The sequence below is a fragment of the Poecilia reticulata genome, chromosome 6, assembly GCF_904066995.2.
Source record: "Poecilia reticulata chromosome 6, P_reticulata-male-v2, whole genome shotgun sequence".
Lineage (NCBI taxonomy): Eukaryota > Metazoa > Chordata > Actinopteri > Cyprinodontiformes > Poeciliidae > Poecilia > Poecilia reticulata.
In genome coordinates, this window is record NC_088835.1 from 8,806,829 (window position 1) to 8,949,591 (window position 142,763).

Genomic DNA, 142,763 nt, shown 5'->3' on the forward strand with positions numbered 1-142,763 from the left:
GATAGAGCGCAGCTGTAAACGTTATTTTTCAAGTTTTACCACTAATTCTCAGTGAATTGATGGCAGGTCTTTGACTCCAGACTGGGTCATTCTAATATTTTCATGAGCTTTCCAGTCTTTTTAAAAGCTAACCTTATCCACTAAACTATCTGATGTATACCTCTGTTTTCCTGATGCTTATTTGTTCACTAAATGTTTTCTAACAAACATCAGAGGCATAAATTGTGCAGAAAGTTTTGAATATTTCCAAGTAAACACACATACACTTAATTGTTTTTCAGTCATTTATAAAACAGTGATACAACCATCCTCTAAGCACACATTGTTCTGTATTGTTGAAAGTGTTGATAATGACAATGAACCATGCAGATAGGCGAAAAGAAAACACTGGAAGACACTTCACAAACACACTTCAAAGTACTCTGAATATGTGAAGTCAATATGGTTTTTCCGTTCAGAAGAATATTGAAAAAAAATAATAATACAGAGATGAGAACATTGGACTGCACCAAAAACTTTTTTTTTCTGTTTCCTTAAAATGATTAGAAAAAGAAAAAACTAAAATTGTTGTGTGTGTGCAGTTTGGCCAAAGAATCATCACAATCGGCCCAAGGCACCTTAAGCTTAATGGTTGTGTTGTCTGGGCCTGTTGTTGCTTAGGAAACGCTCCTCCTGAGGAAAATGGTTACATTTCAGCACCTTTTGGGATGAATCCTAAAAGTACCAGTCACAGCATCCTCATTCACTCACAAATCCCGAACACACTAAGAATTGGACCCATCCAGTGGCCAGAGGGAACACATGCTAGCATTTCACCTGGTAGTGTCTTTAACTAAATCCCCCCTGTGTGCCAACAGATTTGTTGGCACCACAGTAAAGACGACTCTCCCATCACTGGCATAATGTCGGACTGAAAACCGAAAGAATCCAACCTTTACTTTGAGTAAACCTCAACAAAAACATCAACGTCCCTGTTTGAGAACTCCAAAAAAATACTGGCACTTTTTTGGGCCTAGCATGAACGTCAACATGCGGCATTTGCTAAAGTCTTCTGGTACTTTAATTGGAAGAGTGTGAGCGACAACACTCCAAAGGGATCAATGTAAAACAAAGGATGCTCACTGTATGGTACAATGAAGGATTTGTGATGTTGTAAACCGGGTAACCTTGTTAAAAAAAAAAAAAGTGTATGGCATCAAGGGTTTTATTGAAAATACCAAGAGATTTGAAAAAAAAATACCAGAAAAAGGAAAATGGTGCATCATTGGATCTTTAAGAAGGATAGAGAGTCAAATTAACCTGGTCAAGTTAGAGCCCAGGCTGAAATTGTATGGCTTGCAGAACTTTTAAGATTTCTTTTTCTTAATGTGGAATTTTCTTTACCACTAAACAGATGAACACTAATAAAAGGTTGGTTTTCAGTGCGAGATTATGCCACTTTTAAGGCGTTTTTTTTATTTATTTATTTATTTTTTTTTTTTACACAAATCTTAGTAAGGGTACTAACGATTTTGTTCCCATATGTGCAAATCTCTTGACTCAACGTCAGAAAACGAGGAGTTCGGGTTTGGATAATTTAAGTAACCCTTTTCACATTGATGTTCCAGATAAATTGGATTAAAATCACAGATGTGCGATGCTGGAATATCTTTTTATTTCCAGCAAATTAAAGGAAAGGAGTTAACTTTCCGACACGAAGATAATAGGCGGCGAGTGCAATACCTAGAAGTCGTACCTTGTTTGACAACAAGTAAATGGTCACATATTGAGCCAAGGAAAGTGACACAAAGTGTCTGAAATGCTACAATTAGAAGACACAGAAATTATTCAGAAGATCTTGGATTAAAAATGGTGTCACCACACTTTACACCGGACAACACAGATGTTTAGTCAAGATCTGGGCTTTTTTTTTTTTTCTTTTAGGTTGGGAGAACCAACGGTTTAGCTGCATGACTGACAGAAGCAAGCGTTCCTTCCCAGTCTCTTCAGTGCAAAAAAATCAAGCTTCTGTCAGACTACTGGAGTTGCTGGTTTCTTTTGGCTTTAATACAAGCAGCCTGCAACACTAGCTTATTGAAATAGAGACAGAGTGCAGAATGTAAACGGGCTGAATTGTAATTGCTGAGAGTTGATTGGTAGAGATGGACGTTAAAAACAAGGGGAAAGGAGTTGGGCTATCTTCAGGGCATTCAAACTCTTATAAAAGCTTTTGTTGTTTTTTTTTTAATGAAAATATATTCATCTTAGTGTCTGTGTGTGTGTGTTTGTGTGGATATGTGAAAATAATCTGTAAACTCTCTTTCCCACTGTGCAAACTGCATTATGTTTCAGTAGAAGGGTTGGGGAAATGGGAGGAGAATGCAGCAGGTTTAGATTTGGCAGCGCCGTAGCCGAAGGGAAGAAGACAGGCAGAGAAAGACCGGTGGTGGAATCGGGAGGGTCAGCGGGGGGAGGGGGGTAGTGCTGTTTCTGCCTAACTCTGAAGTAAGATGGGATCCTCAAACTCGTGAAATCCCGGAACCGAGCTGCTCTGGCTCTCGCCGGAGTCGGAGTCGTACGGCCCGTCCGGCAGCTCAGCGAAGCCCCAAGCCAGCTGGTCATCCTCGAAGTCGGAGCGCGGCGGCAGCGCGGCGCCACACTCCTCCTCCTCCTCATTGGAGTTGAAGTCCTGCGGGATGTAGAGCATCTCCGGGTAGTTGCGGGACACCAGGTCGCTGGTGGTGGCCAGGGACACCTTCCGGAAGGCGATGAGGTGCATGTGGGAGTACTTGACGTACTTGTAGCGCTTGAAGCCCAGCGACTCCACCGCCACCCGCCAGCTGCGCATCATGAGGGTGTGGCGGTTCTGGTGGGACGAGTCGGGCGTGATGATGAGCAGCAGGCCATGCAGCTCCAGCAGTTCGTGGGCCTTCTTGCAGCAGATCCAGCGCTGGTACGGCGAGGGGAAGTAGGAGAGGAGCAGCGAGAAGACGACCACGTGGAACAGCTGCGCCGGCAGCGCGTCGATGGGGCTGCGGAGGTGGCGCAGGAAGGCGTCGACGGCGTCGCCTGCCAGCTGGAGGGGCTGCTGGAGCTGCAGGTTGAGGAAGTCGCATTTGTACACGCTCTGAAAACGAGACGTAAATCAGAGAAGTTGTTCTGATGAAATCGGCAGTCGCTTAATCATACTGGAAGCTGCAGGTGCAGAATGGAAAGTCTTTGATGCTTTGCTTTCTGGTGAATCTGAACCTTAAAACCAGCCAACCACAGGGATGGTAACTCCTCTACATGAGTCATTTCTGCCATTTCTGCTTCGTAATATGAGCGGGAAAGCCTCATGCAACACATCAATCTACTTTTGGTGATCAGAAATCAAAAACAAATACCTCAACTGCTGGCACTATGTCGATACCGACAGTCAGAAAGTCATCAAACTTCAGGAAAGGGTTGAAGCAGCTTCCGACGTCCAGAAGACGAATCTTTCCCAGCTGAGATATTGAACTATGGAAGAAAAAACAAAGATGCAAGAAGCAGGAAAATGTTTCATTAAACCTGAGAAATCAATGGCTTAAAATATCCAACCTTTAGTTTGAATCCAAAGTGGAGGGTGCATTCACACCAGTCCTGTTCAGTCCGCTTTACATAAACTCTGTGTGTGTCCAGAAAGTCTGGTTCGTTTGCTGAGGGGTGAATGTGCAATCGAATTTTGACGCGGACTAAAAAACAAACTCTGGTCCATCTAAGAACTCAAGTCTCCGTTCGGTTTCATTGAATCGTGGCTTATGTGAATGGCAAGTGGACCAGAGCCACGCTTCAAAAGCAGGAAGTGGACTATAACGCATGGCATTCTGGGTAAATACAACAAACCCGAGAATCTACCAGGGGTGGCAGACATGGCTCCGTGTTTTACCAAAGACAAAAGAGAAATCCTACAGCCGCTAAAATCTAATATCGCTCCATTTCTTACCTTTTGTTTAGAAGGAATTTGCCCCCAGTTTCTTCTTCAAAAGTTTTCATCTCGTTTCCCTCAGTAGTTCTGCTGCAGTGCCACCACAGGTGAGGGGCGGGGAGGCAGCTTTTTAAAAGTTTCTTTTATTTATTTGACACAAAACAGTGTGAAACGAGGCACACCAACAGAACATAACAAATGCTGCGACTTTGGTCTCCAAACCAGTCGAGTCTAACAGATTGTCAGATGTGGGAAAAAACTCTTAAAGACATTATTTTTTATTTTGACTCCCTTGCTGTCAGTGAATTGCCATCTTTTTCCAGTAGTATGTCACCTAATCATCTCCTTCACAAGGTTAGATAATTACTAGCTGCTCAAGTAGACAAACTTGTTTTTTTTTTTTTTTTACTTGAACCCACCTGGGGATGGTGCTGTGTGCTTGGCCACTCAGACCGAAGGCATGTGCAGCACTCTTCTCATCCTTTTCTAACATCCGCTTCATTCCGCCGTCCAAGAAGTATTCTTGACAGACACTGAGGAAGTGAAATCAAAACCAGCTAATCAGAACCTTGTGTGTGTGTGACAAACAAGCAGTTTGTGGTTTCAGCTGGTTTCAAACTAAAACGCTCGCTCAGTCGCACCTGCGACACCACTCGATTCGGCCCTCTCCTTCGCACTTTTTGGTCCAGTGGTTGTCTGCGAGATTCTTCATGGCGACGGCGTACTCGCTGAGCGTCTGCTCGTCCTCGCAGTGCTCGCGCCAGATCTTGTCAAAGTCGCCCACTGAAACGAGGGAAAAGACGGCCAAAGATCAACTCAGGCTTTCAAAAGGAGCTGAAGTCGCCAAACATCTTTTACTGCTCGGACAAAAACAGGGTTTCAGCAGGTTTCACTGACTCAGATTTAAGAGCCATCTGAGTAACATTAAGATTGATATCACGGCAGAAATGTACAAATCAAGACTGCATACTTCTGAGATTAACTAAAACTCCTATGACATTATTCATTTAAGTTGAAGACATTGATTAATGCTGATTTTAATCTTTTTTTCCTTATTTGTCTTCATCTGTGGCTCTCTAGCCTCTACTCCTTTCCCCTGCTCTCCTCATTTTCAGCTGTATTTATCTTCATAGTAACAACTTTGTTGTGATAAATTTCCTCACCAGTGCTTCACCATCGTATTTAAAATAAAAAACTTTATAGAGTTTGCGTCGCACCACATGCTGGGGAGCAAAACTGTAAAATTTCTGGGGTCAGTTTGTGGCTCTTGGCAGCTTTGTGCTTCTCACACTGCATATGGATTTCTACAGCCTTAACCCCCCAAAGCAACAAGATTTTTTCCTTTTTTTTTTTTTTTTTGCACAGAATGGATTAAAACATTGTATGGGTTGGCAACAAAAGTGAGCCAGTGAGGAAGACAAACTTTGTCCAGTCAACCGGTGATAAATTTGTATAATGATGGAGGTAAAAAAGCTAGCTACCTAGATATCAAGCAAGCAAGGGTATATTAGCAGCTAGCTAGCTGTAGCCTCAATTGTCTCGAGTCAAGAAATGCAACGTCTTAGTGCGACTTAAACTTTTGCCTGATAGAAAAGTTTCACTAGAAAAAAACCCCAACATAGAATATACAAGATTTGGTAGTCAAAATTTGAGACTTGTTATTCATGCATATAAGGCCAGTTGACATTTTTTAAATGAATTTAAGACATTTTAAGGATGCGCTGACACCCTGACCAAGAGCAACCATTCACAGCTTACTACTCTTTTTTTTTTTTGCTTATCCACTTTCAGAACTTGATTATTTTTTCGAAAAAATTTTTTTTAGCTGATTAAACCACAGAAGTTGTTTGTCTAAGATTAAAATATAAACAAAAAACAAGTCTGCAGAACGTTCCATCAGGAGACCTTAGCGGACGCCAGGAGCTCGTGGCATCCGAGCCGACGAGGGGAGAAATCCCATGACCGGGGGGCTGAGAGGGAGGGATACATCTGATTTGGAGGAGAAGCAGGACAACAAGACGAGCGGTTGTAAACAGAAGCGCTCTGAAAGCATGACTGCTGCGAGTCGATGCCAAGCCTTCTGGATCATGCTTTACTTATTAACCAATCATGAGATCTGTTAGCAGGGTCAATTTTTTAAGCTATTCAAGTCTCCAAAACAAAACATGAAGCCAAACTAAAATCCTCAGGAAACATTTAGGATTATGTTTTAAGCTAGTGCAAAAAATGTAAATATATATACAACTCTAAACTTTTTGCATTGTTTACCAGACATCTGGTGCAAACAGATTTCTGCTCCAAGTTTGCCTGCTAACTAATTTCCCCAACACATTGTTTTCTTTCTGCTTTGAGATTTGGGAGTAGTGAGGAGGACACACATGTTTTCGATTTAAACGCCAAAAAAACAAAAAAAACAACCAGTGTAGCTGGAGATCATCTAATTTGTGATGCTTGCTGCTCTTAAAATCAGGAAACTGACAGTAAATCCTGGATGTTGCTGCAAGCTGCTGCTGTTTGTCTACAGTTGTGAAATGACTGCAAGTCTTTTAATCATCTTCGCGAGGTAAAGATTTTCCATCTGCCATTTTGATTTCTTTTCTGCTTCTCGCCCACACAACATGTTCCTGGAAGGACGACGCATTCCCCCGGAGAGATAAAGCAAGAGCTGGAGAAGCAGCGGCGGCGCAGAGTGCGATGTAGGTGGCTGAAAGAGAAAGTTTGAAAATGGGAGGACTTAAAAACTGAAATTATTCGAGAAGATGTTGTTGAGCTGTCGGGCAGGCAGAAGGCATTAGTCAGTGCTGATGGGTTGGAGGAGGGTTTTTCCAAACTTCCCATTTTTTTGCAACAGAGGGTTTGCTAAGAAGGCGGGCAGCTGCTGATGAAAATAAAATGCAAACCTGTTTGGGGTTTTTTTGCACGCTCTTATGCACTTTCTGTTCAAAACAGCATACAGCAAAACTGTATATCGGCTTGATCAAATATGGTACTGAATGTAAATGTATGACACTTGAAACAAAGCCTGTGACTAATTGTTGCCTTCAGGCAGTCATGACGCTGCATGTTCTGCATTGTCTGGTTGCCAACTCTGATTGATTATATTTTGTTTGCCAGCCAAGCAAATTTTTTCCCCGTTAAAAGAGATGGGGAACATTGGTCATAAACTTGAGACTGGGGGTTTAACGCTAGAGGTACAACTCAAGGGTTTACATCGCGTTTTAGAATGGCTCACTCAAAGTAAAGATCTGAATCCAATTTAGTATCAGAGAATACAAAGGTACGCCACACTTTGCTGAATTTTATTTAGAAAAAAAAAAGACATTAAAACCATAATTTTTCTTCCACTTGCTGGTCTGTCACAAGGTATAATTTAACCTGTAGAAATTGCAGCAAGTAGGAAAACAATTTATAAATGTTTTTATTTGTTCGTTTTAAATTCTTAAGTGAGATTAAGTGAAAGTTTTATTAGCCCACAACTGCTAATCAACATTGTGACTGACGAGGCAAATTAGGGGCGAGTTGCAGGATTTTTGCATGCAAGCTAATTTACCTTCGGTAGTCGAATTTCACTGAAGCAGGAATTGTATATTTGACTGCAATAATAATATTATTTGCAAGCAACAACAACTTCTTGGCAAACCTTGTGCTTAAAATGAAATGACAAGATTTAGGACTCTTGGAAACAACAAGCGTCTAGATGGGTTCATGCACAATCTGGCAATCCGGCTCCCCGTGCATAGCTTGATCTGTGGGGAGACTTAATGAGACAACTGCGCTAATCAGGCTCCGATAGATGGGAAACTTTATAAACAAATAAAAGTGCGCTGTAATAATTACACCAATGTTTACTCCGTCTACACGGTTATCTTTTATTGGCGCTAGCAGCCATTCATCTTGGCTCCTTTAATGATTTTCATGAGTAATCCATTAAGATTTATATGGACTGGGTTTGCACCAGTAAATGACGTACTTATACTGAGACAGATAGTGACGAAAACAACAACATGTTTTTCTATTCAACATGTAAGGGATTTAAAACGGCCCTGCTTGTGTAGAGCAACCAGCTGGATGCGTCTCGGCTGCAAGTTTAACCCCCAACCAGCTAGCAAATTCAACAACAGCACTAAAACATGTTTACTCGCTCAAATGTAAGATAATTTGGGATTTTATATTAACTTAATAGCTCCCCTTCTGTGTTAGCGGCTACAGGCAGAGCCAGACAGCCCTCTTACCCTCTCTGTATTTCCTGCGCAGTTTCCTGTGGACGTTTTTAACCACCCCAGACAACTTCTCCTGCACCTGCTTACAAGGCGCTTCTCTCGGAATGGGCACACAGAGCCTCCCCTGGAGGTTCTCCGTCTCCCCCGTCTCGACCTTGTCCCCAGGGTTCATAGCTCGGCTCCTCCGACACTGCCTCGGAAAGACGCTTTTCCCCTTAACAAGACTTGCAACCTGACCCGGCGAAGCAGCCAAGCAACCAATAACGCGAGAGCGGATTGGTTGACTTTGACTGATGCAGCTCAGAAATGACAGCTTGTCGTCCAATCACAGAGCTCTAGATTCGTGCTGCGGTCTGACGGTATGTCGTGAGGCATTTAAGTACGGCAGTAAATTTCATTGTTTCCACAAAGAAAGGCACAAGGTCATCAAAACAACGTAAAATATTTATGGAATAGCACATTTTAATTCCTATTTTTGCAAACGTTTCTGGTTTATAGGGATTTAAATGTGAATAAAAAAAATTCTACCACAAATTAAAACTTTTTGTAAAATGTGTGTTTTTCTTGATTCACTTAGGTAAGTCAATGAATCACAGGGTAATAAACCTACTTGGAAAAAAATTGCTGCAAAACAAGTCCAGACAAGTGCTCAACACAACCACAGGCGGTCAGATGACCTTTCGCAGTCCAGTTACTGACAAACTGGACTTAATGGACTTTTCCCAGGGATACAGTTTCTTTCATGGTGCAACCACAAACTTTAATGCATTTTATTGGGGGGTTTTTGTGATGGAGCAACACAAACTAGCACATAATTATGGTCAAATAATATTTAATACAGGGTTTTCATATTATCTTCCAAGACAAATCGGTAAAACCATTGAGTCACCTCATTATAAATCCATCTGACTTATGAAGGCCTCAAATGTTTGTTAGATAATATTAGAAAACAAACAAGAAGAATATTGGAACACAGCAGAGAGATCAAGTATAGAACTTTAAAGCAAGGTTAGATTAACAAAAAGCTCGTTAGAGACAGCAAAATATTTTTGGTGGAGGTTCCCCTTTAGCAGGACAACAATCCTAAAAATGTAGCCAGGGTTACAATATAATTATTTTATTTTCACAGATGTTCACCATCCAGTATGACTGAGCTTGAGATATTTCACAGATGAATCTGCAGATTTGCACAGTTTTGCAAAAGCGACAAAAACAAAAGCAAAACTACTGCTGTGAAAGATGGTCTGATCCAAGTTCTAGCTTTCCAGATTTTAATTTGTGGATCATGTTTTAAATCATGTGATAGACCATTTGTGTTGGTCTATCACATAAGCCCCCCCACCCCCCAGAAAATAAAGCAATACATGGAGGTTTGTGGTTTTAAGTGTGAAAAAGTTTGGGTTGGAATGAAAACTTGTCTAAGGCTCTGTGAATGACAATAAGAGCCAGAGAATGAGTTAGAAAAACAACAGGAAGTTATTTTACTTCAATGTAGAATTAAAAAAAATAAGGTTTTTTGGCTATAGTGGCCTTTATTTGATGGTTGGTTGACAGGTAATGGGGGAGGGGGAGGGCATGCGGCGAGGGTCACCAGGCTGGGAATTGAGCCTGCGACGGCCGCGTCGAGAACTGGGGCCTCCAAATGTGGGTTGGGCTTAACCCCACGCCACCACAGCACACCTCACTTTAATGTATAATTGTAAAAAAAAAAAAAGTACTGATCATACCCAGAACTAATACAAAACAAAAGGTCAAACAAGTTTAAGTAATAAATATTAGAATGTGTAAGATTGGTAGTTTCTTCAAACGGGAAGGTGAGTAACTGGAAGGACAAACAGGAAGTAAAATGGAAACAGGAAGTGATGTATTATCCCAGCAGAAGTGGTTTCCAAAGAGATCCTCTTCGGAGACTCGGACCTTGATGAAGTTGAATCCTTGAAGATGTAACAACAAACCGAGGATTGTTTCACCCACAGGACTGTAGAGAGAGAGTATCACTCCATATGGAAACACACATGACTTGAAGTTCGAAATTTGTACAATAGTCTTTATGAGACTATTGTACTAATGTACTTCACTTATCTTGTGAAGTACATTGCATTATGAATTCATTTTCATTACCATTCCTGAAAATGACCATTAACAATGAGAACAAAATTGGATTTAAATTGATTTTTTTTTTTTCTGGAACAGAATACACCGCTTTTCCCCTTTCTTCCTCGTTTAAATGTGATTTGGTTTAAAGGAAGGCCGACTCTAGCTGTGTTACAAAATGTCAACAGTCATAAATTCTTTTAAAATCCCCCTGACAGTTTGAAACTATTCCTCACCCTCAAAATAACTCTCAGCGCATGATGGCCGCAATGCTGTTTATTTAGCTGTGCGTATGAGCTCTGAATCCAAATGGTAGAGATCCCCTACTGTGGCTCTGACTGTGTATGTTGAGTAAAGATGACCAATTGGTTCTTATGTTATTTTATTTTGTTGGTTTGCATCATTAATTAAGAACCTTTTTATTGCTTTGACTGAAATTTGTGTAAAAATATTGCTTACAATCAAGTATTATGTATGTATGTTACATTTGGGGGAGGGGTGGGGGGTTGTGGGGGGGGGGGGTTGCCCCTTCTTGTCAAATAGCAAAATGTATTTTGTTGCTAGGTTTTGTCTACAGTGTGAGGACAGTGTGTTTTATTTATTACCACTACAGTAATGGAGCAGTTGTAAGCAGATCAGACATCTGTCAATGGTATGCTGCCATTCAGTGAGCTGTTAACATTGCAGTTACCAGAACAGGTGCAGGGTTCAGAGCACTATGCTCTGACTATATGTATTCCACCTGCACCGCTAACAAAAGTCTCCATCTCTTTTTATTTGAGGGCTACGTCAAACCACCAAACAAGAGGTAAGTCTAAACTCATCGGCCCTGTTTAGCAGGTGATATGAGATGTTTGTGCTGATATGCTGTGCTTGGATTCCACCACTGTGCATTATGTTTGAATATCTCATCTTTGGGCTCATCTGTCTAGAGAACATTGCCCCAAATGTCTTTCATTGAGTTTTACATTTTCAGTCAAATGCAATATTGGAAACCTAACTTATGATGCCCACAGTCTCAAAAATTACCCAGGGGTCTTTTATTTGTAATTTCTCCAAGTGTTACAGTGTCTAATCTTGGGATGTATTTGCTAGAAACATCCAGTAATGTAAAGACTGGCGGATTGTTTTCTGCCTGTGAATGAGTTTCCTTAAGATGAAATGTCTTCTGGAAGCACTGCACATTGTTTGGACCCGGCCTTTTAAGATCACTGATGACGTTTTTCCTTCCTGAGATAGTGTCAACACACACCTGTATAGTCCGACACTACTGCTTTGTTCACAGTGATGAATAATTAACCAAGTTCAGTGTCTGGTTGCCACTTTCCCTGTTAAACACCAAGGATGCAGGTTTCCCTTGACAGGCTCGACAGCCACAGAAGCTTAATTATTTTTTCTTGACAGAATAACTGTACAGTTTTGTTTTTCCACCTCCTCTAACATTTACCAGAAACATTTGGTCTTATCTGATTGGGGCACCTGCTTCCACAAGTCTGCTGTACTTCTCAAATTGGTTGTAGTTAACTTTAAGAGAGATGAGATTGCCTCTTTAACCCTTTACAATATACATTTACTGTCACCTTGAAAATGCTTACGTTATCCAATGGATGGTGTCCTTGTGGCAGTTAAAGGGTTAAAAAGGTCCACACAAATAGGTAGCATTTATGTAATTTGTTACCCTCTTATTATTATAGTTTTTATTCCACAGCCCAACACAGCAAACATGTAACTTTTATTCACACCCCAACATGCCGTTCAGAACTGACCAATAATCCATAACAATAATCTGTTTGGGTTACAGAAAAATTTGGACCAGAGAAAAACATACAGCTAATTGTTTATACTCTTGACAACAGAGTCTACACATCCTCCCATTGGGGGAAACTCAGGAATTATTGTCATATCTAAGGTTTAATGCCCAGGAGTCTCTTTGAAACACACTCAAAACTGCTTTTTTTTTTTTTTTTTTTTTTACAGTGTGATTAATTTCTTTACTTGTTTTTAATGGGTTCTCTCTCTCTTTGACAACACAGCCAAATGACTGATATCAAGTAAAGCAAGAAACAGGCAAGGAAATCATAATGATACGCCACAACTGTAAACACAACCATCAAGGAGGCATACAGCAATGTCTTGGAGACCTTGTCGCAAGAAAATAAGTCTTTCCGCCTCCACTCAGTTCGGTGTAAGCTCTCGTGTGTATTGGCTCTGGCCTCAGCAGCTGTTTTCACGTCCTCATCCGTCTCCAGAGGGCTGCTGTGCTGCTGTTCTTCGTCCAGAGCTTCACTGATGGACGGCATGGATGTTGATGGCACTTTGCCTCGGCTTATGGAGGGCCTCTTGCGTGCTGTGAACCCCGCCTCTCTGATCTTGTCCGTGGGGACCTGCGGTGCCCTCAGGCAGTGCACGTACAACCGCAGTTCTTCGTCTGAGTCCGACTCTGCCGAAGCGCTGTCCGGTTCCTCCGCTGAATCGCACATACCACCTTTGGCAGTAAGGTGCTTTGTGTCCGTGCTTGATTGGTCATCCTTCTTGCTTTGAACCTCCTCCTCCTCCTCATCGGACCGAAGGGTGTCCGTCTGGATGGACGCAAATTGCCTCTCATTTGGACAGTTCTTCGCTACTCTGCTCACTAGAGTAGATAAATCATCTTCAACCTTGGTTTGTGTAATGTCTGTCCTTATTTTAAAAGACCCTGGTTCATCCTCGTTGTTTTGCACAGTCATGTCTGAGTCTGCATCTGTAACTACAAGCTCTTCTGCTTCACTAACTGGGATTATTATATCCTGCTTCAGGTCTGTTACCATCTTTCCCTCTTCCTCTCTGAGCCTTGCTTTTTCCATACTCATCCATTGTCTCTCTGCCTCATTCTGCTGCACTGCTACTTCTTGCAATTCTGTTTTGTCTACTTGAGTACTTTCTGTTCCATCTGTCTTTATGGCCTTAACCTGCTTGAATTCCTCTCCTAAGCCTGCCTCACTCTCTAACACCACAGCAATGTGTACCTTGACCTCTGTCGTTTCCTCTACTTTCCCCTCAGTTTCATTGGTCTCTGTCTTTAAATGTAGCAGCTCCCTTTCTTCTTCATTTGATGAAACACAGTTTTCCTCCTCTTCAACCATCTTTTCCCAGTTTTTCTCCTCTGCAATGTCTATTAAAAGGAAATCCTCATCTTGTTTTAAGAAAGAGGAGACCATTTCACATTCCCTTGTTTCTTCCACAACATTTTGATGATTGTGTCTTCCAGGCATATCGGCATGGCGTTCATTGTTACTTCTAACGTCATTTATGATGGATTGAGTGACTTCATACATTTCCTTGATCTCACCAGTGTTGCTTTCATTACCTTCAGCTTTTGTTTCTTTTGCATCTTCTTGAGTTTCCGAAGATGCAGCTAGAGATACAAGATTTGTTCTCTCTGGTTCACAAAGATAGACAAGACTATTCAGGCAACCTTTGCTGTCAGTCAGATTGGTATTCAAGTCATCGAATATCTGTAGAAGTTTATCTTTCACCAAAGCAGTTTTCCTACTTCCATTTTCCTTGCAGACCTCTGCGCTCTCACAATTCTTCTCTTGAACACCATTGACCAGTAAGTCGACCCCTTCGTCTATGTGCTCTAGCATAAACCAAAACTCTTTGAAATCCTCTTTACTTTCATCCTTTGTGAGTGTTTCCTCTACCTTCGCTGAACTGAGGGAAGACTTTTGCTCTGTTGACTGACACTGTGGTGCTGAATAGGCCAATATTTCCTCCTGTGCTTCTGTCTGGGATTGGACAATCTCAAACGGCACATTGTCTTCCACAGGACATTGTTGACCCAAAGACTGGTTACATTTCTTTTCCATCTCAGTTGGATTCTCCACAATTTCCAAATGCTTTGGGATCTTATTCGAGGTCTTTTTTTCTTCAGTGGTTGGACCGACCAGTTTGACAGACAAGCTTTCATCACTGGATCCCTGACAGCTGGTCAGATCCCCCTGCACTTTGCCCATGTTGCTCTGGGTGCTAACTGGAACAATGCCACAAGTCTGTGTGGGTTCAGAGGGAAGGCTGAAGACTCCAGTATTTACAAGGTTTTCAGCTGACACCCTCTGAAATGCCTGGCAGTACAGTGGGGCAACCACTGTGCCGAATGTGAAACTGTCGCACTGACTAATGAGGGTTTCGCTCCTTGTTGTTGCTGAGTTGTTAGAGCCCGCTAAACTCACGTCTCCATCCTGATTTGTGGTGACAAACTTGCTGATATTTTGCTGTTCTTCAGGTGCGGGCTCACCGTCTGAATCCAGGGGGTTGTTCGAGGCATCTGGAGCACTCTCGCCTCGCGCTAATACAGCCAGGTCAGATTTCACTTGCTTGGTGGATGTCTGGTCATGTGCTTCTTCAAGAGCCTCAAAAACTAACTGAGGAGATTCTGACTTAACTTGTCCCTCATTAAACGGCTGCGAACCGACAACACTGTCTCCTGGGGTTTCTTCGCAAGTTACTTGCTTTGTTTCTGGGGGGGTTTCGTCTTTGCCAGCGTCATTCGCTCCTCCATCTCTCTGGGTGTAGTAGTCCATCAGTCTGGCCGTCCGAGCTGCTTGTCTTTGCCTTCTTCTGCTGCTGTTCTGTTTGTTCTCCATCTGCCGTCAACAGGGAGGATAGATTCATTTTAGCGCCAGCTCACACATACTTACAGTAACTTGCACATCTGGCGTGAACATTTCTACATTTGTCACATTATAACCATGAATTTCAGTATATTTCATATGGAATTTATTCGGTACACCAGTACAAAGTAATGCATAATTGTGAAGTTGAAAGAAGATTTTGCAGATACAATCTGAAAAGTGTATTTTGCTTTCCGAGTTAACCTGCTGTATTCAACTCCCTTTAAATAAAACCCATCCATCCATCCATCCATTTTCTTGCACCCTTTTTCCCTCAGTGGGGTCGGGAGGGGTGCTGGTGCCCATCTCCAGCCAACGTTTCGGGCGAGAGGCAGGGTACACCCTGGACAGGTCGCCAGTCTGTCGCAGGGCAACACAGAGACACACAGGACACACGACCATGCACACACACACTCATACCTAGGGGCAATTTGGAGAGGCCAATTAACCTGACAGTCATGTTTTTGGACTGTGGGAGGAAACCGGAGTACCTGGAGAAAACCCACGCATACACAGGGAGAACATGCAAACTCCATGCAGAAAGACCCCAGGCCGGGAATCGAACCCAGAACCTTCTTGCTGCAAGGCAACAGCTCTACCAACTGTGCCACTGTGCAGCCATTGTAAAACCCATTGTAACCAAATGTCTTTAAAACACACACAATAAGACCTAAGTCTCAAATCTCCGCCTGGATATTTTTGTTTATTTAAACTGTGTGCAGTTCTTTAAATGTCCTGTGAGTGTCATGTCGGTTTTAAGGTTGCGAACCCACATGCAAGAACACAGTCAGACAGAGCGAGTCAGAAACAATAATGTTTATTGAAGGATCAGGGAGCTGGTGGCGAAGCCGAATCGGCGGACCGGTTCTTCTACTGCCAACGGGAAAAAGCAGGGTTAGCGAGAACTCAGCGGAGTTTCTCCAGGAAATGACTGAGGTGAGCTTACTTGGCGTGGAGGTATTAGGGGCGAAGCGGAGCGCGAGCCGAGTGTCCGTTGACGAGCGATGCTTAGCTCTGATGTCGGGCACGGCCTGGAGCCTGATCCGTCCAGGCGGTCCTCCGGGAAGTTCGGGCGTGGGCCTCCTGGCCCGTAGCGTCCCGAAGGGGAAATCCCGGGGAGGGATCGACGAGGGGAGATCACGCACACACACACAGGGAGTGGCGTCTGACCGGGAACACCGGCAGCGTCGGGAAATCACACAGGAGGGAGGTGATCCACAGCGGGGAGACAGACTTACACGAATGCGGGGGCAGCTGGTTTCCGGGAAACAACTAGAAGCCGGCGGGAGAATCTGGCGAGGGAGACAACAAGGGTTAGACGAGAGTAATCACAGAAGGCCTCTTTCTGGAACGCTGGTTACCGTGGTAGGCAATCACTCAGGCGGTGAGACGGAGTGTAGCTGCTGCTTATATCGCAGGTCCACGCCCTCTAAACCAGCTGCAGGTGTGTGTCCGGGTTGAACCAGGACACTTCTCAGGGTGGAGCATGGGTGACATCTGCTGGATGTCTTGAGAAGTGGTGGTTCCAGGGACAGGTGGAAATAAAACTAACTAAAGGAAAACAAACTAAGAAACTAGGAAAAAGGGGAGGACAAACAGACCCTGACAGTACCCCCCCCTCAACGGACGCCACCTGGCGGCCGAACAGAGGACGGGGTCTGGGAGTCCCTAAAGTCTCTAATAAGGGAGGGGTCTAAAATGAATGATCCCGGAACCCAGGAACGTTCCTCAGGACCATAACCCTCCCAGTCGACAAGGAACTGGTGACCCCGACCTCGTCGCCGAGTGGCGACAATCCGGCGGACGGAGAAGGCCGGATGGCCATCGATGACCCGGGCGGGTGGAGGGGGTTCGGCCGGAGGGCAAAGTTCACTGGAGAGCACTGGCTTAATTTGGGAAACGTGGAAGGTTGGGTGGACACGCAGAGACGGGGGAAGGCGGAGGCGTACAGCTGAGGGGCTAATGACTGCCAGCACTTCAAAGGGGCCAATGAACCTTGGAGACAACTTTCTAGACATAGACTTGAGGGGAATGTTGTGTGTGGACAACCATACCTTTTGTCCCACTATATAAGCAGGTGCAGGGGTTCTACGACGGTCAGCCAGGCGTTTATTGGTAGCGGAGGTGTTGAGGGCAGTGATGGTGTCCTTCCAAATCTTATGGCTTCGTCGGATGTGGTGTTGTACCGACGTGATCGAGAGGTTCTCCTCGTCAGAGGGGAGGAGTGGTGGTTGGTAACCCAGGACCACTTCAAACGGAGAGAGACCTGTGGCTGCAGAAATGTGGCTGTTATGTGCATACTCGACCCATGGGAGGTATTGGGCCCAATCGTTGGGGTTCGTGGAGGTCAGGCATCGCAGAGTTGTCTCTAGCTCTTGGTTCATACGTTCTGTCTGGCCATTGGTTTGTGGATGGTAGCCAGAAGTGAGGGATACCTTAGCCCCCAGAGCCGAGCAGAACTGACGCCAGACCTGTGATATGAACTGGGGGCCGCGATCCGAGAGGATTTCCTGCGGGATGCCATGTAGTTTAAAGACATGTTTAATTAATAACAGGGCAGTCTGGGCAGCCGTGGGCAGCTTACGTAGGGGAACAAGGTGACATGCCTTGGAGAAACGGTCGACGATGGTGAGGATGGTGGTCATACCTTTACTGGTTGGGAGTCCGGTAACGAAATCTATGGCCACGTGGGACCAAGGGCGCTTAGGTATGGGTAGTGGTTGTAGGAGTCCTGCGGGGGGTTGATTGGATGACTTGTTCCGGGCACAGATTGGGCAGGCTGAAACAAACTCCTTGACATCCTTGTGTACGGAGGCCCACCAAAACCGTCTGTTTATTAGCCCAATCGTGCGGCTAACGCCGGGGTGACCTGAGAACTTAGAATTGTGTATCCACTGGAGAAAACGGGATCGAACAGAGGACGGAACATACACCTTACCCGGTGGGCAGGACTCTGGGGCTGGTTCTGTTTGCTGAGCTTGATGGACGATGTCTTCGATCTCCCAGGTGACCATTCCCACGGTGCAACTGGGAGGCAGGATGGGAGCTGGGACCACCTCAGCGTCATCTGGGGAATAGACTCGAGATAGAGCATCGGGTTTAACATTCCTTGAACCTGGGCGAAATGTGATAGATAGGTTAAATCGAGAAAAGAACAGAGACCAACGAGACTGGCGGGGATTGGATTTCTTGGCTGCTTGCAAGTATGTCAGGTTCTTGTGATCGGTCCAGACCAGTACGGGGTGTTCGGCGCCCTCCAGCCAGTGGCGCCACTCCTCCAAGGCGAGTTTAATCGCGAGAAGCTCTCTGTCGCCCACGTCATAATTCCTCTCAGCTGGTGAGAGTCTACGGGAAAAGAAGGCGCATGGATGGAGCTTATGGTCGTGGGTAGACATCTGGGAAAGAACCGCGCCGACCCCGGTGTCGGAGGCGTCAACTTCCAGAATGAATTGCTTCTTGGGGTCAGGCTGGACCAGAATGGGAGCGTGTGCAAACCGGGACTTGAGCTCCTCGAAGGCGGCCTCCGCTTGAGGGGTCCAGACGTATTCTCTCTTGCTGGAAGTGAGAGCGGTGAGGGGTGAAGCAGTCTGACTGTAATTGTGTATGAACCTCCTGTAGAAGTTTGCAAACCCCAAAAAGCGCTGTAGTTGTTTGCGGTTTTCGGGTTTAGGCCAGTCGAGTACTGCCTTGATCTTGTCCTCGGATGCTCTAACCTGTCCCCTTTCGAGGATGTACCCTAGGAAGGTTACTGAAGGGCGGTGAAACTCACACTTTTCCGCTTTTACATACAGCTTATTCTCCAGAAGGCGTTGGAGAACCAGACGGACATGTTGTTTGTGCTCCGCGAGGGATTTGGAATATATCAGGATATCATCCAGGTAGACGAACACAAAGACATTGATGAGATCCCTCAGGACGTCGTTCACCAGGGCCTGGAAGAAAGCAGGTGCGTTAGACAACCCAAACGGCATGACCAAATATTCATAGTGGCCCATGGGGGTTTTAAACGCCGTCTTCCACTCATCACCCTCCCTTATGCGAAGGAGGTGGTAAGCGTTCCTGAGATCTAGTTTTGTGAATATGGTTGCTTCTTGGACGGGCTCAAAGGCTGAGGATAATAATGGCAACGGGTACTTATTCTTGATGGTGATCTGGTTGAGTCCACGGTAGTCAATACAGGGCCGGAGAGAGCCATCCTTTTTCCCCACGAAGAAGAACCCTGCTCCGAGGGGAGAGGATGAGGTGCGGATAATCCCTGCAGCTAGAGACTTGTTTATGTACTCCTCCATGGTTTGCCTTTCTGCTCTAGAAATGTTATATAGCTTACTGTTGGGTAATGGGGCGCCAGGCAGTAGATCGATGGCACAGTCATACGGTCTGTGGGGTGGCAGAGACAGGGCTTTGTCCTTACTGAAAACAGGAGCTAGATCATGGTACTCACGGGGAATGGAGGAGACGTCAGATGGGTCAATCTCAGCTGGCTCTGTAGGCGTAGTGACGACTGGAAAGGCGGAATGAAGGCAGGTACTGTGACACTTTGTGGACCACGACTCAATCTTGGTCTCGGCCCAGTCTATGTGCGGGTTGTGCTTGTATAACCAGTCGAAACCAAGGATGATGGAGGCACTGGCGGCAGGAAACACGAGGAAAGTAATCTCTTCTGTGTGATTACCTGAAGTGAGTAGACGCACTGGCTTGGTTTGATGGGTGATCTGTGGCAGGTTCCCTCCGTCGAGGGCTGATACCCGGAGAGGAACTGGAAGCGGCTCGATTTCAATAGACAGTTGCTCGACGATGTCTGAATTAATGAGGTTCTGTTCACACCCTGAGTCAATGAGGGCTGATAAAGAATATGGTTCGTTAATGATTATGGAGACAGGGATGATGAAGCGAGATCTTACTGCTGTAGTCTCCGGCAGTCTCCCCGTCCTTACTGCCGGACCTGCGGGTTTAAACGTATTGGACAGTTAGCGATTACATGATTGGGTTCACCACAGTAAAGGCAAAGCCGGGAGCGCATCCTCCTCTGCCGCTCCTCTGGGGTTAGCTTAGCGTGTCCCAGTTGCATGGGTTCTGGTCCTGTAGATGAGGGAAAGGTGGGTGGAGGTTGGACAGTCGACTGGTTACTGACCTGTGCGGAGCGCGGAAGGGCGGTGCGGCGGGATCGCTCACTCATCCTTGACCGAATCCGGTCGTCTAATCTTATGGCCAAGTTAATAAATTCATCCAGAGACTCTGGTTCATCTAGAGTAGCCAGTTGGTCCTTTATCTGCTCATTTAACCCATGAAAGAATGCGCTTTTAAGCGCAGCAGGGTTCCAGCCTGAAGCAGCGGCCAAGATTCTAAAATCGATGGCAAAGTCTGACACAGTCTTCTGGCCTTGCTTCAATCCGTGTAGTTCACGGGAGGCTGAAGTCTTCTCAGCCTCTTGACAAAACACCTGCTGTAACTCCTTCAAAAACTCGGGGAAGGTACACCCATAGTTAGAGGCTGAAGAAAACCGGGCTTCGGCCCACTCTAGGGCTCGGCCCGTCAACAGGGATAACACGTAGGAAATCTTAGCACTGTCATGCAAAAAACTCTGCGGTGAATGATTAAAGATGATATTGCATTGGAGAATAAACCCCTTGACCTTCCGGACGTCACCTGAAAATTTCTCTGGCGCTGAGGGTCGGACGTCCGAAAACATGGAGCGGGCTGGTGGATCCGGAGCCACTGTCGGGGAAGGTTGAGAGCTGGGAGCCTGCTGAACTGAATTCCGTAGGAAAGTGGTTAATTCTGTTAGTTTATCGTTAGTCTCGGCTTGACGACTAGCTAACTCCCGTAATGCGGAGTCATGTGACTGGACTAGCGCGTGTTGTTCGGACAGCGCCCGTCTGATAGCGTCTGCTGAGGTTCCGAACTGGCCTGAGTGTTCTGTCATGTCGGTTTTAAGGTTGCGAACCCACATGCAAGAACACAGTCAGACAGAGCGAGTCAGAAACAATAATGTTTATTGAAGGATCAGGGAGCTGGTGGCGAAGCCGAATCGGCGGACCGGTTCTTCTACTGCCAACGGGAAAAAGCAGGGTTAGCGAGAACTCAGCGGAGTTTCTCCAGGAAATGACTGAGGTGAGCTTACTTGGCGTGGAGGTATTAGGGGCGAAGCGGAGCGCGAGCCGAGTGTCCGTTGACGAGCGATGCTTAGCTCTGATGTCGGGCACGGCCTGGAGCCTGATCCGTCCAGGCGGTCCTCCGGGAAGTTCGGGCGTGGGCCTCCTGGCCCGTAGCGTCCCGAAGGGGAAATCCCGGGGAGGGATCGACGAGGGGAGATCACGCACACACACACAGGGAGTGGCGTCTGACCGGGAACACCGGCAGCGTCGGGAAATCACACAGGAGGGAGGTGATCCACAGCGGGGAGACAGACTTACACGAATGCGGGGGCAGCTGGTTTCCGGGAAACAACTAGAAGCCGGCGGGAGAATCTGGCGAGGGAGACAACAAGGGTTAGACGAGAGTAATCACAGAAGGCCTCTTTCTGGAACGCTGGTTACCGTGGTAGGCAATCACTCAGGCGGTGAGACGGAGTGTAGCTGCTGCTTATATCGCAGGTCCACGCCCTCTAAACCAGCTGCAGGTGTGTGTCCGGGTTGAACCAGGACACTTCTCAGGGGTGGAGCATGGGTGACATCTGCTGGATGTCTTGAGAAGTGGTGGTTCCAGGGACAGGTGGAAATAAAACTAACTAAAGGAAAACAAACTAAGAAACTAGGAAAAAGGGGAGGACAAACAGACCCTGACAGTGAGTGTATATATATTTGCCCATCTATCCATAACAACTGGAACTTTCAATATCTAGCCAGTTATTTTTGCAGTTTACCGTATATTAAAATAGTGACCATCAGATTCACTTCCTGCTACGACGGGGTTGAAATTACCATAATAACCCGAGATTGCTGGAAAGCGCAACGTCTCCCCATTTAGAAACCGTTGGAATTTTTCAGACAGCGCTACGTGTGGCGATATTACGGTACTGCAAATTTGGCTGGATCGTCACCAATCCCTTCGTTCTAGAAGGGTTAATAGAGACTGCCTATGGGTAATTTGATCTCAGTATTGATCCAACTGTTCGAGAACATGTGAATAAACGCAATCATGAAGAACAAAGAACACAGGTCAGACAGTAGGAAGTGGATGGGGCATAACACAACATCATGGAAAGAGTATGTTGAAACTTTCACAAAATGGAAGGCCACCTAACCTGACAGGATGAGCAAGGCTAATATCTACAAATCTACAGTCCACTATTACTGTAAGTCCTGAGAATGTCTGTTGGCAGTTTGATACCTGCATGTAGGCGACGTAGCAAACATGTGAAAAAGAAGGTGCTCTGGTCAGATGAGACCAAAACATAAAATTTTGTCCTCCAACCATGTGTCTCAGAAAACCATCTCCTTTAACACACATTCCCACAGAAGATTACGGAGTTGGCAGCAACACATTGTGCTGAAGCTTTTTGTCTGACAGCACAGGAAAGATCACTCAGCGTGGTGTTATCACATAAGTTCAAGTTTTGATTTCAACAGGAAAAAAGGTTGGCATTGTTTCTAAGCAGTCAGTTTACAGTAAAAAGAATAAAGATGAGTTGGCATTTATTGCTACATGTTGTAGTGAAATGCTTGAGCTAAGTGACAAGTTATTAGCTGTGAGAAAATGAGAAACGGATGAAGTGCAAACAGCAAGTACAAAGTGTCCTGACGTGCGTTATGTTACGCCGGTGGCACTCAAGATGGTGTCACGTGACATTCCCACAGAAAGAGCAACCGAGGTCAGGTTAAGTTCTCTGTTCCTCATGTGCTCCCTTTCCTTCCTAAAAATACCTCAGAGGTTTAAAGATGTATTTGCTTTTAGACTGTGCAAAATTCAAATAGATAAATTTATATATAAAAGAAAAGAGAAAATGTGACACTCACCAGAAGTTTCTCTCCCTCTCGGGTCGAAGTTGTTGATTGTCCTTCAAAGGTTTTCATAGGTCCCCGGACAGACTCATCTGGAGAACAGAGACATTTTGTTCAAACATTTTGGTCCGACATTGAGGACTTTGTCCTTATTTCACTCTCAACAAAGTAAAAAAAAAACAAGAAATAGTCACCTGTAGACATATTTTCCTGAGATGAAGCTGGTTGTGATGAAATGTTTTCCACAGTGGAGACGCTCTGACTGCGAATCGATCAAATTTAAACCAGGTCACACTCAGTTTGGGTCTTTCCTTCTGCTTCATGTTCTTTTGTATTGAAAATATCACCAATCAACACAATGAGAGAACACGAGGAGACTTTATGTAATGTTATTATTGTCTTTTCATTTTATGGGGAGGGTATTTTTATTATTTGTGTCAAACCTGGGGGAAATATTGAGCCGAAACCATTTCTAACCAAGGAATTCTACATTGTGGAGATTGATGACTCTTTCAAGCCAGTCACACTAGCAAAAATACTCACTAAAATAACACCAGTTTGGATTAAAATGGCTTGGTTACTCATCCTCAACTTCTAAAAGTGAAAAAAAACAAACGACCAAGAGTGTGCAGTTAGAGTGATTAAATAAGGCTAGTTACATTCAAAGTTGAACTTGTGCTGCTCTTAGTGAAAACCTAACCAACGAACCAGGCATATCCCTTACCTGACGGTCTTCAGGCAGCTTTTCTTGGTCGCTTTTTCCCTCTGTGGTTTCTCTGTCCCCACTTTCATGCCGCGTTGGCAGGAGAGCACGTAGTTTCTGTTGTTATTGTTAGCCCAGAATGTCCCCATGGGAGTTTCGTACCGCAGACAAAAGTCGACCCTGACTCCCTGATCCCCGAAAGGTGGCCCCAAGGTAAGCTTAAACGAGAAGCTGTCCATCACTCCATCGCTGGAGCCGGGGACATACTCTGCCAGAAGGTCAAAGTGGGTGGCCCACCTGTCCAAAGAGGTTCTTACGTAGACAGACTTGTTGTAGGAGATGTTGAGAACGCGGACCACTCCTTTAAGTATCGTGGTCCCTGGAAGTAGCCCGATAGTTTCCAGTTCTACTTTCTGACTCAACACTTTGGCAAGCACCTCTTCAGAAGGCAGTGGAAGGGAGAAAGTCTGAGGCAAGAGGTGGTATTCCACTGAATCTTTACCCTGGACAACTACGGAGTTGCTTCCCGGTAGTTTGGGTACGTCCCACGTGTCAAACTCCTTCACTTGCACCAGACTGAGGCCCTTGGCATCGGCGAACGACACCCTTCGGGAACTGCAGTAGGGAGGTTCGGAATCCGAGTCCTCGTCCGAGAACGAGCTCCTTCTGGATGGGATGGGAGAGGATTTAGGTCTGAAACCGACAACTAAGTCGCCCTCATCTTCGTCTGGGTCCAAGCCGGCGAGGCCCGGGACGGCCAGGTAGTTACAGGCCTCGGAAAGTCTTAGCCGCCCTGCAAACTCCATGAAGCTCCACAGTGAGTGTCAGCAGGAAACTGCAATGTTGCTCCTTCTGCCAGCTGACCTTCGACATGCTCTGACTTAACAGACAGAGTCCAGTTACAGATGACATTGTTGCTATGGCCAACACTATTAATAGGCCAGAAGGGACATAAAATATGTACAGTAGTCTTAAGCTCAAAAGTTGGATCTGATGTCCGCTTCTTTCTTTCATCCTAAGGGAATTAACAAATATAAACTACTTTTAGTCACTTTTTTTGGTAAAACATCACCAGTGACTAAAGTTTGAGGGTTTTTTTTTCTTATGTAACCACTGTAATTGCTCCCAGGTGAGGTAAATGATAGCGCGGGAATTACCACATCAGCTATTTCAGTGTTGTTGCCCCAGTGGGTCACAAAAAGTTTAGGGCTATGGAAACAATAATTTCATACGGTGTACTCCTTAAAAGAGCTATTTTTCCCCTCTCCAATATAACTCACCAATTTTAATCCAGTCAATATTCCTCTTAGCCTCTCCCCTTTCACAGAGAGGACATAGTTTCTTACATCCGTGTCAGCAGCTTGAAGGTGAAATTCTGACATGGAGAGGCAGAGATTCTCACCGTTCAATATAGCTGTCATGTAAATAAGACACACTGGTAGTTACGGTAACAATGTATCTCCCTCTGAGCATGTGCATGTCATTAAATCAGTCACCCACACAATACTCTACAACCCCAGTCATTGAATAAGATACTGCAGTCTGCTTGCATAAAGTGCAATTACATCATGCGCAAGGTGCAGTGTAGTTTTAAAGGGGGATTGTATTTACTTTATTATCCATAAATTTTTTCTGGTCCCATGTGAAAAATTATTTGCTTACTAAACCTAATAATTGGCTGTGCCACAATTGGTGTGTTTGAGATAAAAGTCAAGAAGTTACTTTGCATCACTATGGAGGAGTTCTGGACCACTCTTGTTTGTAGACTAACTTGTTTCTGGTGATGCAATGCCATCTCAGTTTGGATTTAAGTCCAAACGTCATCTCTGTCAGGAAGTCCCACTGGCAAGGTCAGGATCATTGTCGTGAAAGACCCAAGTGTGCTTGAGCTCAGGGTCACAAACTTTTGGGTGTGTACATTCATTTTGATAATATTCATGTAGCATAAATTATTGTGAAGTAATGGATCATAATGTATCATAACATAACGTAAAGTAACTTAAAGTAAAATAACGTAACGTAAAGCAAAGTAACGTAAAGTAACATGAAGTAATAACGTGAAGTCACATGAAGTAACATAAAGTAATGCAGCACAGCAAAATGTAAAGTAAGGTAACGTATTGTAAAGTAATGTAACGTAATGTAATGTAAAGTAACATGAAGTAATAACGTGAAGTAACGTGAAGTAACGTGAAGTAACGTGAAGTAACGTAAAGTAGCGTAAAGCAAGGCAACGTGAAGTAACGTAAAGTAATGTAGTATAACATCAAGTAGCGTAAAGCAAAGCAGCATGAAGTTACCTATTGTTAACTAGCGTAACATAAAGTGACGTAACGTAAAATGACGTAACGTAAAGTGACGTAACGTAAAGTGACGTAACGCAAAGTGACGTAACGCAAAGTGACGTAACGTAACATTAAGTAACAACATGTCAAGTAACAAAGTAAAGTAACATAAGGTAATGAAGTAATAATGTAACCTGACCTAACAGAATGTAATGGAAATAAGCATAGATTAAAGTAACTTAATGTAAAATAATGTAAGGTAATCCAGTGTAATGTAACATGGTGTATAGTAAAGTAAAGTAACTTAAGATAACATAGTGCAAAGTAAAGCATTGTAAAATAACATTAAGTAGTGTAAGATTAATTAATTTAGTGTAAAGTATAGCAGTAAAAGGTAAAGTAAAATATAATAGAGTAGAGGTAACTTTCCTGTGGTTCCTTGTTTTTGTTCGCTCAAATTTAAAGGGAGGTCCAGATGCGGGAAATAGCACGCTAAAACCAAAAGTTATTTAAAAGTTTAGCTCTGTGAAGGACAAAAAAGACATAAAATGAATAATTAAATCCTTCTGTTTATATTTGCTGGTGCCACTGCAGACAAACCCCAAGTTATTAAAGGTATAAAGATATACCGTCTTCCATTTATCCACAATCTAAAACTAAACTTTGGAGGTATGTTTGGTGCAAAAACTATTTGTGCCTTGTAAATGTGAACTTGAACCCTTATTTAGTCTTCGTAGATGTACTTGATGTGCCGTTTCAAACGAGAGCAGTCGCAGTTGTAAACAGGTCTTTGATAACACTTTGACAGCTGTGTTTTTATGGAGCTCTTGTTTTGTTTTTGTTTCTTTCCTCTTTCTTTCTTTGCATAGTTTCCAGAAAATGCAGCTGAACAAAGTTATAAACAGCCCTACTGGTCCGCACTAAAAGGCTGATCATTCCCAGAAAAATCGGGGGTGGGGGGAACGTTATTACTTGCAAACAAGTTTTATTAGTGCAGATCAAGCAGCTGCAATGAGTAAAAATCATAACAATGTAAACAGGCTGTTTCAATTCGATTCCCTCTCCGTTTGCATCAGCCTGGATCGAATATGGGGTGATGCTGAGCCGAGGAGGCAGAATCTAGAGAGCTGAAACATTTTTCTCATCTGGTTCCACGTCTCCTGTCCTCGCTGGTGTTCGGTGAGCGATGCGGTGACTCCTCCCCACCTCAGGTAGACTCCCAACTCCACCAGATGTCTCCTTCCCTCAGTCCAAACCTGCATCGCTTGGAGTCACCGTCTCTGTCTGGCTCCCACAGTAACGGTACGTAGCTTTTGTTTAATATTTAATACTTTTAAAAAAGAAACCAAAAAAGTTCAGAAGTTTTGTTCAGCGTTTGGTTTAGACTGTGGGATTTAAATGAGTAATTTGTTACTGGAAATGACAAGCAGTTTGCCTCAGCATGAGGAAGAAAGAGAAACAGGAACATCTGTAGGAGTTTATCACCTTCATGCATGAAAGATGTGAATCGATTCCTTACACTGTGTGGAGTTATTGGTAAAATTATCAAATGTATATTGTTCATTAAATGCCATATTAATGGTTACTTATTTGGGTCAAAATGTTTCTAAATGTATTAAACAAGTCAATATTTATTTATTTATTTATTTATTTATTTATTTATTTATTTATTTATTTATTTTTTGCTAATCCACTCTCTCTTTCAGGGCTATAAATTGCGCTTTAAGCTTTAAATAAAGTCTGAGGCTTAAAGAGCCAGAGGCGATTTCTTCAACACCTTCTTGAAAAGTGACACTGCAGGTTCCTAAAATAAACATCTCGTCTTGTTCTCGGAACAAAGAAGAAGTGATTCCACCGGGACTCTGAGTCTGAATCTTACAGCCTATTATTTACTGTTGATGGGGGAGCATTTATTCTTTGATTTTTAAAGGACTTGTGCTGAGATGCCCGAGTCTCCTCTGAGTCCCTCGGCAGCCCGTCAAACTCCAGCCAGCAGCCTGCTCAGCCACGCGGACGCAGGAGCGGGGGAGGCAGCGGCTAATGGGGACTCCTGCAGCGGAGTGAGGGTGCAAAGCTGCCAGAGCCTCCTCCACAAACAGGTATCCTCACGGAGTGTTTTCAGTAAAATTCTCTTCTTGATGGGTCGGAAACGGCAATGTGAAGAGACGGGATGCAGGCTGGAGTTCTGCGGACAGACCAAATTAGAACTAGATCAACTTTGCAGATCGATCCAAAATATCGATAACATCGATACCAAGTATAAATATCAACTTTGATTCGATACTAGCGTGCTAAGATCAGTACTTTTGTCTCAGATTCCTTCTTGAGATATTTTATTTTTGTAAAGTAGTTTCTCAACTTTAATTTTTTTTTTGTTTTGATTTGCTCTCAATTTGTGTATTTTTTTGCACACTGTTCAATTAGGAAAAAATGCACAAAAATTTGTTTTGTTTTTCTATTGTTTCCATTTTTAATGCTAACATGTCATTCAAGTACATGTGCACATTTTGTACATATTCTGTCAAAAAAACAACCTCAAAGCAAAAACCATAAAAAAGCCTACAGGTCAGAAGTTTAGTATTTTATTAAAAACATAAATAATAAAAAGTATAGATATCGGCGATACTTGGTATCAAATCAATGCTAAATTTGAAATATTGCACATCTCTAGCGTGAAAGGCTAAAAATCAAACTGATGCAGCAAAACAATTTTACGGTTCTCCGTCATATTTTTGTTCCTGTAGACAAACAACCTGCTCTACAGCCTTTCTCATGTATGTATATATTTTTTAAAATTACCTTTTTTTTAAATTGTAGCTTTCAAAACGTTTACTGTATGAGAAGAATTAGCTGTATCAGCACTTTTCCCCTTTTTTTTGTCAGCCTGAGGACTAGAAAACAGTAATGTAGAGTCATTACGTTACAATGTACTCAGCTTAACTTCACCTGCTTACCAGAAATAGAAACAAAAAAAAGAAAAACACACAGAAGAAACCCAAAAATTTAGAAAATGTGAAAATAAACACTAAGAAGAAAAATAAAAAGGATTTGATTTTATAAATGACAGCAAAAGTTAAAAAAGTGTTTGGAACTGACACCAGATGTAACCATATTCACGTTTACAGTGTAACTTTTAGAAAGAGGATAAAACAGATTTACAGGATGTGAGTAAAAAACAAAGCTGTTTTTTTAATCTGACGAAGCACCAAGAAGGTCCACAGAGTTCGATCTACTCGTGTGAATGTAGTCGGCTTCGGTTTAATTTGTGTTCATTTCATGTCATTTTGTTGCAAAAGTGAAATAACCGGGACGACGTTGAGTAGGATGAAAATAAAAGTAGCTTCTTTAAACTGCATCTTCGTTTTTGAACAGTTGAGAGCAAACTGACGTTTTCAACTCTTGGTGAGACCAAGTCGCACAATCCGACGCTCGATTGTCTTAATCTATTTAAACATCTGATCTTAAATGAAAAGCTGAACTGTACGCCGAGTCGAGTGGCCCATTTTGCTGAAATTGTCCAGAACGTTTTTTTTTGCTTTGGTTTCTGGTTTCAGCCACATGGGAGGAGATCAGTCAGTCATTTGTCACTCAATCACCAAGTTTACAGGTCAGTTATTATTCTGGAGGTGTTTGCGTTTATTAATAGCCATACACTCCTATTAGGAGCCACAACCAGCATGAAATTATGGCACTAATTAGGTCGGCCCGTCTCCCGCCTCATTTGGGGTCAGCGGCGCCGTCCGGCATGATGATGTTTCACAAAGCCGTCCGCTATCCTGACATGTAATTGGAAAGATTCCCGCTTGATTACGTCCATTACTGAAACTCCTGACTTCTCTCTGCAGATCGTGGTTTGTGTGTGTGTGTGTTTTTTTTTAATCCAGTCTTTCTTCATCTTCGAGGTGTTCCTGGCCATGATGGCTCCTCAGCAGCTGCAGCAGCTGCTGCCGCCCGGCCAGCTGCAGCAGCTGCAGGCTCTGATTCGCCACAAGCAGCAAGCCCTCCTGCTCCAGCAGGTACGTTTGGCGCGCGCACGGCTTTGTCACAAACCGAGCGTGGAGATGACAGGGGAGCGTTCGTTTCGCGGTAACGTTTGTAATTCGAATTGGCAGAAAATAGATTGCGAATATTGCAGCAGAGCTAGTTGGAGTCATCCCAGGGTGAAAGTTTAGAAGTGTTTTTAAGTCCTTAAAAAATTAAGTTTTCCATACAGATGAAATGAATTATGCATGTTAAAGTGAATGCTAGTTAAATATAATTCAGCTAGAATGTTGGTATATTATGACACTTTTTTAAAAACTAAGTGATATGATTATAGTGTATGTTTTATATATATATATATATATATATATATATATATATATATAGCCAGATAAAAATGTCATACAGTACTATGGACAAGAATATTTTGTGTTGGCATTGCAAATTAGTTAATAATTGGCCTAAACATGCTGATAAATGGTAAGATAAAAATAAATAGGCAAACTAAATATGTTAAGAAACCTATAACATAATTTCTGCTCCTTTTCAAACAGAAAAATAGTAATAAACAAATCATTTTGTTCTTGGTTATGTGTGCCTAGGTTGTTCTCTGTCCTACTTATTGCTCGCTCTCTTGTTTTTTAAAACCTGTTTGAAATAAATAAATACAAAAATCTTCTTTTAATGCTCATTTAGATACAGTGAACGTGATTTCCTTTAGCTTTTCAGAAAATGACACAACTATGAAAAACATCCCATCCAGAAGCGTCCCATGATTTTCATAAATACTGGGACAAAATTACATTTCAGGTCTGTCGATGCAGAAAAGCATGTCGCAGAAGGAAAGAAGCAAAACACGAAGCTGTCAGCGGAAATCGATTTTTATGCTCTGAACCTTTCAGCTCGTAAAAATCGTCTTGTCATTGTGTCGGTCTCTGGTCATTAGGCAGGTGGTGGGTTTCTCTATCTGAAATAATAAATAATTTGTTCCTGTTTTAGCAACACATGAAGGAATTTTACCAGCAGCAGCTTCAACAGCAGACCAGCAAGAAAGTCAAAGAGGTAAAAGCTGCTTAATCATAAAAATATTACACATATCAACACCTGTATGTGTGACTGGTGAATATGCAGCTCTGGAAACAATGAAGAGCCCACTGAAAACCGAAAACCTCCTGGTTCTTCCACCATGTACTGATTTCTGAACTCTTTCTGAGTTAAAACATCAGTGTTGTTGTTTCTAAATGAAGACGAATTTGTTTTCTTTGTATTATTTCCATCTTTTGTCTTCTTTTGACCGTTTCTCATTTTCTGCAAATAAATACAAAATTCTTGCTTGGAATTTCAGAGACATGTTGTCAGTAGTTCATAGAATAAAAAACAATGTTCATTTTACTTAAGCATAAACCTATAAAAAGTAAAATTAGAGAAACTGATCTCTTCATTTTTTTCCAGAGCTGTTTATACCGGTAAAGTAAAGCCGTCTGGAAAATCTTCTATTTTTGACAAACCTGTTAATATGAATGTTTCTGAGAGAATCTATAGAGAGCGTAAAGATTAGGGTGATGGACAGGAGGCATTCTGACCTCAAAGACCTGGAGCTCAGCACCAAAGATAAAATGTCAAAACAGAAGATATTTCTAAAAATGATGAAGTTTTTGTCATTTTTTAAAAATAAAATAGAAATGAATAGAGATGATTTTAGGGTTTTTTTCTCCTTGGTTTGTTTGTTTTCACGTTTTTACACCCTTCACATTGTTCTGTTATATTTCAAGAGATGCTTCTCATTTCCTATCAGAAACATCTGGATCTGCCAGGTGTTTGAATAATGAAGGTAGAAAAAAAGAGTCAGATTAAACAAAGTTATGATTTTTACACTTTTAACATGTTTTCAAAAATGTTATTTGTATAGCTCATTTCAGCAACAATGCATTTATTTCAAAGTGCTTTACATCCTAAAAATACAGAAATACAAAGTCATTATTATTGCTATTAATTTATCTGTTAAATTTGCTAATTGTGTTTTTATTTTGTCTATTATTTTTATTAAAGTATCTTCATAATTATAATTATTGGGTTATTTTGGGATCATTTTTGACAAATCAATACACAGACATTAAATAAAGAAATAAATCATTTTATTATTACGCAAATATTTAGTTACATTTAGATTAAGTGCAGAAATCATGTACTAACGCTTTAATGCATCATGTTGGAAGCTTATATATTGATTTTTTTAGTCCCATCAGTCAGCAGGTGTAAAACAGCTGCAGACGATGTGATTGGTCAGCAGGTCGACCAATCACAAGCCAGCCTCTGTTTTAATGTTTTCATGATGAATTTACATTTTAATGATTGAGTTCCAAATGTAGTTATCATTTAGCTGTGTAGTTGATATATTAAGTTACTGAAATGATAGATTTTTATTGATTTAATTTTAATTCAGCTATCACATGTGATATTATTTATATATTTATTGATCCGTGGCCCTTTTAGTTTATTTTTTATCTTTGTGACTAAACATCCAGCAGTCGTGAATGCTCTGATCTCTCGCTCTGGAGCGTTTAAGCAAACTTTCCTCCCTGACGTGAAATATTCTTGCTCAGCAGCTGATGTTCCAGCAGAAACCGGCCGCCTCTCCTCCCGGCCTCTCCTCGGGTTCAGGTCAGGAACACGCCGCTCTTTGCTGGTTTTTCTCTCTTTCGGAACGTTTCCTTTCACTTTTTCCCTTTTTACTGATCAGGACAAAAACCATTTGTGCCAACTTAACAGGCTGTTTCGGTCCCACGGAGATGCAGAAGTTGTGGAAGGAACTCAGATCGGCTCTTGCTGACGACGGGGCGGCGATGAGCGGGAACCAGAAAACATCCGCTCGAGTCGAGCCGACCGGGGATCGGCTGTCTGAGTCTCCTCCCGGAGCGGAGCGGTGAGGTCCTTTATTCACGGTTCGGCCTTTTTGTAAGCATCAAAGACGCGTCGTCTGCAGACGTCCTCTGCGTCTGAGGGCGACGTTTGCTTTTGAGGATTCGATTCCCAGTGGGCTGCTTTGTTTTGCTGTTGTTTGTCTTGCTTTTTTACTCCTCCACCTGAGGTGGTTCAGCAAAGAAAAGAAAAAGAAAGATGACATGACTGGAGAACATGTCCCCGAATCAAAAGTGAAATAGCTTTCCGTTTATTTGTCGGTCTTACCTGCTACCTCTTCCTGTCACTTCATGCCACCTCAAAAAAAAAAAAAAAAAGAAGAAGGAAATCTAAAGTCTCCTGTCAGGTGTTTCTGCTGTGATTTTTATTTATTTTCTTAAGTGATGTGTCAGGTTTTTGTTTTTCCTCCCTCTCATCCAGTAGCGGTGCAGACGGGGACCCGGCTCTCGCTCGCGCCCTCTTCGGTCACGGAGTGTGCAACTGGCCCGGCTGTGAGTCTGCCTGTGAAAACATCGCCCAGTTTGTCCAGTGAGTTTTTTTTCCCCCCTGTAGCTCCAAACGTCTGAGATCTTCACCTTTTGTAGCAAACTTAGCGCTTTCTGAAAAAAATGTAAAGTAAAAAAAAAAAAAAATTACTGTGTTACTAAATATAACAAACAGATTCTTTACAAAAATGCAGACAAGTAGAAAAAAAACGATAAAAAGTGTAAAATACTGGCTAAGATAAACAAATGTGATGTGTTCAATTTTAATATGTTGAAATGAACTATTGTGTCACTCAGATTGACACAAATGTGTTGAGATGTGTTACTTTGAACACGATATCGATATAAAATGTGTCCTCATAGATTAGCTTGAATAAAAATGGACATTTCCATACATATAAGAGATAACCTTTATTAAAATTAAGTCGCGCTCATGTTGCAACAATAAAGCTGCAATATGTAGCAGTAAAATATAAAATTCAAATTAAAATCACTAATTAATTCACCAGTCAACTTGTTTTTTTTTTTTCCAAAGTCAAACTAACAAAAACCACATTTTTAAAAGTTATCCAACCCCACAGCTTTCTATAATCCATGCTGCCTGTATAGTTATTATTTTTTTTAACATTCTGTGAGCAGGAACTAAAAACAAATATATAAGATTCATAAAGGATCTAACGTAGAAGAATCCGTCTTGCCATGTTCAACATTCATCTGTCAAATGGCAACATGCAAAACAAATAGAGAAACAAAATGTGTTTTTTTTCCCAGAAAAAACACAGTTTGTTATTTTATTTAAATCACCCAACAAACAGTTATACATTTAAAAATCTAATTTCTTTCATTGAATACGCTGATCGTAAAACACCTTGCCTTGTGTTATCCGATCGGCAGCACAAGACAGGTGTGTGACCTTTAAATAAAATGTAAAATAGTAACAAAAATCAAGCCCTTATGTTATAGATGAAACTTACCGTCGTTAATAACAATCATAATTTTTAATGATGAACAGACAGAACATCTGGTAACAAAGGTTTTAATAACAACACAATATGAGTCCAATGGATATTTTGCTGTAATTCTTTAGCTAAACTTTCAACAGACGTCCGAATGTTGGTTCAATCACCTGTTGAATTTATTACTGCTGCTTTTTTGACATAGCACCACATTGTCATACGTAAAGAAGAGCGCTGTGGAACCCCGTTTCTCAGAATAGTTATTGAATGTTTCTGTTTCTTCCAGACACATGAGCAGCGAACACACTCTGGACGACAGGAGCACGGCTCAGTGCCGCGTCCAGATGCAGGTGGTCCAGCAGCTGGAGCTGCAGGTAAGCCAGAGCCACGCTAGATTTGACACGAGTGAATCCTATGAAAAAGACAAATATGTACTCTTCAGCTTAAGATACTGACACATTGTGAAGAAAAAAAAAGAAAAAAAACTGTTTGGCCATTATGATCCTGTTTGTGTTTCTTTACATCCAAAACTTTGTCTCACATTTTTGCCTCATTTAGGTCCTTTTTTTTTTTTTTTTTTTCCCATGACAAACAACTTTAAGTATCATATGAGCGCAAGAATTTATCTGTTCCGGTAAGCAAACGGACAAAAACAACCGCAATCTGACTCATTGTCTTGTTGTTTTTCTGAGCTTCTGCATCGGTCAGCCAACGCCGACTTTCAGCAGATGTTAAGACGCAGCGGGAAATTGTTTTGTTTTGGAAAATGTGTTCCAGATGAAAGGCTTCCATTCTAATTAGCCGAATTCAGTGCTTGTTGGTTTTGTTTTGTTTTAGTTTTTTACGACATGACACCGTCTCGTCTCATTGAACAGCTCTGCAAAGAACAGGAGCGTCTGCATGTGATGATGGCTCACCTGCGCCTGCCTTCGCCACGCGCTCAGTCAGCAAAGTCCGACGCAGCCGCTGACCGCTGCGGCCCCCAGGTACGCCGCAAAACACGTGAGCCGCAATTAGTTGTGTCTGCCGTCTTCAAATGAAATTTAGTTTCAGAAACTGAAAGAAGGAAAAGACAGGTGTGGGAACTGTTTCCCAGAATGCTTAGCGGCATGGGTTTGTATCCTGAGGTGGAAATGACTTATGTTGATCTGACTTTTGTGATTTATTAAGGCAAATGTTTGTTTTAATGTCCGATTCGCACTAAATGTTGTTGAGCAGAATTCATTCATTGTGATGTTTAATAAAGATTCATCATCAGATCAGAAACTTTGTTCATGCAATTTAAAAGAAGAATTTCATTTATTCTAAAATAAAATAGTTATTTTGATATTGTGAGTAAAAATAATAGAGAAATGTGGCTCTTTAACTTGACAAAGGCAGTTTTTTTTCTTGCATATTGTGAAATAATTAAATTCCAGCATTAAGTTAAAACTCTCAATTCAAGATTAATCAACTTAAAAAAAACAAAGTTTAGACAACTTGCCTCTTGTTGTCAAGTCAACTTCGTGAACGTTAATTTCTGATTTAAAACCAAAATTATTATTTTTGCTGATTGGATTTTTAAGGCAGCAGGTGGGCCTTCGTTTTCAAGTTAAACCACCTCCAGATGTTTTACAGTGTGGAGTGATCTGTAAAGGTTAAAGCAGTAAAAACATTTTAGGAAAACCGTTGTGGAGGTATGGCATGAGGAGATAAAACGTCACATTCTCCTGCAGAGTGTCAGGATGTAACTGAGGCACGTTGGTGTTTTTACAACAAACAAATCGCCCCTTATAGATGGCTCATGGATAGCTATAAACACTTTATGAATCATTACTAACTGTTTATTATGCATTAAGTAAGCATGAGAAGGAAACTATGTGCTAAAAAATTTAATTTACAAATCTTTATTGTGCTTACATGATTGTCTGGAATGTTTACTATAACAAGTCAGTTTAAAATATATATGGGAACAAATTTGGCTCATTATTTGGCAAGAAACCAGTAGATCTCGTCTCCTTCTTACCTTTACTTAATGTATAATAAACAGTTATTAATGATTTATAAAGTTTTTAGAGATGAATTAATAACATATCTATGTTATCTGTAAGTGGAGCCTTAGATGAGACAAAGCTGGAAATCCTTTAGTCTTGTGCGCATTCTTCCTGTTTTTCTCTCCTCTCTCTCTCTCTCGTAGTTTTGTCTCCCAGCTGTCGGCTCCAGATGGGCCGACAGTCTGATTCCAGATGGCGGACATGCTCCGATAACGCGGAAACTAATCATTTGTTAATCTCGCAAACACTGAGCCCTAATCACAACACTCACCAAACAATTTCACCCTGTAATTAACAATAATTGGCTTCATTCTCATCGCGGCGTTAGCCGAAGCGGGTCGGAGGAGGCGAATCCAATCGCTCCGTCACGCTCGCTCAAAAAACGTCTCACTTTTTGTTTTGGTTTTGTTTTTCCTGTCCGTCTTTTCAGCTCCGTCCAGCGTCGCTGGCCAGCAAAGCGTCTCTCTCTCTGAGACACCAGAGACCTCTGAGCGCCGCCGGCTCCCCGCCGCAGGGCTGCGAGGAAGACAAAGAGCTCCCATTCAGACGCTCCGTGGTGGGACACCGACATCACCCTCTGGTGTTCTCTCTGTCAGGTAAACGGTGGACGCAGTTTTCCCTCGACGTGTCAGGAATGCAGCTGATTTCAAATCTTTCATTTGCTTTTTTTTATTCCCCCCTCCTGCAGAGAATGAATATGAACTTTACCAGAACGCTGACATCAGACCACCGTTTACCTACGCGGCCCTGATCCGACAGGTACGAGCAGAGAGGTTGTTTGACTTTTCACATCTTTATTATTTTAATTCTAGTTAATTTGAACAGCACCTTTCAGAAACAAGGCAGTTCAAAGTGCCTTAAAACCATAAAACCTTGATACGGTCAAAAACGGTAAACATTACATTTTGTCAAATGCCATCATCAAGCACATCAAATATGTTGATCAATGTTCCAGTTTCTATTAATCAAAGGCAGATCTAAACAGGTGGGTTTTTAGCCTTGGTTTTAAGGAACTCAGTGTTTCAGGTGTTTTGCAGTTTTCTGGAAGTTTGCTCCAGATTTGTGGTATGTAGAAGCTGAATGCTGCTTCTCCAAGTTTGGTTCTGTCATAGTGGGTTGCATTTTTCTGACCCACATGCAGAACACAAGACGGAGAACAGGAAATCAGTTAAATCTGTTTAATAAAAAAAAACAAAAAAAAAACGAAACAATAATCAAAACTGCAGATCCAAGAGCTTGCGGCTTCTGGAATCGGGAACGTTGGATGGAGAGAAGCAGAAGGTGAGTTTTGCAGACGGGAAGGATTTAAATTGTGAATCGGCAAGAGAGCTTACTTGGATGGAGGAAGTAGTATGCAGGAGGGAAATACTGAGGTTACCGGGGTGGCGTTCAACAACGGTAGGTGGGCTGTGAGTCGGAGTGGAACAGCGACGGGAAAGAGAGATCATGGTGGAGGACGGACAGGTAACAGTTCTGCCTTTCAGGTCAGATGAGTAAGAGTCCAGCCAACAGAGGAATCCAGAGAGGTTTGGTTCAACGTCTTGGAGGTAAGTGGAACTCGGGCTTCCAATGGGTGAGGCCCACGGCGTCACAAGGAGGATGGAGCACAGGGAAACTGCCAGTATTCAGACTGCTAGTGGGAATCAGTCACTGCGTCACAATGGATCTGAAAAGAGGACACAAAAGAGACCTGAAAAGAGGACACAAAAGACCTCTAGGGAATTTCTCAAGAAACAAAATTGCAAGGAGCTCAGGCCTTGAGTACCATTACTAGCAAACACTCTGGCGGCGAAGTGTTGGCTGTCCCTCTTTCTTATATCCCTCTTGATGATAAACGGCCTGCAGGTGCGTAGGTAACCAGCCACTGACAGTCACACCCTTTCAGGATGGATCCGAGCCGCCCTCCAGTGGGGGAAAGGGAAAAAAACCAAAAAAACAAAGAAGCACCACCCCAGATCCCAACAGGTTCTGGTTCTGGGTATGCAGAGCAGAACCAGTGTAGGGACTTTAAAACTGGGTGATGTGCTCCATCTTCCTCATTTTAGTCAGAACCCGAGCAGCAGCGTTCTGGATCAGCTGCAGCTGACGGATTGATTTTTTAAATGTTTTTAGACAGACTTGTGAGAAAACCGGTGCAGTAATCTATGAAACTTAAAATAAACGCATGAATGAGTTTCTTTAGACCTTAATTGGGAAGTTTGTTTTTTAATCCTAGAACTTTTCTTCAGGTGACAGAAGACCGTCTTTGGAACTGTCTTTATGTGACCCTGAAGGTTCAGGCCTGATTTAGAGCCTGATCATTAGTTACCAGCTGTATTAGGGGACGAAGCATGGAACTACGGACTAATATGAGACTCAAACTGAACCTTTTCTGACGTTTTCTACCACTGTGTGTGGCAAAAATCTAGCCTGACTGTTGCCTTCTTACGCATTTCCACTGAATTCTCATCTCCTTTCAGGGTTTTCTCCCATTGCCTTGGATTATCTCCAATAGCATTTTAACCAGGTCAATCAGGAAACAGAAGGAGAAGTTGTGAACAATGATGTTGATTTCCTGCGTTTTTTAGTATCACAGTCAGCCTGTTGTTTTATCGATGGGAGCAGAGGAAGTGAGCGAAGCTGTTCAGGCTGCGTTAGCCACGCTTCCAAATATGGAATTACAGCCATTTTGTTCGACTTGGCTCTTCTCTATTTGCAGTGGAGAACAGTTGTTGGCAATTTCCGGAAAGCTTCATAGCGTCAAACTGGCACATTACATACGTCACAGCTGAACTTTAGCAACCGGGTAAAATTTAGAACAACGGAGTCCACGACTCCAGGAAGCAATCATTTCTCAGCCGAGGATCTGGGTTCTCTGTACGAAACGAAACCAGGCTAGCAGAAAATTAAAACTGCATAAGCTCCTGAAAATGCCCACCTGGTGCTGAAAAATGAGAAAAGCTGTCAGAGATAACAAAACTCAGGAAACTGGAGCAGAACTTCACCTGGGAGCAGGATAAGAACCGAAAACAAACAACCAGAACTGCAATTGAATGGTTTAGATCAACATTTTCCATCTGTTAAAAACGTCCTTGTCAAAGTGTGACTCAGTTAGTGACATTTTGCAGAGATTGTGCAACCATTTTTTGTCAAAACAGAAGGAGACATAATCCAAAACACACGTCACTCTAATCAAAGCAAGCGGCGGTTCGACCACATCTTAACTCAGGAGGGCTGAATGCAGATGGACACGATGCTTTTCAGACGCATATTTGCCCAAAAATGTGAAACCAGACATCATTATTCTTCCACTTTACAATTACGCACTACTTTGTTTTGATCTACTGCTTAAAGAAAATGCATTTAAAGTGGTATGAAACCATTTGCAGGGCTGCGTCATGCTGATTCATTTATGCAAAATGCATGTGAAAACAAATGTTGAGTGGAAAACAATAAAAGGTATTAAGAGACTTCATGACACTCTTCATTTAATTTCACTTTATGACGCACTAAACGCTTATTCCTGCCCTTCCCCCATATGCAGGCCATCATAGAAGCCTCAGATATGCAGCTGACACTCAACGAGATCTACAACTGGTTCACCAGGATGTTCGCGTATTTCAGGCGGAACGCCGCCACCTGGAAGGTGAGCAGAATAATTGACCGGGCAGTTTGCGGTGCGTGCGTCTCGGCCGACCCGCTTCAGCAGAACTGTCTCCGTCACTCTGAACCAGAACGCGGTCCGCCACAACCTGAGCCTGCACAAGTGCTTCGTGCGCGTGGAGAACGTGAAAGGCGCCGTGTGGACGGTCGATGAGGAGGAATACCAGAGGAGGAGGTCTCAGAAGATCGCAGGGTACAGTAACTCCCAACCACTGACCACATGGACCCGAGTATGAGGTCCAATGAGATGATGTTTGATTATTACTGTTCTTTCATAGCAAGAAAACACAGTAATTATGAAAGAACAATTCTAGGCTTTCATAATTACTGCGAAAGAGTAGATTTACCGTTCTTTCACAGAGCAGCAGAATTACTTTAGTAGAAGTAATTACAGAATCTCTTTCACTACGGTAACTCTATAAATATCGCTTAGTGAAAGCAATTTTTTGTGAAATATTGCTTTCCCAGCGATATTTGCTAAATATCACTTTATTGGCTGACTATTTTCTAAATATTGCTCAGTGATAGCAAGCTTGAATCAAATGTCACTAAAGCGATATTTAGCGAAATATTGCCTTTCAACAAATATCGCTTGGTGAAATTGATATTTCAGTATCGCTTTCACTAAGCGATAGTGAAATGTCGCTTAGTGAGTGATATTTAACTATACATACATTGTTAGTATTAAATTTAGCAAAATAAGGAGAGCTAGATCTCATCAAATACATACAGACAATAAATTCAGAATTGATGCACTGCCTTTCTTATTTGATGAAAACACTGTGATTGCAAAACTGTTTTATCTTTCTTCTTTTTACATTCGTGGAATACTCATAAAGTTTTGCACACATTTGTAATGAAAATGCTTCACTCTGTAACAGCATCAACACCACAAAGGGTTGTTGTCGCCGTAAACTGGTAGCGTTTAGGTGTGGTGCGTTCACAGATCAGAAAACATACCCAGTTACTGAGTTTATTTTATTCAACATTAAAGTTATTAGCATATTTCAAACATTACATACCTCAACACATAGATGGGAAAAGATAAAGTTATGAGACAAAGTCAGTAATCGACTGTTTGCTGGTCAAACTGTCTGGAGAAAAATCAGCCGATTACAGTCAGCAGGTGTTTTTTTGTTGTTGCGTCTTTCTATTGTTCTGTCCTGTGCTGAGCCTTTAACTTCTTATATGTATTTTAACGTCTGTTGATGCTTATTCAACACATACCAAGGATCATATTGGAAGCACTCTGCCACCATCTAGTGGTCATAGTTATGTCCCGGTGGGCATAAGAAGCTAATGTCAATAAATACATTTAAATGTAATTTAAAGTAAAAATCTCAACTTGAATTAGAATCTCTCTAAAGACAATTTTATTATTCTTTTGTTTTTACATGTGTGCACTAATTACCTTACAATAAATAACATCCAGCTCCTTGCTATTGTACTCTGTCTCCATTAGGAGTCCATCACTGATGAAAAATGTCTGTTCCAGTCTGTCTTTGGGCACCGCTCTGCACTCCACCTTCCAGGTGAGACGTTGATGTTTCTGGAAAGCTTTTTTTTAAATTAGCAGCTCTCCGAAGCCGGGGAACTTGAACTTCTCAGTTTGAATTTTCAAATATTTTTTCAGGCTGCGCTGGTAGAGGCATCGCTGTCGGGCCTCAAGAGGGAGCGTTCAAGACGAAACCTTCGAGGAATCGACAAAGCGGCCCACGGCAGCAGCAGAAAACAAAACCTCTCTCCTCCAGTCCAGCAGTGAGTCGTTCTTAATAAGAAGTTTCATGTAAACCGAAAACAACCACTAACCAAAATAACCAACACGGTTTTGTTTCTTTTTTTCTTGTTTCACTCAGGCAACTTTACTTCGAGAAAGTCAACGACGACGACGAGGGTCAGCTGCCGACACTCAATCCAGTCAGTCTGCAGCCTCTGATCCACGGAAACAGCGAGGAGCTTTTGTTTGACCTCGAGTGACCTTCTACATTTATGACCTTTACCGCCAGTTCAAGCTCTCATTTAGCATCCTAAGATGTTTGGAGTAGCATGGTACTACTGCAACTTTATTGAGGTGTTTGATTTGAAGAGTGTTTGAAATGAAATGCAGACACTTTGCTAAAGTGTCCGTGACCTTTGATCTTCCCCATTGTTTGCAGCCACAATGGGATTTCTTGCAAAATACAAAATTACAAATGATTAATCGAATTAATCGTGATGAATCAATTATTGGAATAATTGTCAACTAATTTAGTAATTGATTAATCATTATCTGGAGTGTACAGACTCAAAAAAGGGTAATTTACTGAAATAACATATTCAGAGCAGTAAGCCAAAACTGGCAAAAATAAATAAATAAATAAATAAAAAATTGCATTTAGATGCAAAGAAAAAAAAAGTCTTTGTCCTCAAGTTACAGTTTTAGCTTCACCTACTTCTAATTCTGTAAAACAAAATTAATTGAATTATGTATTATTTGAGTTTTGTAATGTATCTCTGATATTGGATAAAAAAAAAAAAGGCTGCTGAATATGACGATTTATTTCAAGCGATTAATCGTCAGAATAGTTGATAGAAAAATGGATTTCTAAAATAATCGTTAGTCGTCTTAAGTCCAGCCGCCTTCCTCTCAACTCTGATCAGCCTCCATGTTCTCCTGCTGATGAAAAGCTATGCCCCACAGCATGATGCTGCAGCCACTGAGCTTCACAGTGGATGGGGAGGATTTCTTCAGGTGTGAAGTTTAGTCTTTAGATTCTGCTGCTGTGTCAACTATAAGCCAGAACTTTCTTTCACCAGTCAGATTCTCTTCACTTGGACAGCTCTGCCACAGTTACTCTCCCACAGAAAAAATCCCAACAAAACATTAAACTTTGTGTTTGTATCTTGATAAAATATGAAGCTCAGAGTTCGTAGATACTTTTGTAAGGCTGTGTAAAAGTGCTGGATCAAAGAAATGTACTCTTTTGGAAGCTGTTATAATTGTATGGATAATGCAATAATTTAATCTTTGTGTGTCGAAACGTCAGTTTGTTACATTTAACCACATCACTTTGTCAAGAGGATCTCTGCAGGAAGAGGCCGTGATTATGAGATATTATCATATCGATAACTCAAACGGTACTCAGTTACATATTTCAAGTCCTATTTATTTATCCATTTTGGCATTACGCAAACATTTCTCCCTACCTGTAAAAATCTGCATTCCTCATCCAGTTCTACATGTGGAAAAAAAGCAAACCTGTGTAGCTCCTGAGATAAATCACAATCAAGACCAGAATGCGGCTAATTGTACGTTTAATGACTGAAAACGATGTTGAATTTTAAATGAAATTGGGTGTTTCTTTTCTTTTTTTCTCGTTATTGTCACTGTGGGTTTTAAAGTAACTTTGTCACCCTTTATAAATGTGACTTTTCATTTTCGGATCAAGTCATTGTTTTTCCTTTTCTTTGTAAAAGCTTACTGGGACAGATGCATCAACAAAGCACATATCTGAAAGGAAAAACAAAGCATCTGTGTCAAAATGGCAGAAGTAAATACAGATAGGTCAAACTCTCACCTGAGTGTTAAGAAGTTGCGAGTTAAATCCGGATTTATTGGACTGTTTGTCGTCTGTGTTCTTGTGTAATTAAAAAGTGAGCGAGACGGTAACGTGCAACAGCTGGAAAGGCACTCAGTAGTTTTCCTGAGTCTTTCTCCAAACAACAATAACACGACCTCTGTATACCGAGGTCATGTTTCCTGTGGTGGGGTCTGTCGGACTGGATTTGTACATAGAGACGTCGTCTTCTTTGTTTATTTATTTTCGACGGGGCGTTCAGGTAACCCCGACGTTTATTTTCACCACGGTAACTTGTAATGGAAATGTAATGGACGTTTCTGTCTGCAGGTGTGAGTCAGATGTGTGTCACTGAATAAAACATGTCAACTTATTGTACATTTTAAAACGCTGCGTAGTGTCTTTTTAATTATTATTATTGCTTTTAGCGCACCGTATACCTCCTGGTGTCCCACAAAGGTATTCACACCCACCAAATATTTGCCACTGTATAAGAATTCAATTCAAGTCGTTTCCCCTCGTGTCCCATTCTTGTCCTGTTCATGTTGGTGTTCCACAGGGCTCTGCTTTGGGGGCCATTGTTGTTTTCTGCTCTACTTCTCCGATTCTGTCGTCTTTTTGAGGACATTTCCTAACATTTTCACGCTGATGACATCCTGTTGTTTACCTCTTATCTTCCAAGTGAAGTTTTGAAACTCCGCATTTTACTAAAACGTCTGGATTCAACCAGAAGTTGGATGGCCGAAGGTTTTCTTCAGCTGAATGACGAAAAAACTGAAGTAATCTTCCTTTCACCAGAAAAATAAAAGTAACTGCAAAGATAAAGCAGACTGATGGTCATCTTGGTTATTTGGCTAAATCTTTGGTTGGGCACCTTGGGACAACCTTCAACTCGGGTTTTATTTTTGGAAAATCCTTTCATATCTTTGGTTCCTTCCTGTTGTCCTAATGTCACCAAAACAGCTGGATCTCACAATAATTCCAAATATAACATCAGATATGTAGTCATTAATATCCAGTCAATATTGATGGTAAAAAAAGAGAAATATTAAGTTCTTATTAGTTTTAGATTTGGCAGCTCCCGAGCATTCTGCTGCTCAACTCATTTAGTTTTCTTTCAGAAGTTGCACCATAATGGAAAAGAAAAACCCTGACCAAACAAATGTTCTGACCTTTTGTGCTTTGTGTTTGTAATGAAACACAATAAAGCGCTTCAGAAAACCTTTTAAAATCTGATTCTACGTGAAAAAACTAAAAAAGCTGTTTTATATAAACAGCTTTGAGTAAAGTTAGCTAACAAGCAGATTTACTCAGATCACAGCTTCAGTCGCTGTGTGTGTGTGTGTGTGTGTGTGTGTGTGTGTGTGTGTGTGTGTGTGTGTGTAGGTGTGTGTGTGTATCTGTTTGTCTCTCAAGATGCTTCATTTAGCTCCGATTTTGGCTGACGCCTCTGCAAAACAGATAAATAAAAAATAAAAATGATGAACAGACAGTCCAAAGTGCATCACGCTGTTTCGCTGAGACGGGGTGAAGTTGCATCTGTTCGCTGTGGAACAAAGGACTTCCCGGCTCCCTGTCTCGACTGATGTCAGTAATTGTCTTTGCCGATAACATGTTTGCTTTTGGTTTGCTGTTTGCCTCTCAGGGCTGCCTTTGATTCGCCGACAGCCTCACCGCCTGACATCCTCCTCTGACTGAGAGTTAGCATTGTGCTCGACAACTTCAACAGCTTCATTTGTGTGTTGCTTTCATGTGTGTAACCAACGCGTTGTCAAGTACAGCACTATTGACAGCACGTTTTATTCCCCCATCTCCCAAACAGCCAATGCAAAAAGGCCGGTCGGTTGTTTATTCGCTCATCGACATATAGAACAATAACAATGCCATCCTTCACGGGACCAGTCGGCTCAACAAGGACTCGTCATCCACAGGAATAAAATGGTGGACTGCGGGCCTATAATGTTATAGTAATTTGGGGAAGAAGTGGCCCGTGCTGAACACTCTGTCTCCACTGTGGCAATTGGTGGGTGAGTCATGCTGTGGGGATGAGGGACCGGGGAGAGCAGGTCAGGAGTGGAAGAAAGTCCCAGAAGAAAAGCTGTCAGAGGCAGTGGAGTAAAATGTCCTTTCACTTCACAGTGATGCGCTACGTTTTGCTGGCTCACCTCATAAAATACCCCTCACACTTCCCAAAAAACTAAAAACAGTGATTCAATAATACGGTATGTAGGCCTATAAAGTTGGCAAGGATGTTTGTTTATTTGGATCCCCATGACTACTCTTCCCAGGGTCCCCAAAGTGTGTGGACAACAGTGAGACTTAGCGGCGCACCGATTGTAGTTTCTTTAAAAGCGTAACCTGTCGATTACAATTTTTGTCGGAAAAACTCCCTAATTATGGCAACAAAGCCACTAAGTTGACAACAGTGGGGGTGACTGTTGTTAATTGTGCATGTGCATATATGACCAGGTGGTAATAAGTTGTAAGTTATAAAAGGTTAGCTAGCTGTCACGCTCTAAAGTCGCCAAAGTTTAACCTTAATGTAAAAAATTTGCTAAAATGCTATGGTTAGCTTAAATCTATTTAGCATACAAACATTACTGTATGAGCTGCAGTTAGCTAACGTGCTAAGGTTAGCAGGTTAGTAGTAGCACTTAGCATGCAAACATTATGGTATGAGCTATATTTAGCTAACCCTGCTAAGACTAGCAGGTTAGTGGTAGTATTTAGCATACAGACATTATTGTATGAGCTATAGTTATGTTAAGGTTAGCAGGTTAGTAGTAGTTTAGGCTGGTTTCGCATAATTATCGGTCATTCGTTGATTTCCCGAAACAAAGATAAACTTTGCCAATTTATGTTGGCTTTTTAAGACGTTTTTTCCCCCATTTCTTTTATAATATTTGTGCTATTACCGCATCCCTAGTTGCTCTTAGTGTTTGTTGTTAATTACCACATTTATGCGGCATGTGCCTGCGCCGTGTTAGGTGACTGAAAGCAGAATTGAGGAGACGACCTCTCTCCTCAATTCTAACAAGCGGCCGCTCACACAGGGTCGGAAGGGAAGGGAAGGGAAGGGGAGTGTTGTTAAGGCGCAGAACAGGAACAAAACAAACCGACACATAGAGCCTCTCACACAGGCGGTGACTCATGTCAGCGTGCTGGGTGTTGCTGTGGGGGCTTCCTGACCCTTTGCTCTCCAGACAAAAGGCTGGAGAAGGTCCTGCAGCAGCGGGCGAGAAACATGAGAATCCAACATGCCGCCGGGAGAAAACGCGTCCGTGGAAACGAGGCCGACGGAAGGCAAGTGCTGGTTGTCTGACCTGACACGAGTGAGAACGGGCCGTGTAATCTGTTTTCTATATATATGTACAAAAACATGTTTGTTCTGAAGGAAACCCGCGTTCATGAATGGCAGACTTGTTTGCACAAACTGTTCAGATTAAAGCAAAACTTTAATAAGTTTTGCTTTAATCTGAACAGTTTGTGCATCACGTTAGGCAAGCCATTAAAAAGAAAGTCTACTTATAAAAAAAACGTGCCGTTTTTTTTTCAGAATAAAGGTTTTAAGCTGAATCAGAGTCGGGGTCAGGGTGTGTTTAATAGATGTTGTGCCATATGATTTTTATCAGTTTTGGGGATGTTGATTTAGTAAATATTTTTAATTTTATCATCTAATTTTAGGCTGTTATATTGGAGACATCTAACTGTAGTTTTGATCTATCAGCACATTTATTTAGATAGAAACTTTATTCATCCCTTTGGGATTTAACCTCAGGGAAATTGTAGTTCAGTCTCCCACACAGCACCAATACATCAAATCCTTAAACCATTTTTTAACGTTAACATTTAGCCTGATTCTATAGTTTCTTAATTTCTATTGTACTCTATCATACTATTATGCTTCTATTTAGTTAATAGGATAACAAATTTTTGTTATACAGATAGATATTTAATTTGTGTTTTGATATATAAAATTTAACCCCGTCTCGTCTTATCTTTTGGGCCTTTTAAAGCCTAATTTATGACAAATAACGTATAAACTCCACTATCCATATTGTAAAACTAAAACTAGTTTTTTTATTTTTTTTATTATATTAATTAAAGGGTCCAATTCTGAAATACTTACATCTCATCATTATCTTTATCAAACACATAAGACCTAATAGACTTAATAACTCGATTGATTGAAAGCTTTCAGAGAAACACTATTCATTTTAGAAAACAAAGCAGAAAAAAAAATCTATTATCTTCTTTTTTGTGAAAATCTATAAAATACAAACATAAAATTCAGCCCAGCTTTTCGTGAATCTCTTCAGTGAAGGAGAGCAGAGACATTTTCAAAAGTGAGCGGGAGGACGACGTTTTAAGGTTTCTGTGGTAAACATGCTCCCGTTTTGGCCGAGCTTCATCTCCAACATGAGTGCAAATACGATCCGACCTCTCAGCTGACTGAGCTTTCAGCCGAGGATTTCCTTTGAGCGAGCGACTCCATTAGCGGAGGAAATACCTTCAGCGGCTCACATGGAAACCGAGGCGCCGCAGTGAAAACCGTTCACACCGCCACGCTGCTCGTTCTGCTTTGTTAAAGTTGTACATTTGCTGACAAGACATGAGGTGTTTGTTTGTTGTTTTTCTTTTGGATAACAAATGAAAGAGCAGGCATGTTTTTAGATGGGAATGCTGCATTTGCGTTTGGACGGATGACACTGATTACCCTGATAGACGCTACGGCATTTACCCACTTTGAGTTGTTGTTGTTAGGAAACAGCAGATTACAAAGTAACTTACAGGAAATACAAGGTTGCTTTCTGAAAACCAATTAATGACACTGCTAAAGACGTATTCACAACCCTTGTTCTTCTTGTTTTGTGTTCTTGTGATTGTAGACCCAACACTTTCACAAAGTGTGTTTTTAATATCACAGAAGAAGAAGAAGTTTGGTCTTCTTCAAGTCAAACTAATAAACGAAGAGCATCTTAATTTCCTCTTGTTGCCACATGACCCGTGTGTGTCTGTGTGCCTCAGCCCAGCCTCTGCCGGCTCCAGCCCCCCTGACGGGGCCCTCAGGGGACAGCGGCGTGTTGGAGACGCCTCAGCGAGACCTTCAGAGACCGACGTGTCCCCGATGCGGCCTTCCCGTCCCGGACAGCAGACCCGAACCGGCCTCGCAGCCCCGGAGCCGGCCGCAGGGCTCAGCGGCGTCGGTACACGGCGACAGGAGCCGGAGCAAGAGAAGTGGGCCCGGACCCGACCGACCTGCTCCTGGGTCTGCCGGTAAACCGCATGTCCTGTTTAAACAGATCTACATACAATAATACATAAATAAAAGTTACATTCTCAATAAGAATGTAGGAGTTGAATGAAATTGGAGAAGATATGGACAGACTCGTCTAATCGAATGGTGTAGTCAAAGTAGCAACCTTAATCCACCCGAGTTTAACAAGGGGTCTGATAAAAGATGCACGACACGTCCCACTATTCTACTTCCTGTTGGCCGGTCACGTAAAAATTCCGATGAAAACACCAAACATTCCCAGCTGCCAAAAATGTTAAACAAAACCTGACTTGTTCTTTGAACCCTGCGGTAAAATCTTCAAAGTCGGCCTGTCTTGTTCGTTCAGTCGTATTCCAACCAAACGCCAAACTTTCCGGACAGAAAGTTTTCCGGAACATGAAGTCCATTTGCTTCCCTTCTGTCTCCTGCTTGTCTACCGGTGGGTTCACGCCGTCGTCTCTGTGAAGCTCTACATCAAATCAACTCCGGAGCGACACGCTACGCCTCCCTTTCATCTACACACGTCCATTAGCATGAGTTATATGTGGGGTGTGTATAAATCAGTGGAATAAGCAGGAAGATGTGGAGCCCTACTCCACAGGGAATTCTGCCACCTCCCTTTCTTTTTTATTTTGGCTTCCTTCAGTAAACAGGATAAAACAGCTGGATTTGCATCGGCTCGCTCTCATCTGGTCCTCGCGCAGATGAAAAATAAATAAATAAATAAATAAAATAAACGAATACAGGAGGAACCCAAGACACGCACCGCAGCGCACAGACGAGGTCAACGTATGCAATTTGGTCTGCGCCTAATTTGGGCAGCAGAGCAATTATCATGTGACAGCTTCCTCCTGATTGTTTGTTTTTTTTTTAATCCCTGAAAGCCTCTGTGGGTTTTTCTTTTTCTTTTTGTTTCATTTTCCCTGGAGGACTGAACAAACCTGTGATTAAGTAAACACGAGATTTTCCTCTTTGAAGTTTTGCTTGACACCGCAAACAAACAAATGCGGGAGATTAATTTGGGTTAATAGAGTCGCTAATCCCCTGTTTTTGAGAACACACACACACGCCTACACACACACACACATAAAAAAAAATAACAAGAAAAGCCTTTTATGGAACATCAGACTCAAGTCGTCTTCATCCTCGTGTCGCCCTCAGACTCGTGCTCTGGGCTGCTGCTGGCGTGCCTGTGGTGCCAGTTCTCGGTGGTGCTGCTGGGCCTGCTGGAGGCCTGCTCCTCCTGCTCCTCCTGCTGCCTCCAGGGCCTCTGCTCCTCCTGCTGCTGCGCCTCCTGCGCCCGCTGCTGCGCCGCCGTACGGGACGCGCCCGGCGAGGAGCTGGGGTGCCCCGCCCACTGCCACTCGGTGCTGTTTGAGTCCTGCTGCGAGCCCATCGAGTTCCTGGAGTTCTGCCTGGACTGCTGCGAGATCTGCCACCGCGGCTGAGCCTCGGGGGACGGCAGACGTGTCTGAACTGACCGATCGATGAGCGGAAAGTCTTTTTGTCTGATCAAGAACTGAAAATGGTGAGAATTACTGGAGCTGAGACGATTAATCGTGATTAAATCATTTGTTGAAATAATCGTGAGCTAATTTAACTGTTGACTGCTAAGTTGACTAATCAAACTTAAAAAATGGTCATCTGCAAAAAAAACAACATATTTGAGAGAGTAACTGGGCAAAACTGTACAAAAAAATACAAACAAAAAACGACTTCCATTCTACTCAGAATTACTGAAGTGGCAAAATTTTAGCGTCACTCGGATCAAATTCTCTAAAGAAAAATATCTCCTATTAAGCACTTTTAACTTTAGAATTATTGATCTGTTAATCCAAAAACTAGCCAATAAATGAGTTCTACGCTGTATAGATGCTGAGCAGAAAGGGCTGAGCTTTTCACATGTTATTAGCTGTTTTGTTTTTTTGGCTGCTTTGAATGCCATGTTGCATTTTAAGCAGTAAAAAGTTTTAAAAAGCAATTAAATTATTTTTCATTTGTTGTATCTTTTAATGTATTTCATATATTGTGTAAATAAAAAGGCTTAAGTGGTTAATAGGACATCTGCTGTTATTTGATTAATCGATTAATCATCCAAACAATCAATAGAATACTAGATTATTAATAGAACTGTTTGTTGCAGCCCTAACGATCACACAGGTTATGTCTATATTTGGACATATGTCCGTTGTGCCGTCACTTAAAATCCCAATATAATGTCTGGAAGCTTGTGGTTGAAACATGAAACAAACAAACAAAAAAAAAAATCAGAAATAATGAAAGTTCTTTCGAGAGGAAACGTGCCGCAGACTCGTGGTCACGTGTTTTCTGCTGCATCTGTTGCGGTACAGTAGCTGTGGGCAGAGAGGTCAGAACAAATCCAGGCTGACAAGTGGAACAAACCTGAGCGCTTATTTCACGCCGCCCGTCCGCCATGCTCTAAATTAGATATCTGTTGTCGGCCCTCAGCGGAGCCCGAATGCATTGTGGGCCACAGAGACGCCTAAATCTGATTCACTTGCTCTATAACGTGATTTAAACGAGCCTTTGCTCCACCGCGCAGTCTTGACAGCGTCGTCTTTATCGGCACTTAGGGTTTATTTTTGGCTGTTTACTCCGCGTCTTTGCTGTCGTCTCGCTTCAAAAGCTTTTCTAATGAAGCTCGCTCAGATCCTTCAGAGATCTGGAGACAATAAGCATCTTCTTTATGTTTAAAAGTGCCTTATTTGACACACGTGAAAAGGGATTAAAGCGAGAGATGACAAGTTTTGTGTTTGTCCTGTTCTTTAGCTGTAAAAAAAAAAAGAAGACAAAAAAACAAAAAGAGGTGCGCAGGAAGGAGTCAACCCTGTAATCTTCCAACACTGGAAGTGTAATGCCTTTGATTTAAAGTAATAGACCTTCTGCTTGAGGTCAGTAAATGAAACGTTATGCACATCTGAACCATTTGTGGTTCAAATATATATGGAAACACCAAAGTTCAGACCAGTGGTGTAAAAAGTGGAAACGGACTGCGTGCGACGCATAGGGGCGCCACGCTAGAAGGGGCGCCAAAACAAGGGTGGAATCATTTTTACTTTTTAAGCAAAATAAAAAAAAATGATGGTTATAATCTAACAATAAATCAACCTGCTACAATGACTATCTCATCATACATTATTGAGGTTTCAAACAGACATCTTGTTGGACAGGAAGTCTGAGATGACGAGACAGAAGACGACCTAATGAAAAGCAGATTGCTTTCAACCTTTCCTCAAAAATAAATAAATAAAATAAAATAAAACATGCTCCCCTTTATTCAGTTTCTGCCTATTTGTATTCTCGCCTGCCTCCAAAGCTGCGTGACAACGGCAGTAACCTCTTCAATCAAAACAAGGTTTATATGTGCGGTACGAAGTGGCGTCTGCATAAAAAAAAAGAAAAAAAAAACGGGTGGCGGGGAAATAAAAACACCTAATAGTCAGTCTGTCAGATGTGCCCATCTGCTATAAAGGAAACAAAAATAAACGTAACGAGATTTGAATATTTTACGTTCGAGGCTGACGGATCAAAGCCTGGAGAGACGCACCAGAGGGGGGCAATCATAAACACGCCGTCTCGTCTTAATAGGAGAGGAAAATTGTTTCCAAAGCGGCGCATACCATCAGGCTTCGCATGTTTGCGAGCGTGGGAGGAGAAGAGGAGAGGAGAGGAGAGGAGAGGAGAGGAGAGGAGAGGAGAGGAGAGGAGAGGAGAGGTTTAAAGAACGTCAAAAACACAGCTAATGAGAGTTAGGGTTGAAGATGGTTGAGCATCAAGGCTCGATGGCGAGCAGCGTCTTTCATTTCAACGACACCAACTTGGGACTTTTCAGCGGGTTTTGCACACAGCCGCCGCAGGATCAGGGCGAGTTCTCAGAAAGTAAGAAAACAAACTAAAAGCCGAGGATTTGTTCTTGCTTGTTGATTATTTGAACTTGTATTTTCATTGAATATGTCATAAGAATCCACACCGAAATTAGTACAGAATTACATGTACCTTATACATAATAATAATAATTTTAAATAAATCTAATATTACGATGCCTTGTGTGCTTTTATGTTGTCTAAAAAGTCTGGATTCATTTAAAAAGAAAAGATAAGATATATAGGTGCAAGTTTTAGCAAGGGAAATTTAAGACTTTTTAATGCTAGTTTAATGAAATTCAAGACAAAACTACACACAGGGGGAAAAAACCGCTAACTAGCAAGAGTATATGAGCAGCTAGCTACCAAGGAACGTAATGAAGAAACTTTTACTTGACAGAAAAGTCTAAATAAATAATAATAAATAAATTTAAGGCCACCATACACATTTTTCAATGAATTTAAGACATTTTAAGGCCTTAATTTTTCTTTCTTTCTAAACAATAATGAATTTAAGATGTTTTAAAGATGCACAGACACTCTGTGTCATGGTTTGGGAATGCTTTGCTGTAAGATCTGAGCAGCTTGGATCATTTTTCAGATGGATTTGCTGTCCATCATTCTATATCTTCTCCTTCACTGTAAACATAAACCCAGTGAAATCTATATTGCAATAGATTACATTGAAACAAACTTTGTATTTAGGTAAAAAATGCTGAAAACAAATCCTTCATGTGTGCTCCATATAGCTTTTCATTTATTCAATTTTACATACTGAATATATTCAGAATACAAACTTTTGATTCCACTGTTGCAGCGAATGAAACGTTACATTAAAAATCTTTCTGTGTATTTATACATATATGTATATTTTACAGTATTTTATGATAATAAAAAAACAACAAAAAATAACGGAACATAAAAGCGGCTGTCCCTTTCATCAAACCAACAACGAGCTGAAATGTAAAACCGTGGTCACCCTGTTTTTATAGCTGGAGAGCATTCCAGCTCGTCATGTTCAAGTATATAGAGTTCATTACATAAAAGAAAAAATAAACCCAGAACGACACAACTCTATATTAGTACTAACACAGATATTGCACCATTGGATGGCATGTACCAAATGTCCTAAATTGGCAAAAATGATTATAAATACAAATACTTAAAAGCGGCAATTCTGAAACACCAAAATTCACAAATCAAAACTAGAGTTTCAGCCGGCAAAACAAATACTTCTGAGGTCGTCTTTAGTTCAGAGTCTCGTCCGTCCCTCACTCTATGAGGGGGTAAGTGCAACGTGCAGTCAAGTTTATTTCTTTCATGACAACGGGATAAAAAAAAAAAAAATAGCGTTAGCTTCTTGGTCTTGGCTTTAGAGTTTTCCGGTGACGAGCGGAAACGTGTGATCAGATCCTACGGTTCTTCTTCAGCACCTCCAAATACTGCTGCGTGGCCCAGCTGAGGGGGTCCAGCTCCACTCTGGAGGCGGAGCCCACCGGGGACAGGCGGGCCGAGGCGGCGTCCAGCTCCGCTGTGGCTGAGAGAGGGCCAAGGTTAACGCCTGCCGAGGCTCCTTCCCAAAGATGGTGAAGGAGGAGGAGGAGGAGCTGCGCTTACCGTGTCTCAGTTCTTTCGATATGTTTTTGTCCAGTTCTCTCTGCATCTGGGGAAAACACAGCAGCGTCTCAGGTGAACAAAAACAAAACGCGGGTGTGAAATGTGGGTGAGGAGAAGAGCCACTGAGAAACACCACTGTAGAAAACACACCAGAGGGGGGAAAAAGCTGGAGAAAATCTGTGTTTTTTTTGACGTGAAACACATAAGGTCATGCAAAATTTTCAAGCTCTTCACAGATCTGAAAGCTGTGGTATACAAAGAGCTCCTCAATGGTTGAAAAACAAATTTGCAGAAATAATTTTTAAGTAAAATCTGAATAAATTAACCTCCCTTCCTCAGATGGCGACCAGTACAAACCAATACGCCTTGCTCTGTGTGGGGATAGAAGTGAAGTGCATAAATTCAATTTCTGGCTTGTCCAGATTGATATGTTTTTATTATAAAAGACATCTAGATAAGGATTTAATTTACATCAGTCCCACTTTACCACTGCTTTATTCAAACTTATAAAACAGGGCTTTCATGTTTGTGCCGTTTATGTTTGCTAAGGTAACACTAAAATCAAAACGCTCATTTATTTCAGTGTTTCAGTTCAAAAAGTGAAACTTGATACATGTTAGTAGATTTATTGAACTGACTGATAGAATTCAATCATTTACTTTTATTTATTTTAATGGCTTGCAGCTAACAAAAACTCACAATTCCTTCCTTCCAGACACTAAAACATTGCGTAACAATTTAAAATGCATGTACAGTTTTAATGCCGTATTGATAATCTGTGTCCATTTGGACGGCTGCCTACTGTATGGTTCTCCAGCAAAACAATCCCCGAGTGTATAAAAATGTTACTTTAAAAGGAGCGACTTGTCGAAACAGCTGCGTTTTCATCGCAAATGTACACAAAACTTAATATTCCATTAATGTCGGAAAAACACAATTACGGAAATTGCGGCGTCTCCGTTAAATAAGAAACGCAATTAAAATCCCACCTAAATAAGTTTGCTCGCGCCATGAGTCGTTAAAAAACATGCAGCGCCACGATCCTCCAACTACTTCCTGTTGAATTCTTCTTCGTGGTTTGCGCCAATGGAGACATCCGGTTGTTGATCATGTAACGCGGAAAAAGTGTTTTTACTGCATTTTCTCCGAATACACTAATTTCGATGCTGCTCATAAAAGGACCCACCTCATCATAGCGCAAAAAAACTTAAAAGAAAGGAAATTGACAATCTCTGCCCCCCCCAGAAAATGACGTTTTATTATGCTAATTTATTTCCGAAATGTCAGCGTGAATATATACTCACGAGCCAGTCGTATCTATTACATAGCTTCAAGTGCGAGTTCCTGTTATTGTGCAGCTGCGGGACCAATGACAACTTTAGAAACGTCTTACCTGAACTAAGGAGAAAAAGAGCTGGACTGCTGCTTGGCCAAACGGTAGCATTAAACAAGCTTCAGAATGCTGTCGGTGGAAGACTGTAGACCTACGCTGTTACCGAACCACAAACCAACAACATGAACAATGGACGAACACTGCATTTAGATACACTTCCTTTTTTTTATGGTGCAGTCTCAGAGCTAATGAGTCGTGAACAAACCTTCTGGGGGAATGTTTTGTCTGCGCACACCTGCTGTCAGGATGGAAAATGGCAGAGGTGAGTATTTACAAAATAATACCCCACTACGACCCGTCATATTTTAGTTCCTTAAAACTGTGTACTAACTGCCATCCATTGAAAGACATTATTATTATGTATTTACCTTTTCGCAGCAAGAATACCAAGATGAATGAAGACGCACCTAAACACACACACACTAGAAATAACCAAAATAAACCAACTGGAAACCCAATTGCCGTATTGCTGGTTTACTGTATACACTTTCATTAAAATAAATAACTAAAATATAAATGTAACAGTGACAATGTAACAGTAAAAGTGTTATGTAAAGCTGTCGTATCCCTAGCAAATTAATTAATAGTTTTATTCTATAGTCATTAAATTAATACACACAAACAGAGATTGTGGTTAATATATGACACCACAACCTACTTTATAAATACCTGTCACTATATGGTTTTGACAGATTTTATCTTTTAAATAAACATACGTCTTTTTAAAGTTGCTCAAAGAGTTTGTTATTGAGAGGAAATGATCAAAATAACTTTTTAAGAGGATCTATCATCTAGGCTCAGATGAATCTCTTTGTATTCCCTTAAAGTTTACAATGTGACAATATGAACATTATCATCACCTACTGGCCGGGCATGAGTATACAAGCATTTTGTGTTTGGTAAATGTATAATTTTTTTTCTTTTTTGGCATCGATTTAGCTTAATCCAGGCCTAATTTATTTTGTTTCCTTTAACAAAATTTGTGTGCTTAGGATAATTCTGAGTATATTTTATAAATTTTTTTGAATTAAGTTGCTTAATTATAACTTCTCTCTTGAAGATGCACTGACACTTGAAAACTTCAGCGTTCGTTCACAGAGGATCCAGCAAACGTTTGAAAGCAAAACAAGATAAAAACTGTTCTGTACCCGATTCTGTGACCAACGCCTGCACCAGTTACAATCTCAATATTCAAGGGGAATTCATTGCAGATAAAAGAAAAGCTGCAGAGCTTTGGCTCAGATTAACTTTATACTGAATGACAAACTGTTCAGACCTGAGATAGAACCAAACTAAACTGATTCTTCAGTGAAAAAGTTTTAACGCTAAAGTTGCTGATAAAAACCGGCAGAAAGTAAAAGAAGAGAGAAAAACAGAAACAGTGGCCTCCAGCTGCCTTTCAAAGCCAACAAAGGAGCGCCACCTAGTGTTGTTTTAGCTGTGCAGGCACAGCAGAGGTTTTTTCCACTTCACTATAATGTGCAACTTTGTCTATAAAATAAACTGTAATCACAAAAAAACACTCAAGTTTGAGGCTGCAACATTGCAAAATGTAAGAAAATTCAAGCTGTTTATGCTATATTTAAAAAAAAAGAAGCGCAAAATATGTAAATTTTTTGTTGCTTTGTCTGGCAGTTTTTTCTCCACTGAAGCCACGAGCAACGCAATGAAACAGCAACCAGTCACACACTCAGCTAAAAACAGCAACACACCTGGTTATGAGTCTGGCTGAAGAGAGGAGAAGTGAGAAAAAGACTTTTGAGCTAGAAGCTAAAAGAGTGAGAAATACAAGACAAGTTAGAGGTAATAGTGAAAAGACAGAAATAATAAACAGGAGGAAGAAGCAAACAAAAAAAGTCTGCAAAGCCTAAAGTTGGGTGACCTGATGTAACTCGTCAAACACACGTCTCTGACTATGAGGTGAAACTACAGAGATGTCACAGTTTATAAGTAACATCTCTGCAGTTACATGAACTTATTCTTAAAAAAATGAAATCAGGAATATACCAGAACACAGATTTCCTCTTTAATCTCTATAAGTGAGTGAGAGATGAAGGACTGGGCAGACCTTAGCCAGGTAGTCCTCCACCCTTTGGTTCTGTCCGTCTGACTCAGTACTGGGCAGGGAATATCCCACGCTCATGTTCCTGTTGAGGGCCCCCACTGAGGTCCCGGGGTTCGCTGGCGTAGCCAAGGCGCTCATGTCCAGAGAAGGCCCCATCAGGCTCCCGCTTGTGACGTTTCCCATCATAAGACTCCTGCTGCGCTCGGTCAGCAACTTGGAGTTGGCTTCGGAGAGGCGGCAGTTGGCCCTGTTCATGGGAAACAAGAAAACGCTAATCACCGCCATCTTTTTAGCAGCTCAGGATTTGTTAACAAGCATTTACCAAACCTATTATATATATATATATTTTTTTACAAAGCGAAATAGACTTCTTCAATAAACATTTTAACCTCTCCAGTTTGGCAGTTAGGGACATCCGCAGGCGCATCTCTTCGTTGTAGAGGTGTCGATAGCGCTCCAGCTCGGAGCGCGTGGACTCTTTTTGGCTGAGCATCTCCTGCTGGATGGTGCGGGCTCGGTTCAGCTCCCCTTCCAGCTCGCGGATCTTCTTTTCCAGCTGGGAGCGCAGGTTTTCCTCGTTGGCGGCTTTGATCTCATCTAGTGCTTCCTGAGATGCCGCCTGGGACTGAGAGACGCATAAATTGTTGTTAATCCCACTGGCGGGATTCTTCTGCTATTGTGAATTAATTTCCTCTCTGTTGGGGTTTTTCTCAGCTTTTTACCTGTAGGAAGAGGTTGACCTGCTCTAGTTTCTGCTGCACCTCCTGGTGGGCTTTTTCCTCCGCTTCACGTCGGTACTGATCCAGCACGCCCTGGTCGGGCTTGTTGTTCTCCAACTGGCGTCTCAGCTCCACCACCTCGCTCTCCAAGTGCCTCTTGCTTCTCTCCAGCTCGCCGTGGTTACGGCCCGCTCCTTTCATGGAGGCCAACTGGTCCTGGAGCTCCCCGTTGATCTGCTCCAGCTGGCAGCGACGAGATGTTTCCTTCTCCAACTCTGCCTGCAGATCCTCCACCTGAAGACAGAAGAGACATTTGAAGGCCAAGAAGCAAGGGGAGATAGTAGGCGATGCACTGCACAGGTGTTCATTTAAAGTTCGGTACAAACAACTTGCCTTTGGGGCAGCATGTTGCTGTAAAATCTTTCGACTGTGGATACAAGCATAATAATTAAGACGCTCAGACCCTCAGGTCGTACGTTTGCCCGATATCCCATTAGACACTTTAGGATGACGGCTGTTTTTGAGCCTTTCAGGCAATTATTGCCATAAAATGTTACACACGTACATTTTTGATTTTGGTCATCCTGTTTTTGCAACTTTGAAGTAATGATATGTAGTAAAATAAGAACAAGGACGTGGCTGTTTGCGAGTCTTGTGTGGAAAATGGCTCCCACAATTTTTTTTTGTGCTTAGCAGTTTACCGTTAGTTTCTGCAAATTTTTTTTTTGTATTTAGCAGTCAAATTTTTTTTTTGTATTTAGCAGTCTAGCGTTAGCTTCCACTATTTTTCGTGCTAAGAAGTTCAGTGTTAGCTTCCACTAATCCTTTATGTTTAGCGGTTTAGGAAAGCAGAGCTAATATTTTTGTGCTTAGCAGTTTACCATTAGTTTCTGCTAATTTGTTAACTACCTTAGAACCCAGGTTCAGAACAACAAAAACTGTGAAATGGTCTTGTTTGATATTTTGAATCCAAAAACCAAAATATAATATATAAGTAGCACATTAGGTCGCGTTGAAGCCAGCATCAGCACCACAGACCTTGTCGTCCATCCAGGTGTCAGCCTGACTCTGTCTCCGGTGAGGGCTCTTCATAGAGGAGTATTTCGCTCCTCCAGACTCTGGACCCTGCAGCTTCTTCTTTGCACTTTTTAATAAAGTTCGTTGCCTTAAATATAAACGCACAGAGTGAATATCTAAAGCATCAAGTAAAATATCCTAAACTTGTTAACATTAGGCTGATTGAATGTACAAAATAATTGAGTGGGGACTTAAAAAGGATACAGACACTGGTGGACCACAAAGCCAAGTAGTTGGTTCTAGAGGATCCTAGCTGGCTCTAAACAGCAGGATCACCCACCGCCCAGTGACAGAGTCCAAAAGTCACCTGTGCATTTCTTTTTGAAGCTCCATGTTTCTCTTCATCTCTTGATCGAGGCGAGTGTCAACCGCTTTCTTTTGCTCTGCAATTTTCTTGACTTTCTTCTTTTCAAGCTCCATCTAGACCAGAACGAACAACTCAGTGACTCTTCATACCTCAACTGAGTGACGCTTAACCATCATATCTCTCATAGATTACTATCACAGTGTGAACACCTGGTTTGTGAGCTCTCCTTTTTCTCTTTCAAGTTCTGTCAGGCGCAGTCCTAACTTTGAGCGGCTCTTCGTCTCTTCCTCCCACAGGACCTGAGAGTCCTGCATGGTGTTAGACAGCATGCTCTGTTTGTGCAACTGTAGAAGAAAAACATACAAGCTCAAAGTACGGTTCTGTTTATACTTTAGGCATGGATGTTGCTCATTTTAAATCATTTTGAAAATAAACCTTAAACCTCGTGCATGCGCTTGCTCACACCCCCGCAATCGCTCCCTGCTACGCTAGAGCTAGTTCCCTACATTGGAGTCTGCTGTGAATGCTTAGAGTGGCCACATTGAATTGTACATGCATGAGCATGGTTGACAGCACTAAGAAACTCCACCTGCCTCTGATTGGTTGTTTCTGACTGGAAGCAGCGCATTTCTGCAGATGGAGAAGTCAGAGGTGCTCAAATTTTTCATACATTATCTGTTATCTGTCTCATACTTTCAGGATGTGGTGACGATTTTAACGATTGCGTTTACTGCAGCTTTAAGGCTTTGGAATGGCATTGACCCAAATCCTATTAAAACCTTTGAGAAAATACACCACAAACTCAAATCTGAGCACTCACTTCCTGTTAATAAAATCAATTAAAGGTTATTGCTTTATAGTAGGTTGTTCAGATAATCCATTAAAAGTCAAAAGAATAAAGTCAATCCCTATAATTGAGTGTATGTAAACCTATGACTTCAACTAAGGAATTAGAATGAGAATGTATTTTTAGGCATTTTATCGGTCCTAAACTTGCGTTTTCGTTTTCATCGTATATAAAAACAAATAAACTGATGAAAATTATGACGAACTAACAACAGAAATCACCCACCTCTTTATTCAGCTGCTCTTCCAAAGAAATCTTGTTGCCTTGCAGGTTCGATACCAGCTCCTCCAAATGTGCACGAACCTAAAAAGAAAAAAACATGATTTAAAAGCAAAACAAAATAAAACCAAAAATGAAATAGTCTTTGTGTTTCTGCTACTGCTGAAAAAAAATCAAGTTAGGATTTTAGAAAGATGAAAGCAAACTAAAGGAAGTGACATGCATTAATCAGGAATACATTCACAACTGAAAGAAAGACACCACAGAAAAAGATTAAAAAAAAAAAAAAGACAGGGAGAGGAAAGACATTTTTCCATCACCAGGATACTTATTCCCACATAAGCTTGGAGTTCTGACACTAAAAACATGTTTTATTTCACTTCATTAAGAGGATTATTTTATCTCTAGTTAAAAAAAAAAAAAAATTAAATGAATCAGCGTACAAAGAGGAAGAACCTCACACAGAGAAACTATGCCTACAGTCACAATACTGACCCCTCCTCCAGGTGAGCAGTCAGCTCGCTGAAAAAAGATTGTATGCCCTTTAAGTTTAAAACAGACTTAAATACATAAACTCAGATAGTTGATTTAACAGAATTGCATGACACCTTTTAGCTCCAAAGAGACGTGGAGCATTGAGACCATGAGTGAGCAGGTGAACGGGTTACTCACCACGACAGCTTCCTGAGCGCTTTTCTGAAGAGCCTCAATTTTATCGGCCTGTTGCTTCGTAGTACCTTCCAGTTTGGCGTTCTTGATCTCCATCCTGGGCGACATTAACATTCTCTATTAATCAGGTCCAAATACCTGCGACTGTATGGATATATGTTAATCGGATTAATCGTGATTAATTGATTACTAAAATAATCGTCAACTAATTTAGCAATTGATTAATCGCTGCCTCAAAATAAACAGCCATTTGGTGAAAAACCAACATATTCAGCAGTAACAAAGCCAAAACTACAAAAAATATATGCGGTTTCCATTTCAGATAAAAATTGCCTTCTTTTTAAATTTGTTTTAGCTGAAACTCTTAAAGCAGCTTAATTTTAGCTTCAACGGCTTCAGATTTACAGCAGGAATGCTGTTACTGCATTTTAGGCAGTAAAACATTTATTTTTTTATTTTAAAAAGGAAATTAATTATTTTAATGTATAAAAAAGGCTTAAGTGGTTAAATAAAAAACCTGTAGAATGTGCTTTAAAAAACAACAACAAAAAAAACAGATTAATCGTTTAATCATCAGAATAATCAATAGATTAATCGATTGCTAAAATAGGCGTTAGTTGCAGCCTTAACATTACAGGAAAAAATCTGCACATAGTATCTAATCACATGGTTTGTAGGCTTTACTTCAAAACTTCAAATACGCAGTTCTCTAAGAATAAATACAAAGGATCGCTATGAATCAGCGCGTGTGTCGAAACCGTGTGTTTGCCCTTACTTTTGCATCGCTTCCTCCAGCTGTTTGGTGGTGATTTCAGTGGCCACGATGGTCGCCACTGCCTCCTGGAGTTTATAAGTGGTAGTTTTAAGTTCCTTTTCCGTTTCGCCCAATTTGACTTTCATACTGGTCATATGTCGCTCTGCCTCGAAATACTTCTCTTCTGTTTCCTCAAGCTAAGTAATACAGACAAAACAAAACACTCAAGAGCAAAGATAAAAAGTGTACTTCATGGTTCATTTATATATATATAGAAAAAGCAGCTATTAATCCTCTGGATTAGTCTTGAAGTTTTTTGTCACATCCTAATATAAAATTATTATTGTTGTGACAACTCACCAAATGGAAGTAATTAATTCTTCAGTAGAAAAAAAAAATTGGATTTGGTTTCCAAAATATTTTACAAATATGTTGGGTGGGAGGAAATAAAGAGCAAAGTTGAAATGTGCTTTCAAAAACCCAAAACGGCCCCATGAAATACACCATTCCTATGGTGAAGCATGGTGATGGTGGTATCATGCTGAGGGAAATTTTGTCTGGAGATAAACACAGGGCAAAACTGGAAAAAAAACACCAGCTACGGGATAAAAAAGTCCTAAAACTAGCAGCTTGGAGGTTCACTTCACACTAGGTAGCAGGACAGGCCAGAAACTGACTATAATTTCAATTTTACTGTAATTGACTAAAGGTTCAGTAAAAGGTTTTTCTCTGATCTCTTGACTCAGGTGAACTGAATAGAAATGTATGTTACTCTTAAATGTGTGTTTTTTTTAAAACAAAATTTTAAAACCGTGTTTTAATGGCACTGCCATAAGATGTATATATATGTTAAAAAAAAGATTCAACCAGCTTTAACGTTTGAAAGGCCCTGATCACATAATAAACTTCAACTTAGTGATTACAATTTCTCATATTCCAGCAGAAAATTTATTGACCGATTGTCTCGTAATAAATCACGTTTCAGAGAAGAGAGCTGCGTCCTGCAGTCACCTTTTCTCTGAGTCTCTCGATGTCTTTGAGAAGCCGAACTTTCTCTTGCTCCAGGTTGTCGCGATAGCGTGTGAGGACCTCCAGGGAAGCTTCACACATCGATAACTTCTTGAGAGAGTCGGCCAGCTCCTGCTGCAGCTCCCTCACGGTGTTCTGTGCAGAAAGAAACAAGGTCAGATATAAAGAAGCATCTTAGCAGGGGGGAATATAAGATGTTCTGAAGAACTTTTAGTCAGGCTACGCAGCCTCAGTCTCACCTCTCGTTGATTCTTCTCATCCTCTAACTTGAGGTTCAGATCACGAAGTTCAGCAGCCTTGCTGGCGAGCTCCTTGTTTCTCTCCTCAACCAGATGAACTCGTTCTTCACAGTCGGCGCGCAGGTTGGTCAGCATGTCGCTGAAGCGCTGCTGGGCTTCGGTTATGGCACGCTCCTTCGCGGCGGCTTGGTTCTGGGCCTCTTCCAGATGCTGCCGAAGCAACATGGTCTCGCTTTGGGCGTGGGCGAGGCGTTCTTCCGCTGCTTCTTGGCGCGCTACGCTGCGACTGGACAGCTCCTTCTCTGCTTGCAGGGCGGTTTCGAGCTCCTTGGCACGCGCCATCCCAAAGTCCTTCTCTTTCAGCAGGGCGTCCAGCAGCAGATTCTTCTCCGCCAGCTGCGCAGTGACCCGATGGACCTCGTTCTCCATGCTGTTTGTGTTGGCATCGGCCTTGGTCAGCTTCTGTTTCAGGTTGCTGACTGCCTCGCGCTGAGCGGTTATTTCGTCTGAAAAAAAAAGCGATAAAATGCATCAATGTTTACAAACAGAGAGAAGAGACGTGGTTTGCATTAGGAGGAGAAACGGGTTAAACAATAATTGTAAAATGCACACTGCAGGCAAGTAAACAAAAAGCAATATTACATGCTTAGAGTACAAATTGTAGGGCTGAAACAAACGATTAGTTGTGATTAATTGATTAATTGAAAAAAAATCTTAGTTTAGGAGTCAATTATTCGATTAATAATAAAACGATAAACTAATTTAGCTATTTAATAATTGTGATTAATCAATTAAGTGAAAAATATGTCCATTAATTTTTCCTCCAGAAAAAAAGTCACTGGTGTTACAGACTCAAAAAGGTTATTTGCTGAAAGAACACCATATTCACAGCAGTAATTAAGCCAAAACGGTACAAAAATGGATACCATTTGTATTTAAGATAAAAAAGGTCCTTCTTTGGCTGTAAATATGTTGTTCCCAGAAAGTATCAATTCCATTTTATCCAATTAATCGATTAATCGTCAGAGTAATGGATGACTAAAATAACTTAGCTGCAGCTCTGCAAAATTATATGTGCAGACCGGAGGACTTCTCTACTCACTTGTGAGTCGGTCTTTCTCTCTCTGGTGTTCTTCCTTCTCTCTCAGCAGAGCTTTCTCTGTCTCTGCGTGAGACGCCAGGCGAAGTTCGATCTCCTTCACAGCCGCGGCCAAGCGAGACCGAGTCGCCTCGGCCTCAGTCTCCAGCGTCTCGCGAGTCTGTCGTTCTTGTTCCAGGTGGCTCGTCGTTTTCACCAACTCGGTCTTCAGTGCCGACATCTGGTTGTTGCAAGCGAACACGGTCTGGGTCACGGTTTCATTGCTGTGCTTGAGGTCTTGACGAATGTCCTCGAGCTGTTCCTTGAGGGCCTCGTTCTCCTCCACGAGGGTGCTCTCTTTCAGACTGCTGTCTGCCTGGGAATGTTCGAAGTCTGACTTTATTGTGGTCAGCTGCTCCTGCAGCGAACTGATCTGACGAAGGAGCTCTCTTTCCCTGTCGCCGGCCTCAGTGAGCTGGGACAGAGCCTACCACGCATCACAACAAAAACATCACCGTAAGTCCGTCTGGATTTGTGTTTAAAAAAAGCGCAACAAATAACAGTAATGGGGAAAAAAAACAACACAATCCTGAGATGATCGGATTGAAAGTTAGAGGATCACCTCGTTGCTTCTGCTCATGTTTTTCCTGTGCTCTGCCTCCATCTCCTTCTGCTTTCGGAGGTGATTGTTGAGCAGATTTTCCTGCAGGGCCCGGGAGGTGCGTTCCTGAGCCAACAACTTCTGAGTCTCATGTTGTTCTTCTTCAAGCTGAGCGTTAAACATATCACACACAGGCGTTAGAATCACACACACACATGCAAGCAAAGCGATTATTTTAGTAAGTGGATATGGTGATGATTAATAGATTAATCGAGTAAAAAAACGTGCCAATTTCTGCAGATTTTTCAGTTAATAATTAACAACAGGTTTTTAACAAGGGATACAACAGCGCTGCAACTAACAATTATTTTAGTCATCAGTTATTGTATTGATTATGCTGACAATTAATCAGATAAAAAAATCTTCAATTTCCACAGATTTTTCAGTCAGTATTTAACACATCTGACACAAAAAGTTATAAAAATATAAAGATGTACTTTTTTATATTCGGCATGAACATATCAAAAGACATGGTCATCTCTTTTGATACAAGAAAAAAGAAAATGGCTGCTTACCAATTAATCGACAGTGGATCGATCAACTTTAGATTAACTTATTAATCGATAACACACATCTCCATTTCTAGCAGAAAATAAAAAACTTAATAAACAGTTAGGCAGATAAAAACAAAGTGCCTGTTTCATGTTGCTGGCGAGCGTTCTCATCTCCAGCTCCATGTTCCTCAGTGACAGCTCCACCTTCAGCTTGTCCTGGACCTCAAACTGATGCTGCTCCTCCACCCGCTTCAGCTTGTCTTTCGTGGTGTCGTACATCATGGAGGCATTCTGGCGATTCTCCTGCTCTTGTTTCAGTTGGAATCTTCACACCAAGTGCAACACAAAGAGAGCAAGTAAATAAATATATATATATTTAAAAAATATATATAAATAAATAAATAAAAAGTCCAGAGGAAACAATTTCAGTTAGCCCAAAAATCAACAACAAAAAAATTCTCACTTGATGTTTGTGAGTTCAGTCTGTATTTCCAGCTGGTTGCGCTCCAGAAGAGACCGAGCGTCTCTGACTTCCTCCAGTAAGCCCTTCAGCGACGTTCTTTCCGCTTCCAGCTGGTTCACCCTGTCTGACAGATGCCCATGGCGACTTCGCAGTTTTTGAATGGAGCGCTCGTACTCGTGGAAAATGTTCTGTATCTTTGCCGTAGTCGTGGGATCTGGAGGATGAAATACAGTGAGATGGTCATGAAAGAAGGTCAACTCAGCGTCTGGTGAACCCGTTGTTCGTTGATTTGGCCGTGTGTTTTGGACCAAGAGATGAACTGTTTCCATTTTATGATGCAGGCCACCAAACTGATCCAAATGACCCAGTTTAGTCACCACCGCCCACAGTGAATAGCTAAAAGAGTTTATTTTAAAAAGCTCAAATATAATTAAAAAGGCTTCAGATACATCCATTAGAATTAGTGCCACCTGTAAAATGGTTAAAAACAGTATGTCATTAACAGATATTAAAAGTGTTCAAATTTAAGATCTACACTGTTCAGTTCAATTCTACTCCGATAAAAGAAGGCACTTATTTTTAGACACAGCTTCACCACAGCTGCCAACAAATCAATCTGTCTGTGTCTGTATAACTAGATTATCTAATTTAATTTTGGAACAAAAAAGTAAATAACTCCTTGTGTATTGCGCAAGCTTATTACCCAAAGCGAATGACTCCAGCTTCTGCTTGAAGGAGGCTGCATTACGGTAGCCTGAAGTCTGTGAGTCCGGGTCGTCTGTGTCGGACGACTGGGTGAGTTCTTCCAGATCGTCAGGCACGCTTAAGTCTTCAAGACTCTGGACCTGGAAAGAAAAAAATGACGATACAATTATTCCCGTATCTGTTTCAAATCCAACACTCGTTTGTGTAGTCGATCCGGTTGTTTGTACCTTGCTTTTCTGTCGATCTGTAGTCACAGACCTGAGCCGCACAAACACAAAAACAAGGAGAAAAAAAAGTCATTCTAAAGATTTGCACGAACATAGTGAAAATACTGAACGTGTAATGGTATAATGTAGTATATTGTTGAGAAAGCAATTGCAAGCTTTTGCTGTAACGCAAGGCATTTCTGACTTGGTTGACAAAAGCAAATTTGACATTTTAATCTCTTATAAAAGCAATAAAAACACAGATTTAGATATGTTTTGGAGGCATTTTTGTTGTATGTTGTGAATATTTGTATTTTCTGCACTGTAATTAAAGAGGTGCGATGTTGAAAGAAGCCTCCTGTATGTTTTTATCCCAAGTAAATGTTTGAGACCCTCACAACTTAAAAAAGATAACCTGAGTAAATGCAAAATGCATTTTTCGAATCATCACTTTCAGGGAAAAACGCTATCTGAACCCTCCTGGTTCCTATGGTGACGATTGCCTCTGACACTGATTGTGTCATCCTTAGTAGCAACAACTTCTAAAAGCATTCTGAAGCTTTGTTTTTCTTAGCTATTCAGAGAACTTTAGGTACACTTTAAATCAACGACAACGCCATTGTCCTTCACGATTATCTGCCAGATATTGTGGTTCCATCAACGCAAGTTACTGAACCTTTTTCAAGGCGTTTGTTGCTGCCTGGAGTGGGCTCAACTACTTGTTACGTTAAGGGATCAATTGTTCATATTGGACCTGATTAACTAAATGAAAAGTAAATTTTGTATTTACTCAGGTTGTCTTTGTTAATAAAAGTTGGTTGGTGACCTGAAAACAAACAAACAAGCAAAGCAAAAACAGAAGAAAAGCTTAAGGCAGCAAGTACTTTTACCACAGGCTATGCTAACAGTAGGGCTGAAACGATTAATCGACTCTTGATTAATCGACTATTGAAATAATCAGCAACTAATTTAGTAATCGATTAATCGTTAACTGGAGCACACAAACTCAAAAAAGAGGAATATGCTGGAAAACCAACATATTCATGGGAGTAATTAAGCCAAAACGGTACAAAAAAATGAAAACACTGCATTTAAGATAAAAACAAAAACCTTTGTCTGTCAATGTGTTCTACCCAGAATTTCTCAAGTGGCATATTTTTAGATTCACTCAATTGAAATTCAATTACTAAAATAATTGTCTGTTGCAGCCCTACTTAACAGTTTTATGCAGTCTGTTCACCTATCAACCACAAGTTTTGGAGAGGGAGATTTGTTTCCAGTAAATAGCGTTCAGATTAAGAACACCAAATAGATTAGTAGCGCAGAGAGATGTAGGAAAGTGGCGTCCTGCATGTATACCTGGCTCCTTCATCGTCCGATATGTCACTTATAGTGTTTTCCTCAACCTCAGGTGAGGGTGCTTGATCAACTTCTTTGTTGGCCTGAGGGCCTCCACTTTGCCGGGCCCAATGGACCATCAGCTCCAGTTGTAATTTCCCTTCTGGACCTTGCTTTATGCCACTGCAGCTCTGCACGACTGGAGTTCTGTTGGTGTTATGGAGAGCAATAAACCTGATAGTCATTGAACTGTGACTGTCTGAGGCCTTTGGTTGACATGAAAAAGAAAGGACACACTGAAACCAACCCACCAAAACAAAACATAAACCCCTTAAAGGACACGGCAGAATTATTTGCACTCTTGGCAAACCTTGTGTAGAAAGCCTAAAAATGCAGAAAAAAATGAAGCTTCATCCTATCATCTAACCAAAGCTCCCGTAGATTGCTTTTTTTAATTCAACGTGTTATTTTTGTGATAGTAGGACACAAAAGAGTTCTTTCCCAACTTTATCTTGACTCAGCGGTTGTTATGGAAACTGGGCGAAACCAAGATGCAATTAGTTGCTCAGTGCGAGTGTTGGGAGTCAAATGACAAATTTATTTTTAGGCTTTTTCTTACACATCTTTACCATGGGTGCAAAGAAATGTGGCAGCTTCTGCCACATTTCACTGAAATGCATACCTTTGTCTGGTATCAAGCTGATATTCCTGATGAGATCTTCCAGCTTGAACCAAACTTAAACATACACTGGTACCAGGCTTCTCCGAACCATCTGCTTCACTGCCATCGTGGGAAATGCGTGACTTTCGATGCGCCGCCACAGCTCCTGTTGCTTTGCCGGCCATCTGAAAAACAACAACAAAAAACATACAAGATTTATGAAGTTGGCAGGAGAGAACGGTCCAGCTGAGGAAGTGCCGAGGCTTGCACTTTAACATGCAATTTGGATCCGTGTTCGTGTTCCTTATCATACATAATTCAGCCTCGCCCCGCCCTCTGGAGACCTAATACCTTAAAGCTGTTTCTACTTCAGAGGCTATTGGAACTGCACTACCTAGGAAAAATAGGTAACGGATTTAATAACTTAGGAAAAATAGGTAATGCAGTTAATACCAGACTTACTACCTTACTACCTCAACTACTTAAGAGTCTATTGGAACTGCAGTACCTAGGAAAAGTAACCTTTTAGCCTTTTCACATCACAACCAGAAACGTTGATGCATTTTATTGTGATTTTAAATGATAGACCAAAATAAACCAGTGAGCAATTTAGAAATGGAAGGAAAAAAGAATTTACACAATTATTTTGTAAGAAGCTCACAATTAAAGAATGGTGCAAATTTGACACCGTTGATGCAGATGAAAACTTTTTTATTCATTTTAAGACCAAAAAATTCACTGATACAAGTTTTTGGTTTTTAATTTTAAGGATCATTATTAAATTGTTGCCCCACTTTTTCTTCATCATATAAAATACACTGAAGTTTGTGGTTGGTTTAGAACAAAATGCAAAAGAGCTCAAGGGATATGAATAAGTCCTTATTACTTAAGAATACTAACCCAAGATGGTTGAATACTCTTGAATAATTAAAATTAAGAATTTGATCTACAATATCCACTCTGCTATTGCTCAATGTTAACCCAATTTTCTAATAATTTACTGAAGCCAACACACATTTACGTATTACTGCTGGTTGTCATGTTCTTTACATACAATAAAATGACAATACAAATAGTAGATTATTGCCTGTCCTTTTCTTATTCTGTCCTTTAAGAAATTGATACACCAAAAAACTTAGATAATAAAAACTCTTCATGAGAATAACTGTAAAAACTAACACACAGCATGCATAATATGGGAAACCAAAACTGAAAATAAAACTCATTCCATGCATTAAAAAGAACTATTGTTCATGCAATCTTCGCACATATTTGACAGACATTTTCAGTGTAAATCACACATGCAAAGCAGACGTATGACACAAGACTACAAAGAAAAAGCACACAAATGTAGACCACTGGTAGTCTTAGATTTGTTGGCCAGTCACTAGCATATTTTGTCTGAAAATCTGTACCACATGCAGATATTTCACGGTACATTATATGTATGTAACTGATTTGACATTTTGAAAAATCTGTGATTAACTTATTTAAAGCCAACTTAACTTTTTTAATCAATTGATGACATTCTCAGGCCTCAGTTTTAAACTCACAAATTTAAGATTTTTTTAATAATGTATGGACACCCTGCTTAAATCTAATCAAAAGAATTGCAGTTTTTGACTTTTACAAATGACTTTGTCTACACACAGCTGTTCAGAAAACACTCGAGGGTCCACAGCTGGTTGGTTAGAATGGCAAGGAGTTAAGATGGGTATAAGTGAACCAAGCAGATCTACATGAAATGAAGCACGGGACAAGAAACAAACATGTAACTGCAACAATAAGGTCATAATGTTATGAGCCTTAACTGAAAAGAGGAAGAGAAACATATTCAGGTATTGAATAAACTGAGGAAGAGAGAGAAAGACGAAGTCCAGAAGCAACTGCGTCAGAAGCAGCAATCCTATGTCGGTTTCTTGGGCTGGGCCTTTGCTTTGAATACAACTCCCAGCATTCCTACCTCAGGGTTAAACCTCATCATGTCCTCTTCTCCATTAGAGACATCTGGACGTCTATGTTGCAAGGCCGGCTCAGACGTCAGACTCTCTTCTGAGCCCACGTTGGACCAGTCAGCTTCATGTAGACGGCCAGCAGGGTCGGTAGCAAGCAGAGCTTCGCCGTTATCCTTTGAAGCAGCAGGTTTGTTGTAGCGATTGGTATCGTCTTCGCTTTCTTCCTGTGCAGCGTTGAGCTGCGATGAAGCATTGGCCTCGACATCAGCTGTGAGTAGAGCTGACTTGTGATGGATAATGCTATTGTTAACGTCCTGATCACAGTCTGGTAGCGTTTCTTCACACAGGGAGCTGCCAGGTGACTCTGCCATAGACTCCTCCTGTCCTGACTCTCTCTGCTCAGGGATGGTGAGAAGAACAGTACTTCTTGCTCTGGCTGTGGGGCGAACGATGTCCTCTTCTTCCTCGTCACTTGAATCTTCACCCGCAGAGCTGGACGCAGGAGAAGCGTCTTCCGTGGGGGTTTTCGTAGAACAACTTGATTCAAAAAGTTCGCCAAACTTCTCCTTTAATTCCCCAGTGACGCTCTTAAAGGTGGATTTTACCTCCCTTTTCTCCACCTCTACCCAGAGTTTCTCGTAACGCTTCTCCCACGGCGCATCTCCACCTACCTTTTCCTCCGTGTCAGAGCCTTCATGGCCTAAGTTGTTCAAACTGAACTCACATCCATCTACTGCATCATCTTTCTCCTTCGATGATGCGATTTGACAAGGAAGAACAAACAAACAAAAACAAACAACAAAAAAGACAGAAATGCAAAAACAAAGGTTTTGATATAATATACAGAACACAAGGCAGACATAGAATCCACTTGGGATGTTCAAACTAGGGGTGAACCGATTCCGATTTTTGCAGATACCGTTGTTTTTAGTCTGAAAAGTCACTAAATATAACGGTGATTATTGTTTCCGCTCATGTGGAGATGTGAACAGGTTTCTCGGTTAAGTGTTGACCAATCACCCAAAATTAAGGGAATTAGGGCCGAATTATTGGTGCACCCCTAGTTCAAACTGTCTATTTTGTAATGAAAACTTGGTAAAACTTTCTATCTCTAAAATTGCAAAACTGGTAGACATAACTCAAAAGCCTGCAATCATTTTCCGTACAATAAATAACTTAGGCAGTACACTCTCTTGGTTTATCACATTACAAATTTTTGACAGAATGAGAAAGTTCAAAATACTTTTACAAATATATTGTACATTTGTTGCTTCTTGCCAGGAACACTTTAGTACAGTTAGGTAGCTAGTTATACCTTGTAAAAAAGATATTCTGCTTTTGCTAAAAATGTTCAAAGTTAGTCCAAATTAAAAGTCATCAATATGACTTGCTCATGTATTTTTAGAAAGAGAAAGACGCTTAAGCTGGAGACGATGTTGCTGAAAAGGAAAATTGAATTCAGGAGGCAGAGACAACTGTATCAACATTTCTCACCCTCTCCTGGTGTTCTTCAAAATCTGAATTGTCTTGAGTGTTTTCTGTCGCCTGCGACTGGTCAGCAGTACCTGGAGAGAAGATGGGAATCAGTACCCAGAACACTGGGCATGTGCACGCATAAAGGTAATCTTACAAAGGACAACTACATTGTACCATGTTCATGGGTCGACTGTCGCCGATCGCCAGTTGGAGAATTTTCTCGAGAGCCTCTAGTCTTTTCTATCTCACCATCTGAATCTGGTTGCGGGACAAAGAAACATAAAAACTCTTGCATGTTACATATGTAGTACTGGGGACACACAAGACAGAAAAAAAAGTCAGCAACTTACCTTCGTTGCTTGTCGTCTGAAAACTTATCTTAGTTGTACGAGGTTGGGGCAGCGGAGCAAAGACGGGGGACGTGCTGGGTAGGCTCTTCCCAAAGCTGCTGCTCCTCTTAGGTGTTGAGGTTCTGGGAAGACCACAATCTTCTTTCTGTCCACCACCAGAAGAATTACCATCTTTCTGAAACTCCTCTTGGCCAGAGGAGGGAAACTTCAACCCAGGCGGTGTTCTTTTACTGACACTGCTGGCAGAATCCCAGTCTGATCCATCTGCACCACGAACATAAGATACTTTAAGTCAAGTAAAAAAAAAAAAAAAAGATTAGTTTGTGGAGCCACGGAGAGTACAGTTTATGTCTAGTTAAACATTACACCCCCTTTCTCTTCTACTCTTCTAAGCTACGGTCTAAAGCAAAATACAAAAATACAGCTTTTAGTGAAAACACCTGAACTTATTCAAACTCCTTTACTGTTACTGACCTGCATCTTTTGCTTCAAAACGGGTCAGGACAGAAACAAAAATCAATGCAAAAGTCAGTGCCACATATAAAGAACACAGGCTTTTTAATCGTTTGCTCATCAGCAGTTGTTTTCTTTTATGTTAAAACTTTGGTTGAAGTCAACAATAATTCACACTAAAGCAAAAAGAACTTCAACAATGACTCAGGTGAATGCTAGATTCATGGTAAGGAGAACACAAACCTGAAACAAATCCAAAACAATCAACACCATCATGCTTTGAAGCAGAGGTTTGTAGAGTGAACTTTGTGCAATCATCTTTCAAAAGTACCTCTCAGATTATAGATTTGATGAGTAATTGTCCCACTCTTATGCTAAAACCATTACATGTTGTAGCTTGTTTGATGGAAATCAGTCAAAAAATAGACTAAAAGTCTTTTATTAGAGAAAAAACAAACAACAAAACAGCCTTACCTTCAAGATCATCTACATCGCCGACACCAAGCTCGTCCATTATGTTGACATTTCCTTTGTGGCTGCTCAAAACAGTGAGCGCTTTAGAACTTTCTTTCTGTTTAAAATAAAACACAAAGCTCTAATTGTAGCACATATTAGTTAAGTTCTGTGTCTCAACCTGTTAAATGTACCTTTTTCTGTACAAGATTGTCTTCCTTTGGAAGCTCCCTTTGATTGTCCCTACTGTCACTTCCATCTGAAAAAGACAGGATGTGATTTTAATTGACAACTTAAGAGTTCTCTGGGAAGTATCCAGAAAATCCAGATGATGCAGGGAGTTAGGAGACTGTTAAGGCATTTTCGCACTGCAAGGAACGGTACAGAACGGAACGGTTTCGACCGTGTTTGCATTAGAACTTCCGACCGGTTCCACCCGGCCCCTTGGAACCACAAGAGCTGTGGTTCCAATCGGGCCGGCCAAGCAGTTCTGCTTAGAATCAGCAGCTGATTGGCCGCTGGTTGTTATGGAGTCAGACGTTGATAGCTGGCTCTCACTAAACTGTATTTTGTAAAGAGTGCTCTTTCCAATATTTTTATTATTAGTTTTAATTAGCAATGGATTTGTCACAATATATTGCAATCACCTGGTCTAATGATGAGGTAAATTTTTTCTTCTGCTTACTCGCTGATCAACGAGTACAAAATAATTTAGATCGGTCAACGAGGAATGAAAAAGTTTTCCGCCGCATCTCTGAGGAAAAGGCTTTGGCCGCTACATTGAAACCATTGTTTAGTTTCAAAAATAATGACATCAGGTACAGCTTCAATGGCGCCCTCAGTGTATATGCAAACACAACAGGGCTGGAACCGTCCCGTTCCGTTAAGTTCCTTGCAGTGCGAAAACGGCTCTAGAAGCATTCCCATGCAAATGAGCTGGAGGTTAGCATGTTTCTGCATCGCCATGCAAACTGGTTTATTTGAATGGAACACAATTTCAGCGATGGTCGAGATTAGTAGAGTTTGAATCACAACATTCCTTTAAAACAAGCCACCTACAACCATCTTCAGTTACCTCATATTTCTTTTCTATTTTTTTTTTACCTTAATAGCCACAAACTTCAGTGTATTTTATTGGGAATTCTGTAGCTGTTTAAGTAGAGGTGGTGGAAAGTCTTCTAAGTTTTCATAAAACTGTTTCATTTCTCATCCAGTCAGCTTCTTCAGTTCTAAACATGGCTTGAAAGTATGAGGCTAATAAGTTTCAGCACGAACAATCAGAGTCACTAATGGGGCTGTAAAGGTAGACAAGTGGTTGAAGACAAGAGTGGAAGTAACTATCTATGTCTGGCTTAAATAAATCAACATTAAACATCTTTTAGCGTGTGTCTATGCCTTCTCCTAGGATTGAAATTTTTAAGGGTAGTCATAGCAGTTTATAGTGTCTCTGAACATCCATTTTCAAGTTCTGGATCAGATTCTCAGTTGGTTTTAAGTCTAGATTTTGACCAAGCCTTTGTAACACATGAACATGCTTTGAAATAAACCCTTCTACTGTAGTTCTGGCTTGTTGCTCTACTGGAAGGTGACCCTCCTCCCCAGACTCAAGTTTTGTGTTTGTAGGTTTTAAAATCGTGCTGTCAAAAAAGTGAAAAACAATACATTTTGTGCTGGTCTACCATGTAAAATCCCAATAAAATAAAACGAAGGTTGTTCTTGTACTGTAACAAAAGGCAAAAAAGTTCAAAACTTCCCCAAGTTCTGAACTTTTGTGATTTGTGCTTCTTCTGCAAGGCACTCTATGCTCTGATAATACTTAGAGTGCTCTGCACTTTATAGCGAGTTGACAGGATCAAGCAGGTACAGTGAATGCTGCATGCATCCCCTTATGCGACAATGACGTGATGGTGAGTTTTCTGATTAACAGGGAGTGAAAACAGGCGTACCCTCTCCCTGGCTGCCTTGTGGCATGCCTACATTCTTGCGAGGCTCTATCTCTGCCATCCTACTCCCTCCTTCCCCTCTTAAAAAAGAAGGAATGTAAAACACATCTACAAAAAGAAAAGTAACAAACTGTTGGGACGGTTTTGTTCAAAGGGACACACTTTACATTCTGCATTTATAACTTTTACTGGACATACATAAAAGAAGGATAAATGCCGTTCATTAAAGTGCAAGTTTCTATAACAATAAATAGATAAAGTCACACGATTTGTGCTGCATGGAATGTTGCCTGGAATGACTTGATTGCATCTAGAAGCAAAAAAAACAAAACACTGAAACCATCAAAAAGAAAAAAGAGTGAAGAATAATAAAAGTATACATTTACTTTCTTTGAGTGAATCTTCCACAGGAGCTGCTCCCTCTTTATTTGGGCTGTGCAGCCTTGGCTCTTCCTTATGCGGTACGTTGGAAAGTTCAGAGTTTGACTGAAATTTACAAATAAAATTGAATACTTAAGACAGACAAAAACAAGAGCAGTCATCTGATCAGGAGGAGTTCAGAAACATATTTGTTTATACCTCGGAGTCCCATGAACTCTCGTCTCCTTCCCCTTTCTTCAGACCCAGTTCTAACCGGAAGTCTACATAGAAATTTTAATTAATTAGTATAGAGTTTTTATTTTTAATACATCAAGAACACATTTCAAATATGATATGTAGTGATGCTCAAACGCTAGAACCCTGTAACAATTGCAACAACACTGTCAGTTTGCAAAACGTGATCACTGAAAATCTATCGTATAAAAAGAAATCATGACTCTTCTTAAGCAAAAAGAAATACATTCATGATAAGCAAACATTTAGCGAACTTAGCTTCCTCCAAATGAATTTTTCCAGATAAATTCTAAAGAACTAATTTACTTGGACTTTCAGTTGAATCAAGTTTGACATCCGAGTTAAACTTTTTGGTTATATCGACTGTTAGGAATTCTCCAAGTAGTTCAATGTTAGTATTCATACCTCTTTTTTTATCTTTACCAACTTCTACTTTTGGAACAGTCGGAACTCCATCATGGACGTCCCCACTGTCTTCAGATTTATTGTTAGCATTTGATGAGTCTTTTTCATCTTTTCCTTTTCTGTCATTGTCTTTTTCATCTTCAGTAAAATTTTGTTTCTAAGACAAAAAAAGATCATGTATTTAAAACCACATTTCATTGACATTTGTGTTCACAACTATAAAACAAATAGGCACAAACCAAGAATTAGGCTTTGCAAACTTAGCCAACTGTTGAAGGTCTTGGCAGAAGTAATGTGAATACAAACCATCCTATTTGACACCCAGTTACCAAACATCCCTGTTTTACCTGAATACCAGGCTCGTCAGTGCTTTTTAGCTCGTGCCATCTCAGGCTCGTCTTCTCAGATCGATCGGGTGAGCTTAGGTCCACATCATCAATGTCAGTCTGGGGTAACGCTTCATCAGAGACCTCTGAAAGTTGGTGTTGTCCATTGGTATCATCATCCTGGATTTGTGAATTGGAAAAGACCACTTCCCCTCTCTGATCTTCTTCATAAGACTCTCTTGTTCCCGCAACGCTTGCAGTTTCAGTTTCAAGCGGCGCATATGATGTTAGTCTAGCTTCACCTTCATCAACTGACTTTTCACATAAGCCAGCAGAATCACCTCCAACATCAAGCAGTTTGACTGTAGCACTGACAAAGTCATACTGGAGTTTTTGATGCCTGCTATCAGAATCCTCACTTGACTCAACGTCTTTACTCTGATTTTCATCGATGACCAGCGTTTCTCCCTGAACTTTAGCTTCGTCTTCCGCTTCATAATTTCCGTCGATGTAGGAATATGGAATCTTTTCGGTATCGTCTTCAGTTTGAATGTTGTCTGTTTTTGCTTTTTCTGCTTCTTCCTTGTCTGACTCGTCACTCTCCTCTTCATAATCATCATCCCAACTGCTACTGTTCCCTTCCTCATTTTCGGAATCTGACTTTTCTTCCTTTATTGAAGCAGATCCTGCTGGCTCGCCATCATCACATCGTACTGGGCCTTTTGCGTCTTTACACTCAAGCGCTACCGACACCACAGGGGAGGGGTCATTGGATTCTTTCTCAATACTGTCTTTTTCCTCTTCTTGCAAGAAGCATTTATGCGTTTCTTTCGTCTCATTGTCAGCTTCGTTTAAATCTAGTGATGTTACTTCACATTGAGCACCAGTGTCATCTTGGTTATCAACTTCAGAGGAATCCCAATCAGATTCAACTGCAGTTACTACAATTGGTTTGCTTTTGGCCTGAGGAGAACTTGGTAAACCCGGGTCATCAATATCTCGCTCTGGTAAGACGAATTGTGTTGAAGAATCCCATGAAGTATCAGGCTGCTCCTCTTTCTCTTCCAGCTGCATATCTGGAGGTTGGACATCGTTTTCCTGTTGAAGAACCTCAATGTTTGCCTCACTCTCTTTGGGTATGTCGACATCACTTCCTTCTACTGAAGAGCCCCATGAGGACTTACGTCTACCTTCCTCAACAGGTTCCCTGCTTGACGAAGCATTGTCTTCTGCGTCAGACTTGACATTCTTTTCAACGTCGGCTAACAGCTTCCCCGGACAAGTGATCAAAGTACTTCCACCAATTCCCTCTGCTCCATTTTCTTCCTCATTGTCACTGTCATTCCAAACTTTGTCGACACCATTTGTCCCATCGTTCAAGGAATCCTTATCATCATTTTCTGTCTCTCTTTCTGACTCCGCTTCTTTAACTTTACCGGGTGACTGAGCCGCTTCGGGTGGGATTGGGACTTCTGTTGATATTTGATTTAAATGTAATGCTTGGTATGATGACCTCATACATTCCTTAGCAACGCTCTCTTCTTCATCGGACAGCTTCGATTCCACCCTAATGGCAGACACAATGCAATCACCTGCTACGTCTAATGTTGCTGGCATTGCAGAAGTTTTTGCACTGTCAGGATTGTTGACGTCTGCGTTTTCCGTCTCCGCTTTGTCGACCTCATGTCTGACTGTAACAGGAGTCTCAGCGTTCAGAGAGGATTTACTCTGGGGAGAGTTTTGAGTATCAGCTCTGATATCAGTTGCAGAGCAGTTCTGACTGTGACTTTCCTCCTCCTCAGATCCATCTTCATCGCTTTGTTCACTATCATCCTCTTCACCTTCTTCCTCCTCATCATCTTCGTCTTCTTCCTCTTCCTCATCTTCTTCCTCTACTTCTTCTCCAGAGTCCTCTCCATCAGAGCCTTCCTCCTGAGAATTATTAGCACTTAAATTTTGCTCTGAGTGTTTTCCTTTCCCCCTTTCAGCTGAATTGTCTCCTTGTTTTTTGGCATTTGGAAAAAAACAAAAGAATAGAAAGCCGTTATAAAAGCACACAGTAAAGTTTTACCACTACATTTTACCTTTCTGGAGATATGAAGAGGTGATTTGGAAAGGGTGGGAACTGTAGAGGAATCTACTGGGACACTAGTTTTAAGAAGCGGCTCTGATTCTGTGTCACTCAGGGAAGTGTCGGGAAGAACAGGAGCTACGGGGCAAACGGGGATAACGGATTACAGTTACAAACTACTATAATTAGTAACAAATGACTAAAAGATTGTTGGTACCTTCTCCATTTTTAGATACCAAAAATCGCCTTATGTTCACGTTAAGTGGTTTCTAAAGTTCAAACACATGACATAGAAGTTAGATTTGAAAAAAAATAAATAAATAAAAATAAGGCTGTTGTGCGTCAAATATAAACCTCACCAACCTTTCCCGCAGAGGAGTCATCATCTTCTGTTGAGGGCCATTCGTCATTAGCACTTTTAGAGGCTCTAAGGAAGGAAAAACGATTACAATCAGGAAAATCAAGTCGCAAAATGGAATTATCGAATGCCACAAGAAAACTCTGCTTACCGACTGACTGACTCTGACAATGAATTGTCTTCTAAATCTGCAACAAGGGAGAAATACGTTTTTATATATGTATTGTCTAAAGAAAATTTACGAAGACATTCCTCCGACACGTGGAAGAGATTCAAAGCATTGAAGGCGCCCTATAGAAATTTGTATACCTTGAAATGTTTTCACATTTTGTCAACTTTAACTGTGATTTTAAAATTTAAATAATACACAGACCAACACACAGAACTACATAATAAAAGTGAAATGAAAGGAATTTACTAGATTTTATTTTTTTGCAAATACAAATGTAAAAGTGTTTTTTTCCCTAGCCTCCTTGACACATTACTCATTGACTCACATCTAGAGACTGAAAGCAAGCCAATGTGTTTAGCTCGGTATTTAACACCATGTGTGAAGGAGCCCGATCTTAATGGAAACTCAAATCTGGCCGTTACAATGGAAAGCAAACTAATTCTGCTAACAAAATTCATCTAAGCATAGTACCTCCCCCTGCTTCATTTGTCCCAAGCTCTAGATCCAGTCAAGAGGTTATGCGTGAGGAATAAATAAAATGATCAGTCAGTCATACAGGGGAGTCAGTCAAACTAACTTATTCACTATCTAACCAAAATAAGTGTGTACCACCTTTATCAGTGGCTGGTCCTCCCAAAGAAAAGCCTGGTTCTGGGTCATGGAAGGGAATGCTCGGTGGTTTTTTCTTCTTGTATGAACCTGGATATGATACTGAGGCCCTGTGTGTCCTCTTGGTTCCATACTCTGTGATTAGGAGGGAACAACTGAAAAGGAAGTGAGGAAAAAAAAGAAACTCAAAATGCCACGGTGCTCATATCAAGCATGAAAATATAGATTACTGTTAGTTTTGGTGTTGCTCAAAGCGACTGTAAAACCACATTCAGTGCTATGAAAGTGTATCTGTACCCACAGGTTTCTCCTGTTTTTACTTTTTTTGTTGCACTTGGGATAATGTGAGAAAATACAAGTCCATTTTAAAATGTAATTTCTTTCATGAAGGGAAAAGAACCTGGAACAAAGTGGAAAAGTAGCTGCACACTAAACTTAAAAACAGCTGGGGCCACTCTCGGCATAAAAATTATATTTGCAGTTAGTCTTTTACATTGTTGTGGACATTTGGCTCAAAGTCACTTAGTAAAAGTTCCCAGTGTGTTCTTTGCTGACCGACTTTCTTTCCTTATATGTTTTTATGATTCAGTTCAATGTAAAGAAAATACTTTAATTCATCCCTTTTTATATTTAATAATATCCAGTTTTCTTTACAGAGTTGTTGTAGATGCTGATGGATGTGGGTAGAAATGTTGTGATCTGTCTTACAGTAGTTTTAAAGGATCCTCTGACTGATTGATCTTGTTTTTTGAGCAGTCATCTCCAGATGTTATAGATCAGTCCCCAAAACAGAACCAGTCTTCTTTAGAAGATGGCTTAGTCTAAAACTAGAACTAGGCTAAAACTGTACTCATTGTATTCAAGCATGTATTCATTTTGCATTTAAGATGAAGACACACTTGTCTGTAAATATGTTTGACCCAAAACTCCTCAGTGTTAGTTTTATTAAGTTCAAATTCACTAGAGTAATGCTTTGTTATTGTGTATTTGGCAATCATATTTGTATATTTATATTATAGAAAATGAATTGAATATTTGTTTATTTTCCTCCTTTGATGTATTTCCAATACTGTATATTGCAAAGGATTCATTGATTAAATGAAAAATCTGTACAATGTGCAAATTTTTTTACCACATTAACCGATTATTCGTCAGAATAATCGACAGATTAACTGATAACTAAAAATAATTGTTCGTTGCAGCCCTAAATAACAGAAACAGCTTTTTGTTGCTGCCATGAATGTTTATTCATTTTTTAGTTGACCTTACCTATGATGGTCATTTTTTTGTGCGCAGTCATCAGCTGTCCACCCTCTTTTGTCCTTAAGGGTGATGTCTGGATCGAACTGCAAGAGAAGCTTTACCATACTGTGTTGACCGCTGCTGGCAGCTAGCATTAAAGGGGACCTGAAAGTGAAATGAGCGTCAGCAGAAGAGCTTTCAATGGTTCGGCACGTACTACCGTCTGGTTTCTCGTTCGGTACTGGCCTTTGTTCGTGGTCAAGAGAATTCACATCAGCTGACTCTTTCAGGAGAAACTCGGCCATTTCAATACGGTCTTCACGGATCGCAACGGTCAATGGGGCGAACCCCTCCTGGATCACAGATCAAACGACATTGACGAAATGGAAATAACACTTTGCCGTGAATGTGAACAAAATCTCAAGAGACTGACTAAAACATACTTTTCTGAAATAAATATTTGTTTTTGACAGAAAGCATAAACTCATACGACAATCACCTTGTTTTGCGAGTTAATTTCTGCCCCATGCTGTAACAGACGTGTTGCTGTGGGAATGGAGGGGATGTTCGCTGCTAGATGGAGGGCCGTATTGCCGTTGGCGTCTGCAAGATTTGGATCGGCGTGATTTTCCAGCAATATAGCCACACAGCGTTCATGCTGGCCCTCTACTGCCTGTTGACGAAACAAAACCCCCAAAAAATTTAACATACATTAAGAATTGAGGACTGGAACAATAGCCAGTATTGTGTATATGCTTCAACTGACAAGGTATAAAAAGCCTTAATGATGAAGTGAACCTGTAGTGCAGTAGCGTAATCTCGTATTGAGAAACCCAACCTTTAATTTGAGTGCATGTTACTGCAGTTAAAGCATAAGAAACACAAAAACTGTTCTAAAAACAATAAAAAGAAAAGAAAAGAGTGTCAGATTATGCAAAAGATCATTTTACTTTAAGGTTTTTTTCGCATGATCAGCAGGGGGTGCAATAAATAAATCCTACTATTCAACACCAGAAAAAAAGATTCACAGTCTCTCGGAGTGTCATCATGCTGGATTACCTTCATTAGGGCGGATCTGTTTTGATTGTCACGCAGGTTAAGTTTGGCTTTGCTATCAACGAGGAACTGAACCACTTCATCATGACCGGTAGCACACGCAATGTGAAGTGCAGTTCTGTTAAAGGGAAGAAGAGTTCAGAATCATGCAAATATCAAACATCGAACATTTGTACAAACCCTTTTTAGAATCTTTAGAAAGTCATAAATAGAGACAATTTAATTAATCAACCAGGGATCTGAGTCGGATGATTTCATCCCCTTAATCATCAAAACTTCAAAATAAATAAATTAAAATGCTCCTTTTAGTTTAATTAAAAGTATGCAATGACGCATAAATTAAGATAATATTATTATTTTTAAATTTTTTGCTGCTCATGTAGCTTAGAAATTAAATGGGAAGTGGGAATTAAGTAGAGGTTAGGTCAGGGAACCTTTGCACCTGATTCTTTTTTTTTTTTTTTTTAAGATCTAAATCAAAAAATGATCTCAATTGTTCTGTATTACATTAACAGGTCATTCTAACAGTTGTTTTCCACTTAAAAATCTTGGGGTACATGCATAATTTACTTAGTACTGCAAGCTTTATATAAAAAGCATACTGGCCAGGTTGGATGAGGACAGTACAGACTGGCAAAAGGTACAACAAATTTAGCTTTACTTTAATCTACCAGACAGCTCAAGCAGGGTTATACTTTACAGGATACTTGTGAGGATTACCTGTTCTCCTTGTCAAGTTGATTGATATCATTCTTCTTAGCCAGCGGCTTCAGCTTGGTCAAATCACCCTGGGAGACAGCCTTGTGAATCTTCCCCAGATCCTTGTCTTTCAGGTCGTAGCCATCAGAAAGTGCACTGACATTGTCTGAGGTGCCACAGTTCTTCTTTTTCTTAGTAAAGCTCAATAACTTCTTCATTGCATACGGCAGTTCAACCTCGCTCCTTAACCGTCACTACCTTCCTCTCGTTAGCTGCTGAGGGGTCACCACAGGCGTCTTTCCCATCCCTAAAAATAAGACGCAGAAAAGCCGATTAGAAGTGCCGCGAGCCGTTTTTTTTTTTTTTTTGGTTTGCCTTGATGATAAAGCTAATGCTGGTCCCCACGCGCGAATGTAAGGCGAAGTAGCTTCTGTGCCTTTACAGTCTGGTAATCGACTCCCATGTAAAGAGGCCACGATGCCCGTTAGGTGTAGTGTCTCATTACTGGAAGACGGTGTTGGGTGACAGAAAAAAAAACATACCAGCAATGCTAACGACAGGTTTCAGAGGTGCTAACTGCAGTTCATCTCCCGACACGGTGTCTTCTAACAGTCCGTAACGACAACAAATAAGTTTAATTAAAAAAATAAAACGTTAATATTCCGTTAGTGTTTGTATTCCGAAGCGTTTAAAATGAAAACAGCCGGTTATCACGTTAGCTAATGTCAGCGCTGACCGCAGTTATCGTTATGGCTTCGTGGTTGTTACCATGGCAACATACTGTATAAAAATATTGGTATAAGGCGCTCATAGCGAACTAGCTAGAGCACAAAAAATATTCGAATTCTCATCTAAAGTCAGCTTAAAAATAAACATTATTCACCATTGTTGTTTATGAAGTTGTGCTTAACATCATATTCAGGATTAATGTTGCGCCTCCCACGTCGTCACTTCACTAATGATGCAAACCGCCACATTTAAAACGAGTTTGCGGTGAGGCGCAGAACAGCAGAGATTTGACTACGACTGGGGAACTCCAGCACTAGGGAACGGCATCTTTTTGCTCATTCGGTAGAAAAGTATTCTAAAAAGAATATAAGTGCAAAACCCGAAACATTGCTAACTAAATGCTAACTAGAAGACACTAAGACCGTTTACAATATATTAATACGTATATACGCCTTAAACGCAAAAATTTCCAATAGTTTACGAAGTGTTAATTGTAATAACAAATTTAGACCAAAGTTACTAACCTGTTGATTGTCGAATTTCAGTTACTATCATCGAGCTAACGAAAGTATGATCACATGAACATGCTTCCACTGTTAGTTTCAAGGAACCAATCAGAGATAAGTAAGGGGCGTTACTACTCCGATTAACCAATAGGAGACTTCAATTTAATTTAGAAAGGTTGGTTTACAACTCATTGAAGACTTTGCTGTGTAATAGCAGACGTTTACCACAAGGTCGTGCAATTCTTTCAAAGATTGACTACTATTGGCACATCAACAAATCACGGTGTTAAATTCAGTAAATGTATTGACAGCTGAAATAAATAAATATTGTTATGTCTTTTATTCTTGCATGAGAAAATATTTAATCGAATTCCATCTGAGAACATTATTAAAATCTTGACAGACCTGTCCTATTTTTCTTTTTAGAACAACAGAATGGCTTCCCCTATCAGAGAACTTGCATTTTTATAAAAACAAAAATAAATTAAATAAAATGAGTCACATTAATCCGACCTTCGTACATAGTGCAAGAGTGCGTGGATTACATCAATGTGATGTCATGGCATTAGACATAAAAAACTAAGTGGTAAAAACCCATTCTCAGCCTTAAAGCTTTGAAGAAGTAGGCTACAGTTTTTTATCACTGTACGTTATACCAAACTATGCGACACACAAAGAAACACTGAAATCTTTGAGATTCTTTCCAGTAATACTATTCAGATCACATGTCAAAAACGAGCTGCGTCTGATGTCACAGAGAGAAGATGAACGCAACAGTAAAATCCCCTGAAATCCACCCTTAAATCACGTTGCATTGCTCTGAGGTCAGCATTAAATATTTATTCACCTTGAAAGAAAACTATGAAAGACCCCGCTCTAAAAATGTGATTCTCATAAAATGAACAATGCTGAAGATACAAGTTGGGTAACCCAAAAACCTGATCTGCGTCTTTGGAGGCAAGATGTTTTGTCCCGGTTTGATCTCTTTTTAGTCTCCGAAAATTCTTTTTGAAAGGTACGCGAAAAGAAGAAGAGAAAAATAGGTTAAGAAGCTGAAGATAAGTCATTGTGCGAACAAGTCACTCGGGTTCCACTCGTCTCTTTGTCTGCTGGAACCAATTGTCTTTCTCGCAGCTCTGCAGGTGCAGAAGAAATCCAGGAGACGTGAAAGTCATACTGCTGTTTTCTGCTGCTTTTTGCACAAGTTTTTATTACTCTTGACATATATCTGCCTTACTTACACTTCCCTTTTTCTATCACTTCTCATCAGAGGTCCTCATTAATCCACATCAACTACAAATCTTTCCACACTGCACGAGCCCAACAATCTTTGTCCTCATCATTTGGTGCAGCCGATGCTTTCAGTTTTTGTTTGCTGGAAAACCAAAGTCAAGTAGTTCCTTGTTAATAAACACATTCGGACAATAGAATTGATCCTCCTGGTTGTTTTTGTTCAACTCTACACAAGACAGCAAGAATATTTCATGTTAAACTTTGTTATTGTGTCAGGAATCAGCACACAAATATAAAATCTTATATGCTTAGCACAGTGTCATCTACAAACATACAGTCTTCAACCAAATTTTAAGTGAATTACTTTGCGTTTTTATCACAAAATAATATTTCTAGTCTGAAAGTATTTTTTGAGCTACCAAAACAAAGCGATCTGTTCATGTTAGCAGGCGTCTGAACCTCCATCACTTTCTTAAAAATGTGGGGAAACTGATTTATGATGAAGACGAGTTATGAAATCTAAGTGAAATTCTGGCTCATTTAATTTATTTGAAAGTCATTCCCATTTAACACAGAAAGATCCATAATTATCCCCATCAAAAAGGAAAAGTATGATACTACATCATATAGTCACATTACTGTTGTAATCCATGTTCATCTGAGATTTTTTCTTCACTCAACCAATTAGCTTAATCCCAATAAAGTATCAGTGTCGTTGACTTAAGAGGTGATTATATCTTATTGAAAATATTTTTAAATGAACTGAGGACTGGAATGCATAATGTCACTGGTTTCTCCATTCAGGAGAAATCTTTACGTCGATATCGATCCAAAACTATCGATACCAAGTCGATATCAGTATCAGATCGATACTAGTTTGATAAGATCGATACTTTAGTTTCAGATTCCCTCTAGAAATGTAGTTTTATGTTTGCGTTGTAGTTTCTCAGCGCTACCTTAAAAATCTTTTTACTATTGCACTTTGTTTACTTAGAAAACAATGCACACAAGTTTGATTTAATGTTCTATTGTTTAAGTTCATCTTATAAACATGTTGATAAAGTATTTTTGCAGACACCTACAGTTTTTATATGCGTCTGGCTCCCTGATAACATTTAAAATTTCACACAAAACAACCCTTTTCTAATACGTACATGGATTTTTGAAAAAGTTTCTAATTGGTTGCGCTTGAGCTTATTTTGCAGTATCAAAGAAAAGAATACAAATGAACGGCAAACTATTTTGTAAAAAATAAAAAAACATTTTCCTTGCACTTAACAAATATGCTTTACTTTAATTAAATTTAAATTTCCCAAGGCACTGTAAATGTCTGTCAAACGAAACGTAGTTAAGCTCAGACTGAACTAGACTTTGGAGAGTTTGGAGGAGTTTTGGCTTCCAGCTCAGCATCCCTAACGCTCATTCTGGTAGCAGCTGCCTCCCAAACCTGAAACATGAAGTGAGACATGATAAATGGGGTGAGTGCACACTGTTTAGAGCGGGGGGAAATAAATAAGTGCTCTCCGATGTACTATAACTATTACAAAATGAGGTTGCAACCTCGAGAAGAGGTCAGGTGTCAGCATCAGCAGAGTCCTGCATGTCAAACTCCCACAGCAGGTCAGGCAGGCAGAGAGTAAAATAAGGTTTGTCTTTGCTGCGATTGGTTTTAAAGTTTAATGAGCCATTCCGTGTCTCAGTAAGTGAGTTTGTCATCAAGCGTCACCTCAGAGGTAAGCTCCTGTTTCTGCTGGAGCCTCAGAAGTTCAGGTATCAGTTGAATATGAGCAACAAACAGAAACCATGTGTTAGTGTTTTTATAAAACAAAGAGTGAAAGACATTACCTGTCATTTTGGTTTTAGTTTGAACCGTAAAACTGGAGAGTTTTACCTCAGATATGTACGATACGTGACCATCCAGGTTCACGGAGTCAGCCCAATGAAAATATGTTTCTCATCAGCTTTTCAACTCCGTCTAATGAATATTATGAGATTGGAAAAAAAAAAGAAATCTAATGTTTCCACCCTGGTAGGTTTGGCTGTGCTACTGGTAAATTCTACAAAAATATCCTTGCTGTATGTCACAGTGATTTAACAATCAAAATGCCGACGAGACTTTCCCAGATTCAAGCTTTCAGGCTCAAGACTCAAACAGTTTGTTTGTCAATCAGAAATTTTCCTCAATTTGGAAATGCAAAATAAATTTGCAGAATATATCTCACTGTTCATTCACCGAAGGTGACGTCCTGGAGCTTTACATTTTGTCAAAAGCCATCATCAAAAACATGGAGCAAATACACATCCAACATGTTGATCGATATTCCAGGTATTCTGAATGAAAGTCAGTTCTCAACAGATGCGTTTTGTGGCCTGATTTAAAGGAACTCAGTGGTTCAGCTGTTTTGCATTTTCCTGAAAGTTTGTTCCAGGTTTGTGCTGCATAAAAACTGATTGCTGCTTCCCAATGTTTGGTTCTGGTTCTGAGGATACTACTACTACTACTACTACTACTACTACTACTACTACTACTACTACTACTACTACTACTACTACTACAACAACAACAACAACAGGTTTTTACATATTTTGCTGCTGAGTCATTCAGTGATTTATAAACTAACAGAAGTATTTTAAGGTCTATTCTCTGAGCTTTAAGGAGTCAGTGTAAGAACTTTAGCAGTGGGGTGATGTGCTCTCTTTTCCTGGTTTTAGTGAGAACGCCAGCAGCAGCGTTCTGAACGTCAGTCCTTTAAGCTGGAAATGTTCTTCAGGCGACGGAAAGCCGACTTTGTAATTACTTTTATGTGTCTCTGAAGGTTCAGGTCAGAGTCCACCGCTTCATCCAAATTTCAGACCTGATTACTAGTTTCTAGCTGTAATAACTAATAAATACAGAATAATACAGGATGAATTAAAACTGCAGTAGAAGGAAATCATAACTTTGAGATTGATGGAAAGCACATTGTTGGAATGATAGAAAGCTATAAAGCTAAGTGGTGATATGCGGTATCAATCTACCTCCATCAGGTGATCCTTTTCTATTAACATCTTTTGTTTTTGTTTGTTTAACACATCTTCTTTACTTACTAGAATTGAAGGGTGACCAAATTTAGCCATACAATAAGCCTATTGGTTGTCCAACCTCAGCGAATAGGTTATCTGCTCACTTTTGTATGTAAGTTTTGCAGTGTTCTAGTCGCCAGAGTCTCAAAATATTTAATTCCAACCAAGTAACTGCCAAAACTAATACATCCCCGATACATTTGTGAGGGTGCAAGTCTCACAAATTGTTCATGAAGGGCAGTTTTTTGTTGTTGTTTTTTTCACACGAGAACACGGTAAAACAGCTCATCAAATCGGCTGACATTTCGGAAATGCTTCCTCTGCAGCGGCTGCAAAAGGTGATAGTGGTAATGAGGCTGGGGTCCCGGGCCTGGGCACGGGTTATGGCCGTGGTTTCATAAAAAGTAACCTTTCCAGTAATTTGCTCAGAGGTTGTTGTGCACTCCGAGGCGGCACAATAAATGTGAAACCTTCCAGGTGTTTCTCTGTTGTATATTTTTTTTGTAACATATTAAAAAGTAAAATTTTTGTTGCTTATTTTGTGTAGCTGTTTATGCAAATATGTTCAATATTTTTTATTTTAACCTATGCTCAGAGAGCAGTTTCAATCTAATGGTATTCACATTCTAACCAGGGGAATGTTTCACAGATTAATAATGTGTACGTCAAACCTTCTTTCGCGCAGGAGCCTTATGGTAATTAGTTAAAAGTTGTTTAACGGTCAGATGAGGGATAATTCTTCACAGCCTCGTCGTCAGTTTGGTAATGAACTCTGCAGCTGATTGAATATTTTGCATTTGCATGTTAATGCTGTTGCTCTGAAATGTGCCAGCTGTGAAATGATTCATCCTGGCTGAAAGAGCTCGGAGTGTAAAATCGAAGCTCTAACATCAGAGAGACTGTAGGAACACAGAAAACGCGTAGGAAATTAAAAACACTGCATTTAGGACATGTACAATAATAGTTGGCATGGATATTCTCTTACTGTAGCTCAGTGAACCAAATAAACACTTATACCCATAAACACATGCTTCAGCTCTATCTTATAGGTGGATGTCTGGAGGTTAATTAGGAAAAAAAACAATCTGTGAAGATTAATTTACTTAATTTTTGAGGAAACAAATACAGAAAAGCTCTCTTCCAGATATGGTCTTCGAGGCATATGTGTCACTTTAAATGGTGTGTGATGAATTTATCCCTCTGCATGATAACACAGGGGGTGATGATAATTAAAGAATAGCAAAAAGAGAGAGTGAAAAGGGAACGTCTATGTAGTTACAAGAACACCATGACAGTGCAAACTTTGACAGCTTGTGTGAACGTGACATAAAAGATTCATTCATTTTTGATGGAAAACTAAACAGGGGATCTGATAATCTAAAATTTTCCAAAAAATGTAAAATATACATTTAACTCAAGTCTATGTTTGTCAGGAGAAACTGGTTTAGTTGCAAATGTAGTTGAAGGGTAAAGCCCCATTTGGTCCCAGTTGGGGTCCATATTCTGATCCCTACACAGTCTCAAGCATCCCCCCGGGGACCTCCATTGAAAACTGTGAGACTGAATGGTAAAAACTTCCCATCAGCCAAAAATAGCATCATTCAATGGCAACCAACAAGGACAGAATAAGAAACTTCATTTCTTGTGTCAGTTTTGTACTTTTTCCCTACGATCGCTTTACTGCAAGTAACCTCAAGCTGTCAGATAGTCATAGAAAAGACAAGTCTAACTGTCCTACATTAAGCCTTCAGCATGTCGAGGTTAGTGAACCTTTGTCAGCGCAGACTGAGCATCTGCACAGGAGATGAGAAGAAAATAAGAAATATTTTCTAATTGGTGAACAATTTTTGTTGTATTTGTACTTTTTTTTAAAAATCATTGGTCCATATGTAGGGTATACATGATATCTCTAAGTTGTAGAACTCACGTCAAAGGCTGTGGTAACCTAGCTTAGCTACAGAGGAGCAGTATTTACATATATCATTTAAATATAAGGTAAAGATGCAATATTGATGCAGGTTTATTGTATAAATATTTGTTCTCCACTTACACCATTTCCACCTACTTCTTTGGGGTGTAAGTACAAAATTTGGTTGATGTGTCTGTGAGACACAGAAGGCTAATAACTTAAAAACCAGATCTGTAGTTATTCATAAGTTGAGAAGTAAACATTGGCTTAGTCAAATCAAAGCTAAGAAGGTTCACGTTTTTATCATTTTATCTTTTTGGCACATTAGGCTCTTTTTTTACGAGTAGGTACGCTGGCTCTGGAAACACACGCTTCAGCTTTTATCACCACCTGACCTGCTGGGGAATATAGTTGCAAACACGACAGCTGCTGCAAATATTTTAGTCACCACTTGACCATTTCATTTTGGTCCATATGTGAGGCTTAAGTTTGTCTTTTCCTGATGGAATCCAAGGAAAGACTGAAAGACGACACAGACTGTCAAACATCCATGTACCTGCTGTTGACCTCGTTTCTAATTGGGGAGCTTTTGCAAATGACGAGATACATTTTAATTAATTTCCTTTCAAATAAACAAGAAACTTACAAAAGGGTTTCTTCTATGCTCTGTTGAACTCAAGCTTCCCCAGTCTGGTACATGTTCAGGATACATCGGGTGTGAAGGTGTGCAGGGTTGAGGATTTTTAATTTGCACATTTCAAATTCCAAAGTGTCCCAGGAAATAACACTGATACCGCGCTGCAATGATAAGTCCTATTAAGGCCTGGAAAACTCATCACCGCAAAACAGAGTTGTTGTTTTTTTTCCTAATCAAACAAACTATTTAAGATAGATTGGGAATGGAGTTTGGGGAAAGGGAAATGACTACAACTACAGCAAGGAACAAGTGTGAAATAGTTCAAAACACCTCAACTGGATTTCATCATCCGGGAGGTTAAACCAAAGGAGAATTAAATATAAAGCAGCTTTTTTTTATTAACTTTTTAATAACAATATAATTTTCTGTGGCGACCTGAAATCTGAATTTCCTTTGAAGTTGGATTATCACGTTTTGAAAGCTCACTTCAGTATTTGAAACCTGCTGCTGCTGATCTTTTCATTTTCAGTAATTATGAACAAAGCAAATGTGAAATGGAAAATCTGGTGACAAAATGTTTGCTTTACATCCAGTGAGGGATGCATAATGTGTAAGGATTTATTCTCTTTGTTAATAATATTCCTTAAAACACATGGACAGTTGGGGAAAAATGCTCATCCTCATTATCATTAAGTGATTTAATGTCCAATTTAAGTGATTGACATTTATGACATCCAGGTATAGATGCAGATGTGAGTATAACATGCGAAATATTCAGTTAAACTCAGAATTAATAATACCACTTGAAAATGTAATTTAATTTAAACCAGAAAGCTTATTTTTTGACAAAATGACAAAGGCTACTAATAATAACAATAATACATTGTCTTCGTAGTACATTTTACATTTACATTACATTACAAAAACGTCAATCAGTCGTTAAGGTAATCAAATAAGATTTAAATCTCTTGTGAGAAAGAGAGAACATTTTTAAGTAGGTCTGAGGCGTCCTCTGAGAGTGAAGTCTGACTTTAATCCCTCAAAAGAAATGTTAAGAAATATATTTATTTAAATGACAGGAATCAAACTCTTCATTTAGTTGCCAATCAGCTTTTTCCACAGTTATTTTTGGACATCCTTATTGATGAGATCAGTGACAACCTTTTTTTTTAAAAAAAAAAAAAAAACCACCAACAATCTTCAAAAAGCTGACTAATCTTCCTGATCACGTGCAGTCCCAGGTTTCAGGGAAGGAGAAGCCGTGTGAAGAGACACGAATAAAAGCAACAAAATTATCTTTGCAGATGTCTCCAGACTTTTGACAGTCAAACTGGAAATCATGAGACACTCGGAGTCAGAGAGTTCAGTCTGCAGACTCTGCAGTGATGGTGCTGAAAGGCTGAGGTTGAAATAAAGGACGTGCCGAGCTGAGTTGTTGTCATGCGATGATGAACGACAATGTCTACGGAACGTGTTGCTAAGATATCTCTCGACGAGCTTCAGATGATCGTTGTAGAGATGATGGGAACCAGTAGCAGCCGCTCAGTATGAAGCATTACTTGAAAGAAACCAGGTCATGGGTTCAACTAGCTTGACCCTCTTCCAGGCAGCTCTGCTCTGGTACGTCATGATTTCTGCTCTGACTGGGATTTCTGTTGCACACAGTGTTGAATTGCTTTCTGTACCTTCTGAGCTCTGTGTTAGAAAACATCTCATTTTTTCAAGCTTTACTGCAGTTCTGTCAATCAAGATCAAATATAAGCCGCCGGATACTACGGACACTCGGACACTGGGTGGTGCTGGAGCACCTGCTCTTTTTTCTCTGGAGAAAAGAAAATGTGCCTTTTTGAAATTGTGCTGTGTATTTTTTTTTAAGCAATGTATTGCGTGTTGCCCGTGGCAGCATTTCTGGGTTTATATTGCCAGTGCTCCACATTCTTTTTGTAACAGTTAAGTTATAAACACTTTAAAGGTATTTATTTTCATGTGAGTGTGTGGGGAAAAAAAATTCGCTGGTAACTCCACCTGTCATTCAAAGTGCCCTTTTTTTTTTTGCACTTGAGTCCCCACCCCTCAAAATGTCTGTGCACGGCCCTGACCGACACCTTTGATTGTTTGCCTGAATAATGTGAATCATGCGCGGAGCAGAGCTCACGGAAAACCTTCTGTGTGCCGGTGGACTTGTGTTTATTTTTCAAACAATATAATTTGCCACAAAACTGCAGTTTAGTCTTAAATTAAACACGTAAGAATAAACATACTAAATTCAGTTCACCTCACAGGCTGCTGTTTTCAGATTTCGATCCCACTGCGTCATTTGTTTCCACAGTTACCCCAAACGACTTGATTTGAAGTTTCTCTTTCCAAACAAACAGCCACACAATTGAATTACCCCCCAAGTTACACAGCTCTGTACAAGTCATCCCTCATTAGCATACAAATTGAATCACAGCTGTCGGCTTGTTTATGGGAGCTGTGAGGGACATTTTTAAAGAGACAGCGCCCACAGCAGCAGCAGCAGACATGCGTCGCTCGGCTCCCGTTCAGATTTGTTTCAGCAGCTACCAGATCTTAAATTTGACGGTCAGATCAGAGCCGAGGCAGTCTGTCAGAAAAAAGAAGCAAAATTCTCTCAGAGAAGCATTTCGAGACGGTGATACGGCAGAGTTGTTGTGATGCACTTTAGTGGGGGTGTGGTGGAAAATCTGTTTGTGCAAAATAAGTGACAACAGTCAGCATGGCAATATGACCTTTTTACTGCATGTTAGATAACTGAATGAATTGTGATTTTATTAAGGGAGCGGTGTATGGATGGAGTGTGCAGAGAGGAAGTCGCTAGAGGAACTGTTCACTTTGCGTTATAAGACGGGACAGAACTGATTTTTAATCCCAGTGTTGTTGTGAGTTTCCAAAACTGATTTTAATATTCGTGCTCTGTGCCTTGTGTCGATGTTTTGGCATATTGCTGTTGAATAATTGACTTATTTTTCTGTACAGAACGTTGGTTCTTGTTGGCAGAATTTGGGTGTAAATAAAGCTGGACTGAACCGAATTGGTCTGCTGACCTTTTAAAAATCATAGGTTCAACTTTTTATGTTAACTTGTTGAGCTTTTCGTAACATAAACCGACTTGGTTCCCTCACTCTTAAATGCAGAACGCTTCGGGATAAATAAAACCTCCTCTTCAATCTGTCGCATTTGTTTACGCCATATCTTTGCGTTGCTCCAGTCTCCACAAGACTCTGGTCTTGTGGAGACATTAGCAGTGACGCTATATGTGCTTTCAAAAGAACAGAGAATTTCTTCTTCCTTTTTTTTAGTTGAACGCGCTTTGCTTTTAAGTATCTTCCTGAATGCGTCATAAATCTAAGCCTTGTAGAAATGCAGCCATTTTAATACTGCGCAAAATGAACCGACTCGGGTATCAACTTCTGTTGCAAAAAGAAAAAGTCTCGTCTTGTCACCCCTCCTCCTCCCACTACCGAATCGTCTTTATACTAAGTTGTTCAGAGATGGTCTTACAACCGTTCTAAATGGATTAAAACAGTATTTCGGATCCATATCGTTCTTGGCACCGTGACGGCGCTAAGCTGCCAAACGTCTGCTGTTGTGGCTGGTCCAGCTAGTTCACAACCAATCCGCTTAGCCCGTCTGATGAGCAGCACCTGCTGCTCTGGCGGTCCGGTGGGAGGCGAGAGAGGGAAATCATCACAAACAGACAAGACGTACACGGCGACTCTGGAGGACCTGCTGAGATCCACAGCTCAGGTGTGAAAGATCTGTTGACAAACGACTCAAGTTAAGCCCGCAGGGAAAGACGTCAGACACACGGAAGAAGAAGGTTCTTCGGGCAAATGAGACCAAAATGATACTTTTTGCCCAAATCGATTATCTGCAGCAAAAACTTGGAAGTGGAAGTTTGCAGATGCCCTCTGTCTAACCCGACTGAGCACCAGCTTCTTCTTTTGTTTGTCTCCTGCACACATCTGGTACGCATCAGTACTTATAAATGATTTATATGCACAACAGCTCATAAAATATGAGCAGATGAATGCACCAGTAGGAGTCACATCAGGTCCTCCATGTGGCATTATGTGAAATGAAGCAGTCAGAATAACCAGACGAATTCTCTCTTATTTACGGCTGTGGTGTCACATGAGCCTGTAGCCGATGTGAGAGGGAACCGGTGTCTCATGGCGGGAAGAAGTCTTCATGCACCAACGCATGTGAGGGAAGCAAGAAGAAATGTTTCAAAAAAAGTTAAACAGTTGTTTTGTTTTGTTTTTTTTTCCCTAAATGTGTGGAGTTTGCAGAATTGTAAATGACATTAACTTATTCTGGAATCATTCACTTCACAGAACACAGAGTTTTTTCCACTATTTAAGGAGTAAAAATAAAACAAATCTATAAAATGTATAATGAAAAAGAAAAAGAGTAAAATACCAACATTTACAGACAATAAAATCCTCAACATTACATCACCATTGAGTCGCCATAATTCAAGAAACATAAATTTCAAGTAATTTTTACAGTTGTGAACTGTTGAAATGACGGTTTGCCAAAATATTATACCATAATGTCTTGTACACTAAGGATGTATTTACTACATTAAACTGTCATTTTACAATAAAATGCCATAATGTATCATACAGCTCTGCCATATTCTTCCCTACTGATTTACATTAATTAATAATTTTCCATAGAGAGTTTCCAGTTCTCAAAGGTCTAAGTGGCAGCTGCCGAAACATTACATCCTATTGTCTTGTATTTTACCATAAATTATCCACTTTTTAAATTCTTTTACAGCATACAAAATTAAAGTTTTATTTTGAATCACACCATTTGGGATTAAGGTTCTGATTTCAAATCAACACAGGCTAGAAACGGAACAGCCTGTTGTTGTTTTTTAAATACTAAACGTGTGTATAACCTCACACACCGTGACAACCCGGCTGCCATGGGGCCAGGCCTCATGCATGGCCTGTTTCCACCGTAAGCAGGGAACACCAGGGAACAGTCGTGTTGCTTAAGCTGGAGAGGAAATCACCATTTTCTTTCATTTTGTTTTTTTTTGTTGTCTTTTTTCGCTTTATGACTCCTCAGTCGATAAATGAGGAGCTATCGGCTGGGACATCTGGAAAGAATTTGCCTGTTTCTCATCATTTACACGGCTGGGAAGCTTGGCTTGCAGTCAGGAAAGCGCAGCAAACGGCCCAAGTCGCATCAGCGGAGAATCAAAGAGGTGGGAGGGAGCAGCAGAAGGGCACGCAATTACTCAACGGAACCATTAATGCCTAATGAGTCAACATGAGAAAACAAATTACAGACAAACAGGACAGAGGTTTCCCACTTGTTAAAGGGGATTTTTTTTTTTTTGACTTGCACTAACAAGGCAGAAGGACAGAAGCTTCCAACATTTGGCTGCTGCAGCTACAGAGTTCCAGGATGTTTTCTTTTTTTTGGGCACAAAATATGCTAGTGATGATGAAGTGGTGAAAGAGAAAAAGGAACACAAAACATATGTCACGTTCTTCAGTTAAATGTTATCTTTAAAATTATAAACAAGAGTGAAGAACAGAAGAATTGGCACAAAGACGGAGAGAAGCACATACTTGAGTGTTCAAAAGTGTGCATTTTCAAAACACAATTTTAGCTTGACTCGCTGACAGATTTTAAGGAACAAACATGAACATATCTAATGTCCTCATAGTATACGGACGTTTGACCACGTCCAACTGGTTCCACCTGTTGCGTGGGGCGTTCGGGGACCAGTTCGCAGGAAGAATCTCAGCAAAGACTCTGCACTGTTACTTTTTTCCCCCTTTTTTTTTTATTTGGAGGCCACTTGGACTTCTTGCGTGTCTTCTGGCTTCAAGGCTTATGGGAAAAGGAGAAAAACAAATTAATAATAAATTAACACGTGGGAACTAAATAAAATCTCATGGAGATTTTACGAGGAAGATACCCGGTGGCACGAGTTAAAACAACATGCCTGGTAGAGAAGCAGATAAATGTATTTGGTTTCTGCTTTCTTCTTTTTTTTTGAACGCGTCGGCATCAAAACTGCTACGAGTTCACTGATTTTGATGGTCTGGTGTTACATTTCTGTCCTAATTTATATTCTCAAAATATAAATGAAGATGTACATCAGTGATGTCAGGAATTTTCCTACACCAAAAACTACATTATGTCCCAGTCCAATTCTGCATTAAATTAAATAAGTGCCACAGTGAAACTCTCAGTAGTTTTACAGTACGATATCAGTATTACAGCAATAAGTAATTATTTTACTCTCTTACCGATGTTGTGAATAAATGTGTAACATTATGTTCCTATGCAGTGAAAGACATTTTGTTCAAATACAAAAACTTATATAACTTTTTTGTCAAGTTAAAGCCACAGTATGTAGCTTTTACAAAAAAATATATATATATTTTTTAAATATTTGTATGTTATGAGATAATCTGTGAAAATATTAATCTCCTACACCTCCTCCCCAAAAACCAACCAATCAAAGCCAGGAGGAGGGTCTTAAAGCTGTCAATCTGTCAATGCTGCTAAATGTGGTAATGGGGGAGAAACAATGAATAATTTCTGGAAAACTGCTTATCCGCCATCACCAGTGGACATGCTAACTAGCACTTAGCATTCATGGCAGACTCCACCGTAGCAGAATGTAGCAGAGAGAAACACTTGGGTGATTGACAGCACAAAGCCCCTCCCCCTGGCTCTGACTGGTTGTTTCTGATGGAGTCGCATATTTGTGCCAGCAGGAACAGAGGAAGAAGACAGAGGAACTCAAATTATCAATGTCATGTTACACTGTCACAACAAGGCAACAGTTTTCACAGACATGTTTATTAAAAAAAACATATTCTTTTTAAATTAACGTTACAACTTGAAACGTACGATTGACCGGACACAAAGTTTGATTCTTCAGGAACATCATGTTCTGCCCCCCCCCCCCCCCCCCCCCCCCCCCGCTGACAGCGTTTTCTTGCTGAAGTTCTGCTAATCTGGGTATGTCTAAGGTGACGTATTATGATTTAGTAATTTCATTATGAGCGCATGAATACATTTAGATAAAAACATTCATGTCTGGAGCCCCCTCTGGGACTTTGAACAGGATAATTCAGTGTTTCACATGATGATCTTGAAGCAAGCGCACCGTGTCTTTCCACTGGCATATTTGGAGTATTTTGTGCAGGAAAAGAGGTTTTAGCAACATTTCCCTCGAGGTGAGCGCCGAGTGAGCGTTGTGTGTCAGAAGGGACAAACTTCAGCAGTCACAGTTTTTGGCCATCATTGTGACATCTTGATACGTCTCTTTGTCGCTCTATGTATTCACGGCAGCGCAAAACACTCACCCTCGACTCATCTAACACTACGGGTGGAAAAGTAAAAAAATAAATAAAAACAAAAACATAAATCAGCAACAAGAATCAAGAGTTTATCAAGAGTTTAACCTGGAAATCAATCATTGAGTACTTAAAAACGTCCACAGCTAATTAATTGATTGCAAACGAGTTCTGTTTGTCTCAATCACAGTTTGCCCTGCTCTGTGTTATTCCCACTTTTTTAGTTTTTCCTTCAGTGGAACCAAAACATTTCCAGGTAACATAAATTGACATGTGAGACGTATTTATATCTTGGTGATTCACAGAAACAAAAAACACCTTGATTTCCAAATGATGCCGTCACTGGAAGCTTTGAGCAGGGATGTTTTCTTGTGTGGTCCATAGAAGCAAAACCAGAAGTTAAGCTCGCGCTTCCAAGTCTGGTACAATCTCCGAGAGCCGGTGTGAGTCATGAAATAAAATGGGTTTTGTCATTACTATATACTAAGCGTTTATCAAGTCAAAGTAAGCAAATTCACAGTATTTATCCCCCACCAGATGTCTTCGGGATTGCTTTTTGTATGTCGCAGATTGTTTAGTCATTTAAATGTAAAAAATCTAATGATCCAAAAGAGTTGATTTTTAAAAAACTTTTTCTCAGGTAGCTTTAAAAACTTGGGATACAGCGAGCCCAGAAATAACCTTGCACTCCCAATTCTCTTTCGCTGCCATTTTGTTGGCAAGTTGAGAAATTTAAGAGCTACCAGGTCATTAAACATCTTCAGAAAAGATTTATGATTTCATTTCCTAGCAGTCTGGGTTGCTAAAACCAAATCCTGACCAAAAACACAAAGCAAAGAAAACCCCAAATAATAGTCTATTTTTTTCATTCCCTGTGCGCACTTTTAACCGATTAAAGATTTTTCTTTTCCCCCGAAAAAGCGGCCATGTGCAACATTCCCATAAAATTGGTTGAACTCGCACCTTTCTCCACTTGCTCAGCCGGGTCTGTTCCCACCTTTACTTCAGCTGAAAGCCACACAGAAGGTGCCTCCTTCTTCTCGCCCCTGAAAAACAAGGCGCTACGGATCGTTAGACAACTGAGAGTCAACTCGTTAGAGACTTTTACGCCGCGTCGTCGAAGAGAGCGCGAGCCGCACAAAAAGAGCTCGAGCGCACTGAAAGCAAAAGATGCTAATGGAAGCGTACCAGTGGCGCAAAAAGCGGGTATGCAGGGTATGCAACGCATAGGGGCACAGCACCAGAGGGGGCGCCAAAACCCCGTCTGGAGGGAAGTTTTCCCATACACTAGAAGAGCCCATAGTAGAAGAGCGAGTGAGCGTCGCTCCTTCACCCTGACGTTCCTTCGCTGGGTGGGTGGCACCGATCTGTTTTCGCATCCACCTGAATAATGTGTAGTTGCGCCACTGTCCGTGCGTAACAGGATTTGTGCGTGCGTAAAAATATCTATGTGTGTGTAATACTCGATTTGTAAAACTTAAAAATAAAATAAACCTTCTCCTACGCCTATACATGTTGAAAATGTACACACAAATCACCTGGTTCACACACACAAAACTGCATTTACACACAAATCCGTTTACGAGAGCACAACTATTTTTGAGACTCATTTCACGCTTCGGGGAAGCTCCCAGATTTGTGTATATGGTGCGTTTACATGCTAGTAAAAGCTGGGACATCTGAGTTTTGCTCGGAGTCTAGTGTTTTTATCCTCTGAACGTTTCTCACTGTGCTTGTGCCGAAGTGGCAAATACGTTAGTTCGGTGGAAAACGGTAGTTCTCAGCACTTCCTTATAATATCCTAAAATTATTTATAGACATATTGTGCGTTTTTGAGCGGTACGGCTTAATTTGCTGCAGCGAAGTCCTTCTCAAACAAGGTAATGGTGGGTAACTATGGCAACCAGTGACAGTTTAAAAGCCCGCCTACTCTTTCTGCAGTCAGGTTGCGCGCGCATCAGCCGTGTTAAAAAATCTGTCAGACAAGCCCTCTGAATATCAAATGAAATTGTGACATCACAATGTGACATCACAATATAACTTCAAAGGCAGAATTCTGACATCACCAGCGATTATATAAGCTTGTCACATTGATCTACCTTCATCACAACCTGTTAGCAGCCGTTGTTGATAGTTTCTCTTCAGAATTTACTCAGCAGTTCGCAGTAGGATTTTCAACTTTGTTTGGTGAACATTTCTTTGGGATATTTACATCTAACATAACGAGAAATCTTTACAGAGTTTTAGTAGTGATTTATTTTAGAACCATTATACAAGCAAAGGTTACAATGCAGTCTGACCAGCCAAGAGCCGAAGCGGTCGCATCCGATAACATCATCGAGAGGGAAGTACAGCCACCAAAAATACCCAAGCGTAGGAAGAAGAAGGTGTCATTTGGAGTTTGGTGGGCGCTGCGCGAAGCTGAGGAGCTAAATAAGACAACTGAAAATATCGAACAGCAGGACTCTTCAGTGGAGAGTCCTGCTGTTCAAAGGGCTTCAGATGAAAGTAGTGGAACGGAAGACAATTCGCTGGTTACCGAACAGGAATCGATCTCTGAACTGAAGGAGACACCAGAGAAGGAAGAGTCCTCTAAGTCCAGCGCTGAAAATGTTATCAAGCAGGACACTTCTCTGCCTGCAGAAGAAGGTAGTCAGGAAAATAAAGAGGAACCTATGATTTCAACACCAGAGCCAGTCACCAAAAAGGAGCATGACGAGGCAGCTTCCTTGAAAAGGGAAAGCTGTTTGACGAACACTGTGGTTTCTCCAAGTGAAACAAAGTGTACATGTATTTCTGAATATATCGAGGTACAGAAAAACTTAATGAAACAGCTGGATGAAATGTTCGCTCTAAATAATAAACTAAGAGCTAAACTTAAACAACAGAAAGATCTGACGAGGAAATTACAAAGGAAGAAGTCAATGGTTTCTGTTGCAATTCAAACTGACTCACAAGACACCTCGCAGCAGAAACCTATCTACAAATCTGCTTCGACGCAAACGGAGATGACAGTTCCCATCGAAAATAAGAATCACACAATTAATACAGTTATCGGTAAACAACCGCAGGTGATCGAACAAGAGACGGCCTCCATACCACAATCAAATGGGGACCAGCAAGAGAGAAAAAAACAATCAAGGAAATCGAAATGGAGGATGAAGAGAAAGGCAGCAATGAGAGCTAAGTCTGAGATGGAAAACATTAGCAACGATCAAGTTTCTGGAAATAACACCGAACAGAAAGTTTTAGTACCAGAAATAGTTGAGGATCAGGCTGCCTCCATCGATGAGATTCATAAGATCGAAACGATAATCTCGACCCACCAACCTATCTCTGAAGAGATTGTTATGTCTGAAATGCAACAAAGTGGGAATGAAAAAGTGAAGAAAAGGTCAAAGAAATATAAGCATAAGAAAAAGAGAAAGGCAGAATTGAGAGCTGCATCTGAATTGGAGACGTTAAATAGTGAGAACCTTTCTGTTGAAAACACTGGAGAACAAGAAGTTTCAACACCAGAAGAAGTCGGAAATGACAAAGACACCATCATAATTGAAATATATAAAAATGAAACAGTAATTGGGAAACAACAGCAGGAAACAGAGACAGATAAAAACTCAGTCCCCAACGCAAAATCTGATTCTGAGATCATGCCAGACATCCCCCCCACAATAGAGACAAAACTTTGCACGCCGTCAGAAGACCTACCAGGCAAAGCTCCAGTAGATTCCATAGAAGAGGAGAGTGTTATAACAGAAGAACGTAGAAAAGAGTCAGCAGAGAACATCATGTCTGAACCAGAAGAAAGACCCACAAAGAAGATTTCACTATGGAGACGAATAAAAAAGGCCTTGACTCCAACACCTCTGCGGCAATTTAAAGACAGATGAAAGTCTGTCCAGCATAGACAGACTTTACATCAGTCTATGCTGATGTAAAGTCAGCATAGACTGACTTTACAGTCTATGAGTATACTGCTCAAAAAAATAAAGGGAACACTTCAGTGTTCACTTCAATGTTAAAGTGTTCCCTTTATTTTTTGAGCAGTGTATATTAGATTTGAAAGGAGGGTGGAGCCACGTGTGTTTTGGGTGACTGACATTCATTGGAAAAAGAGCTACTGTTATTAATTGGGTATTTTAGTTTTAAAAAGACAGGATTTCACGGTGGGAAATGTCTCCCCGTGTAGGTGTGGGTTCACTCCGGGTGCTCCGGCTTCCCCCACGTTCAGCAACATCAGAACTCATGTTCAACTATTGTGAGATTTAAATTTCTAATTCGAAACAGAAAATCAGGCAACCACATTTATTAATTAAAGGGAGATTTAGAGAAAGAAAATGTAAACAACGACAGAGAGAATTGTAGAAGTCTAAACCTTTACATATATAAATCTATTATATATATATATATATATATATATATATATATATATAAGTATATCTAAATCTATATGTAGATATATATATCTACCTATATATATACACACGTATATATGAATCTCTATAAATATATATAAATCTATATATAGATATCTATAATATCTATATATCGATATCAATCTATATATCTATCAACCTCTCGCTCTCTCTCTCTCTCTCTCTCTATATATATATATATATATATATATATATATATATAAGTATATCTAAATCTATATGTTGATATATATATCTACCTATATATATACACACGTATATATGAATCTCTATAAATATATATAAATCTATATATAGATATCTATAATATCTATATATCGATATCAATCTATATATCTATCAACCTCTCGCTCTCTCTCTCTCTCTCTATATATATATATATATATATATATATATATATATATATATATATCTGTGATCGGACCATGAGGGCCGATCACCGATACCGATCGCATAATTTATTTTTATTTTTATCATAAGCACTACCTGTTACATTATATGGAAAAAGGAACAATAAATTCACCTTAATTTAGACAAAAACTTGTTTTTAATAACTTTTTCCAAGAAAAAAACAAAACAGGCATTCTGCAAATTGTACTGCCACTATCTTTAACAGACTGAAAACATATGAAGGCTCCAAAGAGGCTAAATAATGCAAAGAGTCAAAATAAAACCTCTCAGCATTGCCAAAAAATTCAAGTATAAAAACATTCAAAGGCAAATACAGGTTCCATTACAATAAACAATCCTGAGTTACTGAATGAAAACTTCCTGTTAGCATGGCGGCTAGCTGATCACTGCTAGTTCTGAGTGGCTGTTTCTGACTGAGTGGAGTAATTATGCAGAACAGGGAGGAGATCGATTATTTTTTCAGAGATTATCTGTCTCATGTTAGGACAGCGAAAGTTTTAATACGTATGTAAAATGTATTTTTTAAAGTTAGATGCTGCAGCTTTAAACAGAGGTTTGGTGTGAGAGTCGCTACCAGGTGGAGCAGAAGCGGCGCTCTGTCTGTGAAATATTACTACCTGTAGCGTAGCAGCGGTTCAACAGCGAGACAGAACCAGCGTCTTACATCGCAGCTCGAAGACTTAAATCATTTTGCCGGTTATTTGTTTAGCTTTCTGACCATCATGCTAATCTGGGTGAATGTTTGTAGCTGTGCGCTGCTTTACCTGCTATCTGATCCTCCATATGTCCTTTTTACTGCAGTGAGCCTCGATGTAGCCAAACTCCGTCAAGTATGGCATTGTTTTTAGGTCATATTAGCTTTGTTGTGTTGATGCATTTTGACCTGCTTCACCCCACGTGCTTCAATTTTTGTCCCCATTCACTCAGTGCTATAGTTCCACACCACATCGCTTAAGATTTGTTGCTGCGCGTTTGCGCAGTGTGAAGGAAAGAGGAGACCAGCTGCACAGGCAGGCTGAGAAATGAGAAGCAGGTGATCGGTATCAGCAACAAGAGACTGATCGGCGATCACCGATCATACACTTTTTCACGGAAATCGGCCGATTATGATCAGCCGATCGATCGGCATATATATATATATATATATATATATATATATATATATATATATATATATATATATATATATATATATATATATATAAATAGAGAAGTACCTTGTAATTTACACAAGGTGGATACGGAGATGGAATGAGCTGGTATCCTAAGAATGATAGAAAACATGCTAACAAAAAGCCTCAGACCTACAGCCCAGCCCACAGGCAGTTCTAGACACAGGCCAACAGAAGTGGCTCTTTGGCTCACTTATATGTTAAATGATCAAATATTGCCCTGTTTTTGTTTCATTCGTTTTAATTGCCCTGTAGGCAGCAATCTAGTCACATATATGCACATTTATTATTATTGATACTTTAATTAAAGATAAATTGTCCAAGTTTTTGTCATTGGGGCCGGGGGCGCCGATGACATGTTCGCATACACCTCAGAAAGTATGTAGTTGCGCCCCTGAAGCGTACGATTCAAGAGTATGCGCTCAATGGGCTGCCATTAATGAAGAGCATCAATGTCTGATTTCATAAAAAAAAAAAGTAAAAAAAAAAAGAAAAAGAACGAAAGAAAAACATCCAGAGTTCATGACAAACTGCATTCCCATCAGATATTTCCTCTCACGCGTTTCACTGGTGGTCTGCCTTCACGAAGGCCTCGCACGGATGATTTCTCTCTTTTTATTTTAATTTTTTCCTTCCCTCGCTCCCTCCGCGCATTATGTTACACGTCGGTTTCATAACTTCAATGTAATTATCTTTCAGAGCAGCGGTCTAATCTCTTGGAGGTCCAGTCGCGGAGCCTGGAGAAAAGCAAACAGCGCAGGATTATGTCTCACAGATAAGGCCACTGTTCTGGAAAAAGTGCGGCGTTTCATGTCACTGAAGGGTGAAGATGCGAAGTGGCAGGGCAGAAGAAATTTATCTCAGCCATTTGACTTCTCCTTTAGTCTGTCATGAGGTTAATTTTGTAAAGGGATAAAAATAAGATCTGCTCTGTTGTTTAAGGTTGTTTTCTTTGGGTGGGGGGAAGGAGAGGCTTAAGAATTTCTTTTAATGAGTTTACCAAATTAAACCGCTGCAGCGTCCACATGCTTTTTCCTCCTTAGCAGCAGAGCTAGTTTGGCGGCCGGCCCTGGAACGGCTTTCTCAGACTCACCGAGGTAATAGTGTGTTTGACTTGGAGGCCGTTTCTGGCTTAATTATATAACTCTTTGATTTCACTCAAAAATAAGTGCAGATTAATAAGACGGGCACCCTGCCTTTCTCTGATTTTCTTTTAGTTCAGCTCATTCCCTTCACCGCTGTCTCTACCTTCCTTGGACTTGACTGAAAAAAGGCTCGTTTCTGGGAAGATGTTCCCCAAAAAATGTTAGGGGGTACACTCAGTGTTTATCCAATGCTGCTTTTACCAGTAATAATGATCGCAGCTTGGTAAAATATTAGACCAAAATCATAGAGGGGCAGAGTGAAAAGAACATTACTTCATTGCTGAGGACATGGAATAATATCTAGGTCATTTTTAGCACAAACGATTGCTCACCACAAACCCTTGTCTTTAGTCCAAGTAATACAGACATTTTCCTGCAGCAGCCTAATTACTGCAGAGAAAACTTTCAGAGTAGATATATAGACAATCCAAACCATCGATAATATCAATCCCAAGTCGTTATCAATATCAGATCGACACTTTAGTTTCAGATTCCTTCTTTAAATTGTATCGTAGTTTCTCAATTTTACTGTAAAAATAAAACGTTGCTTTGTTTTGCTCTTTTTCCTGTCACTGTAATAAATATTACTGGGCGATAAATTGTCCCAGTAAATATTGCAATAAACGATAATATTGTCCTTGTGAGACAATTTTCAAGGAATATATCGATAATGACATCATAATTCAAGTCCTCTGAAAGACCGGTAAACTTTAATTTTGTAAGGGACATTTGACACTGGAACTGGAAAATGTATTAAATATCCAAAATAAACAATATCCATAACCAAAAATAAAACGGATTATGAAGTCTCCTTATGGAAAATTGTCTTTCAGAAAAAGAAAATCAGAATGGAAATGATGGAGTGAATTTTATGCGATGATTAATTGCTTGTGTTGCTCTCAAATAATAAGGTATTTTGCACTTTATTTAGAAAATAATGCACACAATCAAATGTCTTTGATTTTTCTATTGTTTCTGTATGTCATATAAATATGTTAAAGTATTTTGCAGACATCTATAAATTTTAGCTAAATAATTCTGTCCAAGATTTTAACAAAATAATTCAAAGGAAAAATCACAAAAATGTCCTCAGGTCAGAAGTTTGACGACATATCAAACTTAAATAATAAGTATTGGTATCGGTATTGGTAATATTGGCTCTCTTATTTACTTGTTATTGAAACAATACCAAACTAAATATCACACACTTCTACTAGATAGCAGTAATATTGAAATTGATTGTAAATAACACGTTATTGACAAAAGTTTATTAACTTTATCACATGTGCAATGAGATTTAATCTTAAACTCATTGTACATGTGTACAGTGTCAAACAACAATAAATTCAGTTCAAAATACTGAAAATTGCAAGCTATTTCAATGACTTCTTTTTAATTTCTCTCATGGTTTTAATCGCTTCTTCTCGGATCAAGTTAAGACCGTTGAACTTTTCCGTCTTAAATGTTGTAAATGTTGCCTTCCACATCCTTTTTTTTTTTTTGCTTAATCCCCAAGTTAAATTTCCAACCCGCAGATGTCCCATCTCAGATAATCAAGTGTTCCCTGCGCTGATTGCTGCTTGGATCCTACAACGCTACACTTCACGTGGTCTCCGTTTGAGCCGATGATGACTTATCACTGAAAAGAAAGCTTTCTTCCTGTGCACAATACGTCAAGAGACCTCACAGTAACGGCTAATTTCCAGCGTAGTTCAAGGTCATAGAGATTCTGTAATAAAGGGTCCATTACTGCAACGTGGAAGTATTAAAATCTGTAAAAAGTGGCTGAGTTATGGCCGTATAAGGATCCATACTCGCTGCTCCAAATGCAGAGTAGCATATGGTGGCTCAACATTGGCACGAAAGAAATTTCTAAAAGCACATCCATCTGGAATGCAAGAGTCTGAGGTTCCCAGCAGAGAAGTGCTGCAATCGGGCCAAAACCTGCATCAGTTTTTGTTTGAAAAAGTAAAAAAAAAAAAGTGTTGGCACATTTGTTCAGTTGGAAGGAGTACAATAAACGTTTTATTGGAACAAAATGTGTAATCATCATTTTGGCAGAGAGTCATTACTACTTACCTATAAAGGAAATGTTTATAAGAGCAATTTCACTTGGCGATTACGAATTTATAAGAGCAGTGGAACGAAAGGTCAACAGCAGAATACGTTTCTGAAGTGAGGCAGCTGGATGTGAAGGTGAGATTTTTAGTGACTGCGCAACACTTCTCGAATCCTCCCTGTGGTCAATCGTCTCTTCTCCTCCCCGCAATCCAAAAACCACAGGATGTCAGCAAATCCTGGCTGAGAGGGTTTCAGAAAGGAAGAGACATTTAAGTGCGGTACATTTTTCTTCCACATTCTTCTGCCTCACCCCCCCATCAGCTGCTCCTACAGCTGGTGAAATGTAAATGCCTCACATATTGATTTAATCCGTTCGCAGAATTACCAGTTACAGAAAAAGATGGAGGTTACATGGTGGGAATGAGGTTAGGAATCGGTATGCTAACCCTTCTAAAGTTTGTGATAAATATACTTTAAATATCAATTAAAACACAATTAGAAATAAATGAGCCAGGAGTTTTTGATCAGGTAAAGGAAAACCAGATGCAGTGGAACAATCTACTGGAGATCGTTAAAAATAAAGAATTTTATAGGACACCTGAACCACCTTTATTGTCATCGTCCATAGTTGTATTTTTTCAGTGGTGTTGAGGTTTGTAGCTCATGCCAGTGATATCATTTTATCAATATTCACATCTGAAATCAATAAATACTGCACGGCAGAGTAGTAACCACAACGTTTGAGTGTCACGAAACTCAGTCATTGTTGAAACCCCACATAAACACACTGATAACAAAGTCTTCAACTTAAACTTCAGTTCATAAAGTGAAGATTTACATCACAACATTTCCAGGAGGTCAACAGAGCGGTGCCTAGGAGACTCAACAAACCGGCATTCCATCGAAGGGTTTAAAAGCCTTCTGTGTTGAGACCATTCAATTCAATCATTCAAATGACTGCAGTTCAGGTGTTTTTACTCTAATGTGCCACCAGAATGCATAATATTAAAGATTTTCCTTCAGTTTTGTTTTGCATGTCTCCAGTTGGTCACCAGCTTGTGTCTTAGCAGCTTCACTTTTCAAAAAGTGTGTCTAAAGATGAAATCCTAATTACTTAATTATAGGACTTTTGGATTGTTTGTGCAGATTAGTCAGTGTGAACGTTTAGGGTTCTTGAATTTTGTGACTGGAGATTCGTGGAGTTTTGACAAGAAAAAGAATCTTTGTTGTTCTAGGATTTAGTTAACATAGACACTTATTAACATTATTCTGACTTGTATTTGCCATAAGCTACATCTTTTCAACAAAATGGTCAATATATTTTGGAATAGTTCACAAAAGAATTATGTCCAAATAACAGGCAAAAGTGCAAAGCCTGGGAAACAGCAGATGTTGAGCAGTCAGAGATATCATAAATTAGACTTCTCAGACGGTTTTAGGGCATAAATGGGGAGTTCAGTCTCATCACGTAGATAACCGAAATACATTTTACATCCCTTACAGCAGAAAGTTGGATATTTTTAGATTTTCTTGACAGCATATTTTAACAGGACAGGAGATAGGTGAACACAATAAAACACAATCAAAAGGAGGAGCTGGGAAAAACCAACAATAACCCCCCCCAAAAAGACATTTGGAGAGAGCATCTAATTTTCTGAGGAGTCATTTTAACCCATAAAAAAAAAAGAAAAAACACTGGATTTTTTTCCCCGCAATCATTTACAAGGAATGTGCAAAATGGAGATTTATCAGGGTCTGGAAGAGGAGATGATGTGTGAGTGGATGAAAGGTAATATTTAGAGGCTCACTAAAAGGAGGAAGTTTGCGTCGTCTAACAAATGGTTGCTTTGAAGCAGGGTGTAAATCCAGGACGCGGTGAAATTTGAAGCTGTATTCACACCATCTCTGTTCTTTCCTTTACAACCAAACTCTAATTTGTTTGCCTGGATGGTCTGGTTGGTTTGGGCTGGTGTGAATGAACCTGAAACTCTGATGTGGACAAAAAAACATTAACTCTGGTCCACCTAAAAAGCTAGGTCTCAGTTAGGTCTCGGTTCGGCTGAAATGAACTCTGGTGCGGTTCGAATGCATATGTGAACGCCAAGTGGACCGGAAACCTCTCCAGAAGCAGTAAATGGACTTTAGCGCAGGGCATTCTGGGTAAACACAACCAAAACAAACTAGAATCTGGAGGCTCCCTAGATGAGCAGCATGGAGAGCGGGCAGTTTTTTTTTTTTTTACAGAATTTCCGTCAGAAGTTTCCCGTAATTTAACAGTATTTTATTTCAAAATTTTCCATCTCGGTCATTTTGACCCGAGGACAACAGGAGGGTTAAGGCCATAATCATCGACTCCCGTAAGTTGTGAAGTTCTGCTGAAGAAACGCATCCAGTTTTGACACTTCTGACAACTGTGTCACTCCGTTGGTGAAAAAATCCTGAAAACACCGTTAGGCATGAGGACTCGGAGGCAGGCCCAGACTCGGAGGCGGGTCCAGACTCTGAGGCGGGTCCTGACTCGGAGGCAGACCCTGACTCGGAAGCAGGTCCTGTCTCAGAGGTCTGTCCTGACTCGGAGGCAGGTCCGGACTCGGAGGCAGGTCAAGACTCGGAGGCAAATCCTGACTCAGAGGCAGGTCCTCACTCAGAGGCGGGTCCTGTCTCAGAGGTCTGTCCTGACTCGGAAGCAGGTCCTGTCTCGGAGGTCTGTCCAGACTCGGAGGCAGGTCCAGACTCGGAGGCAGGTCAAGACTGGGAGGCAAATCCTGACTCAGAGGCCGGTCCTCACTCTGAGGCGGGTCCTGTCTCACAGGCGGGTCCAGACTGGGAGGCGGGTTCTCACTCTGAGGCGGGTCTTGTCTCAGAGTCTCAGAGGTGGGTCCTGTCTTGGGAGGCGGGTCCTATCTCGGAGGCGGGTCCTGTCTCGGAGGCGGGTCCAGACTCGGAGGCGGGTCCAGACTCGGAGGCGGGTCCTGTCTCGGAGACCGGTCCTGTCTCGGAGACCGGCCCTGTCTCGGAGGCGGGTCCTGCGCAGAGACCGGCCCTGACTCGTAGGCGGGTCCAGACTCGGAGGCGGGTCCAGTCTCGGAGGCGGGTCCTGTCTCGGAGGCGGGTCCTGACTCGGAGGCGGGTCCTGTCTCGGAGACCGGCCCTGTCTCGGAGGCGGGTCCTGTCTCGGAGGCGGGTCCTGTCTCGGAGGCGGGTCCAGACTCGGAGGCGAGTCCAGACTCGGAGGCGGGTCCAGACTTGGAGGCGGGTAAAGACTCGGAGGCGGGTCCAGTCTTGGAGGCGGGTCCTGACTCAGAGGCTGGTCCTGTCTCGGAGGCGGGTCCTGACTCGGAGGCGGGTCCTGTCTCGGAGACCGGCCCTGTCTCGGAGGCTGGTCCTGTCTCGGAGGCGGGTCCTGTCTCGGAGACCGGCCCTGACTCCTCCAAGTCAGTACCGACCTCTGAGTTGACCAAATTTGGAGGCCCAGCTAAGCGTGGACTAAACACAATGTTTGGTCCACTCTTGGTGGGTTCTTGCCTCTCTTCTTCATCTGAAGCGTCTCCACAACATGTAGCCTGTTTGATGAGCCCCCATGCCTTTTGAAGAAAGCTTTTTCGGAGAATGATTTTTCGCGGTTGTGCCAGGGTTCTTCTAAAGCACTCCACAACCTTGTAAATAAAGATTGGGTTGTTGCTTTTTATCATCTTAAATAGCAGTTCTCTAACTGCATCTTTGTTGCCACAGAGAAGTTGCAAGATGTCTCGGCAGTGTTTTGTTTCCATTTTCTCAAAAAAGACAAAATCTATGTCCTTGACTTCTTTCCAGATTTTTGGAGCAAGCTTTCTCTGGATAGGTTCGGTGTGCTTCATTTTGTAATGCCCATAGCTAGATCTGTTACTAGACTTATAAATCAATCTCCAAAGGATATTTTCCACCATAACTCTTCTTTCGTCTTCGGTTCCTCGTCTGAAACCCATCCTGTTTGCGTCCCTCAAAAATTGTTCAGGATCCATGGTTGCCTGAGTATAATCGTCACTCAGGCAGTTTTCATCTGCGTAAAAGTCCTCATTCGGAAAAAAAAAGTCTTTCTGAACTTTCTTTTGGTGAACGTTAACATTTTCTTTTTAGGAACAGGATTCTCCAGGTGCTTTTTGAATTTTTCCACAATTACTTGGTGTCCTTCAGGGTAATCAAGTAGTGCGATTAAATGCAGTCCACTGGCAAAGTGGAATGCATCTCTCGCAATACTCTGGAAAATCCTTTCAGCTAACTCTTCTGACACCTCCGAGAGTACGTCCACGTTTAATTCTCCAGTTTTTCTTAAAAGCAAGATCAAAATTTTGCTATGTTGTTCCTCAAAGGTTTTTCTGACAAGATGCAGAGTTGGTCAATCTGCAGCCTTTTCAATCACTTCCCACAGAAGTTCACTGAGAAAGGTTCTCTTTTTGTAATCTGGACTGCACAGTGGCACAGTTGGTAGAGCTGTTGCCTTGCAGCAAGAAGGTTCTGGGTTCGATTCCCGGCCCCGGTCTTTCTGCATGGAGTTTGCATGTTCTCCCTGTGCACGCGTGGGTTTTCTCCGGGTACTCTGGCTTCCTCCCACAGTCCAAAAACATGACTGTCAGGTTAATTGGTCTGTCTAAATTGCCCCTAGGTGTGAGTGTGTGTGTGCATGGTTGTGTGTCCTGTGTGTCTCTGTGTTGCCCTGTGACAGACTGGCGACCTGTCCAGGGTGACCCTGCCTCTCGCCCGGAACGTTAGCTGGAGATCGGCACCAGCAACCCTCCCGACCCCACTAAGGGACCAGGGTGCAAGAAAATGGATGGATGGATGGATAGATGATCAGAGAATTAACTGATCAGTTGGTGATGTCATGGACTCTATGACATCATAAAGTCATCCTCAGAAGGGCCTCATGACACAGACATCATTTGAAGTCATGCTGAAGACATCATTGTCAGCAGCATGGCAACTGTTGCTAGGGCTAATAATAGCACGCACTGAGCATGCGCTATGAAAAAATATAGAATCTGTGGGCACTAAATGCATTATTCCCACAAGTCTGAACTGGCAGTGATCTGCGCAGCTTAACAGGAGGGGCCAGGGAACCTATGGCCCCTCCACTTTACCGCCCTACCCATTTTTATTTGTTATTTGGGTTCCATCTCCTAACAGGCATAGGGCAAAGTGTCAATGGAACTGCTACATCAATGGTCCCCAACCTTTTATTATCGCGGATCGGTCAAGACTTGAAAATTTTGCTGTGGCCTGGAGGGGGGGCATGTTGGTGTTCCCGCTAAAGCCTGAATAGGAGACCACTGCGGATTGTGGCACAGAGATGGAAACAAAGCAGAATAAAGAAGAGTTTGAATTGATACTGGTTACATTTATTTCAGCTCTTAGTATTTAATAACTAGGTGTTTTTATGGGAATGTGGATCTTGCAGATCAATTTGAGAAGCAATTTTGATAGGTAAACTTAATTTTATTGTGTCATGTAGCACGGGGTGCTGGTCTTGGTCTGGTCTCGGGTTCGGTGGTCTAGACTACAACTCTGCTACGTGGCTCCTTTAGTTCCACGTCCTCCCCTGCCAGTTGGATTTCTTTCAAAATAAATGCCACTAGTGGCAAAAATAAGTGAAATTCATGCTATGTTAGGACAGGAGACCAGATGTTTCCATCCCTGAAATTATGATGCATAGAATCAAATATCTTAGTCTAAACTATGTTACAGAGTAAACACAATAAAAACATGCTTTATCTGTGGCATTGCTCATTAAAATGGCACATTACTGATGTATTAAAATTAAAAACCATCGGTACACTTAATGATATTAGCAATTAGGTATTAATCAGCAAGTACTTTTACTTTTAATACTTAAGTATTTTTAAAAGCCAGTACTTTTTTTACTTTTACTTAAGTAAAATGTTAATGTGGTACTTTTACTTTTACTTGAGTACATTTTTGTCTGTGTATTTGTACTTTTACTTAAATATATTTTTTGCGTACTTTCTCCACCATTGAATATAACCCTATGTACCACTGTGACGATGGGTTCAAGTTAGGGCTTTCTGTGTATCAGTCAGTAATGTTCAAAGTAGTTCTTTAAGAGCAGCACAACTTATGGTTTGGATTACTGCAATGTGAGAGGAGAAAACCATGATTTCCTTTGAAAATATCCACAGCTTTTGTGACGGCCCGGCGACCCGTGGAGGGTGTACCCCGCCCCTCGCCCAATGACTGATGGAGATGGGCACCAGCACCCTTCACATCCTTTCAAAGGTAAGCGAGTTAGATAATGAAGGAATCGATGGAAAATCCACAACTTTCTTTATATTTCGTTATTAGGCAAGACTCCCATGTCAAGACTCGCCGAAGTCACCGCCATGTTTCAACCCCAGGACAGTGCTTCTTGGGTTGCAAGTCGCTTATTTCCTTCTCCAAACATAAGCAGTGTCTCAGCAGGCGTCTGACTAAACAACATGGTTCTGGTTTGAGTGATCATTTCCCAGCGTGTCGGTAGCACACTTCAGTCTGGTTTCAACGTGTCTCTTCTACAGAAGCTGAGTTTTGTTTTTTTTGTCTGTAACCTTACAATCCATCCCTTCGCAGAGCTCCAGTGATCTGTGGAGACGTCCCTCTGTAGTTTTCGTTCCATGGTATTTTGCTTACTATCTTTGCCAGGGTTGTTCGTGTGTGTGTGTGTGTGCGTGCGTGTGTGTGTGGCCCGCTTTGAATTTCTTGATGTTTCTTCTTGCACCAGTTCTTGACACTTGGCAAACCTTGTTTATCCTTCTCCTGTTTTCATTAGTATCAGCTATTCCAGCCAGTCCAAACCGATCTCTGTTGTTTTTGGCACAATGCTTTCTCGGGTGACAGCTCAAACCCTTCAAAACCCCTTAGCCTTAACTTGATTGCACAAGCTTTGAGCATTAAAAAGTTAAAGAAAATAAATCAAAAGGTCAGTTCTTTAATTTGAGGCAACAATTTTGATCCTTGTGTATAATAATAATAATTTCAGATAGCAAAGTAAGACAACGAAAGCCTCTAAAACAATACAAATATTTTCAAATCCATAAAAAGGTCTGGCTAACTTCATTAACAACGACATATATTCAGAAAATGAAGACTGGGATTGCCTTTTGTTCACAAAGGCCTAAAATAGAAAAAAAAGGCAGATCTGACTCCAGTACCTTCCCACATCACGACGAGTTTGATAAACAGATTAAAACTCGGCTAGCAGGCAAAAATAACACGTGCCTTGCTAAACACTGTAGGGTAGACAAATATAATATATGGTCATTCGTTGCCTAATACTGTAGATTGGAGGATGATACCAGAAACTTGGCAACATAATTGTTTTTTATTGCCGCTATGAATGAGAAAGACTCCCCTTTCCTGGTATCAATTTTCTTCCAGTTGGAAAAAAAAAGAAGAAAGAAATGTGAACATCTGCTAAGAAATATTATTTGGATGGTTGTAGGCATGATGCACATTCCTCTTCGTGACCCTGCTTGGATTGAGCAACGGCAGATCTTCGCAAACCGTTTCAGAAAGCAGGTCAGGTAATTCTCTCGGCGTTGTCACCTCCTGCTGGACCATTTCTCAGTCGGCTCTACACCCCCCCTTGTGACCTCTCTGTGGCCTTTCCGTCTTATCGTGTGTTATACGTCTAAAATGAGTCCGGTATCTGTCATCGAAGCTAACAATGCCATAAATTAGCTTTATCTGTGGGTTCAGGCGTTCAGCACTGGTGGAAAAAAAAAAAAGCCTCCGAAGTCGACTTAAAAAAGTCCCACTCTCACCTCATTGAGTTATCCTGCTTTTCTGGAGTGTGTTTGGCACAATCATTGCTCAATTATCGCATAAACGAGGATAAGTGGACACTGCAATGGGGGGGGGACAAGGGCATGAAAGACCCTTAAACTGCGCCCTGTCTCACCGGAGATAAGCTGCCGACTCTTCCAGACAGCTCATCTGGAATGATGCTCGACGCGAGGAGGCCGGGATTAGGAAGGATTATAGGTGAAAAGGATGACATGCCAGACCGATATCCACTTCATCGTCTGAGGCATGTTTCCAGTTAAACTCTTCTTCTATCAGACAGAGAGAGAGAGAGAGAGAGAGAGAGAGAGAGAGAGAGAGAGAGAGAGAGAGAGAGAGAGAGAGAGAGAGAAGGGCACCCATCTGCCCACGCGTCTCACCCATCTGCCCACGCGTCGCCTGACCCAGGGTCTGGTTGTCGTGGTCGGGCTCGGTGTCAGCGCCGCATTTTCACATTTTGTCTTTCACTTTTCGCATCAGACGCAAACTTTTGGGCTGAATAATAATAATAGCAATAAAAAAGATAAATAATGTGAAAGACTATGACAGAGCCATGTTAACCCTTTCATGCATAAATTATGATTCTTTGTGTCAGGATTTTTTTCCCAGGTGTTTTTTATTTTCTTTAGGCATAAAAAAAGGTAGGAAAACAATTTTGTAAAAAAAAAATAAAAAAAAATTAGGTGATCAATTGTAATTTTCTCCAAATACAAAGTTGTTATTTGAAAAATACATCAGTAGTATTGTTCCTTAGGGGTTATCTGATGCCACAATATTTTTTCTACAGTAGAAGGAGGGACCGGGTCGGTTGGCATGCTTTTTGTCTGTTGGCCATATTGGATTTAACAAAAATAATTTCTTGCATTTGCAGCTGATGGCCAGTAGTTGATAGTGTATTTTATGATGCATTAGTGTCCACTTCAGTGGTCTGTGTGCGTTTATAACATAAAAATCCACAAGAAGCACAAGAAAATGGCTTTTAGACAGCTGTCCACTGTAGTGACCACTATGCATGAAAGGGTTAAGAAAAAAATTCAATAAAAACACGAGATTAATATAATATTCCAAGAAAAAAGTTGTACGAGAATAAAGTTGTAATAATGAGAATAAAGTCATATTGTTACAAGTTGTAACAATATGACTTTATATTCGTGATATTCAGACTTTATTCTCACACAAATGTATTCTTGTAATATTGTGAGTTTATTTCAATTATTTTGTGACTGTCGTCATTTTCTTGACTTTTTTTTGTTTTTTGTCTTAGAGTGGCCCTTGTTCTCCATCGTAAGGAGACAACAGAATATCCAACAGAAAAAAAAAATGCAGCACGAGGTGAGTATTCCAGCTGCTGGATCATGGCGTGTACAAACCGGATTCCAAAAAAGTTGGGACACTAAGCACATTGTGAATAAAAACTGAATGCAATGATGTGGAGGTGCCAACATCTAATATTTTATTCACAATAGAACACAAATCACAGATAAAAAGTTTAAACTGAGAGAATGTATCATTTTAAGGGAAAATATGTTGTTTCAAAATTTCATGACGTCAACAAATCCCAAAACAGTTGAGACAAGGCCATTTTTACCACTGTGTGGCATGTCCCCTTCTTCTTCCAACATTCAACAGACGTCTGGGGACAGAGGAGGCCAGTTTCTCAAGTTTAGAAGTAGGAATGCTCTCCCATTCATGTCTAATACAGGCCTCTAACTGTTCAATCGTCTTGGGCCTTCTTTGTCGCACCTTCCTCTTTATGATGCACCAAATGTTCTCTATAGGTGAAAGATCTGGACTGCAGGCTGGACATTTCAGTACCCGGATCCTTCTCCTACGTAGCCATGATGTTGTGATTGCTGCAGAATGTGGTCTGGCATTATCTTGTTGAAAAATGCAGGGTCTTCCCTGAAAGAGATGACGTCTAGATGGGAGCATATGTTGTTCTAGAACCTGAACATAGTTCTCTGCATTAATGGAGCCTTTCCAGACATGCAAGCTGCCCAGGCCACCAGCACTCATGCAACCCCAGACCATCAGTGATGCAGCTTCTGAACGGAGCGTTGATAACAACTTGGGTTATCCTTGTCCTCTCTGGTCCGGATGACATGGCGTCCCAGTGTTCCATAAAGAACTTCAAATTGTGACTCATCTGACCACAGAACAGTCGTCCATTTTGCCTCACTCCATTTTAAATGACTCCTGGCCCAGTGCAAACGGCTGAGCTTGTGGAGCTTAGAAATGGCTTCCTCTTTGCACTGTAGAGTTTCAGCTGGCAGTGGCAGATGGGACGGTGGCTTGTGTTCATTGACGATGCTTTCTGGAAGTATTCCTGAGCCCAGGCTGTTATTTCCTTGACAGTGGCATTCCTGTTTGAGGTGCAGTGACGTTTAAGGGCCAGGAGATCACGAGCATCCAGTAGAGTTTTACGGCCTTGACCCTTATGCACAGAGATTGTTCCAAATTATCTGAATCTTTTGATGATGTTATGCACGGTTGATGATGATAACTTAAAAGTCTTTGCTATTTTATGCTGGGTAACACCATTCTGGTATTGCTGCACTATCTTTCAGCGCAACAATGGTGGAATTGGTGATCCTCTTACCATCTTGGCTTCAAAGAGACACTGACACTCTAAGAAGCTCTTTTTATACCCAATCATGTTGTCAATTGACCTAATTAGTGTTAATTGGTCTTCCATCTCTTTGTTATATGTTCAATTTCCTTTTTCCAGCCACTTATTGCTACTTGTCCCAACTTTTTTGGGATTTGAAGACACTGTGAAATTTTTAATCAACATATTTTTCCTTTAAAATGTTACATTTACTCATATTACACTTTTGATCTGCCATCTATGTTCTATTACGAATAAAATATTGACATTTGCCATCTCCACATCATTGCATTCAGTTTTTATTCACAATTTGTTTAGTGTCCCAACTTTTTTGGAATCCGGTTTGTTTTAGGCGGGTTCAGGGGTGGGAGGGTGAAAGCCTAAAGCCGAGAGCTGACCATAAAACCTGGGGGAATTATATCAGGATTTATGTGTTTTTGCAACAGGAACAGATAAAACAAGGATAAGATAAGTTGGGAAATCAAAACAGAGCTTAACCCTGGAAGTGCCAGACACAGAAAATCCAACTGTTCAAATTGTTTTGCAGGAGTACTTCATTTTCAATTGATATCGTGAGGTTTTATAAAAATTTTTGAATATTAAAAATAATGTAAAACATCTTGCGCCAGTATTGCACCAGAATCACACAAACTGCAACGATCAACTTCCATCCAACTTTTCTATCCAATAGTGTTCAAAGACTGAAAAATAGGGTACAAAATCTAAGTTTGGGTAACAAACAAAAACAAACAAAAAAGAGAAGAAAAGTAATTTGCGCTTTTTTTAATTTGACATAGACACCGTAACACAACACTGGGACAGGGTTAAACAGTTTGCTACTTAACATTTGGAATGCTTTCTGTTTTGCTTCCTCTGGCTTCTCGATGCATGTATGTCTGATAATGTTTCACAATGTCTGTGTGGTCCATCATGAAGTTCTTGATCTGAGGAGGAAACACACACACCATCAATTCTTTCTTTTCTTACTCCGGCTGCCTTACGCTGCTTCCCTCAGGGCACCTACTGCCTCCAGTTGTTTCTCCGTGTCGTGGATGTGCAAACCGCCCACTCCAATCACCCCGCCGGCCATTTCGAACAGGTTAAGGGTCGCGTACGTAATCTGGCCCAGCTCTAGCGTCTTCTTTGCAGCCGTTTCCTGAATTTGGTTCCACTGCCTTTCCTGCAGAAACACACGCAACACCTGAGCTTCTCTCGGAGCGTCTTTAGCTTCCTGGCTACGATGACGCTATGATTAGCCACACCCATACCCATATCAGAGCTTTAGAGCGGGCCTTTTCCAGCGTGGTCTGGAGCTGCGACAGGTGGTTGTTCTTTTGCAGCCACAGCAGGTTGTGCTTGTCCTTCAGGATCTGGAAGGCTTTCTTCTGCTGCTCCATGTGTTCCTGCACCTGAGTCTCCCTCTGGTACAGCTGGTCCCTGATGTAGAGAAGGTTCTCGAAGTAACCCGAGAGCGCGTCCACGTCGGTGAACTGCGAGACAGAGTTAGGGTCGCCTGGTGACAAACGGGAGCAAAAATAAATGCGAAGTTCAAAATAAATTTGAACCGGGCAGGTTTGCACCGGCCCTGTTTAGTCCGCTTTCATTGAAATCCAGTTCATTTTCCTAGAAAGTCCGGTTTGTTTCGGAAGGTGTGAGTGTGCAATCGACCCAAAAAGCACAACTCTGGCCCGCCTGAAAGCCTTAGTCTCAGTTCGGTTAAGGTGAACTCTGTCGCGGTTTGAATGCATGTTGGACCGGAGAGCGCTCCTAAAGCAGGAAGTGGACTATAGTGGAGGGCGTTATGTGTATAGGAAAAGGACAGATGGGATAGATCCACTATCATGTTTTTTGTTTTTTCCTCAGATGTCCAAATGGAAAAGTTAAAATAAAAATAAAGTAAAAAATGAGTCCTGGTTTTAGATTTTTCAATTTTCCACAGTTCAAGTTTTAATCAGAGTTGGGCAGAGAACCTAAAGGTTTCACTCAAGTAAAAGTAAAAAGGTATTTGAAATCAAAGCTACTCAAAATAAACTCATGTACACACACTGTGATATTTCAAAGACTGACATTAGAAGATGCAAATCCTTACAGTGGACTCTCCACACTCGCTACCTGCACCTTTTCACACATTTGTCTGTTGAACGCAACTCTAAATTATTTGCAAAAAACCCGCTTTTTCATAGATTTTTGTGTACATCTTTAAAATGTGAAAGTGCTGCTTGACTGGAGCTGTGCTTGTGCTTTGTGCTTGTAAATGCCAGCACATTAGCTGGCATTTACAAAGCAGCCAATCCAAGAGAGCCATTCATATTACTTGTTGTTGATTGGCTGTACCTCCGGATATCGACGAGCTCCTGCAGTGATGCCAGGATGGTTTCCACCAATTGTATTAATCAAAAAATAAGAAATTCAGGCAAAGGAAATACTTTTTCAACTATTAGTTTTTCTAAGATGAAGCTTATTAATCTAACCCTTACACTGCGTAACGTACAGTATACTTGTTAGAGGATGGTAGAGATGACATGTGGTGTTAACTGAACCATCACTTGATCTTCAAATATCTCAGCAGGTTTAACATGTAGAAAACAGCATCAGAACAGCAAAAACCCGATGTCTGACTTCAGCATAAATTGCTTGCGTGCGTTTCTATCTTCTGCATTTTTGGTTAAAATGTGTTTGTTATCTTTTTCTGATCAGTCCTAGCTTTTAGGGCTAACATTTTGAAAATATGGAAGATGTACTGAATATGTGGAGGATTCAACAGTTACCAGATGAAGGGACAATCTTGGAGATGTTGGTGAAAACCTACGGGTCGCTGTAATGTCTTTATGTCAGGTGTCTTTTTTTTTTTTACTTAATTTGGACAGTTTCAACTGAACTTATGTCTTTTTTTTTCTCGTCATTTCTACCAATAATTAAAAGAAAACTGCGCCACACGTCAGGTCATTTCCATACTTTTGTTAGTTTGAGCACGCGCTCCAAGAACTCCCTGTAGTGTGTGTATTTGAGGGTCTGAAGCTGCATCTCCCGCTTCCTCTTCTTCAGCGCCACACACTCCTCCCTCAGCCGCTGTATTTCCGCCTCCTTCTCCATCGCCTCCTTCATCTCCTTCTCAGCCATCAACCTGTCGGATTCCGTTTCTTCATCCTGGAGCAGAATGACGGATTTAGTCAGTGCCATAGACAGTCACATAAACAATTTGTGCGTTTTTGGACATTTATGGAGACATAAGATCAGCATAAAACATACTCAGAAATCTAAGTAGCGTAATCCAAAACCTAAAGTTGAAGATGTGGTTTGAAAAGTGACTTCTGGTGTGGAAAATTTAAGGACACCCCTACATTTATCCCCACTCATCATTTGAGGAAGGCTTGTTTCAAATTCAGACATTTAGTTTGGTGTGGTGTTGACTGTTGCACACCAAAGTGAGATGGAAAGAGCTGTCAGTCCCGTTATAATGGGTTTAAAGAAGTCTCAAGGAACTTGAGATAAGCCATTCCATTGTACAGAACATAGTCTACAAGCGGAGGAGATTCAATGCAACTGCCAGCATGTCAAGGTCTGGTAGAGTAGGATGCAAGAAAGGAAGAAAGCCTGCACCGTCTAATGGCGCGTTCACGCCAATCGTCTACGTGGAGGCGTGTCAAGAGCTTGTCGTGGCATGTTTCGCACGTTTAGCGTGGAGCAGTCTGAAGCGTTTGGAGCGTTGGACGAGGCAAACACCTTCAATAAATAGGCCAGCAATGGAAAACAACAGCAAGAGCGATGCGATTTTGACGCATCTGACGCGCCTCCACATAGACTTTGAATGTAAACCAGATGCGCCCGATGTGCGAAACGCTAGGTGTACAGCAAAATGTCAAGCATCTGCATTCAAAGGGCACACGCCCTATTCGAACTTGAAGCGTCAGACCCGTTTTTGATGCGTGTAACGCGTTTGGTGTGAACACACCATAAGAAAAACATGAAGTTAAGCCTGGGAAAATGAAAAGAAAAGTCATTTTTGTCTTTTTTGGCTGTGTATAGTTAGGCTATGTGCTTGTCTCTTTTAGACAGTCCGTAGTCACATGACTTCCCTCCATCCAGACTTCACAAGAAGTGAAGAGAAAATGGAAGAATTTTCAAATGTTGTTTGGCAACATTTTGTAGGACTGCCTGGCTGACGTTTGGAGAACGCTGCCGTTACGTAGCGCTCATCTTATGGCGCTACCCAACGCAGTCAGAGGTGGAATATAACACTACTCCATTTACTGTTTTTGAGGTGAACTGCTCAACATATCATGGTATAGTCTTTACGCTGCATCGCCGAGCCCAACCTGAAGTCCGAACTGAAGTCTGCGAAGCTCCAATCTTCATCTATCTCACTGAGGTGCTTTGGGGTGAATTGAAACAAGCTGTACAAACAGGAAACGCCTATAAAAAAATCCTATAGATGAAAGTGAAGACTGGACTAACTATCCTCAAACAGATCTCTGGTGGACGGCAATAGGAAGTATCTTACAGAAATGACTGAAAATGACTAGTTAGTCAAGGGGGAGCATGTCCTATTTTTATTCCCCATCTGGTGAACAAATGTTTGTTGAGATCTTTCTTTTCAGAGAAAAAAACAGGATTAAACATTTATATGTGAGCACACTTTAATATAAAAATGAATATTTAGCAGTGTTAAATAATGACTTACAGAATGTCAAACTTGATAAACATGTTTTTTTGTGTGTGCGTGTGTGTGTGATTTTTGGAAGTACCCGAAAAAACATTTCCAGCTTGAAGCGTTGCTCACGTGCTTCCTTTGCGGTTTGCTGCAGCTCCTCATTACGGCGATGTAGATAAATCAAATACTGCCACAAACAAATAAAAAACAACAAACATCAACAAAACAGATATTCAGTTATAGTCATATGAGTCACGCAATATGAGTTTTGATATGGCATACAATGAAAACATTATGATTCAAGATATAAAGAAGCAAACAAACAGAAATTAGGATTATACATAAATGGCAAATGTTACATCATAAAAAATAAACAGTTCTAACTTATGCCTTGGTGGCTAAGACATCTAAGCCTCAGGCTTAGTTTAAACCAAATGTTTTGGCTGGCCTGAGATAGGATTAAAATCCATCCCACTGGAGCGTTGCACAAAGCACCAACTATGTTTTGCATAATCTCTGCTACAGCATAATTCTGCCCAGATTTGAGCTTCCTGTTGTGTTTTTAACATAAACCTTTTAACATAAACCTCTCCTTGTGATCTATTTCAGCAATCAATTGAAGGCGGTATAAGAGAGACAGAGAAAAAAAAATGCTTTTATTTATTTCTAAACATCTGGTCAAAGGTTTGAACAAATCTAGTCTAATCTGTCTCTGCTGCTTCATGGTTGTGTTAAGGATGTGATCGAGGTCAGCGGTCTGCAACCGGCAGCTCCAAAGTCACTTGTGGGTCGTAATAACTCAATAATAATTACAAACACTGTGTTTGGGAAACCCTCTGCATCACATTCACTTTTTATTAGGTTACAAGCTGACTTTCAACATTCCAGAAATGTAGGATTCAAAGGAAATGCATCACATAAAACTTTTTATCTCATTCCTCTGTGTTCTAAAATCTAAAAGCAGCAGTGAAAAAAAAAGCTTTTTATTGATTCAAGTAACACAAGAAAGGGCCGTGAGCAAATTTCGTTTGGTAAGACACAGAAACGGGTTTTTGGATGGTAAAGGGTTTTGGTCCCTGGTCAAAGATCAAATCTGAAACCACACTAAGACAACAACAACAACAACAAAAAATTGCTAATTTTTTGAGTTTTCGCAAACTAAATTATAAAACTCACAAACCGTGTTTTAGAAAATTTGACGTGACGTGGGGTAGAATAATCAATTCTGTCTGATGAATTGATCAGACAGATCAATTCCTCTGTCTGATCAGACTTTTGTCACATAAAAACTAATTGTTTGTTTGCTATTGACCAAGCAAACAAACACAATTACCCTTCAACAAACCGAACAATACAGAGTTTTATGGAATCTATGATTATTTCAGAAGTAATCCAGGTTTAGTTTGACCATTCCAAGTGCTGCAGATTTCCGCGAATGTGAGTTAAACGCAGCAGAATTAAAACCAGCGTCGTTAGGACAGGGTCTCCTTCAGCTGGGTCAGAACCGCTGGACAGACCGTCCCGAACCTGTTTCTGCTCATGGGACTTCTGCTTGAGCTGCTCCAGATCTCTTTCCTTCTGCCTCAGCTCCATCTGCGCTGCTATAAAGTCCCGTCCTGTCATCGCGACTTTGACAGTGGGCTTAATGTTCCTGCAAACACAAACACGGAACAAACGTGTTGTCCACGACGGACCGGACCGGACCGGGTTCGGCTGAACTTTGCATGGGGTTCGTGGGGGGCCGGGGGGGACTTACGGACAAACCGCCCGGTCGCTGGTCATCTTGGAAAACATTCTTGCTCTGTTTCCCGTCGGCCTCCAGATGTTCTGTTTTGTTTTTATTTTCCCCTCAATGTAATTCACTTCTACAGTAAACTCTCGAGAGCCTTTTTGTCGTTTCTATGGTAACGGAACGCTTTCTTTTACGGGCGCAAACTGACGTTTGTTTTGAAGGGAAACAGTGTTATGTATGGAAGCCTGAGCGTGTCATTTGTAGGGGTCTCAGCTTTCGGGATTAAATGTAACGTGACAAAGAATTAGGGCTACTGGAGAGTGAAAGAAAATACAATATGTGGCCACGGAGGAGTATAATCCTACATTTCTGAATTAATTTTGCATAATTGCTAAAAAAAAATTCAAAATTCTCTCGTGTGGAAAAGTTGTACATTTGTAACACATTAAAAATTTTTTTTTCATGATTAAGGGTATACATTTATAATATTACACCTGAAATATTCTCTAACATTGTAAAGCCAGCATGATAAATAGTCAGCTTACTAAGATTATAAAGTCAGACATTTGGTACAAAACATACCATAGATTTTCTAACATTTAAGTGGTAAATTTTTAGATATACACACATGAATATTTTCCCAGATATGCTGTTCTGACACAGAAAAGAACTCAGATATATTCTCTTACATTTTGGAAAACAACCAGACATGTATCTCCTTAAATTACCACCAAACCTTAGAGGACTTCTTGCATTTTTTGTCGCAAAAATGACTTTATAATGTACACCAAGAGAATATTCAAGTTTTAAAACAATTAATTTATTTGTTTAATGATGGACAATTATAATTTTTTCTTGCAAATTTATGGCTCTCTGGCATCAGCGGACTATCCAATGTTTTTTCTTGAATAGGTTTTTGAAATGTAGCCATGTTATTATTTCTTTTATCTACGGTGCAACAAACATGCCGTTGCTAATACTCCCTTGTAAAATCCGACGTTTTATCTCAAGATGTGCAAAGCTAGCAGAGACATACCACCTATAAACATTTGTCCCTGTAAATTAAGTGAAAGATGGTACAAATATTAAGTTATTAGTTTTTATGTGACAAAACATGAAAACATTTAGCAAGTGTGAACTCGCTTGGAAGGTATGCCGACTTAGACATTGCAAATAGTTCACAGCATTTCTAAAACCTCTAACCGTGTCACATTTAGTTTCTTTACTTAGCATGGAAATAAACAACACTCTCATTATGGAGGACATAAGAAACAATGTCATTGTAGTCTCCAGCTGAAAATAAAACACTGTTCCTTTGTCATAAATAACTACCTTTAATGTATTCTGGAAGGTTTGCCAACAACCTTCCAGACAGAAAACCCGATCCACATGCTTGCCCGCTTTTCAGTGCTTTTATTGAGAATTTCTAAAGCTGGGGCAAAGAGAGGAGAGAGGAGCCAGTTGAGGTGGCTCAGGCATCTGGTCAAGATGCCTCCTGGACGCCTCCCTGGTGAGGTGTTTCGGGCACGTCCCACCGGGAGGAGGCCTTGGGGAAGACCCAGGACACGCTGGAGGGACTATGTCTCTCGGCTGGCCTGGGAACGCCTTGGGATTCCCCCGGAGGAGGTGGAAGAAGTTGCTGGGGAGAGGGAAGTCTGGGCCTCCCTTCTGAAGCTGCTGCCCCCGCGACCCGACCCCGGATAAGCGGAAGAAGATGGATGGATGGATGGATGGATGGATGGATGGATGGATGGATGGATGGATGGATGGATGGATGGATGGATGGATGGATGGATGGATGGATGGATGGATGGATGGATGGATGGATGGATGGATGTGGCAAAGATCAGAAAACCCTGAAATTTTGTGCATGTAAGAAAATCTGTTTTTGATGTAGCCTGTTGTCAGTCGGCAGTCAGGCAGCAGACACACTGGAGCTTTTTCTGCTCCCACGGAAGAATGATAAATCTGTCAAACACGACCTCAGCTATTATAGTTTACGGAGATCTGCAAATCCAGCCTGGGTCATTTCCAGTTCGGTTATATAAAGATTGGAAAAGGTAAAAGGTAGAGGTAAAGGTAATTTTATTTATATAGCACATTTTCAGCAACAAGGTAATACAAAGTCCTTTACAGGAATTAAAAGAAAATACAAACAAAATAACAAAACAAAGGAAAGAGCAAAAGAAGAAAAAGCTAAAGTAAGTATCCTCTCGTCTAATTCCTTTTCTAGGTTGCAATAATAGGAGTCTCTCTGCATCTAAATAGTGAGTACAGTTTCTAAAATATGAGCTAAAGAGTGACTAATAAACTAAAATCTCTGGATTCCAAGTTTTCTCTAATTCATGGAAAACTACCTCTCGTATATGCATGCACACATATATATGGGATGAAAGGTGAAAATCATAGAATAAGGGGCGTTAAAGGGATCCGCATGGCAAACAGGCACAGAATTACCTTGATTACTTCAGATGAATTTCAAAGACTAAACGTTGCATTTCAAAGGGCTTTGAAAAACATGAGAATGTCGTGTGATGTGTGTTCGTCTGTTCTGAGGCTCGTTCATCAGCGGTGACTTCACTTTTCAAGTGGAAAGTGATTTGGTCAAAGACCGTTTGATTTTCATTGTACTGTGAACTGAATTTATATTTTATTGATGAAATCCCATGTGTGAAACTCAAAAAAGGCAGTGTATAAAAACATAACTTTATTGCTGTGTGTTACATTGGGTTTTGCAGCTTGGAAACTTCCAAGTTTACTTTATTGTCTAAAATCACAAATGAATTAATCTGTAGATCTTTCATGTTGTCCAGGGCAACCTGCCATTTGTCCCATTTATCACGAAGACCCCGGAAATACTGAGCGTGTGCTGGAAATGGCTGGATACACAGAGCTCATTCATAAACAGGAAGACCATACAAAAAAGGCAAAAAAAAAAAAAGGTCTAAATCATTTACAGATATAAAAGTGACAGGTTAAAAGTATTCATACAAATTTAACATATCTATGTCCTTCAGTTGTCGGATTATAGAGAAATCAACAAAGAATCTTCTCCCAACTAGTTTGTGTTTGCTAAAAAATTAAATACGCCTCATAACCTTGGAGTAAAGCTCTTGCATATTATGACTTTTTTTTTTTTTTTTAATGAAGCCACATCTTGTAAATAGCAGGAGGTCAAACTGCTTGTGGGAAGAGTAAAATGGGCATCTCACATATGTAAGATCCTTGCTGCAGTTCATGCTAGAGCAGTCGCTGAGGGGAGCCAACATGGCCGCACTCCGCCCACGAACATCACGCACTGCACGTAGGGCAGCAAGTGCCCAGGGGGCACGCAAGAATCAGGCTCGTGAAAAATCATCAGTTTTAATAATCACTGTAGCGACATGTCAAGAATAAAAATATGCAAAGCAATTTGAAAGATTCAGTACAAAAAGTAGGATTTTTGGTTGAGGAAAAAGACGAAGGACTGTTGTCTCTCTCGCAGTGCAGAAGTGATGTTTTATTACACTAAGACATATATATGCAAAATGTAACAACACAGGAACTTACTAGGTTGCCAAATAGAAAAAATTAAAATGAAAGTAATAAAAACATGTTAAATACCTGAACAAAGAGATGTTCATAAGGAGCTAAAGTATTGTCTTAGATTAGAACGGCAGACTTCACTCGCCATTTCATGTCAAAGTAGCAAACTAAAAACTGAAAATTATGGTTATCAGATGTTAAGCATCTGGTTGTAAAAACAGCTGGGGGGACAAACCGAATCTACTCTTCTGCCAAGCAGAGTGAGCCGATCCAAAGGGGACATTGGGAGCTGAAGAGTGTTCCACAAAGTGATTTTGTGACTTACCTTCACTCACGTGAACTAAAGTCACAGCCCATTTTTTTCTTTCCAAAAAAAGTTTTCTCACAGCCTAAAATGTTTCAATATTATTTGGTCAATATCCTTATTTTATTGTGACTAACCTGGTTCACTCTTTGTGTTTGAGATCAAACAATGCAATTACTATTTTGGTGCAGCAGAGGAAATAGTGGTGCCATCTCTTGGTAGACCCATGCAATTACTTTTCACCGCATTCTTAATAAACCACCTTAAAAGAGCTCCAAGCTACAGAGAAAACATATCAGAAACGTTGCACTGGTCCACAGTTTCCCCTACGGATGTGATTTTCAGTTTGTGTTGAGTCTGAAATTTTACCATCCGTGTTTCATATTACCAAAGAAAATTGGTTCCAAGCACACCATATAGCGTCATAATCTGCTCTGGCTAGCATTCCTAAAATATGACCACTGTGACTTTATGAATAAGAACAACTGCTCAGCAGTGAACAGCAGCTAAGAAACGCCTCACGGTTGCTTTTTTTTGTTGTTGTTGATGGAAATGGTAATAAAAACCGGATTGGATCAGTTACAGCGCTGACTGAGTCTGAAGCGCCGGTCAAGTCTCATCGCTTCTTCCAATGTTGTTCGGTGCTTTCATCATGATGAGACGTCGTTAATAATACGCAGAAATGCACGTGGGGGGGACGAATGAATGCAGGCTCTGCTTTAATGAGGACAAATGACATCCTGTCTAAGACCTGACTGCTTGTGTAACCCCTGTCATTGGCGAACAAAAGCGCACGTAAACAAAGACAGATGAAAATGAAGAAGACTTCATGGATAAATGCTACACAGAGGTATTGGGTTTTGAGTAAAGGTTGACTAACCTCGTGAGGGTTCAGTTAATCTCAGCAGGGTTGTTCTGTTTGGATGGCTGCCTCCCTCTGGACATGAGCAAAATGCTATTTAACAAAAAACATTAGTCTGAAAAGGTTGCATTTATTTATTATTTAATTATTTTTTTTATTTTATTTGCAGTATATTTAGAAATAGCCGTCTCAGAAACTCAACTGTACGGAACCCCCTTGATAACACGGGGGATTTTTTTGTTTGTTTTTGTTTTGCATTCCCATGCAATCATTTTCCGTTCCCTAGCAATAATGTATTTAGCAGTCATTCATCATCCTGGTTACTGAAAGTATTTCTGCTACAGTCATGTTTTTGAAAAAGGATTTCACTTTTTTCACTCTGAAACCTAAACATGGCAGAATTGTCCTGCGAGAAAGGAAAGAATAAAAATACGATCCAAATTATTGACTTTTTTGAGTTATATTCACAGTATCGACCTTCTGACAGTTTTGTTGTCTGTTTGTCTGAGTGGTTAATAAAGGCCAGTCCCATCTCCACCAAAAGACATCACACAAACACGAAGAAGCAGCTAATAGATGGATTTTTAATAAGAGTTAAGAATGTATAAACATGGAAATCTTTAAATTTGCACCACACAAACTATTCTCTTAACCCTTGTGTGTGCGAGGACTGAGTCAAACGTAGAGGACTGTGGAAAATGATACAAGTTTTACGTGTGTGGGGTCGATTAGACCCCATTTCGACATACAAGGGTTATGGTACGTACACTGTTGTTACGATCAGGATTCTGTGAGCGGCACTTTGTTGATTTTTCCTTGTGTTTGTCATTTAGTAGTAGAGTGTTAAAGTAGTATTATCACTGTTGCTACATCGTCTCGCAAAGTATAAGAGCTGTGCTTGTTTAAACTTTTAAGAAAGTTTGTAAAGATATATTGGCAAAAAAAAAAAAAAAAAATCTAGATACTGCTCCTGTATTTTAATCCTAGTTTTGGCAGTAACATACTCCCGTACTATTGGAACAAATCCAAACGATTGCGATGCGATTTTCGTTATCCTTGTGTTAGATGGTTGTTTAATAATAACCTTATTGTCTTCCGATGTGCTACAATGCAAAAGAAATAAACAACGATTCCTGTTGGAGATGAACGCCGATGGGTCAGTTTACCACCTCTGTGACCTTTCTGCAGACGGTGGCTGTTCGTATAACCAGCGGAGCAGCCGTCTGTGGGCTACCTTCTTTATCGGACCTCTTCATTCTCTGGCTTCATTGACGATGTGGGGACTGGTGCGGTCAGAACCTAAAGATATCCACATGCATGCTGCTTATCTGTTGTACGTCTTCCATACTCTTCGCAATCAGTTTCACAAGATCAGACAGAGAACAGAGTTGAACTTTATGCAAAATAGTTGCCAACCAGCAACAATAAAATTAGGATGATATTTTCATTACTCTAAAGAAGCCCCTTGAAATATATTTAAAAAAAAAAACTTGCACACTAATATCTTTGGCTCCTATAGAAACTGTAATGTGCACAAAAATATTGTGCAAGGTGTTTACGTGAATAAGGTTTGGACGTTAAGCTGTGCAATATGCAACACTTTTCAGTACGTTTCCATGGAGACTTATACATTTCTTGTTTGTGAAAAAGTCAAAGCCTGATTAATGAAAGCATTTCTTTTATTAACCCCCAGATATCCCTGAAAGCTACTTTTTGCCTTTTAATAGTCTAGAGATCTGCTTAGTGTACGGATTTATTGTGTTTACATTCCCCCGCCAGAGTGCCATTCCACTCAACAACATAGCAGAAACAACATACAGGCTCCAACATTACGTTTACCCTTTGTGAGTTTACATAACACAACTTTTAGAGACTGTTGGATCTAATAACATAACAGGCAAAATGTAGCCACAAGTTCGGTGACTAACACCTGAATACCAACGTCACGTTTAGACAAAAACAAACAAAAGCCTTTAAATAGCATGAAAACCCCAACAATGAGTTCCACTTTAAAGAAAACAATGCAAAATACCAATTCAAAAATGAATTTGATGAAATTATAAAGAACTTCAGGAAGAGTAGAAGCTTATCCATGACAACACAAGTAGGGATTACCGGTGTGGCCATCCTGGCTTCATGCTAAAGCTACAACCGGATCTCACCCACAGGTGGCGGTACTTAAAATAACCAGACGTATTATAACTTTCTATAACTTCTTTCCTCTCTTCGTGCTACAACAAAATGGAGCACACCAAGGCAAGCCATGTCCCACAGACTAATGTTGCGCTGTCAAAAAGAAGCTTTGCATCAGTAGCCATGTTTTTTTTAAATTAAGTATCGCATAGAAGAGGTTGATAGAAATGACAGAATTCAAAAATAATTTTCTCAATTTTTAAGTCCAAACCTCTGGTTCAGAGCAGAGTCCTGTCTGCCCGGTGTGGCTGGTGAGAGGCACTCCAGGCCGGGATGGGAGCGGCGGATGGATGCGCAGGTTCAAATCCCACTTCTGACATGTTTGCTTTAATTTAAGTGGACTGAGAAAGTGCATCATGGAGCAAAGAGATCTTTAACACACCTGCGAGTTGTCAGGATGGCCGAGTGGTCTAAGGTGCTGCGTTTAGGCCGCAGTCTCCCCTGGAGGCGTGGGTTAAAATCCCACTTCTGACACACTTACTTTAATTTAAGATTTTCATAGCAACACACACGGTTGCTATGACTGTGTTGCTATAACACAGATTATTTTCAGAGGCGTGTGCGTGATGCTTAGCAAAACTGCATATAATTTAATTGTGTAATAAAAGTGGAGGTACTGAATATTAAATGTTTTGAATATATTCTGACATGTCAGATAGTTGGATCTCTGTTTATGTGATGAGATGCTTTACGGTTGGCAAATATGTCATCAAGCGTTGCAACAAAACCAATAAAATCAGTTGGTCTTTGTCGTCTCCACTTGCCTTCACACACTCAATTGAGGTTTTGAATGTCCGTCTCGGAGGGGATACACACTGTGGGTCAGTCTTGCTGTAGCACAGTCTGAGCCGTTTTAGAAAAACACACACACCCAGACAAAAACTAGGGTCAACCCACTGGCGGTCAGTTGTGGACATAATGGTGTTTACTTCTGCTTGAGATATATAAATATATATATTTTTTGTCCATCATTATCAGAACCAATAACTGGAAAACATTTCTGTGCTGAAGAAGAAAAAAAAATCCCCATATTAAACGACCACATGCAAACATGAGAGCACATGCCAGAGCTATTTTTACCTGAGATGTTCTCTTTGAACTGTCATGTTTTGTATATCATAAAATACGCCATTTTACTTTTACAGCAAGCGGATACTGCATTTGGAGGACCTTTATGAGGCGGCGCGCCGTTGGACGTGCTTGTAAAAGCTTCATCTGACCTGTCTTATAAATCTATCCAAACAGCGCTCTCCTCTCTCCCCGGATTCACCCTGTCAGCTCTAATCACCGAAACGTATGAGCGGACATTAAAAGTCAATGAGCGAAGTGGGAGAACAAACACTAAGCAGATTTATTCAGGCTTTCAAAATGGCTAAGAATATTACATCGTCACATTATTCATTTGGTTCTTGTTTTAACAAGATGTGTGGGATTTTGAACCGCGTGTTTTCTTAATTTATGGTGTTTACATTCATATATACCAATTTGTGCCACTATCTGAAAAAATTTCATGTCTAGGTGAATTTCCAGGTCTTGTTAGGTTTGCAGTTGTTTAATACTCTCTCAAAGGACCAAACAAAGCTCTGTAAGATGTTAAAAGGTTTTTGTTTTATACAACATAAGCCTGCTTTATCGCTGACCTGTCTGCTGTGCTCCTTGGTTTTCATGACTCTGCTAATTGACTAATGCTCTCTAACAAACTCTGAGGCCCTTACAGAAAACAACTGGACTCATACATGTGTTTATTAGACAGAAGGAACTTGGTTACAGTGGATTTTATTTAAGGGTATCTGAGGAAAAGGGAGCCAATTACAAATGTAGGAGGCCACATTTTTAGATGTCCATTTGTGGAAGTTTTTGAAAAATGTATCTTTTTAAAATCTAGCAGCCTGTAGTCTCTGTGTGAGATGAGCTCTCTCTGGGTACTCTGGCTACCTCTAGTCCACATGTGTCAAACTCAAGGCCCGCGGGCCACATGTGGCCCGCCATGTCATTTTATGTGGCCCCCCCAGCGTTTTATAGGTCCATGATTGACTTAAAATAGGTTTTCAGCACGAATTGACTACAAACTACATCTCCCATAATGCATTCCGATTGTTACCAGCCAACATTATGGCTTCTCGCCACTAGAGAGCAGCAGAGTCACCTCAAGCTGTTTATTGATTTTCCCAGCAAATAAAACTGAGACATCACAAGCTAACGTCAAAATGTCCAAGAAAAGAAACATCGATTTACAAGACTGTGAATGAAGATGTGTGTGAGTTGGTGTCAGGGCGGCAGGTGGCGCTAGACTTTTTTTGTTATCCGTTATCTTGACCGACAACATAAAAAAAATCGTTCATGTAGTCTACTATTTTTATCCGTGAAATTACAATCATATTAACATCGGCTATTTAGCCGCATTTTATGCGGTTTAGTTGATATTCACCGTGAATCCAGATCCCATCACAAATTAAGCAGGTAAATGTATCTACATTTTTCTCCGTAGTGACAAAAACCTCTGACTGAGGCCTCAGTAACTTTTAATAAAATAAATTAAGCGACTTCACTTAAATTAGCATCACTTCACCCGCGGGGGTCTGAACGCATTTCCTCCTCTGCAGAAAAATCTGCGCTAATTCATCAGTCAGTTGGATCTGTCTGATCCAAACAGATCAACTGAACTCTGAGTGGTTTGCCCTGCGCGGTCCGGTTTGCGCTTTTACTAGGATTTTTTGTTGTTGTTTTGCGTGTTTTCGCTTCTCCGAAACGGACAGATGTTACGTCTGCAGCTCCTCCAGAACTCCGCTCTCCTGGGTAATGTGCACCGAGAAGGCTCCATTTGTTAAATCTTCTGGATGAGTTACTTCCAGCGGTTTTTAATTCTTCGCAGCCGCGTCCGCAGTGGTTGAGTAGCGGACTGCGCATGTTACAGTCTAACTAACTTCTGCGTCGTCATTTATTTCCTCAAGATAAACTCCCGGCTCCTCAAATGGATGAACACAACGTTGCATTCTCTTTAGTTTTATCTAGTCTGTAATGGAGACTTGAATTTAACGCGCCATTTCAACCAAAGGTTTTGAATGCGCTTCCTAACCAGACGCTCCAAAGCGATATTTAACAATATGAGGTGTTTAATTTATTTTTAACATTGTATTTTCATACATTTATGCTAGGGCTGCCAAAGTCTAGTTTTCCAGAGCTACCATCTGCAACTTTAGATGCGTTCTTTCTCCATCACACCTGGATCATTGACTCATTAAAACCTCTACAGAACTGAGTTGCTGCTGATGAGGGAAGTCAACCTTTTGTCTGGGGTGTTTTAGCAGGGATGCATGTAAACGTTGCAGTCTGGAGAACTGGATCTGGGCACTCCTGATTTGTACCGTCAATGTGGCCCGTTGAGGGAGGCCAATATGCTGAAGTGGCCCTCGGTGAAATTGAGTTTGACACCCCTGCTCTAGTCCCTGCAGGAATGAAGCATGTATGATATATAAATGACTTTGTGTTGGTCTGTTCAAACAAATTCCTAACAAAACACACCAAAGTAAGTGTTAGATGCGTCTGATCCGAGCAGTGGCACCCCAAGAAGGGATCTTGAAAAACGCAGCACTTCTACCCCAGAGAATCATGTTGATGTCATAGAAAGGCATTTAAATGTTATCGTCTCCAATGACAGCATAATTAAATAAGATTTAAAAAATGAAATTTTTAGCTGTGCCACTGTAAGACTTTTTGAAGATTTTCTGGACGCGCTGCTAGATTTGAGTTTACACTTCAGCGCCAACAAAACCAAATATCTTCTTTTATCTACAGCTAAAATGTTGTTTCCATCGGCTTTAGGATCTGCACCACAGATTCGTACAATGAGCCAGCATGAAAGCGTTGACAGCCTCTGTGGAGGAGACGTAATTTACCAATCAGGAAGGCCAGCTGTTTGCTGGGATGACCCAGTTCAGGCCCTGGGAGACAGAAGTATGCTAGCTACGCTGCTATCCTGTCTGGGTAATGAGTCACAACCCATGAATGACTCGGGGACTCCACTGGACTCACAACGTGAAGAGTTACTGTGGCTGTATTGCACTTTATGGTTAGTGCTGCTTAATCTATGATAGTATTTCTTTACTGTATGGTCACCATTAACTGTTTTACCAGACACGCAGCCTTCTACCGGGTTATGTATGCCGTCATTTTGCTGCCAAACAAAAAATGTACGATAGGAAACTGGTATTCACATAGGCAGGTGGGTTAATCGCAGCTGGTTAGCGGAGGAGGCTGTGGCCAGGAGGTCCTTTTCAACTGGAGCTTGAGCGATGATTGGCTGAAGCGAGGCTCAATCCAACGCTGATAGGTCCAGGGTGAGCAGAGGGAGGCGCTGATTGATGAGGCAGGTGAGGCTAAAGAGTCTTCCAGATTGAATTTGCGCAAAAGCTTCATATTTACATCACATCATTAAATGTTGCAACATGTCAAACCCATGATGGCCTTTTTGAGTTCATTTCTTTTTACGGTTTGGTGGCTGGGATGGGATTCAAACGATGCCAGTCTTATTACTTCACATAATAACAATTCATCAGCTTTACAAATTTTTAATTTTGTCATTTTAAAAATGAAACATAGGCTTCATTTAGCAATATACTTCTGTAAACCCTAAAATGTGTCCCAACTCAGAACATTTTTCTACGTTTATCTCACTTTGTTCATTTACAAACAAAAACTTGCATGATTTTAAAAGGCCACATTTTTGCAGGTGAAGGTAATGCCGAACAAATTGCATATTTTTCGTCTCCAACCTCAGCGTTCCCGTGTCGTCCTTTGTCTTTTTCTTCAATTCTCCAAAGCCCGAGTGGAAATTTCAGCATAACTAAAATGAGCGAGAGACACGGCTTTGCACAGAGACCCAGACATGGAGTGAGAAGATAAATATCCGGTTGGCTAAAGTCTTTCCTCTCTCATTCTAGCCATGTCATTGTGTCTTCAGGAGATCCAAATCTTTTTTTTTCTCATATCGGCGGCGAAGTTTATTTCCACTCAAATTATTAAAAATAGGTTTTTTTATCAGGCTACGCTTATTTGACTCATCTCATTATTTATCAAGTCGTCTGCTGACTTTGTTGCTTTATGAAGTTCAGACTTGCGTTTACCTCAATGCTGATTTGGTTTATGATCCAGGCACCTAATCACACATCCAACAAAAACAATTGAGCAAGGTCAACTTAAAACTCACAGTAACACTTTAATTGAAGGGGAGTGCATAAGACTGACATGACACTGTCCTAAACATGACATAGCAACAGGCATGAACATGAAGGAGTCTTTATGAGTGTTTACTACTGTTGTCACAAAGTGTCATTCGGTCAATAATAATAAATGTATACATAATGTAACCTATGCTAATCCCTAATCCAATAAAAATAAGCATATACCATAGATTTTTCTCATTTTTTACTACGAGTACATCACCTGTCATTCAGTAGTTAGGCATTTTGGCAGAACAGGTCACCACTATGCAATGCAAAGGCTCCAGAAGCTTCGTTGTTTTATAATGGAAAGAAAAAAAAAAGAAATGAGAAAGGAGACGATTATAACCGCCAAGGCTTCAAATTTATGACCCAAAGGTGGATGTGATGATGAAACGAGGAAAGTCAAACCACATTCATCACCCGGCCGTCACAGATACTGTAATAAGTAATCTTTGAAACGAACTTGGAGATGCGGATACAAACACAAGTCAGGCACGGATACGTAATGTTCCACTGCCTCTTCCATCCTCTCATTGTCTGTCCAGCTGTCCTCAAACTGCCACGGCCAATAAATTGTTTTAATATCTTTTTAGCAGCCAGTAATGACTTCTGCTGCGCAATCTCAGTTTTATATGCTCGTGCAAATGGAAAGTATTTTATAAGTGTTGTCTGTGACGCGTTGGAAACCAGCGGGTTGTAACTTCCTTTAGCACAAACAGGACAGCGAGATGGCCAGGGAGCCTTTGCTTCAGTGTCTGCGTCTTTTACGAGGAGAGCAAATTCAATTTGTTGTTTCAAGATGGCATTTTTGATTTAAAATGTCTCTTGCCATTTGTAAGAGAGAACGCTGTTTGGCTGTTGATGTTGGAGAAAAGGCTTCGTTATTATGAGTATAGAACTTTACTTTGAAGCAAAATTGATCATAAAACAAATAAACTTCACAGACGGATCCAGAGGTATGAGATATTTTTGACGAGCCCAGAATCCATGAATATAGAAAACAGATTTTGGTTGCAGGTCCAGAGATGTGGAAACCTACCAGTGCACATCAGACAGGCTTCTTCTTCTCGCTCTGTTTTCAGATCAGCAATCTTAATAAAACTCTCCGCTTTTCTCTGGCTTGTGACATCTTGAGATGGAAAGTTTTGTTTTTGTGTTTTTATAATATGATTGACGCTCTGATAATGTCATTATGCGCATGTACCCAGATGTTCTGAAACCTCTTGCCACAGTTGCTCTTGGTGTGTTGCCCCCATCCAGTTGACATTGCAGGCGGTCTTCTGCCACAACTGATAAAACGATAGACCGTGGAATCAATGATTTGCACCGCGCCAATTACTTTGTGGATTGAAAATGGTGGGCTGAGGTGTTGCTCAAGGAGTTTGCAGGTACTGCCTTCGCCCATCCAACTATGGGCCAATCAACGAATGACATCTGGTGCCAGTGAAATCATTTCCACGTAATACGCGCATGGAGATGAGCTTCATGTGGAGTTCACGGTGGATCGATTGAGCTTTGTGATGTGGTGCCATCAGTAGGTGGTAGTAAGGAGCTCAAAGAGTGCTACGAACATATGGATTCTCTGCACCAGTGGTGTCCAAAGTGGGTCCTGGAGAACCAGCATCCTGCACGTTTCAGTTCGCTCACCTGGATCAAATAATGACCCATTAGAAGGTCTAAGAAGAACATTGTCAAGCTGGAAAGGTTGTTACTTCCACCAGGGAGAGAACTAAAACATGCAGGATGCCGGACCTCAAGGACCGACTTTGGGCTCCACTGCCCTACACCGTCACACCACCAGGCAGGGTGGATCCGAGCTTTCATGTAAGCAGTCTGAGCCAAACTCACTTAGATGTTCTTCCACTAAGCTCAGACTTGGTGACGCTGTGTGAACTGTCGCCTCAGAACGACCTCCTCCTTATTGAAGTCAATTTCAGATTATTTAACCCTTGTGTTTACAAATGGGGTCCAACTGACTCAACACACGTAAAACTTGTATCATTTGCCACAGTCCTCCACGTTTGCCTCAGTCCTCGCACGCAAAAAAGAAAAGAAAAAAAAGGAACTAAACGGTGGGGACTTTGAACAGCGGAGAAAGACTTTAGTTGCTCTGTGGTGAATGAATTCTTTCTCTCTGCCTCTGATACACACACAGAGAGTTTTGTAACGTCAGACATTCTTGTCAGGTTAAGTGGAGGATGTGAAAGCATCGAGGGTCATGTTCGTTCTTTGCTCTTTCGATCCGGGGTTCAAATACAGACACACCATTAGATGTTGGTCAAGATTGCGGCCTCGTTATATTGTTAGAGCTCTTGACCTGAGGCGCTGGTTCAGTTATATCACCGAAAGATTACAAGTTGTCCCCATGTTTCTATCAAATCACTTTAGCTGGACAATTAAGGAGGGCGATGGGGGGGGTAACAAATATGGTTTCCGTCCCTTAGGACAAGAAGATTCACATTCTCTGTTTTGGTGCTGCTTCCATGATTTAAGAAATGTAATTTTTGGGGGAAAACTCGTAGAAATAAGCCTATTGCCTGATCTTTTTTTTTTTTCACTCCTAAAATTGTTCTCGATGTCAACTCTGATCGGAGGGTTGCTCTTGATGAATGAAATTCTCCTCGGTTTTTTAATATCGTCGATATTAAATGGCCCTCGGGTCACTGACACACACAGCTGCTGTTTACTGATGGTTATTGGGTCACTTTTCTTCAGCGTGGAGGACCTCTGACTCACTATTTTGACAGGAGAGCGTTGATTCATTGATTTTTGTTGTATATGAGAAGTGCGGGGACTTTTCCCCAGAAACCCTCCGACAGATTTTTCAGCTCAGTTTACAAGCGTGACTTCAGGGCACAAAAGCAACGACAAGCCAGAGGAAGAACTAATTATCCCTCCGATTTTATCCTCTCCCACAAGTCAATGGGTTTTCTTTACATTTTTTTTTACCTTGCTCTATTTATTTGGTCACTTTATTAAAAGACATATCCACTATATAGCTATCCAAGGCTGGAGTCCAATAACTTCTCCCGTCTCTATGCATTTCTCAGTGACGCAAGAAGCAATTGACACGCGTTAATTGATGAAACGTATCACTGCTCTCCCGCTGCGGTTTCCCCTCTGAGCTCCCGTCATGCTGTTTTTGTATATCTTGATAGGTGAGTGTCTAAAAACCCATTTTATTCGGGGACGCAAAGCGCTTTTTGTGAAACATCAAGAGAAGTTTGAGCTCTTTTCATGATGAGCTCCAGTCGCGTGTACCGTGTGAAATGGAGGGTGTAAACTTCATGTGTGTGAAATGCATGAAGGCAGACCAAGGGATGTTTGTCGTGGTCTCAACCAGCACATATTTCCTGTCTCTCTTCCCGGACTTCATGTTCTCATAACCATCTATGACAGAAACGCCAAAGTACATAACCTGGGCACGGTGGGCACAAGTTTGATTAATTTTACTGCGGTGTTTTCTAGTCAATCCAAAAATGTCAAAAAACCCAAGATCTGAATATTTCAGAAAGGGACTGTCAAGGGGTAACCATGACAACAAACCAGAGCAGAAGGCCTTTATATGGAGACGTTGATTGAAAAATGTCCCATAATGCCTGGAGAGGAGTGTTTGTGTTTGTTGCATTGATTTTAAGAAGTAAAAAACACTTGATAATTTAATTATCTCATGTTTTTTTTAAATCTATTTGAAATATTAGGTATATTTGGGTATTGGTAAATATATATAATTTGGGTCATTTGGAAACGTACAGTTTGTGTGTTGGCAGGAACAGTTTCTATGTTTTGTTACAAGTTTAGTTTTATGGCTTTGTAGCCATAAAAGCTTGTTTTTAGTCCACTTCTAAAATCTTTTGCACAGTGTACTTTTGCTCGCTGGGAAGAGAAATAAAATAAAAATCACAGCACAAGCTAAAACCTCAAGTTCTGAGTCCCTTTTGAACATTTGGCCAAGCCTTACAATTTATTTATTTATTTATTTTTAACCCTGAGGGGAGACTGCATTCAGGTCGCAGCAGTCTCCCCTGAAGGTGTGGTTCAAATCCCATTTCTGACAGCGAATGTGCAAAGCAGATATGTTCTCGGTCCTACCTGCATGGCGTCACTTCAGCCAGACGGCCCCAGGGCAGCTCTGACTACAATGTAGCAGTGAATGTGTGCATGAATGACTGAATGTAGGCTCTGGACTAGATAACACAACTTCTAATAATCAGAGCCGCTCTGAAAACCAAACAAAAGTATGGAATCATTTAGAGACAAATCCCACTTAATCTGACCCTCTTAGTCTTAGCCTCATGTTACTCTTAAGATAGTAGGGAATCACTATTGATCACTCTCCCGATAGTAAAATAAAAGAACCTAAAAGTATGTTATCGCAGCTAAATGTAGAACGTCTGTCAAGAACTGTCAATCACCCTCGTTTATGTGCTGCTCACACCTTTCCCCTAGCTCTCTGCTACGCTAAAGCTAGCCTGTCGTGAACGGTAAAGCTGGTTAGCATGGCCACAGTTTCCTGTCACGGTAATCTGTTTCTCCTCCGTTGGCACGTTACTCAACATGCACACGAGACTTTCTAGTTACAGCACGAAACAAGGATGATATTCACGTTTTCTATTAGTTTCATGACATTTGTCAAATGATGGACCTTTTGAGTCACATTTCAGATACATCTTTAGAGAAAAAGCGAGGAGAATCGCTCTCTAAAACCCTCGCAGGCAGCTGCAGGTCAGACAAACACAATGTTCTCTGAGCAGAAAGTGTCATGGGAACAAAAAGTGTACTAACCCATGCTTCTTAAATTGCTTTGTAGAGTTTTTTTTTTTTTCTTTGACGGGTTGCTGCAGAGGGCATCGTTCCAAGAGCATTTCACAGTCACCCAGACATGCAGTCACTAGAGAGACACTTTCCTCTCCCCCAGGGACCATTAGGGACACCTGGGCACAGCAGGGAGTCTCTGGCAGCATCATTTTACAAGTTCAGAGAAGAATAATCAGAAAGCGCCAGAAACCGAGATGAAACCAATAGTCAAATAATGTTGCTTGCTTGTAATTTCTGCCTATAATATCGCCATAAAAGGTTAGAGAAGGTTTTTCTTTCGGAAAACAATCGGCCCCGTTGCAGACCATATTAGGGTTCTTTTGCTGCAGACAAAAAAAAAAAAAACAAACAACACTGAAGTTCAATTATTGTTTAGTCTGAGCGGGTAAAAAAGAAGGTAGCAAGCTGTTACCATGAGATACTGGAACTGAGCGCGTTGTTACAAGAGTAATTAACGCCCAAAAACGTGAGCACACACTTTTCTTTCTTTTTTTTCCTTTTTGCAGCAGTGAAAGTGATTCATGTCACACAAAACGCTGGTAGCTTTGGAAACGTGTGATATTTGCATTCTGCTCAGATTTTTTCTTTGCTTTGCTGAACTGACAGCGTCGGCCGTTTCGCACCGGGTGATAAACGCGATGCGATGTGAATAAATACTGAACGACCGGCGTGGGGCCTGGGCGCCGCGGATATAAGCTCTGTGGCGCACGACGTGTTGCAAAGATGGAAAAAATGATGGGAGGAAAAAAAAAAGACAAAATACAAACTAAATCCTTGAAAAAAACATGCGGAAGAGTTAAAAGTTGAACAGATATTTTAAAGTTAAAATCAACCTGTAACAGGCATCATTAGCGGTTTATTTTCATTCTATCCTCATTTCAAATGTTCCATTTCCATCTCAAATCAGAATCGTCACTCTTCCTCACCTGATCGTAAGCAGCACACCAGTTCTGGATTTGTTTACATAAATCTATTACTCTGTCTGGACACATCCTGACTGTCGTCCCATTGGACATTTCACTAACTCGGCTCGATGTTTATTTGGTGGCGCTCATTGTTCGTTTATTATTGTTTGTCTGACTATGTGGTTGCTGC

General features: G+C 40.8%; 6 protein-coding genes and 1 non-coding gene across 15 annotated transcripts; 3 read left to right on the forward strand and 4 right to left on the reverse strand.

The window, feature by feature from the left end:
- Window positions 1–270: 270 nt before the first annotated feature.
- On the reverse strand, window positions 271–8,418 carry samtor (S-adenosylmethionine sensor upstream of mTORC1). Its single transcript, XM_008411160.3, has 5 exons — window positions 8,161–8,418; window positions 4,570–4,711; window positions 4,348–4,461; window positions 3,366–3,480; window positions 271–3,106 (listed from the first exon to the last, which is right to left on the reverse strand). The coding sequence occupies exons 1-5, from the start codon at window positions 8,318–8,320 to the stop codon at window positions 2,474–2,476; spliced, it is 1,164 nt and encodes a 387-aa protein (XP_008409382.1). The 5' UTR covers window positions 8,321–8,418; the 3' UTR covers window positions 271–2,473.
- Window positions 8,419–11,955: 3,537 nt separating this feature from the next.
- On the reverse strand, window positions 11,956–24,343 carry ppp1r3ab (protein phosphatase 1, regulatory subunit 3Ab). The gene is made up of 4 exons (XM_008411156.2): window positions 23,559–24,343; window positions 23,029–23,096; window positions 22,850–22,926; window positions 11,956–14,867 (listed from the first exon to the last, which is right to left on the reverse strand). The coding sequence occupies exons 1-4, from the start codon at window positions 24,341–24,343 to the stop codon at window positions 12,234–12,236; spliced, it is 3,564 nt and encodes a 1,187-aa protein (XP_008409378.2). The 3' UTR covers window positions 11,956–12,233.
- On the forward strand, window positions 24,238–43,783 carry LOC103465927 (forkhead box protein P1-like). 5 transcript variants are annotated; one of them, XM_008411157.2, is made up of 17 exons: window positions 24,238–24,354; window positions 26,899–27,124; window positions 27,753–27,921; window positions 29,725–29,838; window positions 30,803–30,865; window positions 32,407–32,464; window positions 32,573–32,726; window positions 33,143–33,250; window positions 34,450–34,537; window positions 35,039–35,149; window positions 36,627–36,792; window positions 36,885–36,955; window positions 39,720–39,821; window positions 39,910–40,031; window positions 41,301–41,370; window positions 41,472–41,596; window positions 41,695–43,783. In XM_008411157.2, exons 3-17 carry the CDS (start codon window positions 27,766–27,768, stop codon window positions 41,813–41,815), a joined length of 1,629 nt encoding a protein of 542 aa, XP_008409379.2. In that variant the 5' UTR covers window positions 24,238–24,354; window positions 26,899–27,124; window positions 27,753–27,765; the 3' UTR covers window positions 41,816–43,783. The 5 variants fall into 5 exon arrangements, with proteins under 5 accessions (XP_008409379.2, XP_008409380.2, XP_008409381.2 ...); XM_008411158.2 differs by having other exon boundaries at window positions 33,146–33,250; XM_008411159.2 differs by having other exon boundaries at window positions 32,410–32,464.
- A 2,393-nt stretch (window positions 43,784–46,176) lies between these two features.
- Window positions 46,177–50,678, forward strand: LOC103465925 (myoD family inhibitor domain-containing protein-like). The gene is made up of 3 exons (XM_008411155.3): window positions 46,177–46,698; window positions 48,424–48,672; window positions 49,835–50,678. Exons 1-3 carry the CDS (start codon window positions 46,653–46,655, stop codon window positions 50,119–50,121), a joined length of 582 nt encoding a protein of 193 aa, XP_008409377.2. The 5' UTR covers window positions 46,177–46,652; the 3' UTR covers window positions 50,122–50,678.
- A 2,608-nt stretch (window positions 50,679–53,286) lies between these two features.
- On the reverse strand, window positions 53,287–84,648 carry ankrd26 (ankyrin repeat domain 26). Of its 5 annotated transcripts, none has more exons than XM_081607826.1 (43): window positions 84,535–84,648; window positions 83,303–83,588; window positions 82,586–82,700; window positions 82,026–82,199; window positions 81,773–81,879; window positions 81,554–81,691; window positions 80,288–80,439; window positions 80,147–80,173; window positions 79,655–79,691; window positions 79,509–79,572; window positions 79,363–79,414; window positions 79,159–79,283; window positions 76,749–76,905; window positions 76,308–76,369; window positions 76,115–76,214; window positions 75,732–75,836; window positions 73,980–74,044; window positions 73,807–73,903; window positions 72,880–73,164; window positions 72,704–72,787; window positions 72,548–72,618; window positions 71,062–71,802; window positions 69,120–69,283; window positions 68,459–68,644; window positions 67,121–67,151; window positions 66,892–67,033; window positions 66,189–66,402; window positions 65,867–66,050; window positions 65,193–65,339; window positions 64,595–65,057; window positions 63,493–63,998; window positions 63,236–63,388; window positions 62,246–62,421; window positions 61,474–61,567; window positions 60,808–60,885; window positions 59,945–60,079; window positions 59,736–59,848; window positions 59,390–59,516; window positions 58,355–58,645; window positions 58,022–58,257; window positions 57,636–57,879; window positions 54,175–54,220; window positions 53,287–54,094 (listed from the first exon to the last, which is right to left on the reverse strand). In XM_081607826.1, the coding sequence occupies exons 2-43, from the start codon at window positions 83,497–83,499 to the stop codon at window positions 53,964–53,966; spliced, it is 6,816 nt and encodes a 2,271-aa protein (XP_081463952.1). In that variant the 5' UTR covers window positions 83,500–83,588; window positions 84,535–84,648; the 3' UTR covers window positions 53,287–53,963. The 5 variants fall into 5 exon arrangements, with proteins under 5 accessions (XP_081463952.1, XP_081463953.1, XP_081463956.1 ...); XM_081607827.1 differs by lacking the exon at window positions 84,535–84,648 and adding an exon at window positions 83,824–84,024; XM_081607829.1 differs by lacking the exon at window positions 53,287–54,094 and adding an exon at window positions 57,280–57,337 and having other exon boundaries at window positions 54,205–54,220.
- A 34,481-nt stretch (window positions 84,649–119,129) lies between these two features.
- On the reverse strand, window positions 119,130–124,911 carry cfap73 (cilia and flagella associated protein 73). The gene is made up of 7 exons (XM_008411146.2): window positions 124,769–124,911; window positions 124,540–124,663; window positions 123,107–123,199; window positions 121,317–121,508; window positions 119,630–119,851; window positions 119,386–119,541; window positions 119,130–119,305 (listed from the first exon to the last, which is right to left on the reverse strand). The coding sequence occupies exons 1-7, from the start codon at window positions 124,804–124,806 to the stop codon at window positions 119,198–119,200; spliced, it is 933 nt and encodes a 310-aa protein (XP_008409368.1). The 5' UTR covers window positions 124,807–124,911; the 3' UTR covers window positions 119,130–119,197.
- Window positions 124,912–132,019: 7,108 nt separating this feature from the next.
- Window positions 132,020–132,102, forward strand: trnal-uag (transfer RNA leucine (anticodon UAG)). Its single transcript has one exon. It is a non-coding gene; the product is annotated as a tRNA-Leu (tRNA).
- Window positions 132,103–142,763: the final 10,661 nt, after the last annotated feature.

Bases quoted from the DNA above. Each gene is read 5' to 3' on its own strand.
- cfap73 (XM_008411146.2), bottom strand. From the start codon at position 124,806: ATGTTTTCCAAGATGACCAGCGACCGGGCGGTTTGTCC. The intron at 119,852-121,316 runs GTATGGAAATGA...TCTGTCTCGCAG, and splicing joins GCGTGCTCAAACTAACAAAA to TTCACCGACGTGGACGCGCT. The intron at 119,306-119,385 runs GTAGGTGCCCTG...TTTCCTCCTCAG, and splicing joins CGGAGAAACAACTGGAGGCA to ATCAAGAACTTCATGATGGA.
- ppp1r3ab (XM_008411156.2), bottom strand. From the start codon at position 24,343: ATGGAGTTTGCAGGGCGGCTAAGACTTTCCGAGGCCTGTAACTACCTG. The intron at 23,097-23,558 runs GTAAGGGATATG...ATCGATTCGCAG, and splicing joins AGCTGCCTGAAGACCGTCAG to TCAGAGCGTCTCCACTGTGG. The intron at 22,927-23,028 runs GTGACTATTTCT...TCTGTTCTCCAG, and splicing joins TCAGGAAAATATGTCTACAG to ATGAGTCTGTCCGGGGACCT.
- LOC103465927 (XM_008411157.2), top strand. From the start codon at position 27,766: ATGCCCGAGTCTCCTCTGAGTCCCTCGGCAGCCCGTCAAACTCCAGCC. The intron at 34,538-35,038 runs GTAAGCCAGAGC...CTCATTGAACAG, and splicing joins TCCAGCAGCTGGAGCTGCAG to CTCTGCAAAGAACAGGAGCG. The intron at 40,032-41,300 runs GTACAGTAACTC...TGTCTCCATTAG, and splicing joins AGGTCTCAGAAGATCGCAGG to GAGTCCATCACTGATGAAAA.
- LOC103465925 (XM_008411155.3), top strand. From the start codon at position 46,653: ATGCCGCCGGGAGAAAACGCGTCCGTGGAAACGAGGCCGACGGAAG. The intron at 46,699-48,423 runs GCAAGTGCTGGT...TGTGTGCCTCAG, and splicing joins GGAAACGAGGCCGACGGAAG to CCCAGCCTCTGCCGGCTCCA. The intron at 48,673-49,834 runs GTAAACCGCATG...TGTCGCCCTCAG, and splicing joins ACCTGCTCCTGGGTCTGCCG to ACTCGTGCTCTGGGCTGCTG.
- ankrd26 (XM_081607826.1), bottom strand. From the start codon at position 83,499: ATGAAGAAGTTATTGAGCTTTACTAAGAAAAAGAAGAACTGTGGCACC. The intron at 67,152-68,458 runs GTATACATGCAG...TGTGCGGCTCAG, and splicing joins TCGGACGATGAAGGAGCCAG to GTCTGTGACTACAGATCGAC. The intron at 58,646-59,389 runs GTCTGTGGTGCT...TTCTGTCTTCAG, and splicing joins ACACCTGGATGGACGACAAG to GTGGAGGATCTGCAGGCAGA.
- samtor (XM_008411160.3), bottom strand. From the start codon at position 8,320: ATGAACCCTGGGGACAAGGTCGAGACGGGGGAGACGGAGAACCTCCAG. The intron at 4,712-8,160 runs GTAAGAGGGCTG...CCCTCGTTTCAG, and splicing joins GCGCAGGAAATACAGAGAGG to TGGGCGACTTTGACAAGATC. The intron at 4,462-4,569 runs GTGCGACTGAGC...TCACTTCCTCAG, and splicing joins CGAATCGAGTGGTGTCGCAG to TGTCTGTCAAGAATACTTCT.